The sequence below is a fragment of the Bactrocera neohumeralis genome, unplaced genomic scaffold (assembly GCF_024586455.1).
Source record: "Bactrocera neohumeralis isolate Rockhampton unplaced genomic scaffold, APGP_CSIRO_Bneo_wtdbg2-racon-allhic-juicebox.fasta_v2 ctg623, whole genome shotgun sequence".
Taxonomy (NCBI): domain Eukaryota; kingdom Metazoa; phylum Arthropoda; class Insecta; order Diptera; family Tephritidae; genus Bactrocera; species Bactrocera neohumeralis.
This window is the reverse complement of record NW_026093103.1, coordinates 1-102,183: the sequence shown is the minus strand read 5'-3', so window position 1 is coordinate 102,183 and position 102,183 is coordinate 1. Positions and strand designations below refer to the sequence as shown.

General features: G+C 39.3%; 1 protein-coding gene, 1 long non-coding RNA gene and 1 pseudogene across 2 annotated transcripts; 2 read left to right on the top strand and 1 right to left on the bottom strand.

Moving 5' to 3' along the window:
• Positions 1–4,521: 4,521 nt before the first annotated feature.
• LOC126767420 (uncharacterized) lies at positions 4,522–5,168 on the top strand (annotated as a pseudogene).
• A 34,644-nt stretch (positions 5,169–39,812) lies between these two features.
• LOC126767419 (uncharacterized) lies at positions 39,813–44,118 on the bottom strand. The gene is made up of 2 exons (XR_007669090.1): positions 44,029–44,118; positions 39,813–40,252 (listed from the first exon to the last, which is right to left on the bottom strand). It is a non-coding gene; the product is annotated as an uncharacterized LOC126767419 (long non-coding RNA).
• A 15,843-nt stretch (positions 44,119–59,961) lies between these two features.
• LOC126767418 (uncharacterized) lies at positions 59,962–94,994 on the top strand. The gene is given in 4 exon segments (XM_050484942.1): positions 59,962–59,983; positions 60,144–60,708; positions 60,710–61,001; positions 94,428–94,994. Coding segments are annotated over 4 exon segments (1,446 nt in total).
• The last annotated feature ends 7,189 nt before the right edge of the window (positions 94,995–102,183 follow it).

Genomic DNA, 102,183 nt, shown 5'->3' with positions numbered 1-102,183 from the left:
CCAAAATAAGCAATTTAATAGGAAAACATTAATTTTCATATAGTTCCTTGAAAAAAAGATAACATAGATGAAACAAAAATTCAAACATACACTGAAAAAAGTTTCTTGGATGTTGTAAAGTACTAATAACAAGAATTACTACTCTTACCAACTGAAGAGCTCAAAAGGCCTAGTTGTTGTCATAAAAGGTATATAGTCTTCAGTAGCCTCTAATGACGACCAAGAAGCATTGGAAGAGCCACAAAAAAGAAATGGTCCAGTACAATGCACCAACTGTCAATCCATGGGAAATCATACTGCAAACTATATGGATTGCTCTGTATATAAAGACTTAAAAACTAAATTGTCTGTCGGAATTCAAGCACATAATCAAAAGACAAATATTCGTTCTAGCGAAAATATTGAAATCCCTGTTCATGTTTCAAAACCGGGTACTATTAGAAATAATGCTACACAAGGGAGCTATGCAAATGTGATGAAAGGCAACACTGCACAAATGCAATTGCCATAAAACCAACCTAATAGAAGCGTTGAAACTATGACCCTGTAATAATGATTTTCAAGCTTACCCAATGTATAACACAATTTATGTCAATAATGCAAAATATGATTCAAGAGATAATCAAATCACAAAATCAAATCTTGCAAACTTTTTTAAGTAAATAATCAGTGTATTGAACATTTATATATGGAACGCTAATGGTGTTCTTCTTCTTCTTTTTTAGTGGCATAGAAACCGCTTACGCAGTTATAACCGAGTTAACAACAGCGCGCCAGTCGTTTCTTCTTTTCGCTACGTGGCAAGCGAGATTCTAAGCAAAGTCAGGTCCTTCTCCACCTGGTCCTTCCAACGGAGTGGAGGTCTTCCTCTTCCTCTGCTTCCCCTGGCGGGTACTGCATCAAATACTTGTAGAGCTGGAGTGTTTTCGTCCATTTAGACGACATGATCTAGCTATCCTAGCCGCTGTCTTATAATTCGCTGAACTATGTCAATGTCGTCATATATCTCCTACAGCTCATCGCTTCATCTAATGGGAGTTTGCCATGGCGAAAGGGCCATAAATCTTTCGCAGAACTTTCCTCTGGAAAACACGCAACGTTGACCCATCAGATGTTGTCATCGTCCATGTCTCTGCACCGTATAGCAGGCCGGGAATAATGAGTGACTTTTAGAGTTTTATTTTTGTTCGTCGAGGAAGGACTTTACTTCTCAATTGGTTACTTAGTCCGAAGTATAACCTGTTGGAAAGGAGTATCCTGGGTTGGATTTCGAGGCTGACGTTGTTGTTGGTGTTGATGCTGGTTCCAAGATAGACGAAATTATCTACTAAGTGTTTTTTCTGCGAATTTTCGGTATTCTCTTTTGTTCGGGGTCGCCGCGTAGCGAGTGCGAAAACGAAGGAGGGAGCAGTAGTTGTGGTGAGAATGCCAAAGTGGCCACCGCTGAGAAAGCGGATGCGCGTACGGGGTTGCCGCGTTATGTGTGTGAAACTGAGAGAGGGAACGGTATTTGGGAGCGTTAATGTGGCCACCGCTGTGAAAGCTCATCCGGCTAGTACGGTGAGCAAAGAAACGGGCGTCGGACTTGAAAAAGAGGGTGACGCCGAAGTCCGTGTAGACCTGGTCGGTCGTGGTCATGAGTAAGAGGCCTACAACTTACTCTAAGAAAGTGATTAAGAAGGTAGTTAAGGAAGTGGGTCGGTTATCCGCATTCCCTCTGTTTTAGAGAGGAAAAAGTTGGCGACCAACGCAAAGTTCGGGGAGGTGGGGTTGTAGGTGACTGTCAAACGGAAGTTGGGTCCTCAGGTTGTCGTTTAGGGGATCCATAAGGAGATCCCCCTTGAAGAATTCAGGACTTCAGCCCTGTGTCCCAAAGGTAAGGATGGTCAGTCGTCCATGGAAGGTAGCCCCTGACGGTAGCACCAATGCCGTCCTTGAGGGTACGGACAAGTTGATGTGCGCTCTCTTGAAGGCAGGTAGGTGCAACTTCAAGTGATTTTCTTTCCGGGTGCGACCGCATAGCCCCGTCGCTGGCTGCTTCCGGTGCATGGGATTTGATCTCAGGTTGTCTGAGTGTAGGGGTAGATGAGATGCTTGCCGGAGGTGCGGTCAAGAAGGCTACAGAGCTGCCGATTGCGTCAATGTACCCCATTCTTTACTTGCGAGTAGTAGCCCATCCTGGGCCTGGATGCGAATGCCTCGTCCTCCATGTGGTTTAGTAAGGTATCCCGAGGCGAGGCATTAAGCGAATGGGTGTTGGCTAATAGGCTCCACATTGAGAATGAGCTGAGCGAGTGCTATACGTTCGATGGGCCTGGGGGCGTGAGCGACTTTAGCGCTACGCTTATGATTCAGGCAGCAAGTAGGGCTTTCAACGTTAGATGGGAACTTAAAGGAGGGTGAGGATTGAGTGATCATAATTTGATTCAAATTAGGGTTATCCCCCAATCCCCTCCCTCGCCTTATGAGAGTTCATTGTGGCGATGGCGTACCATTGGTATTGACTGGAACCAATGTGGACTCTCGGTTAGAGAAATCAGGAATAATGGGATGCCCAACTCTCCTGTCACTGGAAATGTGAGAGCCGCTCACCAACCGAAATTTGACAGTTGACTGGATTGGGTAGGTTTTGACGTTTTGCAATTGGAATGACTGGAACGGCCAGATTGAAATTATACGAAAAATATATGTGAACGGAGAAATTTGTTGCCGCCGTTCAAGATCGTTAATAAAAATGTAAAACAATGAAAATCAAAGAAAATGCGAAATTTAAACATATTTCAAGAAACGTTTTGTAATTTGATGCATAATAGAAATTATTTTCTATTACAAATGATTAAAAACATTCATTAATTGACAACTAACAGGCTTAATTCACCTTATTAAGTATTGAAAGATCGAAAGTCAGTTGTTTTAATATATCATAAAATCATAAAAAAGGATTTAAGTGGTTTCGCCATATATTAAAAGTCCAATATATAATAATTTGCAATCGTAATAAACGTTGGGTGTTTTAATTTAAATGCCCAAAAATTCTTATTTTGTTCGATGTGGCCACAATGGAAAATGTTATAAAAAACGCTTATTTTGAGGCGCTCTCACACTGGAATAAGTTGGGCATCTCATTATCCCTGAGGGAAATGGTATCTAGCATACTGCTTAGAGAGTTTGAAGAGTTGGGGGTGGACGAGCAAATTGCTCGTCTGTATGGGGTAGTTTGGGGTTAAATGAGAGGGTACTTGGAGGTGTGATAATTGTATGATTAGAAAGATTAAATGGTGGAGGCGTGAGTTAACCTTAGAGAAGAGGACTATGGCTAGAGGCGAAAGTTTCAATGCGCCTGACGGTTCAATTCTTATGGTCTGTCTCAGCTTAGGTATGAATTTAGTTGTGCGGATAGGTAACATAAAGAAATGGTAGTGAAGGTTAAAGTGTACTAGAAAAGCTTCGTAGGGGAAAATAGGAACGACTCTTGGAGTCAGGTCTATAGGATCTGCCGAGGTCGTAGGAGAAAGGATGTTACCTCTCTTCGTGTCGGTTACACTCTGTTACTGTCGTAGAGAGAGTGTTCGGGGGTTCTGTTAGGTGCGTTCCTTCCAAGATCGGAAGTGCAGGCACCTCAAGCACAAGAGGTATCTGTCCTTGCATTAGATGACGGGGAGTTGGGGTACGCCTTTGGCCTGGTTAGGTCCCCAGGTTTTGATGGTTTAAACGGAGAGATGTGTAAAAGCTTGTGGAAGTTCATTCCGGAATACCTGGAGGCCATTTATAACAGGTGTGTCTGCGAGTGATACTTTCCACGTGAGTTATATTTTTTAAAGAATTGTATTTATTTTTTTATGCACGCTTCATTGCGCGAAATATTAGTTCAAGTGGTAAAGTGAGGACATCGCATAAATTATTTAAAAATGCCTTCAATTCGAAAACGGCTTTGCTTGGGTGACAAATTAGAAATAATTGACGACAATAAAAAGGGGAAAACCCTGAAAGAAATCTCTTTGAAAAATTAAATGAAATTATCGTAAAAAATGGCATAAGTCTTGATGCAGTTTTCAACGCTGATGAAACTGGACTTTACTGGAAGATGTTGGCGAACCAAACTCTAGTTCACGCTAATGAAGACAGAGCACCTGGCCGAAAGTTATCCAAAGAACGAGTTGCAATTCTTGCCTGCTCAAATGCAACGGGAACAATGAAATTAAAGCCTCTTGTAATAGGAAAATCCAAAAACCCTCGTTCCTTTAAAAACAAAACAGTTGCCGTGGACTATGCGCACTCAAAATCCGCGTGGATGAATATCGAAATTTTTGAAACTGGTTTTTAGTAAATTCGTGCTTCAGGTTTGTATATTACAACAATTTTAACTTCAATACTTCTTAATAATACTTTAAATTATAGGTTGAAGATTTTCTTGAAAGTCGAAGTCAACCAAAGCGAGCAATATTACTCCTCGATAACGCTCCTAGTCATCCACCAGAAGAAGATTTGGTGACTCCAAATGGAAAAATATGGACAGTGTTTATGCCACCGAATGTAACGGCTCTAAGTCAACCGATGGACCAGAACGCGATTCGCCTCACCAAATTATTTTACCGAAATTCTTTACTGAGCAGTGTAGTGCAAAAAGAAAATATAAACACAGCGTTAAAGGACCTCACCCTTTTCAATGCAGTTCAACTTATTGCTGCAGCTTGGGGAAAAGTTTCAGGGGTTGTTCTTCAGAAGTGTTAGAAAAACATTTTAATTAATAAAACCACACCTGACGATGAAGATGATGAAGACAATATACCTCTAGCAGATTTGCGATTCAGAGAAGACCTTTCTGTTATTGAGAGCACACTTTCTCTTATCCATACAATGTTTCCCCAGATACGGTTTAACTTATGCATTTGTAGAAATAATTTAAATTAATATTCAAATAAAATTTTAGACAAACTTCAACACAGATGATTTGGAAGCATGGAACAGTGTAGACAATGTACCTGTAGAAGAGAACCCGAGTGCTGAAAATGAACTAGCTATAGAAATTTCGGAAGAGGAGGAAGGTGATACCGCTGCAGTTGTAGCTGTACCGCCAATAAAGCACACTGATACCATCGACTTCTTTGAGAAGTGTATCAAATGGTCTGAAGAAAACAACGTGGAACAGGAAAAAAAATTTTTATTGAAAAACCTACATCAAAAGGCACAGGATCTCAAAATTTCTCGGCCACTAAAGCAAATGAGCATAACAAATTTCTTTTCAGTTGAATAATGCTCATATTTTTGTTATAAAATTCAACTTTTAATAATTTTATTGTATGCATTTTCCATTGTATATGTATTTATTTCAACCAATGTTTATGAATTTATGAATAAATAGTTATTTTTAAACATATTACGTATGAACCAATATTAATTTAATTTTCGTTTCCGATATAACGAATATTTCAGTTTAACGAGCGGTCCCAACATTATATCATTCGTTATATTGGAGCACCACTGTATTTCCATACATAATGGAACATATTTCCTATGGAATATTAAAGATATTATTTTTCTTCAATATTCTCTGTTTGGGAGTATCATAATGGGCATGCATACATATATTTATGTCTCTTCATATTCTTGGGTATGTGAGACAGAGAACACAATAAAAAATGTCTTTATGTTCTCTGTGTGAGAGGTGTGTTTTGTACGCATTTTTCGCTGTTAAAAGTGGAATGTCAAAGAAATTACTTTTCTTCAATATTCTCTGCTTGGGCATACATGTCAAGTCATCACATGCCGAAAATACATAATATATAATGTATTTATTTCTCTTCATATTCTGCTTGAGTATGTGGAGAACTGTTAAAAATGTTAACATTTCACAGCGTGACTTCAGTGGCTGTGAGGTGAATTCCGTACTATAAATCTAACAAATGTTCGCTGTCGAACCTGCCCCTTCTCTATGCTTTATGTTCTCTACTTTGACTCTTTGACCAGAGAACGTTTGTCATTGAGAAGGTTCACGTCAGGAATAATGGGATGCCCAACTCCTCTCTCTCTGGAAGTGAGAGAACAATTGCTAAACGTCAAAACCACCTAAACTTTGACAGTTGACTGGATTGGGGAGGTTTTGACGTTTAGCAATTGGAAACGAGCGATGGCCAGATTGAAATCTTACCAAAAAAATATGTAAACGGAGGGATTTGTTGCATCGTTCAAGACCTCTTATAAAAAATGTAAAACAATTAAAATTAAACAAATTTGTGAAATTTAAAGGTATCTGATGAAACGTTTTGTAATTTGAAGCATCATAGTTTTATTTTCAATGGAAAATTATTAAAAACATTTAATGATTGAGAGCTAACAAGCTTAAATCCTATCATTGGGTATTGAAAGGACAAAAGTCAGTTGTTATAATATTTTTTAAAAAGATTTAAATAGTTTCTCCATATAATAAATAACCACTATTTAGTATTTTTTATTCGTACTAAATGTTGGGTATTGGGTTGATAAATGCCCAAAAATTCTTATTTTGTTCGATCTGGCCACAATGGAAAATGTTATAAAAAACGTTTATTTTGAGACGCTCTCATACTGGAATAAGTTGGGCATCCCATCATTCCTGGTTCACGTTTTAGATATCGTAACTTTTCGCAGGGGTACTCGGCAGATACCAGGGAGTTTCATCACAGACAAATTTTAAGCGTGTTTCACCAGAGTTTTGCAGCAAGGGACTCGAAAATGGCAGAATTGAGCATTTTCGGTGTTAAATGAGAAATATAATGCTAATTTCAATGTAAAGAAATTTATGCCTACAGATTCGTTTATTTTCTATGCGCCACCGAATTTGGAATTATTTGGAATTAAACATATACTTAGTATATAAGTATGTATGTATGTATATTAAAATTTACCTATGTATTCCAAGATGATTCCATAAAATCATTAAAAATATATAATAGAGTAAAGTTTTGTATTGTTATCCAAAATCATTAATATAAGTTTAAGGTAATTAGTTTTATATTTATAATTTAATGGCACTAAAAGTTTTGATATCATCTTATGTAAAAGTTCAAGCTGTCCTATATGTGCTCATATATAATTATGTGTGCATGTAAACAAATATGACAGACCATACGCATAATGCTTGTAAATTTGTCTGCATGCAACATATGTATGTATGTATGTAGATATACACACTAAATGCTTCATTCGAAACTCACGTTTTGTCAAAGAGTCAAAGTGTCGACGGACCGACGCGTCGACAAAGCGTCACAACATTGTATTGCTGGTAAAAAAATTGTTGTGCCGAAAAACTAATACTATGTTCGGACCGACAACGAAAACATGTTTTCGTGAGAAAAACTGATTTTCGCACAAAAACTTGCGTTTTCGTCCATGTAAAATCTGTCAAACGAAAACACAGTTTTTGCTGAAAACTACTTGAAAACTTACATTCCACTCATTATAATCGGTGCCTGCTCTAGTTTAATCGATGTTTTTGGAAGACATATTTTGCCGACCCTAAATTGTCACTTGATATTTGTTTACATTCCATATACAAAAACAGCTCTCGCTTGATATTCTCAAATTAGGGGGAATCTCTTGCTCTTGCACGACCTTGCACGGTGCAGAAATTGCAGAAGTTTCCTCTTGGTGCAACGGCACAACAACAAACACACGCAGAAATATATTTGCAATCGCTATAAATATGTCAGACGAAAACCCATGTTTATTTTCTTGACGGCATATATCACTAGATTCTGCAATGGGTGCTCTCTTGGCCTTGCATATTTCGGTATAGGATTTTTGCATTTTGTGTCATCGTGCAATCTTGCAAGAGCAAGAGAATGCCGCTATTGATAGTTGTCAGTGAAAACTCATCGAAAACACACATTGTCGGTCCGAACGACTTAGATTCCACAACATACAAATGTGTTTTCAAAATGTTTTCAATGTTGGTCCGAACATAGTACAAGCGAACGATGGCCGATTGTCACCGCTTCCCTTGCCCCTGTAACAGGTTTACCAACAAACTTGTGTAAATATGCACAGTGGACCAATAAAGTTTACATACACTTAGTTCTATTAAATTACGACACGTTTATTTGTTATAAAATGAATAAATTTTGTGGTTTTTTCTATCCATTTCAAAAGACGTATTATTTAACATTAAATTTAGCATATCAAAATATTTTTTTTTTACACAAATAAAAAAAAGGAATGCTAAAGTTTAAAACGGACATAATATATATCAAAAAAGTTAACGTACTCTAATGATTATTTATATAAATCAAAAGTAATTACAATAATCTTAGCAGTTTTTGGCCTACATTTTGTTACTATTATTGTTCCTAGACATCAATTTCTAGTATTATTTCAGGATATTTTGACCCACTAAGTCAATGATCCAGCTTTTTGGCCTTATTTTGATGAAATTCGATGTTTTCGATTACGATTTTCCAAAAAGTTCCAGATATTTTGAATAGGATTAATGTATGGTGATTGCGGGACCTATGGAGTTATTTTTAATTCCATAACAACCCTGCACGTACAAGATAAGACGGGTGTTTTGGGTCGTTATCCTGTTGTAAATAGAATTGGCCGCTATTAACAGCCGATTTAAGCACACATAAAATTTAAATTTTTTTTCTTAAATTGTTCAGATACAAATGCAAATACAGTCAATCCCGGTTATGCGCCATAATCAAAGATACAGATTTTTGTGGTTTGTTAAAAATAAAAATATAATATGGCACATAAGCGAGTGAGGATACTTACGAGTGGTACTTAAAACAATAATTTCTATGTATTTCAAAAAACCAACCAAGAGATGCAGCAAGATATTGGCAGTTAAGAGGGATGATTTTCATTTAAGCGGAGTACTATTTAACCGGGAAACACTGTACACATAAATCAGAGGAATATTGAATATTTTCTTTTAAACATTTCTTGACTTGAAAATCGACAAATAAACAATGTTGTAAATTTTATTCTAATATATTTGAATACTTATATTTGCGGGGTTGTCACTTTTTCCTTCTCATACAAATATCAGAAATTGTTCAATTTATGATTTTAGCTTTTGCCATCGATGTAATGGTGTTTGTTTTTATGAATGATGCGAGTTTGCCTGTTGAAAGTGCGCTTGCGTGAATGAATGAAAATGTTGTTGTGTGTTTTTCTACAAATTTGGGCATCGACTATTTGGCTGCCATATTGACTTGTGACACTACTGATACTACTTGAGACAATTGCTGTTTTGTAATTTTTGCGGGTGACATATCTACATGTGTACGCATACCTGTATGTAAGTTTGTGTATGCATTATTTGTTGCCAATGTCATGTGCACATATTTATGTATGTACATATGATCAGCGCACACATGTTATTATTGATAAGTGACAATATGATTTGAATTCGCGAATGCGAACATAAACACATACAGTGACTCACACGTCTAACCCGATGAAGGGGGTGTCCAAAAAGGGTGCTGGTGTTTGAACCAGTATTGGGGACTGCGTTTTCTTGGGCCGAACAGCGGTCGTAGTATCGAGTTTTTAAGCCCACGGATCGATTCGGTGCTGGGCCACATCGGTTGACTCAGGACCGTTACGGGGACATCGTTCCGTCCGGCGGCCAATAGAGTAACCTGTTCTAGTCAATTGGCTGGGGGTGTGGGCTGTACCACTGCGTTAGCGCTTTAATTGACCGCTTGGGTGGTCGGTGCTACTGATCCGGTCGGCACTGAAGGCGAGTCCTCCGGCGCGTACAGTCGCACGCACCCAAACTTTGGGCGCTCTAGCTAAGCTCTAAGCTACCGGGGGGGTCGGCAGGTCGCGGATAGCCGAACGGCCGGTAGTAGCAGGTTAGTTGCGAAATAAGTCAAAACGAATAACCAATCCCCGACGAGGAGCGGCAGGAGTGATGGATGCGGCACAAAAGCTAGCAGATCCGTTGAAGCTCCTGTGACTGGCGAATCGACACCGCCACACAAAAATATGTGTCCCCTCATCATGTTTGGACATGATGACAGAAATCAAATCCAGGCGCGACGGACCCATAATGGGCGGCTTCCTGGTCAGCGTCTGTTCACCATGTTAGGTGCGGCTGATATTACAACTTGACCGGTACACAGCGCGGCGCACTGGGAGTCCTTGGTTATCCTGACAGCGATGTCTTCCGCTGGTAGGATGAAAAAGGTGATGTGAGCCTGCTCTGCCGAGGTGTCAGCTGCGTGGTGTATCAGTAAACAGCCACTTCGGTCCCTGGTCAGGGAGTGTGCATTGGGCGCAGGGGTAGTAGCCTGCGTTGCCCCGGGCAAGCGCCGGTCCGTCCGTGTTTTCCGGGACTGGTAAAGCGAAGGACAGGCCTCAGGGAACTGGGGTAGGAGCATGGTTTTCCGAGGGTACACCCGTTCCTGTCTATTTCGGCCCGCCCCCCTACACACGATGCGCTGTAAAAAACAAACGAATGGAGAATTTTGTAAATAAAGAAAACAAAAACAAAAGCAGAATGGTACAAGACTGCTTGATGAGCTGCGGCACTCAAAGCCCTGTCAGTAACACACCAGAAGCGGAACAATCCAGGAGAACGCCGAGTAGTTTTTGCGTCGGAGCTGATCCCTTTAGACGCGCACCAAGATTGATGCGATCACCGAAACAGGGGCTCACCGTTGAAAGGCCTGAAAGAGCGAGATCGTCGCCACCAGCGCTGCAAGACAGCACGCTTCGAGCGGAACTAACGCAACCAGAAGGGGACATTATGGTTGAATTAGGAGATACGATCAAGAGGCTAACGGAAGCAATGAAACTGCCTCAGCGATCGATCAACAATCAGATTCGGGATCTGCTAACTTCTGTCACAAAGTTCCATGAACGCGCCCAAAGCGAGTATAACAAAATTAAAGCAACCAGGCGAAATGTTCCTTTGAGGCACACAGGAGTGGATTCAACTCCAAAAAGGCCCCCAGCAGACGCGAAAGACCCCGCCAAAAAAGAAAGCCAGTCAAGAGGAAGTCCAAAAGAGGACCACTGCGTGGAAGAGGAATGAAGGAAACATTCCTACAAAAGGACGGAAGGCAGAGAAACAGGGAAATGAATGGACACAGGTGAAACAAAAAAAAAACACAAAACAAGAATAAGAAGACGGTTTCTGCTCCACGTCCGAGGCCCGATTCAATTGTCATTGCGCGCACTGATAAAATGTCGTACAGCGATATGCTTAGAGCCGTGAAAAAGGAAGATGCTCTGAAAGAGCTTGGAGAAAACGTCTCGAGGATCCGGAAGACGGCAAAAGGCGAAATACTTCTAAAAATGAAGAAGGCCCAGATGAACACAAGAGCATATGAAAAGGAGATATGCCGGGTTCTGGGCGACCAGGCGCAAATAAGAACTCTAACCTACGAAGTATCAGTGGAGATCCGAGACTTGGACGAAATAACCACTAAAGAAGACATAGCAGTGACAATACGATCACAAATCAAAGAGCTAAATTCCTTTGACGAAAAAGCGATCAAAACTATGAGACAGGCGTACGCGGGCACGCAAACGGCAGTCATCAGCCTTCCCGCAGCGGACTCAAAACGGCTGCTTGACGCCAATAAGATCAAGATTTGATGGGCGGTATGCAGAATAAGGGAAAGGCCGAACCTCATAAAGTGTTTTAGGTGTCTGGAATATGGCTATCTGGCGAGAGCATGCACGAGCGAGGATCGAAGCAAATGTTGTGGTAAGTGTGGTGAAAAGGGGCATTTCGCAAAGTAATGTGATAAAAGCCCGTCGTGTGCAGCATGCAAAGGCAGTGGGAAAAAGGAGACAGGTCACCGGATAGGAAGTTGGAAGTGTCCTCTATATCAAGTGGCGTGCAAAATGATAAAATGAAAGTTGTCCAAATTAATCTAAATCATTGTGAAGCTGCTCAAGATCTACTGAAGCAAACAATCTTCGAGGAAAAGGTAGAGGTGGCGATAGTGTGTGAGCAGTACAAAAACATAAACGCTGCCACATGGATCTCCGACAAGGAAAACAAAGCTGCCATATGGGCCTGTGGGGCAACGCCTTCCAAGATAAGCCGCTCTTTGGCAGATCTTACTATACGCGAGCGAAAATAGGTGGCATTTATTTTTACAGCTGCTATATCCCTCCGAGTGTGCTGCTGGGAGATTACGAAAGAATTCTACATGAACTTGTCCGAGACGCCCTCACTACTACGCCAAACATGATAGCAGGCGATTTTAACGCATGGGCAATTGAATGGGGTAGTAGCTACACAAACAGGAGGGGTAATGCTCTACTCAAAGCGTTTTCTATGTTAGACGCAGTGCTACTCAATACCGGCGGTAGAAATACTTTTGAAAAGAATGGACGCGGATCGGTAATAGATATTACTTTCGCCAGCAGCACGCTAGTTCGATCAGCAAATTGGAAAGTGTGCGACTTTTACACACATAGCGACCACCTGGCCATCATGCTGGAAATCCCCAAGCAATCACAAACCCGATCCAGCGTTAAAAAATTGCAGAAAAAAGGATGGAAGGTTGAACGCTAGATGAAGAAATTTTCAAACTAATGTTGGATGGGAACTTAGATGATGCGATCAGTATAGACCGACAGGCTGAAAAACTAGTGAAGCCCATAAGTAAAGCCTGTGATGCTGCTAAGGGTAGAAAAAAGCACAACATAACCCAAAGGCCCGCATACTGGTGGAACGAGGAAATCACCACACTAAGAAGCGAATGCCATAAAGCGAGACGCCTATGTCAAAGAAGCCAAGGTACGCCACACCATGCAAGACTGCGAGAAACTTTCAAAAAAAAAAAAAAACACGCAAGGAACTCAAGAAAGCTATCAAAAGAAGTAAGTCATCAAGTTTTAAAGAACTATGTGAAAAGGTGGACGAGAATCCGTGGGGTGACGCGTATAAAATAGTGATGGAGAAAATCAGAGGGGTAAAAGTCAAGCACCAACATGTCCGACCCTCCTAGAAAAGGTGGTGAAAACGCTTTTCCCAACGCAAGAACCCCAATCGAGTAGAGCAATACCAACAGTGATGGAATCTCCAATTGTCGACGAGAAGGAGGTAATGGATGTGGCGGAGAAATTTGGCAACTCAAAGGCACCAGGACTTGATGGCATCTCGAACAAGGTACTGAAAATTGCAATCAACCATTGCAGGAGGGCCCTCGCCGAACTCTATTCACGATGCCTAAAAGAAGGAGTTTTCCCAAAAATTTGGAAAAAACAGAGGCTGGTTCTTCTTCAGAAGCCAAACAAACCAGCGGGAGAGCCGAGTGCGTATCGCCCACTCTGTATGATCGACACGATGGCCAAAATACTGGAAAGACTGATTTGCACACGTCTAGAACGTCACCTAGAAGAAGAGTCTCCAGGTTTATCTGAAAATCAATTTGGATTCAGAAGACATCGGTCCACTCTCGACGTAGTTGAAAAAGTGACGGGCATTGCTGCCAAGGCCATCGAGGGCACCAGATGGATGCATGGAGATAAAACATACTGCGCTGTGGCCACGCTTGACGTGAAGAACGCTTTTAACTCTGCATCCTGGCCACATATACTGAGGGCATTAGAGGCAAGAAACACCCCGGGGTATCTTCTGAGGACAATTAGCAGCTATTTGTCTGACAGACTACTGCTGTATGATACCGATACAGGTCCAAAAAACTACATGGTGACAGGTGGAGTACCACAAGGCTCCGTACTAGGCCCACTATTATGGAATGTGCTGTACGACGGGGTGTTACGATTACCGCTTCCAAAAGAAGCACAGATAATTGGCTATGCGGACGACATCGCCGTAACGATCGTTGCAAAGGAGCTCTTCCAGATACAAAACATTTGCAATGAGACCGTGTCGAAAATTGAAGACTGGCTTACGAGTACTAAGCTTCAGCTGGCAGGAGAAAAAACAGAGGCAGTGCTCATCACGAGCAGAAAACGCTAGAAACAGTGACTCTGAACATTGATGGATTTAACGTTGTAACGCAAAATTCACTGAAGTACCTTGGCGTTATGATCGATACGAGGCTCAATTTCAAGGCGCACATTGAAAGGCCTGTGGAAAGGCGGCTAAAGTGACTTCGGTCCTTTCGAGAATCATGGCAAACATTGGTGGCCCCAGTCAAAGGAGGAGAGCTTTGCTGGCTAAAGTTAGCCAAGCAATGCCTATGTACGCGGCTCCGATATGGGGGACACCCCTTCGTCAAAAAACCTGTGTCAACATGGCCAAATCTGTGTCCAGGCTATGCGCCCTTAGAGTTGCCTGTGCGTTTAGAACGGTGTCGCACGAGGCGAGCGCTATCATATCTGGTCTTATGCCACCGGATATAATGGCCTCTAAGTTAAGTAGAGTCTACTGTAAAACAAAATCCATGAATAGGCGCCTAACGGCTGACGAGCGCAAAAAGGAGAGAAAGACAAGTCTCGAGGAGTGGCAAAAGCAATGGGACGCGGCAGACAAAGGAAGATGGACATACAGGCTTATTAAGAATGTGCCGGCCTGGATTGACAGACAACACGGGGAGACAGATTTCTACTTAACGCAGTTATTATCGGGCCATGGCTGCTTCAGGGAATACCTGCACAAATTTGGCCATGATGACGAAACACATTGTTCGTTCTGTGGAAATGCCGCAGAAAACGCAGAGCGCATCTTTTTCTTCTGCACGATGTATGCAGTGGAGAGAGAGACCATAGAAAACTTAACAAATGAAAGGATGACGCCCGACAACATAGTTAGTCACAGCACAGCACAGCACAGCACAGCAGTCACAGTTATAACTGCAATAGCGCTCCAAGAACTTAGAATAAAAGAAAGGCAGCGCAGAAGTATAAGACCACATGAACAACCCTCGAGGTAGGTAGTAAAGAGGCAGTTATCGCCCAGCTTGGTCCTGTGAAGTAGTGCTTAACGGCGGTCCCGCAGGTCCGAATACAAGCTACAGAAGCCGGAGTTAAGGGTTTAGTACGTAGGCATACTGTTTCGCAAGTCCAACATAGTGATTTAACAATCTCTGGGCGTGGTCCCGAAAGAGGTGTACTCTAGCGAACAATATGAATCGTGCATGCTACCAGTCTCACCCTGGCCGTATCTTTAGAAGATTCCCCCTCCGAAAACAAAAAAAAACAAAAACGTCTAACCGGATGCGTGAATTGCCAATGATGGCACCATCCAATCATAAAGTAAAAATCTTAAGAATGATGCATATGATACATCAAAATAAAGGAAAAATCTTCTATTTTATTTTGGAAACTTAAAAGTAATAATAAATTAATTCACAGTGTAAAACTTAATGAAATAATTCTCAACGTACAATGTCGTTCCAGTGGAATTTCATAACGATCAGAAGTACCGTTACTTGTAGAAGGTTACACCTTGTAATTTTCCGGTTAGTTGTGTGGAACGAATTTTGTATGTTGTGAGTTATTTCTCTAAATTTTGCGCAGTGAATAAATTTATAACTATTTCTAAGTTTCCAAAAATAAAATAGAAGATTTTTCCTTTAATTTGATGTATCATATGAATAATTTTTAAGATGTTCACTATATGATTGGAGGGTGCCATCATTGGCAATGCACGCATCCGGTTAGACGTGTGAATCATTGTATGTGACTATAAGTTTTCAATGATAAAATATACGATTTATGTACACTTATCACTATTGTAATATATTTACTTTTTTTAATATATTATGATAGTTTGTTATATATGTACATTCATATACATATAATGACGTATACACATAAGCATGAATATATCAAAAACAATTAATAATTAAAAAATTGCTTTGAAAAAGTTAATTAATTCCAATGTATTTAATTGCACCAGTATTCATAAATATGTACAAAAAGAATTCATATGAATACACATGTTTGCATATAAACGTATAAAAATATAAGCAAAAGAGCTAACATTCGTCTGTAACAGCAAATATAGTTCTGAGCATAATTTTTATTCAATGCTCAGCTCTGTTCAAGCGCAACTGTTAAGATTTCTTCTGCCGAGCTGGCAGTGGTGAAACTCCCTCATCTCGACTGAGTTAGCCAAAAATATTTTTACGTTCTCCGCGCCGTGAACCTTCTCTATGATAAACGTTCTCTGTTATAGAGTATTTGAAAATTTATGCCAAATACTCATAAATTCGCAAACATTTTATAAACGTGATTTGATGTTCTAAGCCAGTCTTTCCCAAAGTGGGCGATAACGCCCCCTTGTGGGCGCTGCAGGTGTTAAGGGGGACGGTAAAAGACCCAGAAAGAAAATGGGGGCGCTGTGCAGAGGCTTTGGGGTGTGATTTGTAATTTTATTTAGCTAGGAGGCCTCTTAAACAACGACTGAGCTCTCGACTCTCAACAACAACTTGTGAACATAAACTTATATGAATTAAAATATTGCTCAAACTCGATTCTATATTTCTATCCGCGTAGTTCATATATCTGTCCTATTTTATTGAATGTAGAAAAAATGAAAATCATGTCAAGCGGTCCCACCGTTTCATAATGAAAGTAGACACAAACAAACAAATAAAAAGGCATCAGACACACTTTCGCATTTTAATAGTTATTAGTACTCGTAGATATCTATCAGGTTTTAACAAGTTTTTGTTAAATAACCCAAATTGTGCATTCCTGTATCAATCGGCGTGAATAAAAGTATACGAAATTTATAGTATGTTTGATAAGAAATAAATTTTGTCTGTATTGTCACAATCTTAACAACGAAATTATAATTTTTGAAATTAGAAATGTTACACAATTTAATGCTAATAAAAATAAGTGGCGACAAACGGGGTGGTGAGAATCCAGTTCCGACTTGCTGGAGCTGGCGATCGAGTTCTCGCGGATGGAGGTCGAAAAGATTTGTCCCGGTAGAGTAGTGGCACAGTGTCTCAGCGAAAGTTGATTTGCGGTTTGTATGGATCGAATTGCTTAGATCGAATTGTGTTTAAAGTTGTCGACGCGGCGCAGTGTAGAAGCGAATGTGTCCGCAATCCTTTTGCCCAGCCTTTTTGTTAAGCGGGTTGATTGATGGAGGTTTGTGGTGAGTTGCGTTGTGTGGTGATGTATGAGTGTGCTGTCATCGGAAGTGTTGTATTAGTGTGTGCCAGTTTTTCCGGGTAGAGGGGGCAGATGCTTAACTCATTTAAACACGGCGGGTTCATTGAATACTTGTTCGGACTTGTTGTGTACGATTTAGCGTCGAATGATGAGATAAACGATAAACGATAAATTACTTTGAGTAATAATTCTGTGCAAAGACGAATTGATGAAATGTCTGAAAACGTCGAAAAATCATTGTGCGATCACCTGAGGACAAGTCAATTTTCAATTCAGCTCGATAAGTCCACTTTACCAACTAATGAAGCATTGTTGTTGTCTTACGTGAGTTTTATTAAAGATGAGAAAATATGTGAAGAACTATTATTTGCTAGAAATTTAGAGACCGATACAAAAGGCGAAACCATATTCAATATATTGGAAAAGTTTTGCGATGAGAAAGAAGTTCCTTTGAAAAATATTATTTCAGCTGCTACGGATGGCGCTCCGGCTATGACAGGGTGCCATAAAGGCTTCATAGCGTACTTAAAAAATAAAATTCCAGATGTCCTTGGTGTACAATGCGGTATTCATAGACAACATTTACATAGTTGCTAGAAACTTAAGTGAAAAACTATTTCAATCACTGCAATATGTCATCAAAGCAGTCAATAAAATCCGCAACAGCTCTTTGAATGATAGATTATTTCATCAGCTTTGTGTTACTAATGACGAGGTTTTCAATCGTTTGTTGTTTCATACTGAAGTTCGTTGGCTATCAAGAGGCAATTGTCTGACTCGATTCTACAACCTGTTTGACTCTGTTATAGAGTTCTTGGAAACTAAAGATACAGAATTTCAATACAAGCTCATAACATCAAAGAATGATAAAGCTTACATGACAGACCTGTATAAATTGTTCAACGACATGAATCTCCAATTACAAGGCGACAAACTAAATTTAATTAAAACAAAAACCGAATTTATCAGTATCATGCAGTAACGACGAATTGTTTGCCTACTGCCAACATTTGGAAAACCTCCACATTGACTTCACCGAACGCTACCAGGACATTTTGAGCTTGGAAATACCAGAGTAGGTGTTGGATCCGTTTTCAAATGTCAACACAACAATGTCACCTCAGTTGGAAGAAGAACTTATAGAACTGTATTGTGATCAATCGTTCAACGATTCTTGATAGCGTTCCCATCGCATATTTGTGCGAACGTGGATTTAGTGCTGTTACAACACTGCTTACTAAAAAGAGAAATCGTTTGCTTGTTACCGAACGTGGCGACTTGTGACTGTTCTTGAGTAAATTGGAACCTGATATTAACAAACGTGTTAAACAGCATCAGATTCATCCTTCACATTAGTTTTTATATAAGGATCGATTATTTTGGTTTTATTTTTAATAAAAGATTCTCTGTTTTAATACTATAAAGCTGCGTTTCAATAATCATTCTTATTGGCAGGTGGAGGCCATACGAGTCAACTTGAAATCTAAGCGCCGTTATATGTTACCTACTGCGCTCAGGCTTCAAGTTACGGATTATAGTAAAAGTTTCGTTTAGAATTCTTCGTTAATATACATATATAGGTCACAATATATAATTAATTTAATTTGAAGTTATAGTGGTTTTAAATAGGTGAAAAAATGGGGGCTCTAAAAAAATATTTATTCTCAAAGTGGGCAGTAGACAAAATAAGTTTGGGAACCACTGCGCTAGAGCGTTTACAAAGTTGAAACAAAAATGTGATTTTTCTCAAAAAACTACATTTGTTTGTGAACAATATTGCCACGCCCCTGGTAGGGACAGGGGATAGGTTGAGGGCTTTCCTTAAAGCTCTTTAAATAAGGTGCTATCTAATTGACCCCCCTTCGCAAATACTTTAGCCGCTAGAGCGTTTACAAAGTTGAAAACAAAATGTGATTTTTCTATCTGACCCACCTACTTTAAATACTTTAGCCGCTATGGCGTTTGTTGAAACCAAAATGTGATTTTTCTCAAAAAACTACATTTCTTTGTGACCAATATTGCCACGCCCCTGGTAAGGATAGGGGATGGGTTGAGGGCCTTCCTAAAAGGTCTTCAAAAAGGTTGAAACCAAAATGTGATTCTTCTCAAAAAACTACACCTGTTTTTGAACACTATTACCACGCCCCTGGAAGGTACGGATAAAGGATAGGTTGCGGGCTTTCCTAAAAGCTCTTCAAATTATCTAAATTTGACCTTAGCCGCTAGAGCGTTTACAAAGTTAAAACAAAAATGTGATTCTTCTCAAAAAACTACATTTTTTGTGAACAATATTGCCACGCCCCTGGTAGGGACAGAGGTCAAGTTGAGGGCTTTCCTAAAAGCTCCTCAAATTATTTAACCGGTGCAATTTATTTGACCCACCTGCGTCAAATACTTTAGCCGCTAGAGCGTTTACAAGGTTGAAACAAAAATGTGATTTTCTCAAAAAACTACATTTTTTTGTGAACACTATTACCACGCCCCGGGTAGGAACAGAGGTCAATTTAAGGGCTTTCCTAAAAGCAGTTCAAATTATCTAACCGGCGCAATTTATTTGACCCACCTACGTCAAATACTTTAGCCGCTAGAGCGTTTACAAAGTTCAAACAAAAATGTGATTTTTCTCAAAAAACTACATTTCTTTGTGAACAATATTGCCATGCCTCTGGTAGGGATAGAGGATAAGCTGAGGACTTTCCTAAAAGCTCTTCAAATTATCTAACCGGTGCAATCTATTTGACCCACCTACGTCAAATACTTTAGCCGCTAGAGCGTTTACAAAGTTGAAACAAAAATGTGATTTTTCTCAAAAAACTACATTTCTTTGTGAACACTATTGCCACGCCCCTGGTAGGAACAGACTATAGGGTGAGGGCTTTCGTAAAAGCTCTTAAAATTATCTAACCGGTGCAATTTATTTGACCCCCCTACGCAAATACTTTAGCCGCTAGAGCGTTTACAAAATTAAAACCAAAATGTGATTTTTCTCAAAAAACTTCATTTGTTTGTGAACACTATTAACACGCCCCTGGTAGAGACAGACTATAGGGTGAGGGCTTTCGTAAAAGCTCTTAAAATTATCTAACCGGTGCAATTTATTTGACCCACCTACGCAAATACTTTAGCCGCTAGAGCGTTTACAAAGTTCAAACAAAAATGTGATTTTTCTCAAAAAACTACATTTCTTTGTGAACAATATTGCCACGCCCCTGGTAGGGACAGAGGAAAGGTTGACAGTTTTCATTAAAGCTCTTTAAATTATCTGACCGCTGCAATTTATTTGATCCACTTGCGTCTAATACTTTAGCCGCTAGAGCGTTTACAAAGTTGAAACAAAAATGTGATTTTTCTCAAAAAACTACATTTCTTTGTGAACAATATTGCCACGCCCCTGGTAGGGACAGAGGTCAAGTTGAGGGCTTTCCTAAAAGCTCTTCAAATTATCTAACCGGTGCAATCTATTTGACCCACATACGTCAAACACTTTAGCCGCTTGAGCGTTTACAAAGTTCAAACAAAAATGTGATTTTTCTCAAAAAACTACATTTCTTTGTGAACACTATTACCACGCCCCTGATAGGGACAGAGGATAAGCTGAGGGCTTTCCTAAAAGCTCTTATTATCTAACCGGTGCAATCTATTTGACCCACCTACGTCAAACACTTTAGCCGCTTGAGCGTTTACAAAGTTCAAACAAAAATGTGATTTTTCTCAAAAAACTACATTTCTTTGTGAACAATATTGCCACGCCCCTGGTAGGGACAGAGGATAGGTTGAGGGCTTTCCTAAAAGCTCTTCAAATTATCTAACCGGTGCAATTTATTTGACCCACCTACGTCGAATACTTTAGCCGCTAGAGCGTTTACAAAATTGAAACAAAAATGTGATTTTCTCAAAAAACTACATTTGTTTGTGAACACTATTAACACGCCCCTGGTAGGGACAGAGGTCAAGTTGAGGGCTTTCCTAAAAGCGCTTCAAATTATCTAACCGGTGCAATCTATTTGACCCACCTACGTCAAACACTTTAGCCGCTTGAGCGTTTACAAAGTTCAAACAAAAATGTGATTTTTCTCAAAAAACTACATTTCTTTGTGAACAATATTGCCACGCCCCTGGTAGGGATAGAGGATAGGTTGAGGGCTTTCCTAAAAGCTCTTCAAATTATCTAACCGGTGCAATCTATTTGACCCACCTACGTCAAACACTTTAGCCGCTTGAGCGTTTACAAAGTTCAAACAAAAATGTGATTTTTCTCAAAAAACTACATTTCTTTGTGAACAATATTGCCACGCCCCTGGTAGGGATAGAGGATAGGTTGAGGGCTTTCCTAAAAGCTCTTAAAATTATCTAACCGGTGCAATTTATTTGACCCACCTACGTCGAATACTTTAGCCGCTAGAGCGTTTACAAAATTGAAACAAAAATGTGATTTTTCTCAAAAAACTACATTTCTTTGTGAACACTATTACCACGCCCCTGGTAGGGATAGAGGTCAAGTTGAGGGCTTTCCTAAAAGCTCTTCAAATTATCTAACCGGTGCAATTTATTTGACCCACCTACGTCAAATACTTTAGCCGCTAGAGCGTTTACAATGTTCAAACAAAAATGTGATTTTTCTCAAAAAACTACATTTCTTTGTGAACAATATTGCCACGCCCCTGGTAGGGACAGAGGTCAAGTTGAGGGCTCTCCTAAAAGCTCCTCAAATTATCAAACCGGCGCAATTTATTGGACCACCTACGTCAAATACTTTAGCCACTAGAGCGTTTACAAAGTTCAAACAAAAATGTGATTTTTCTCAAAAAACTACATTTCTTTGTGAACAGTATTGCCACGCCCCTGGTAGGGACAGAAGATAGGTTGAGGATTTTTCTAAAAGCTCTTCAAATTATCTAACCGGTGCTATTTATTTGACCCACCTACGTCAAATACTTTAGCCGCTAGAGCGTTTACAAAGTTGAAACAAAAATGTGATTTTTCTCAAAAAACTACATTTGTTTGTGAACAATATTGCCACGCCCCTGGTAGGGACAGAGGATAGGGTGAGAGCATTCATAAAAGCTGTTAAAATTATCTAACCGGCGAAATTTACTAGACCCCCCTACGCAAATACTTTAGCCGCTAGAGCGTTTACAAATTGAAACCAAAATGTGATTTTTCTCAAAAAACTACATTTGTTTGTGAACAGTATTGCCACGCCCCTGGTAGGGACAGAGGATAGGGTGAGAGCTTTCCTAAAAGCTGTTCAAATTTATCTAACCGGTTAAATTTATTTGTGCAAGTTATTCGACCTACATACGTCAAAAATGTAATTTTTCTCAAAAAACTACATTTCTTTGTGAACAATGTTGCCACGCCCCTGGTAGGGACAGAGGATAGGTTGAGGGCTTTCCTAAAAGCTCTTCAAATTATCTAACCAGGTGCAATCTATTTGACCCACATACGTCAAACACTTTAGCCGCTGGAGCGTTTACAAAGTTGAAACAAAAATGTGATTTTTCTGAAAAAACTACATTTCTTTGTGAACAGTATTGCCACGCCCCTGGTAGGAACAGAGGATAGGTTGAGGGCTTTCCTAAAAGCTCTTCAAATTATCTAACCGGTGAAATTTATTTGACCTCCGTAGGCAAATACTTTAGCCGCTAGAGCGTTTACAAAATTGAAACCAAAATGTGATTTTTCTCAAAGCACTACATTTGTTTGTGAACACTATTACCAACCACGTTGATAGGCCAACGCATGTTAATGAAAGTAGACGTGTTTTTTAGTGGTCTAAAACATCAGAAAGAATTGGTGATTTTTAAAGTGGTAGCAGACTTGTTTTTGTTTGAGACTTACCGGGAGACTGGAACTGGACTTCTGATTGAGTGGATGCTAGTACCAAAAGATAGATAAGTACTTTGATTTGGTTTCAATAGAATCTATTTGGCACTTACCTGCCCCTTTTTTGATAATTTTATATACATAAAACAAAAATAAATAGGATTTTCCCCACATAACAGCGTATCAAAACGTGCACTTAATTCCTTTTTGCCGTTTTGACTTAGTCTATCAGCTGTTTTTTTGTTTTGTTACTCCTTTTTCTCCTTCTTCGTTTTGCTTTGGTTACGGCATTGCCAACCATCAAAATATAAGTAAGGTTTATTAGGGCAAAGACTGAACGTACCCACTGACAGGTGTTCCCAACTATTCTCTGGCAGAATTATGGCCTCTGAGAACAGTTTGGGATGTACACCAGAGAATCCTTTTCGGAGGAACTCAAAAATTTTGAGAACGCCTCCAAAAGGCAAACCTGAAAGGGCCACCGCTGCTGGATCAGCAAAAATATGCGAAAATCCCGACCAAGCAGGCAAAGGTGGCAAATCAGAACAGCTCCATAATAATGGAAATAATGAAAATCCCAGTTATTTCTGCAAACTGGGTAAAAAAATCAAAGAGCTCGAAAGCATGATGTCTGGTCAGAGACATATTAACCAAGCTATGCGGGATCTGATAACCTGTATCACAAGCTTGTATGACAAGGCAGAAAAGCAAGAGCACCCGTCGAAAAGAGTTATGGTAGGAAAAGCGTCGCAGGTATCTCCTATCAAAAGTGACAAAAATGCCCCAAAGAGACCTCGCGAGGTATTGGGATATTTGCCACCAACAAAGAAGCCGAAAAACACGAGTCATAAAGTGCAAGCAACATATAGTGAGGTCACTGAATGCATGCACAAAGACAGTGTGGGAGACAAGCGCGCTGGCGAGAAATGGGTAGACATCGTAAGAAAGAAGAAACTTAATCTTAACAAAAAAGGAGGGAGCGTCGTATGCGGATATTTTGATAAAAATAAAATGCGACAGAGGCCTTGAAGAACTGGGTTCAAACGTGAGGTACATTAGAAAAACCCTCCAAGGAGACCTGCTAATTGAACTAAAAAATCAAGCAGATAAGAGAGCCGACACGTTCGAAAGTGCCCTAGAAGGAGTTATTGGTGAGATGACCGTAATACAGCCAAAAACTCATAATATTACCATTACGTGTAAAGACTTGGATGAGATAACCACCCCTGAAGAAATCTGTGAGGCATTACAAAAGGAGTGTGGGATCCAAAACCTGGGGAAGCAAAATATAAAAAATTTGCGGAAAACTCGAAGTGGCACTCAAATAGCTCTTATATACCTACGAGCTGAGGATGCCAAAACTTTACTTAAGTGCGGTAAAGTAAAGATCGGGTGGTCTATTTGTCGTCTCCGGGAATTTTCACCTATTACACGTTGTTTTAGGTGCTTCCAACTAGAACATATAGCACCGAAATGTAGCAGCCCCATTGATAGGTCATCCCTTTGTACTCGTTGCGGAACCCCAGGTCACATGGCAAAGACATGCACGAATTCCCCGAGTTGTATGCTCTGCAAAGGGGAACACTCTGTTCTGAGTACGGCCTGTCCTAAATACGCAGATATGTTAAAGTCAACAAAAAAATGAAGATACTGCAACTTAATCTCAATCATTGCGCTGCAGCACAAGACCTTCTAAAACAGACGGTGCTAGAAGAAAACATAGATGTCGCCATATTAAGCGAACAATATTCTCAACGTTCGGAAAGCACTTGGTGTAAAGATATAAGTGACAAAGCAGCAATATGGGCCTGCAAAGGACAAGCCTTCACATCTCGCTCCAATGAAACCCATAATGGCTTTACATGGGCGAATATACAAGGAATATTTTTTGTAAGCTGCTATGCTCGTCCTGGTGCAACAATTAGCGAATTTGAAGATTTTCTCCTGGAGTTGTCTCTAGAAATCAGAAGCCAATCCCCAACAATAATAGCGGGAGATTTCAACGCATGGTCTACTGCTTGGGGTAGCAGAATTACAAACCATCGTGGTCACCTCATTCTAGAATTTTTGAGTCAAACAAACCTTATGATTTTAAACAGTGGCACACAAAATACCTTTCAAAAGGGAAATAAAGGATCAGTAATAGACCTAATGTTTGCCGACGACGCGCTTGGCAGGCATACTAAATGGAAAGTGTCAGACTTGTATACAAATAGCGAACATATGGCTATAATTGCCGAAGTTTCGTTCTCACAGGAAACGGAACTCTGTCGTAGAAATACTTCTCGAAAACGAAGTTGGCGGCAAAAAGACTTTGATACTGACGTTTTTGAAAGCATCTGGAGTGCGGCAAAGGCATCAGGCGAAGATGCCGCCCACTTAGTATCCGCGGTGCAAAAGGAGCTAGTTGCAGCATGCGATGCAACTATGCGCAGGACGAGACACAATATAAATAGGAGCCGGTGTACGGGTGGAACGACGAAATCGCCAGGCTGAGGAAGCTCTGTCACTCAGCTAGACGCCGCCTACAGCGTAACCAGGGAGGTGATAACGAAATCAGACTCAGAGAATCATTTAAATATCAAAAAAAGCTCCTGAAGTCAGCCATTATCCTTAGTAAGAGATCCTGTTTCGAAAAGCTCTGTGAAGAAGCGAACATAGACCCCTGGGGAACGGCATACAAAATTTGTATGTCGAAGTTTAAAAATAAGTCTCAGCAACCTAAGAACGCATCCTTTATGAAAAATGTTGTCGAAGCGTTATTCCCAACACATGCCTCAATTTCCTATATTAAACGAAACGAAGCCACGGAGTCACCCCTATTAGTCACAGAAGACGAATTATTGGCTATTGCGAAAAAAATCAAAAACTCTAAAGCGCCCGGAATAGATGGTATACCAAATAGAGCCCTTAAAGAAGCCATAACTCTAAGGCCAAGCCTTTTTGTTAATATGTACAATGCGTGTATATTAGAAGAGGTGTTCCCTGATCCGTGGAAGATACAGCGTCTGGTTCTACTCCCAAAGCCAAAAAAGCCACCAGAAGAACCTTCATCTTATCGACCCCTTTGCATGCTCGACACAATTGGGAAAGTGTACGAAAGCATTGTAAGAAACCGCTTGGAGTTAGCAATCCAAAAAGCCGGCGGATTATCAGAGAGACAATACGGCTTTATAAAAAAAGACGACGCATTAAGAGAAGTAGTTGATACTGCAAAATGTGCAATAAGTGGAAAAAGATGGAAAGGTGGCAGGAAAAAATACTGCGCGCTAATAACCCTGGATGTGAAGAATGCGTTCAACTCCGCAAAATGGGCAAATATAATTAAAGTTCTATACGATATAGATGCTCCTCAATATCTGATAAATATTATAATGAGTTATTTCGAAAATAGGATATTGCTATACGAGACGGACGAGGGCACTCAGAGCTACACTATCTCCAGTGGAGTACCGCAAGGGTCGGTTTTAGGCCCGTTGTTATGGAACCTAATGTACGACGGGGTGTTAAGAATACCGCAACCAAAAAATGTGAAAACAATCGCTTATGCGGATGACCTCGTAGTGGTAGCTGTAGCTAAACATCTGGATGACCTCCGGATCAAATGCAATTACAGCATAAATGGTCTGCGCCGATGGTTTACTACCAAGAGTCTAGAGCTGGCTGAGCAGAAAACAGAAGTCCTGCTCATAAGCTCAAGGAAAATTGAGGAGAAAATATCGTTGACCATAGGAGAATGTGAGATTACTTCACAGCCGCAGTTGAAGTATCTTGGGGTAATAGTGGACTCAAGACTCAAGTTCAAAGAACACTTAGAAAATGTGACAAATAAAGCTAATAAAATATATAATGCGTTATCTAGAATGATGGCAAATAAAGGCTGTGTGCCTTCGAGCCGACGATGTTTAATAGCTAAGGTAATTGGTTAAGTTATCCTGTATGCGGCTCCAATATGGATACAGGCGCTAGAAATCAAATCATATGCTAGACCAATTAACACTGTGCACAAGCTTTCAGCAATACGCATGATAAGTGCTTTCCAAACCATTGCAAATGACGTTGGTGAGGTATTAGCCAGTATGGCGCCGATTATCATCCAGGGAGACGAATTCGCGCGAATATATAACTTATCAGAAACGTCTACCACAGCAAAAACAGAAGAGAGAATAAAAAGCATTGCAATGTGGCAGCAGCGGTGCCAAACTTCATGCAAAGGACGGTGGACCTACCGACTGATTTCGGACATACACTCGTGGATAGGTAGGCAACATGGAGACCTAGATTTCCACCTTACCCAAATACTCAGTGGGCATGGTTGCTTCAGAAGCAATCTACTCAAATATCGTCATGACTTTAGTCAATACTGTCCGACGTGTACAGAGTGTATAGAAGACTCTGAACACGTGTTCTTTTATTGCCCTCGGTTTTCTATTATAAGGGAAAAGCTGAAAACCACCACTGGAGGTAGTATCACGGTGGAAAATTTGACAGCACTTATGTGCGAGTCCTCTGTAAAGTTGAATGCTGTCAGCGAAGCGGCAAATCAAATTATGACAAAATTGAGACATTTAGAACAGATTAGGCGTCAGTCAGGCATCTTCTTCTCTCCCATGAAGTAATACTTTGTCTAGTGGTCCCGTGGGAGAGACATGAGGTGGGAGTAGGTTAGGTTTAGCGGATTAAAGTCCCGCACTCCGGCTTTCGATGCCTCCTCCTACTATAAAACAAAAAAAAAAAACAAAAAAAATAAAAACTATTACCACGCCCCTGGTAGGGACAGAGGATAGGGTGAGGGCTTTCCTAAAAGCTCTTCAAATTATCTAACCGGTGCAATTTATTTGACCCACCTACGCAAGTACTTTAGCCGGTAGAACGTTTACAAAGTTGAAATAAAAATGTGATTTTTCTCAAAAAACTACATTTGTTTGTGAACATTATTACCACGCCCCTGGTAAGGGCAGAGGTCAAATTGAGGGTCTTTCTTAAAGCTCCTCAAATAATCTAACCGGCGCAATTTATTGGACCCACATACGTCAAACACTTTAGCCACTAGAGCGTTTACAAGTTCAAACAAAAATGTGATATTTCTGAAAAAACTACATTTCTTTGTGAACAGTATTGCCACGCCCCTGGTAGGGACAGAGGAAAGGTTAGGGCTTCCCTAAAAGCTCTTCAAAATATCTAACCGGTGAAATTTATTTGACCCGCCTACGCAAATACTTTAGATGCTGGAGCGTTTACAAGGTTGAAACAAAAATGTGATTTTTCTCAAAAAACTACATGTTTTTGAACACTATTACCACGCCCCTGGTACGGATAGAGGATAGGTTGCGACTTTCCTAAAAGCTCTTCTTATCTAACCGGTGCAATCTACATATATGACCCACCTACGTCAAATACTTTAGCCGCTAGGGCGTTTACAAAGTTCAAACAAAAATGTGATTCTTCTCAAAAAACTACATTTGTTTGTGTAACACTATTATCACGCCCCTGGTAGGGATAGAGGATAGATTGAGGGCTTTTCTAAAAGCTCTTCAAATTATCTAACCGGTGCAATTTATTTGACCCACCTACGTCAAACACCTTAGCCGCTAGAGCGTTTACAAAGTTCAAACAAAAATTGGATTTTTCTCAAAAAACTACATTTGTCTTTGTACACTATTACCACGCCCCTGGTTAGGACAGAGGTCCAGTTGAGGGCTTTCCTAAAAGATCTTCAACTTATCTAACCGGCGCAATTTATTGGACCCACCTACGTCAAATATTTTAGCCACTAGAACGTTTACAAAGTTCAAACAAAAATGTGATTTTTCTGAAAAAACTACATTTCTTTGTGAACAATATTGCCACGCCCCTGGTAGGGATAGAGGATAGGTTGAGGGCTTTCCTAAAAGCTCTTCAAATTATCTAACCGGTGTAATTTACTTGACCCACCTACGCAAATACGTTAGCCACTAGAGTGTTTACAAGATTGAAACCAAAATATGATTTTTCTCAAAGAACTACATTTGATTTTGAACACTATTACCACGCCCGTGGTAGGGACAGAGGACAGGGTGAGGGTTTTCGTAAAAGCTCTTCAAATTATCTAACAGGCGCAATTTATTTGACCCACTTACGTCGAATACTTTAGCCGCTAGAGCGTTTACAAGGTTGAAACAAAAATGTGATTTTCTCAAAAAACTACATTTGTTTGTGAACACTATTGCCACGCTCCTGGTAGGGATAGAGAATAGGTTGAGGGCTTTTCTAAAAGCTCTTCAAATTATCTAACCGGTGCTATTTATTTGACCCGCCTACGTCAAAATACTTTAGCCGCTAGAGCGTTTACAATGTTGAAACAAAAATGTGATTTTCTCAAAAAACTACATTTGTTGTGAAACCTATTACCACGCCCCTGGTAGGAACAGAGGACATGTTGAGGGCTTTCCTAAAAGCTCTTCAAATTGTCTAATGGTGCATTCTTTTATATGACCCACCTACGTCGAATACTTTAGCCGCTAGGGCGTTTACAAAGTTGAAACAAAAATGTGATTTTTCTCAAAAAACTACATTTGTTTGTGAACACAATTGCCACGCTCCTGGTAGGGACAGAGAATAGATTGAGGGCTTTCTAAAAGCTCTTTTAATTTTCTAACCGGTGCAATTTATTTGACCCACCTACGTCAAACACTTTAGCCGGTAGAGCGTTTACAAAGTTGAAACAAAAATGTGATTTTTCTCAAAAACTACATTTGTTTGTGAACACTATTGCCACGCTCCTGGTAGGGGTAGAGAATAGGTTAGGGCCTCCCTAAAAGCTCTTTTAAATAATCTAACCGGCGCAATTTATTTGACCCACCTGCGTCGAATACTTTAGTCGCTAGAGCGTTTACAAAGTTCAAACAAAAATGTGATTTTTCTCAAAAAACTACATTTCTTTGTGAACAGTATTGCCACGCCCCTGGTAGAGATGGAGGATAGGGTGAGGGCTTTAATAAAAGCCCTTCAATATATCTAACCGGTGCAATTTATTTGACCCACCTACGTCAAACACTTTAGCCACTAGAGCGTTTACAAAGTTCAAACAAAAATGTGATTTTTCTCAAAAAACTACACTTGTTTGTGAACACTATTGCCACGCCTCTGGTAGGGATAGAGGATAGAATGAGGACTTTTCTAAAAGCTCTTTTAATTATCTAACCGATGCAGTCTATTTGACCCACCTACGTCGAATACCTTAGCCGCTAGATCGTTTACAAAGTTGAAACAAAAATGTGATTTTTCTCAAAAAACTACATTTTTTTGAACACTATTGCCACGCCCCAGGTAGGGATAGAGGATAGGTTGAGGGCTTTAATAAAAGCTTTCAAATTATCTAACCGGTGCAATTTATTTGAACTACATACGTCAAACACTTTAGCCGCTTGAGCGTTTACAAAGTTGAAACAAAAATGTGATTTTTCTCAAAAAACTACATTTGTTTGTGAACACTATTGCCACGCTCCTGGTAGGGATAGAAAATAGGTTGAGGGCTTTTCTAAAAGCTCTTCAAATTATCTAACCGATGCTTTTTATTTGACCCACCTACGTCAAATACTTTAGCCGCTAGAGCGTTTACAAAGTTCAAACAAAAATGTGATTTTTCTCAAAAAACTACATTTGTTTGTGAACACTATTGCCACGCTCCTGGTAGGGATAGAGGATAGGTTGAGGGTTTTCCTGTTAGCTCTTTAAATTATCTAACCGATGCTATTTATTTGACCCACCTACGTCGAATACTTTAGCCGCTAGAGCGTTTACAAAGTTGAAACCAAAATGTGATTTTTTCTCAAAAAACTACACATGTTTTTAACACTATTACCACGCCCCTGGTTCAGATAGAGGATAGGTTGCGACTTTCCTAAAAGTCTTCTTATCTACCCGTGCAATCTATATGACCCACCTACGTCGAATACTTTAGCCGCTAGGGCGTTTGCAAAGTTGAAACAAAAATGTGATTTTCTCAAAAAAATACATTTGTTTGTGAACACTATTGCCACGCTCCTGGCAGGGATAGAGGATAGATTGAGGGCTTTTCTAAAAGCTCTTTTAATAATCTAACCGGTGCAATTTATTTGACCCACCTACGTCAAACTTTTTAGCCGCTAGAGCGTTTACAAAGTTGAAACCAAAATGTGATTTTTCTCAAAAAACTACATTTGTCTGTGTGCACTATCACCACAGCCCTGGTAGGGACAGAGGATAGGTTGAGAGCTTTTCTAAAAGCTCTTCAAATTATCTAACCGGTGTAATTTACTTGACCCACCTACGCAAATACATACGTTAGCCGCTAGAGTGTTTAAAAGGTTGAAACCAAAATATGATTTTTCTCAAAGAACTATGTACATATGTTTTTGAACACTATTACCACGCCCGTGGTAGGGACTGAGGTTAAGTTGAAGGCCTTCCTAAAAGCTCTATAAATTATCTAACCGGCGCAATTTATTGGACCCACCTACGTCAAATACTTTAGCCACTAGAGCGTTTGCAAAGTTCAAACAAAAATGTGATTTTTCTGAAAAAACTACATTCCTTTTTGAACAATATTGCCACGCCCCTGGTAGGGACAACCGACCGGAATGTTTAACGTGGGCACCTGCTGACGACAGCCTTACTCCACGGTACTCAAAAGTACACGGATCAAATCAAAGCGTTGATCAGCGCCCTGAAAATGCCAGGCATTTTCAGTACCAATTGGCAGTGTGGAATGGACACACTAACCACCTTTGTGGGGTTCGAGGCCTATCTAAAACCTCTGCCGTGCTTTGGGTCCGGCACCCGGTTGAAATGCAACTCCACATCGAACCAACAAAACGTCAGTTCTACCCGCATTTGGGTACAAACCACAACCACCACGATACTCCCCAAGGGGCCAATCCGCATGAGCAGGTTGGAGTTACCTCCAAGGGCTCCGGCTCCCCGTGGTACCAGAATTAAGTCTCCGGTCAGACCTCGTAGCCGAAACTACTACCAGTTGAGCTTCCATACTGCCCTGGACTGCTGGCCAACCCCGGTAGGGACAGAGGATAGGTTGATGGCTTCCCTGAAAGCCCTTTAAATTTGCTAACCCGTGCATTTTATTTAGCTCATTTACGTCATATACTTTAGCCGCTAGAGCGTTTACAAAGTTGGCACCAAAATGTGATTTTTCTCAAAAAACTACATTTCTTTGTGAACAATAGCCAACGGCATTCTCAAGCTAATCTAACTTTCTTACTTTATTAGAGTTAGCAAGCGCTATCGCACTTGCGTTAAAAAGCCTTCCCCACACACTTAATCTAATCTATATTTTTCACGTTGTCAGGGTTTTCATGGTGCATTTCGAAGTGTTCGATAATATTATATTTAAGCTCAAATTCGACTATTATTGCATATTTGTTTTTACACACCGAACAATCGATATCGCAATTCCGTTCAACCATTATCTTCATATATTTAAGCTAATTTACCCTTTTCCCGTTGTTATTTTAATAAAGCCACAATGTTATAATTAATTAATTATAATTCTGTTTATAACGAAAGTTGAGTTTCTTTTTACTTGGAAATACACATTGATGAAACGATATTGCAATTGACTGAAAGCGTTAAGCAAGCTAGTTTGCCTTTTTCACGTTATTATAGTTTTCATAAAGCCATGACTGCAGTGCATATGGAAAAGTTCTACAATATTATATTTAGGTTTAAATTCGATTTTTTCGTTACTTGTAAATACAAATGTAGGAACCAATTCGGAATTGCGGAAAACATATATTTCGCACTTTTAATACTGTTTTGTTATATTAGTTTTAAAACCATAATAGCAGTGCTTTTGGAAAAGTTCCATAATCTTATGTTTAGGTTCAAAGTATTTTTATGTTTATTATTGTATTCACACATTGATCAATTGATATTGCAATTGTGTTTAAACGTTTACTCAACATACTCACGCAATTCTATCTTTTTCACGTTATTAGGGGTTTCTTAGAGTCCTAACGACATTGCAATTGGAAAAGATCCAAAATCTTACATTTGTGTTTAAAGTTGATTTTCGTATTACTTCTCAATACACATTTAGGAAATAATTTCGGACTTTTATTCGCTTTGTAAATAGTTTCCAGTCGAAATGCTTGAACGAAACATCGAACATTGGACTCGATGAATGAATCATTACCCAATTATTTTGAAGATTCTGTGTTTTTCATAAAAATAAATTAGGGAACCTCGAAACTGATTATATTTTATTATATAAATTTGGTGATTTTTTTTTCTGATAATAGTATGCCTGTATGTGAAAAGTGTATGTCAGAAGATTTTCGAACTTCCAGAATTATATCGCATATGTTGGCAAAGGTGTAAGTTGATTTAAAAAAATTGAGGGAGCGTGTTTTTCTAATAAAGGGTGAGTCTGAGACCTAAAATAGATAAAGTCGAGTGAAAACTTACCCTTAAACCTAAATTAGCAAGAAACATCCTCTACAATTACGGTCGCAAATTAGTGACTTTAACCTGTTGTAAACATAACTAAAAATAGTTAGTTTATAGATAGAGAACCATAACTCTTGCAGTACCCAAATATGTGGACCTTGTGTTCATTGCTGATTGTTTTACAGAAATATCTCTGAGACGTGTATATTATTGAAATTCAGGGAGATTAATTTCTTTATAATAGTGCACCGCGTCAAGGGGAAATAATGAGCCCCTGCTTGTGCAAATTTTTGAACTTCAGGTTTATTTTAAACCATATATGTATATACATACATATATACATGTATATTGATATATATGTATGTACCATATTTAAATATAGCGTAATTTTTTAGTAATAGTGCGTCCTGATGCCAACAATTTATAATACTGTGTTACTTCATGTAACTACATTTTCAATGGCAAAATCCACATTTCCTTACAAATATTAGTGGGGAACAACTTCCGATAAACATACTTTATTTATAATTTACTTTATTTAAATGAACAAAGGCCTATTAGCAAAATACCGATAACGTTTCTGGTTCAAGCTATGTCCGAAAGTCCTAATAAGAGGGACTTTAGAACAGAAAACAACGAAAAAGTGCATGTATTTTGGATGAAGTTACATGATTCCTCCAATAGCAAACATCACCATTGAAATCGATTGTCTAGTTGCTACCCAATGTGCGGCTATTGATTTTTTTTAAATCCATTGCTTTTTAAATATACCATTACACAGTTTTATCGATGTAAAGCCAGTAATGAAAAATGTTATCTGCATAATTTATGCAGCTAAGTCTTAACAGGTTAAGTGTATTTTTTAAATACCATCAAATACAAACAGAAATTCATACATATGCTTCAATGCACATGAAATTCGTGGTATGAATTTTTGGTTTTCGTGAAAATAAAAATCCATAGGATTGATTTCTTAACACGAAATTTACAATAAGGATGATTTTATGGTATACAGAGATTTCAAAATTCCGGTTGGCTACACACGGTATATATCGCTCAAGTGCGTGAAATACATATTTGATATCCCTATTTCCGCGCACCATGAGAAGGTTGCTATTATAGGTTGAAAACTACTAAGCGTGGAATCATAAATATAAAATCTTTCAACAGAGATGCCACAAAAGGGAGCTGGTATCAAAATCAGACCATGGCCGTGGCACCGCCCTCCTTTAGGTCAAATCCTATTTCTAAGAAAATATTTAAACAGTATCCACCAAATTTGGTGCACAATATTATATCAACATTCGTATGCGAAAAGATATTGCTTCTTAAGTCACGAAAGTCTCGAAAACGGACCATAACAATGAAGCCATCCAGATACCGACTATGTGAACCGCAGTACCTCAAGTTGTTTTTTTTCTTAAAATATTGATAAATATCTAAGCTATGATTTTAGGCTAACAATTTTAGCCTCTGCATGGACTATGCCAGGCAGTAAATTTTGCATTCCTTCATTAACATTCTACATTTTGCTGGCAATGTCCTAAATAAATGGTATCGACTTGCAAATCTTTAGCGCCCTAATAATTCGATTAAAGAAATATTTGTTGATTAATCTGATTTTGAACTGTATTACTCAGTTTGAATTTATCAACCATTTCTTCATGAACTTTATGCTCTCCAAACCACCGGCATCGGGTGTACCCACCATAATTTTTAATATCTTCTTCTTCCTTATCGGCGTAGATACCGCTTACGCATTTATAGCCGAGTTAACAACAGCTCGCCAGTCATTTCTTCTTTTCGCTATTTGGCCCCAATTCGAGATACCATATCCTCCTCCTCCGTCCTCTTTCTCTGCTTCCCCCGGAGCTTCAATACATACGACCAAATTTTACCTAGCCAGAGTAGGCGCTGTCTATGTAAATTTCGTTGTAAAAGTATGTCTCGTACAGCTCATAGATCCATTGACTCTGACAATGACGAATGTCAATACGCAAAGGTCCACAAATCTTTCGTTGAACCTTCCTCCCGAAAACTCGTAACGCAGATGTCGTTATCATCTATGCCTTTGCACTATATAGGAGGACGGGGATGATGAATGACTTGTTCGTCGAGAGAGGACTTTACTTCTAAATTGCTTATTCAGTAAGCCCTCTTGGCCCAGTTCACTACCAGAAGCATTTGTTTCTCTTCCTAATCAAGTCTAAAGAAACTTGAACTGATGGTTCAAGTTGTTACAACCAATGATAACGATGTCATCGGCATACGCCAGCAGTTGCACATTCTTGTAGAAGATTGTACCTTCTCTTTGATCTGCAACTCGAATTATTTTTGTACGCTCCGAGGCCCTAGAAGCGGTCACACTGATAAGGTCCAATCAGTTTGTTGACGGTGGACTTTGATCTATTACACAGTACGCTCGATATAGCATTATATGCAATGTGAGATTATTAGGTCTCTCTTTTTTGTGGATTAGGCATTTGATGTGTCAGTGATGCGCGCGGGAGAAACAGATAAAGAGTAGAGACAAATAATTCCTATCCTGTGGAGAATCTTTTAGATAATTTTTGTTTGCAAACAAGCATCCCTCCACCAAAAAAAAACTAACGCCTACTTAGAATTAAGAGAACCTTGGTCCCTAGGCCCGCCTGCACAGTTCTCTCCTCGCGTAAAGGTGTGAGCTTGTTCCCAAGTCTTGAGTTGGGCTTAACGAAAAATTGTTTACCGGATTGATTTTTTCTTTTCTGTTTCTGTCAACATAATGACTTAAACAGTGTCACTTATACCTAATCGATCTTTAAACACCTGGCGAGTTCCAACAAAATGCTATGAAAACGCTCTACTTGTCCAATCGCTGCACTATGTAAAGGTGGCGTATTGGAAATACTAAGCTGCAGCAGAGCTGGCTTCAGATGCTCAATGGTTTTCCAACCAGGAAAACTTGCCGTTTGGAAGTGAGGAAACATCTCTTCCCGGTAAAGAAGATGTATATATGCGGCATGTCCCTACATGAGAATAGACTGGGGTCTAACCAAGTTCGTGTTTCTATAGATGTCTAACGAATTTAGCTCAAGCTCATGTTTTGCAGTTTTACGCAATCTCGTTGCCTAGTTTTGCCACCTTTGGGAAGTAGTACACGGACGTGGTTCACATTTTCCACAGCTGATCTATGGCGTCTATTTTTTTCAGTGGTGAATATTTCCCTTCTTACCCCAATCACGAATATATCGAAAACACAAATTTTACATAGCCAAAACTTTTTGACCGGTAACCTTCGAACTACTTCATCCTGTATCATTGGTATTGTGGGTAAGCCACAGTAGAAGTCGTTTATATCTCCGGATGTGATAGTGTTATTCAGCTCGCCCAAATAGCTATTTGAATGAAATCTCCTGTTCCCAAACAAAATGCTTTAACGTAAAACGAGCCTGTTCCAACAATATCTGGTTTTGATTACAATTTAACGGTTTGTCCGTTGTTTTAATAGTGTGGGTAAGTGAATCTTCACTATTTATCGTTGCTGCGCAAGACACCTTTAGTTACTCATGAGGCCCGACATGACCTCAAATCCTGTTTTGGAGCCAAACCCTAAATCACTTGAATGTTGACGTGGTGTTATTTTGAAAGGTATTGTGCTCATGGGCCTGAGACAATAAACAGATAAACGAACAATTACATGCGTAAGCAATGTCGGCAGAGTCAGCCGATCGCATTACCTCACCGCGCTTAACAATAACAAAGCTTTGGCTTTGTCTTTCGGAACATAAACGTATGTCAGCAAGAAAAAAAATAAGTTTTGTAGTGATTTGGATTTATAAACTTTTACTTAACTTTGTCATTCGGTGTCGATCAAGTGATTGACAGTTACACTGCAGTTTTAATAATAAGTTGCAAAAAATAATGCGTAAACATAAATTTATATTAAAATTTCAATTTTTACTTCTTGTATTTGAAATCACTTGAACTGAAGAGCTCCTGTTGCTTTGGTGATAATTAACTTCTACAACTAAAGCGCATCTCCGTCAGTTGTAATATGAGACGGGGTAGATGCACGGTTGTGTCACTATTGCATAGAACTTCCAGCAAGAATGGGTAGGGTAACTAAAACTAGTTGGGCGCTATTATTTAGATATGAATGGGATTCAATAAAACGAAAGAACGAGTTATGATTTTGTAATTATATTTATTATTGATCTGAGCAGTTGTGTTGTGGCTGTCTTCGGATCAAAAAGTTCGAAACCAGATCGACCATGTTGTGATAGAAATACGGCAAGTATCCAGTGTCCTTGACGGGCGTACGATCCGAGGACTTAACATCGACTCAAACCACTATTTTGTTGTGGTGAAAATACAAGCTCTCCTCTGTACAGCTAAGCAAGGAAGGTACGACGTATAGAAACCAAAAGAGTTTCTGCTCCTGCTCTCTGAGAGCACTCATTAGCAACTCGTTATAAGAGAAATTATATAATATATTATATGGAGATTTAATTTACCACTGAATTTACGCCTAAATCACGGTTTAGGTCAGCAGATCTAAGGTACCAAGGAGCTTTAAATAAAGCCCTTAGCTCCTTACTTTGAAAGCGCTGAATGCTGGCAATAGAGCTTTGACTTGAGCAACCTCATAGTTGGACTCCGTAGGTCCAATCTGGCTTTAGAACTTGATTTTATACTAACCAGCGTAGCTTAGCTTCTAAGGTGATTTCTATATACTTAGCACTGTTATGATGTGGTATAGGAATATTATATTATCGACGTTTAATTTGATGCGCCACTTGTAATGCTCACTTAGTAATTGCGTTGACTACTGTCTGCACTCCTCAAGTAGATACTGAAGTCGACTATCCAGCTGCTAACAAAGCTATGTCATCCGCCCTAACACTTTTCCCTGGGGAACACCTGCTTCTATCGGTTGCAAGTTTGAGTATGAATCTTCTTGTTTAATGCGGAAGTATCTATCTTTTAATAATGAAGCATTTATTTCGCAAAATTATTAGGGTAGCATGTATTTCAATTTGAGCAGCAGACCCGTATGCCAAACTTTGTCCAAAGCTTGAGACACTTCCGACACGAAGGTTGCCGTACAAATTTTTTTTATTAATTGTGTTTTCAACGAAATTAACGATTTGGTGTACCTGGTCAATTGTTGAATGAAGGTCACGGGAGCCAAATTGATGTGATGATTATCAGGTGTTTATGAACGATTATTGGTTTGAGCCTATTTATGAGTACATTTTCAAAGATTTTAACATCGTGTACTGACTTACCCGGCTTGGGTATCACTATGACTTCAGATACTTTCCAAAGCGATGGAACTTATCGTAGGCATAATGCATTGTTTATAATATTTACAAGTTTACGCAAGTGTTAAATCTTCTTTTTTTTTTGAAATAATAAAAACATCCCTGTAAGTCAATGTTCTGGCAGAGTTAAATGCATCTTCTATACAACAAAGTCTTAACTGATCTAAAACCAAAAGCTTCCAACAATTATATTATATATGGATATCTGTAGCAACGACTGGTCATGAACTTTATTTCCGGAGTACTGACGAGTGATTTACTTGAACGAACAAAACGATATTTATACAATGTTGCAACTGTGGATGCGGCCAATGCAAACGCTGTAGCCGCCTCTGTCAAAGAAAGTTTGTCTTTACTTTGGCTAAAGTGAGTTAAACTTTATATTCAATTCAGAAAGTCCAATTGCTTCGCTTACTATCTATTTCAACCAATTTCAATGCAGGTAGCATTCAGTACTATAAAGTCCTAATAATTGTTACAGATGTAGCATATTTTGTATATGCTGGCTGCTGTTAATGCTCTCCAAGCTATGTATCTTAACATAGTTCATCCACTATCAACAGTTTTTTTTCAAATATGAAAAAGAAATTTTTTAAGCTAAAGTTTTGATGAAATATTTTAGAACATTTAACTTATTTAAAGTTTTGCAGGCTCTATCACGGCTCAATGAATTTCAATGCATTCTGCTTGGTGTAACTCTATCACAAAGAACATATATAATACGCTGGGGTACGCGGTTAAAATCTGCTGCCTATTTATCTGATTACTTCAATGTGCTGAAAAGCGTAGTCGATTCATTGACATAAAGCGACGATGTTGAGGTCATTCAATTGTCCCAGGAGTGGTTTCAGTCACACCGCTTAACTACAGACTTCGCCTATATAAAGCAGAACTTCCATAGCCTTATAAATGTTATTGTAAGACTTGAAACCCAAAGTATATAAAAAAATAATCTATCCGCCTTGCTAAAAAGTTACGAACTTCGACATCTACTTTAGAAAATAAGGCATTTTGAAAAGCTTAATGCTTTCCTCGGAAGGAGTAAGGGATATAAACCTCTTAAGGGATTACATGATATTTTGCAAAAAGATATAGAAAAGAACTTTTTCCTACGGGGCTGACTCTATTTTCATACTACCCCGTGCCATCTGCAGAAGTCGTACGAAGTTTTTCCGCATAGGCAAACATCTTAACATAAAAACGAAAATCTTTTGTATTTGACTATTTTAAACATTTAATATTTTATTCTAATCGTAATAACCTTCAAGAAGAACAATACATTTGTGTTTACATTGTATAATATAGTTATAGATTTAAAAAGAAAAGAAGAAAAACGTATTTAAAATACTTATTCGAATATTTTGATTTTGTTTTTTGCATATTCGAATACATATTTTTGCGTTTTTTGGTCATATTATAACCACTTGATTTAACAATTTTCGTGCATATAAATACCGCTCTGGTTATAAGTCAGGTTTTCTGGTGATATCCACTGACCCGTGCTTTCTCTTAAATTAAATTATTTAGTTTAGTATACCCGCATATGCATAAATGTATAAATATACATATATACATATATATTTATTATAAGTAAAGCTTTCTGGCGACCAGCAAATACTCCGTTATTGATGCAATGAACTGTAAATATACTGATAAGTGTTATATTGTTATTTCCTTTTGTAGTGACTAAACTTATAATTTTGGTTTCATTTCGAATATACTACATACGTAAGATACTATATATTTGCGATCTAGTTAAAACAAATAAGGAAGGGTTAAGTTTGAGTGTAACCGAACATTTTATACTCTTACAATTCATGTGGCTCAAATGCGGCCAAATATTGTCAGATGTTAACAAAACTTTATATTCAAGAAGTAAGAAATGGCTAAGTTTGGGTGTAACGGATTAGTTCCGGGTAAACTGTAGTGAGAATTGTAGTAGAAAAATATTCTTTCTGACTTTCAATACTTATTGAGCGACAGAAGTCAACCGGAAGTTCGAAAACACTTATATTAAGTAAATGGAGCTTAACGGTTTGCTGTCATAACATGTTCACCAAGAATTTCCAGAGGTAACACAGTGACTGATATGTACGGTAAAAATGCCAAATTTGGTATATAAAGGTTTAATCCGCTTTCGGAAATGTCTGGTGTTGTGATTAAATACTTTAAATACTCTACTTGAAATTTTTTGTTATTGTATGATTCCCCCATTTCCAGTTTATGATAGGAAAGGTTGGGTAACCTCACATATCCAATGTGATTGAAATTTCTAGGGGAATTCGAGAGATAACCTTAAGGTTAGCGGTGCCGTATCCATTGTTCACTATGTACGCCCGCTTCTATTGTTTCATTTTTACCAACCTGGTGGAGGCAGGAGGATGGAGTCATGTGTAGAATTCACGCAAGTGAGGAAAGTTCTCTGATCGCCATTCACTTGGGAGTGGCCAGAAACGATTCTTTTACATATGCCTCAAGCAGCTCAAGACTTCCGGTCTCTGACCAAGAATCGTCTGGGTAGCCTTAGAACATCCGTTTAACGGCAGAGTTGTGCGCTGGCTTTGGGACCTGCCGCATAGACGGGACAAGGACTCAGATGAGTAGGTCCTTGTGGCATATACTACAGTGGCCATATAAAGGAGCACAAACTTGGTGTGGGATTCGTGGTGGGAGAGAGACTCCATCGGCGAGTACTATCATTGAGTCCGGTGGATAAACGTCTAGCCATAATCCGCATCAAAGCGAAGTTCTTCAACACATCGCTGCTCTGCGCCCACGCCCCGACGGAAGAGAAGGACGATGTGACCAAAGATGCCTTCTATGAGCGCTTGGAGCGCACCTATGAGAGCTGCCCCCGCCGCGATATCAAAACCGTGCTTGGGGACTTTAACGACAGTGTGGGCAAAGAAGGTATCTTTGGCACTACGGTCGGTAAATTCAGTCTGCACGACGTAACATCCCCAAATGGATCGCGACTGATCGACTTCGCCGAAGCTCAAAATATGGTTATCTGTAGTACTATATTCCAGCAGTGGTTAACAGACGGTTTTCAAGGTTTCAAGACTGAAGCATACTCTTGTGGAACACCCAAAGGTGATCTGGTGACCGATGCCCAGAGCATAGTTAAATTATGGAGGGAACGGACAACGCCAGGAGAAGGCGAACCCGATTTCCCAACCGATGACGATGGCACAGACGTTCCATTGCCCGACCCTGAAGAAGTTGGAATAACAATTACCCGTCTGAAGAACAACAAAGCAGCGGGCCGATGGATTGCCGGCTGAGCTATTCAAACACGGCGGCGAAGAACGGATAAGGAGCATGCATCAGCTTCTTTGTAAAATATGGTCGGACGAAAGCATGCCCAATGATTGGAATTTAAGTTTGCTATGCCGAAACCATAAAAAGGGAGACCCCACAATTTGCGCCAACCACCGTGGGATTAGCCTCCTCAACATCGCATATAAGGTTCTATCGAGCGTATTTTGTGAAAGATTAAAGCCCACCGTCAACAAACTGATTAGACCTTATCAGTGCGGCTTTAGACCTGGTTAATCAACAACCGACCAGATATTTACCAAATTCCGAGATGAGCTGTAATTTTTGGCATCAAATAGTCTTTTATCAAGGTGCGGTAACATTCACCGATGACGGTTAAGTTCATACTGAGATCATTTTTGAAGAAATATAGGCTGATAATTGCAGCATCCCACAAATCAAACCAAACCATTGTTTTTTTTATGAAATGACAGCTCTTGAATCTCTTCAGGTTCTTTACAGAACGTGAATTTTCAAAGTAAAGTCGAACGATTAGTGAACGTTGTTCAGGCGTAAGTTTTACCATGAGAAAATGCTAAACAATACTGAACAAAAACAACATGACAGCATGAGATATAAATATAAAGGCAGTGACCAGGCCATTTTCACCGTGTGAAAGAAGAGTAACGCTACGGTCGACCCAAAGGATAAGCTCTAAATGTTTCGGCTCCCGACAGTGACCTATCTTGCTGTGCACCTCCCAAACTATGAGTCCAAGTGTTTTAAAGAGGAAAACCTGCGAGACCGAGTTGCAGCACCAACTAATACCACTCTCTTTCTCCTCCTATGGAAGGAAGACGAGTTTGCTCGGACGTTGTTTTATGTGAAAGTGCCGAAGTATTACACGTAGAATACGTCACGAAAAAAATGGAACCGTCACGTGCCGTCAACGCTTTGCCTGGTGTTAAAGCCTCAGATGCCCAGCGTAGAATTTTTTACCGTACACATAACGAACTGACAGTGTTCTTATGTACTGTTGCTGCTGACCAGTTTTCAAGCACTTAAAATCATATAGTAGATGTGCAGGAAAAAGCTACTTCCCCGGCAATGTGGGACAAGTATACAAACGCTTTCTGAGAAGACATTGCTTGCCGATACCAAGAGATAACACTAGCCAACAGTGTAGTAATTTTTAAAGATGCGCTGAACCTTATTGAGGATACAATTTTTGTGATGATACAAAAATTACTGTCCTATTGCAGTATGACTGCCTCACAACCTCAACCTCAACCAAACAGAGTCTCTGCTACTACCGGAGCAAAGGCAACTTTTCTATTTAATAACAATCCGTGTAGATAGCGTGCAATGGATCTTCTTTTTTGAACACACCGGGGGCACCGGAAATTTTTTTTTTTTTTCAACTTGCTGATTGCTCATTTGCGCAAAGACAAGATGGTGGCGCTGGCTAATGCGTCCTCCGGAATGGTGGTAGAACCGCACACTTAGTATTCAAGCTCCCGCTGAACATGAAAGAAATGAAGAAAGGCACACTTGCAACACCAGCAAAAGTAGTAGTCGCTGTGCTCTATTGCAATGATGCAAATTGTTCGTGTGGAACGAATGCACAATGTCAATTGAAGCACTGCATTGTGGCGTGCAAGACAATCGAATCTTGATGGGTGGTGTGACCGTATCACCGGCAGGTGATTTCCGGCAGAGATTGCCGATTTTCGAGCAAAGAACAACGGCAGGCGGATAAACGCATGCCTCAAGGTATCGCCGTTCTTGGCTAAAGTAGAGCGATTACAGCTAGCATGAGAGTCTTTCTCTTCAATGATCAGAAGTTAGAACCGTCTGCACAAATGCTTGTTGATGTCAACGATGTTGCTGGCTGGAAAGATAACTTTATAACGTGGCACCGCCCACCTCATATTGAAATCCTATAACTAAGGATAGACCAATTACTACAAAACTCTCATACTTTATAATTTCCGTAACTCTGGTTGACTTTATCTCTCTTTCATTGAGTTTTCATATGGTATGTTTATCACAATTAAGTTAATAAGATTGATATTAGTGTACCATAAATAACTAAAATGTAACAATGAAATCAAGTGCGTATATGACATTAATATAATTTAATAAGATACAATAATACTCGTATTACCTTGAGCCTCACAAATTGCGAGTTTTGTAAATTTTCAGTTATCTTAACCCTTTCTTTCTTGTTAATTAATATATTACCCGTTTTTTTTTTAATTTAGTGTGAACTTGAACTGCATTAACACCAGCAAATATACCGTTATTGTTGCAATGAACTGTAATTATATAGAAAACATAATTATTAAATTGTTATTTCTTTTCGAACTTAGTGAATGTGCTTTAAATGCGTGCGTACTACATTTATAAGATATAACATATTTGATCAGAATAGAAAATATTTATTAAGTGATATATTATAATTTTGAAATTAATAATAGGAAACTTCGCCACTTTTATGACTTCTAGCAGGGCGGAGGACTTTGACGAGATCGTGAAATGGAGAGTGTTAGACTCCTTCACTAATAATTTAGAAGTGTAGAGAAAGTGTAGAGGTCTGTCGTGAATACTCTACTGAAGTACCTTAAAAATGGTGCTGGTGATTGGATCGTTAGCCGTGAGGAGTCGTTGAAACACTTCTGTATGCTCCCTTTCCGTTGAACCATAAAGCTGAATTCATTCAACTTTTCAAGTCCTGATGATTGATGATGCAACTTCGATGAACGTTCAAGGTATCATGCACCAGGTTGGCAGGTTTAAGTTTCAATTAAACTAAATCCCGCAAAGAGATTCCATGTCGGTATCAAGGGTTCTAGGCCCATTAGCCTATCCTAATTTCTATTGAAAACGTTGGAGAGACTCATTGATCTGTACAGAGGTACATAATACCGATGGATAAACTGTTAAGGGCTCAGCATGCCTTTAGCAAGGCGGTCGACACTGCTTTGCCCGATCATGAAAAATTATTCTCTTATAAGCAAGGAATTCTCGACACCGATGGCACTTTCAACAATGTGCGGCCGAAGCGGTGATTAAAGTCCTCAAAAATCGGTATGAAATGATCGCCTTTTTATAAAAATTAAATACTCATTTTGAATTGGAAAGTAAAACAAATTAATTTAGAATATTGACTATTGCTTTTTACACTTTGACCATCCTTCTAGCAATTTGTGTTTCGGTACAAATTTTAACATTTTCAACAGAATGAAAAAATGTGATGTTGTTTGTTCAATGACCGTAATGTTATTGAACAATTTTGACAGATGTCAAGTCAACCAAACTGAAAAGAAATTAACACTAAAAATTAAATTATCGATCACAACAAATGTTCCCTACCAACACATTTGTGTCATAACGCTCACTTCATACCGGAAAAATTATACTCTCGCAATAAAGTGGCTAAGGAGAGTATTATAGTTTTGTCCACATAACGGTTGTTTGTACGTCCTAAAACTAAAAGAGTCAGATATAGGGTTATATACACCAAAGTGACCAGAGTGACGAGTGGAGTTGAAATCCGGATGTCTGTCTGTCCGTCCGTCCGTCTGTCCGTCCGTTCGTCCGTGCAAGCTGTAACTTGAGTAAAAATTGAGATATCATGATGAAACTTGGTACACGTATTTCTTGGCTCCATAAGAAGGCCAAGTTCTAAGATGGGCAAAATCGGCCCACTGACACGCCCACAAAATGGCGAAAACCGAAAACCTATAAAGTGTCATAACTAAGCCATAAATAAAGATATTAAAGTGAAATTTGTCAAAGGATCGCTTTAGGGAGGGGCATATTTGGACGTAATTTTTTTGGAAAAGTGGGCGTGGCCCCGCCCCCTACTATGTTTCTTGTACGTATCTGGGAAACTACTATGGCCATGTCAACCAAACTCTATAGAGTCGTTTCCTTCAGGCATTTCCATATACAGTTCAAAAATGGAAGAAATCGGATAATAACCACGCCCACCTCCCATACAAAGGTTATGTTGAAAATCACTAAAACTGCGTTAACCGACTAACAAAAAACGTCAGGAACACTAAATTTTACGGAAGAAGTGGCAGAAGGAAGTTGCACCCAGGCTTTTTTTAAAAATTGCAAATGGGCGTGCCGCCGCCCACTTATGGACCAAAAACCATATCTCGGGAACTATTCAACCGATTTCAATGAAATTCGGTACGTTATATATTTTCTTAACACCCTGATGACATGTACGAAATATGGGTGAAATCGGTTCACAACCACGCCTTCTTCCAATATAAAGCTATTTTGAATTCCATCTGATGCCTTTTCTGTATGTATAATACGAGTATATACATTAGGAACCAATGATGACAGCGGAATAAAACTTTACACAAATACGGTATTTGAAAAATATGTAAATGACGGATAATGAAATCTCGATTATCACTTTATCGTGCGAGAGTATAAAATGTTCGCTGACACCCGAACTAAGCCCTTCCTTACTTGTTTTAATATGTATTGTATATTCGATCCCCTTCTCCGAAGAGCTAAGTTCGGGTATAACCGAACATTTCATATTCTTGCAATTTGCAAGGATTAAAGCCAGAGAAGTACCTTCAGGTACATAGGACTTGTTAGTTATTTGGGGTCTAGGGCGAGTTTTAACCCGAATTTATTCATTCTAAGCACCGTTATAATCATAGAGAATTTAAAGTTGTTTTACTATATATGGGAAGTAGGCATGGCCGTAGTTTGATATCGCCCATTTCCTGTAACTCGCTGGGGTGGATCTTTATATATGTGTTTTCACCTAAAAGTGTTATATCATCTCGCGGTAAAATTTAATGTCTCTGACTTATTTACTTATTGATTTACTTATTGATTTTTTAGCTTTAAGAAGTAGTAACAGTACCGTTATATGGAGAGTGAACGGGGTTATCCTCAGACTTCATCTATTTTCACACAGTCGGTATGAGTTCTTATAATATTACTGCTAGGAGAATTTGGTTGTAGTAGCTGTAGGTGGTTTAGGATATATGTACATAAAACTTAATAGAGGGCGGCGTCCCGATTTCTTGTACAAATTACAGTTTTATATCTTAATTAAGTGCTTAGCTGGAGGATGGAGTCATGTGTAGAAGCTCACGCAAGTGAGGAAAGTTCTCTGATCGCCATTCACTTGGGAGTGGCCAGAAACGATTATTTTACATATGGCTCAAGCAGCTCACGACTTCCGGTCTTTGACCAAGTACTCTCTGGGTAGCCTAGGTACATCCGTTTGAAGGCGAGCTAAAGTGAGAAAGCGAAACATCCCCTGCATAGGGTTGTGCGCTGGGTTTGGGACCCGCCACGTAAAAATCAGTACCAATGAAAAAGACAAAACAGCCTCGGATGAGAGACCCCCCTTTTGATGACGACCATGGCAAACGAAATAAGGACTACGATATAAGGGCATGCACCTGGAATGTCCATACCCTTAATTGGGAAGGTGCCGCTGCCCAACTGGTTGATGTCCTCGCGAAATGAAGGCTGACATAACCGCCGTCCAAGAAATGCGATGAACGGGACAAGGACAGCGACGAGTAGGTCCTTGTGACATTTACTACAGTGGCCATATAAAGGAGCGCAAGTTTGGTGTTGCATTCGTTGTGGGAGAGAGACTCCGTCGCCGAGCCCCATCATTCACTCCAGTGAATGAACGTCTAGCCACAATACGCATCAAAGCGAGGTTCTTCAACACATCGCTGATTCGCGCCCACGCCCCGACAAAAGAGAAGGACGTTGTGACCATCGATAGATGGAAGACACGTCTCCAGTGTTTTAGATGTGTGTGCGCTCCGAGGTCCTAACATCGACTCAGACCACTATCTTGTTGCAGCTAAGATTCGCACCCGCCTCTGTGCAGCAAAAAACGCACGCCACCAAACCCAAAGACGGTTCGACGACGAGAAGCTGCAATCACAACAGACAGCCGAACGATTTTCTATTCGGCTTCCACTCCTGCTCTCTGAGAGCACTCGTCAACAACTCGGTATAAGGGAACTGTGGGATGCCATTTCAAACTCCTTACGTACAGCTGCAACCGAAACCATTGGTTTTCGGAAAGTGCAAAAGAACAGCTGGTACGACGAGGAGTGCCGTCTCGCAGCGGAGAGAAAACAGGCTCCTACCTCGCAACGTTACGATCGACCACTACACATGCGGGATGGGATAGATACCGAGAGTTGAAGAGGGAAGCGAGACGCATTTGCAGACAGAAAAAGAAAGAGGCCGAAATGCGTGAGCTGACCGACAGTGGTAATGCTCGAAAATTCTACGAAAAAAGGCGGCAGATTAAAGAAGGTTTCAAGACCGGAGCACACTCTTGCAGAACCCCCAAGGGTAATCTAGTAACCAATGCCCAGAGCATAGTTAAATTATGGAGGGAACACTTCTCCAGCCCGCTGAATCGCCGATTCCCCAATCGATGACGATAGAGCAGACGTTCCATTACCCGACCATGAAGAAGTTCGAATAGCAATTGCCCGCCTGAAGAACAACAAAGCGGCAGGGGCCGACGGATTGCCGGCCGAGCTATTCAAACACGGCGGCGAAGAACTGATAAGGAGCATGCATCAGCTTCTTTGCAAAATATGGTCGGACGAATGCATGCCCAACGATTGGAATTTAAGTGTGCTATGCCCAAACCATAAAAAAGGAGACCCCACAATTTGCGCCAACTACCGTGGGATAAGCCTCCTCAGCATCGCGTATAAGGTTCTATCGAGCGTATTTTGTGAAAGATTAAAGTCCACCGTCAACAAACTGATTAGACCTTATCAGTGTGGCTTTAGACCTGGAAAATCAACAACCGACCAGATATTCACCATGCGCCAAATCTTGGAAAAGACTCGTGAAAGAAGAATCACACATCACACACCACCTCTTCGTCGATTTCAAAGCGGCTTTCGACAGCACGAAAAGGAGCTGCCTTTATGCCGCGATGTCTGAATTTGGTATCCCCGCAAAACTAATACGGCTATGTAAGCTGACGTTGAGCAACACGAAAACCTCTATCAGGATCGGAAAGGACCTCTGAGAGCCGTTTGCTACCAAACGTGGTTTCAGACAAGTCGACGCCCTATCTTGCGACTTCTTCAATCTGCTGCTGGAGAAAATAATTCGAGCTGCAGAACTTAATGGAGCAGGTACAATCTTTTATAAGAGTGTACAGCTGCTGGCGTATGCCGATGATATTGATATCATCGGCATCAACACCCGAGTTAAGTGTGTAAAGCCAAAATTAAATATAACACAAAGTTGTTATAATTAACTGCACTCTACTTTATTGGTTCTTCTGAACTTAACTGAAAATGTTAATATCACTACTCTTTATAATAATAAAAATTGTTAAGCTGTTATACTGTAACATATTGTTTATTTGTTTGAGTACATTATTTGCATATGCAGAATTTACTGGTCAGTGCTCGAAAAGTAATCTAAACAATAATAAAGTGAACGACCCTTATGCAAGCAAATTGCGTAAGTGTCGTTCTGTACATAAATTGAGTAAGTGTCGCTACAAAGTAATTAGCGACAATAATAAGGACTGCTTTTTATGCTTAATCGGCATGTCTTACTTCTGATTGTTTATATTTTCGTGCCTTGGTTTTTTTAAGTATGAAGGCTAAGCCTTAGCTATGGTTTTGGAGTTGGAGCTGCCGTCGTTGTTACTGACGTAACTCCCGCGCCGTTAGTTCTGCTTTCTCCAGCAAGACGAAATATCTCCCGTCATCAAACAAACAGTCGTCGCACTCGCGACTTGGCGCTCGCGTAATTGCTGGCAGTCATAACTTTGAAGTTGTAGATAATTTCGTCTATTTAGAAACCAGCATAAACACCACCAACAATGTCAGCCTGAAAACCACCGCAGGATAACTCTTGCCAACAGGTGCTACTTCGGACTGAGAAAGCAATATAGAAGTAAAGTCCTCTATCGACGAACAAAAGCCAAACTCTATAAGTCACTCATAATTCCCGTCTTGCTATATGGTGCAGAGGCTTGGACGATGACAATATCTGATGAGTCGACGTTGCGAGTTTTCGAGAGAAAAGTTCTGCGAAAGATTTATGGTCCTTTGCGCGTTGGCCACGGCGAATAACGCATTCGATGGAACGATGAGCTGTACGAGATATACGACGACATCGACATAGTTCAGCGAATAAAAAGACAGCGGCTACGCTGGCTAGGTCATGTTCTCCGGATGGACGACAACACTCCAGCTCTGAAAGTATTCGACGCAGTACCCGCCGGGGGAAGCAGAGGAAGAGGAAGACCTCCACTCCGTTGAAACGACTACGTGTAGAAGGACCTGGCTTCGCTTGGAATATCCAATTGGCGCCACGTGGCGAAAAGAAGAAACGACTGGCGCGCTGTTGTTAACTCGGCTATAATCGCGTAAGCGATGTCTACGCCAATTAAGAAGAGAAGAAGTACTTAGCTATGACACTGTATACGTATGTATGTTTTCGCTTTTCGATGGTTCGGTACGTGACAGTGATCCAATTACTCCCTTTTTTTTGCCAAAGGAGTTTATCAATTTATAAATTTTTACTCAAGCTACAGCTTGCGCTGACGTACGAACCGAAAACCCGGACGGTCACCCGGATTTCAACTTGTCCAAATCATTTATACTTGTATATACATAACAATTTCTATCTATATTGGTGATGCGGACAATTATAAAAATAAAAACGTTACAGTGGTCAAAAAACATAATAAAAAAGAAAGTGTTTAATCATACAAACCTAAGTGCAGTGAAATTATATAAATGTATAAAAATTTTACAAATATAATGTGTCCAGACTAAGGAAAATAAAATATGAAAGATATCAGTGATAGCGAAAAAAGTTATGAATGGTCAGAAATGAAAAAAGTGTATATGACGGGTGTTGCAAGTGGAGGTACTTTTTCCACTAGAACTTTTTAACAGATCACGCGTGACTCGTAGGGCCACTTAACAATAATTAACAGAATTTCTTTATCAGATATACAAATCGAGTTGGAGGTTTTGGAATAGGCACATCAGCACTATGTAACATGGGACTGTTGGTCGAAGACAAGTTTGGACGCTGAGTAGTGAAAATAGTGACGCTATGCACAATTCATACCGCACGCTCGGTACACCTTATTTGAGTCAATGCTCAATTTATACTATTTTAGTCCGTGCTTTGATTGTTTAGACTTTTTTGTCTTGCTTCCTAACGTTCTTTATTCGGCCTTGAAAATGTGTCCTACTAGCAGCTTTGCTTTGACTTGCATCTTCTGTTTGCGGTATATCTACGTTAAACATTATTTTAAAAATGGATTCATCCATTTTATCTTCTTTCCACCCCATAGCCTACACCTTTTTTATATGCGCACTTCTTCTATGGCTTAGAGAGTGATTGCCTCCATCTACCATGATAGCGAAATGGTCACTGGCCGCATGCATATCATACAACTCTGTCGTTCGATCAAAGATTTACTTGCAAATGTTATGTCTATAACAGAAACACGACCAATATTTTCAAAGATGCTTCTACATCCTGAGTTTAGCGGTACAATATCCAACTGACCAGAAGGCTTTCAGTAAAGCATGCCATCGCTGATTCGTGTTTTCGCTTCCCATTGTAAGGCCCACAAATTGAAGTATTTTGATATTCCAGCTTATATTTGGGTTAGTTGTATGAGCCTCTCTAACGACTTAATCAATAATTAATTTCAAAATAAGAAGACCCATGTACTAAAGCTCAGCTCGGCTATTCTGGGGTCAGCGGATGGCTGAACGGCCTCCTGATATGAAGGTTAGCTGCAAATGTTTCAGTAAGCAGTATCCAATCGAAGAAGCAGAGATGAAGGGTTTAGTTTAAATGTGTACATCTGCCCAAAGTTAAGTTTCTGTGATGGGGTGAATCGCCACCGATTAATAAGTGTCAAACCAACAAAATTCTGAAAGCGAGAGTGACTCAGACTGATCGGCTTACCGGGCAGCGTCTTTTTTCAGTTGGTCTTAAGTCAGGAAATTTAAAAATCACTTAACTACATTTATTTACTATATCTCAACTATCTAATCAAATCTTAGTGTATCGGCTCCTAACGGCAATCACTACTATTTTAATAAACAGCTTTTTTTCAGAAAAAAAGATTAAAATGCGTCTTAGAAAAGACAGTGGAGGCAAATGTAACGGGATCTTTTGAATGTACAATTTAAGCTCAATGCAATGACATAAAAATATATACATATAGAACAGTTATAACTAACAAAAACCAAACATTAATTTGGACATAGCTCAGGTATACTTAAGAACATATTGTCAAGTAAATTTATGAATTTCATACACTGAAGAACAATTCCTCATTAAGCTTGTTAAAAAAACAAATATTTATAGGATAATGATAAATAGAGATAACTCTTATAAGTATGTATATGGTATAAGGCCAATAGGAAGCTTGAAATTTGTGAATTAGGTATTAGGCTGTAATTCCGGGGTTTCATTAAGGGGGTACTCTCATGTTAACGCATACATTTTACCACTTTTTAGGACATTTTTTTATGCGACAACAAAATTCAATCATTTTAATTTTTTAATGTATTTTTATTTGTATTTTGAAATGTACATAAAAATTTTTTTTTCGTTTTTTACATTTTTAATATATTTTTACTTTACTACTTTAAATCAAAGTAGTCCGCAACAAAAAAAAGTAGTTCACTTGTCATGGTGATAGCGGCTGTTCATGTTATCTGAAATAAAAGAATCGAATGGATTAATATTCAGTAGTTCTGCGGCTATCGTCCTTACCAAATATAATCAATTTCATTACAAAAAAGTCGAACTTCAAAAAAAAGACACGAAAATCGTTTTTTTTTCGTTAAAAATCGTTTTAAAAATATATGAAAATATTTTCGAAAATAAACAATTCTAGTAGGGACGATAACCATAAATGAGTAGAAAAACATATGTAAATTTTAAAGCAATCGGTTGAATAATTTTTTTTAAGACCATGACAGTTTCAGAAAATGATGATTCGAGAAAAATGCGTTTAGAAACGTAGCAGCTGCAGACTTGTTATGGCGCCTGGTAGACAGTCGCTTACGACACGTCGGCGACTGTGAGCTGTAACTTATCAAATACTATGAATTTCGGTCTGAATTTTTCACAGCATGTTTTCAATAGGTTTTACTGTCAAAATATAAAGAAAACAAGTAAGGAAGGGCTAAGTTCGGGTGTCACTGAACATTTTATACTCTCGCATGATAAAGTGATAATAATTTACAAATTTTTTTTATTTTGTAGTAAAATTAATTAGATTAGATTAATTTGTGTATTTTGAGTATTGAATTGTATTTTCATTTCCTAATGTACATATACATATATTATACAGAGAAGGCGTCAGATGGAATTCAAAATAGCGTTATATTGGAAGAAGGCGTGGTTGTGAACCAATTTCACCCATATTTCGTACATGTCATCAGGGTGTTAAGAAAATATTATATACCGAATTTGAAATCGGTGAAGTAGTTCCTGAGATATGGCGCCACGCCCATTTGCAATTTTTAAAAAAAGCCTGGGTGCAACTTCCTTCTGCCACTTCTTCCGTAAAATTTAGTGTTCCTGACGTTTTTTGTTAGTCGGTTAACGCAGTTTTAGTGATTTTCAACATAACCTTTGTATGGGAGGTGGGCGTGGTTATTATCCGATTTCTTCCATTTTTGAACTGTATATGGAAATGCCTGAAGGAAACGACTCTATAGAGTTTGGTTGACATGGCCATAGTAGTTTCCCAGATACGTACAAGAAACATAGTAGGGGGCGGGGCCACGCCCACTTTTCCAAAAAAATTACGTCCAAATATGCCCCTCCCTAAAGCGATCCTTTGACAAATTTCACTTTAATATCTTTATTTATGGCTTAGTTATGACACTTTATAGGTTTTCGGTTTCCGCCATTTTGTGGGCGTGGCAGTGAGCCAATTTTGCCCATCTTCGAACTTAACCTTCTTATGGAGCCAAGAAATACGTGTACCAAGTTTCATCATGATATCTCAATTTTTACTCAAGTTGCAGCTTGCACGGACGGACGGACGGACTCTACTCGTCACCCTGATCACTTTGGTATATATAACCCTATATCTGACTCTTTTAGTTGTAGGACTTACAAGCAACCGTTATGTGAACAAAACTATAATACTCTCCTTAGCAACTTTGTTGCGAGAGTATAAAAATCGATCTTTCGAAGTGATTACATGAGAATACCCCCTTAAGGCACTTATACACTCTCAACAATGTACGGTGTATGGAGTAAAGTGAGCCCAATCTTCGAAAATAGTGATATTAGTATATCGAGACAAGGGCAAGTTTTCAGAAGATTTTGTCTATTTTAGGCGCAAAGAAACATTGTTATCAGTAAAACACTCTCTTTTGTTTCCGTTTTCACTAAGATAACGCACATGCATATTGACCATTATATATTATGTTGCGTAAAATTAATTGGAAGTTCGAAAATCGTTGTATTAGGTATATAGAGGCACAGAGATTTCCTGATTGTTATCAGGAAAGGATATGCTCAATATATTCGAAACGTTCAATAAAGGAACTCTTCTTTTTCTTCTTAATTGACGTAGACACCGCTTACGCGATTATAGCCGAGTTAACAACAGCGCGCCAGTCGTTTCTTCTTTTCGCCACGTGGCGCCAATTGGATATTCCAAGCGAAGCCAGGTCCTTCTCCACTTGGTCCTTCCAAAGCAGTGGAGGTCTTCCTCTTCCTCTGCTTCCCCCGGCAGGTACTGCGTCGAATACTTTCAGAGCTGGAGTGTTTTCGTCCATCCGGAGAACATGACCTAGCCAGCGTAGCCGCTGTCTTTTTATTCGCTGAACTATGTCGATGTCGTCGTATATCTCGTACAGCTCATCGTTCCATCGAATGCGATATTCGCCGTGGCCAACGCGCAAAGGACCATAAATCTTTCGCAGAACTTTTCTCTCGAAAACTCGCAACGTCGACTCATCAGATGCTGTCATCGTCCAAGCCTCTGCACCATATAGCAAGACGGGAATTATGAGTGACTTATAGAGTTTGGCTTTTGTTCGTCGATAGAGGACTTAACTTCTATATTGCTTACTCAGCCCGAAGTAGCACCTGTTGGCAAGAGTTATCCTGCGGTGGTTTTCAGGCTGACATTGTTGGTGGTGTTTATGCTGGTTTCTAAATTGACGAAATTATCTACAACTTCAAAGTTATGACTGCCAGCAATTACGCGAGCGCCAAGTCGCGATTGCGACGACTGTTTGTTTGATGACAGGAGATATTTCGTCTTTCTGGAGAAAGCAGAACTAACGGCGCGGGAGTTACGTCAGTAACAACGACGGCAGCTCCAACAGCAAAACCACAGCTAAAGCTTAGCCTTCATAATTAAAAAACCAATGCACGAAAATATAAACAATCAAAAATGAAACATGCCGATTAAGCATAAACAGCAGTCCTTATTATTGTCGCTAATTACTTTGTAGCGACACTTACTCAATTTATGTACAGAACGACACTTACGCAATTTGCTTGCATAAGGGTCGTTCACTTTATTATTGTTTAGATTACTTTTCGAGCACTGACCAGTAAATTCTGCATATGCAAATAATGTACTCAAACAAATAAACAATATGTTACAGTATAACAGCTTAACAATTTTTATTATTATAAAGTGTAGTGATATTCACATTTTCAGTTAAGTTCAGAAGGACCAATAAAGTAGAGTGCAGTTAATTATAACAACTTTGTGTTTATATTTAATTTTGGCTCTACACACTTAACTCGGGTGTTGATGCCGATGATATCAATATCATCGGCATACGCCAGCAGCTGTACACTTTTATAAAAGATTGTACCTGCTCCATTAAGTTCTGCAGCTCGAATTATTTTCTCCAGCAGCAGATTGAAGAAGTCGCACGATAGGGCGTCGACTTTTCTGAAACCACGTTTGGTAGCGAACGGCTCGAAGAGGTCCTTCCCGATCCTGACAGAGGTTTTCGTGTTGCTCAACGTCAGTTTACACAGCCATATTAGTTTTGCGGTTTTGATACCAAATTCAGACATCGCGGCATTAAGGCAGCTCCTTTTCGTGCTGTCGAAAGCAGCTTTGAAATCGACGGAGAGGTGGCGTGTGTCGATTCTCTTTTCACGCGTCTTTTCCAAAATTTGGCGTATGGTGAATATCTGGTCAGTTGTTGATTTGCCAGGTCTAAAGTCACACTGATAAGGTCCACTCAGTTTGTTGACGGTGGGCTTTAATCTTTCGCACAATACGCTCGATGGAACTTTATACGCGATGTTGGGGAGGCTTAACCCGCAGTAGTTGGCGCAGTTTGTGGGGTCTCCATTTTTATGGTTTGGGCATAGCAGACTTAAATTCCAATTTTTGGGCATGCTTTCGTCCGACCATATTTTACAAAGAAGCTGATGCATGCTCCTTATCAGTTCTTCGCCGTCGTGTTTGAATAGCTCGGCCGGCAATCCATCGGCCCGCTGCTTTGTTGTTCTTCAGGCGGGCAATTGCTATTCGAACTTCTTCATGGTCGGGTAATGGAACGTCTGCTCCATCGTCATCGATTGGGGAATCGGGTTCGCCTTCTCCTGGCGTTGCACTTTCACTGCTATTCAGCAGGCTAGAAAAGTGTTCCCTCCATAATTTAAGTATGCTCTGGGCATTGGTTACTGGATTACCCTTGGGGGTTCTACAAGACTATGCTCCGGTCTTGAAACCTTCTGTAATCCGCCGCCTTTTTCGTAGAATTTTCGAGCGTTACCACTGTCGGGCAGCTTAACAAGCTCTTCATACTCACCCATTTCGGCCTCTTTCTTTTTCTGTCTGCAAATGCGTCTCGCTTCCCTCTTCAACTCCCGGTATCTATCCCATCCCGCACGTGCAGTGGTCGATCGTAACGTTGCGAGGTAGGAAGCCTGTTTTCTCTCCGCTGCGACACAGCACTCCTCGTTGTACCAGCTGTTCTTTTGCACTTTCCGAAAACCAATGGTTTCGGTTGCAGCTATACGTAAGGAGTTTGAAATGCCGTCCCACAGTTCCCTTATACCGAGTTGTTGACGAGTGCTCTCAGAAAGCAGGAGTGCAAGTCGAGTAAAAAATCGTTCGGCTATCTGTTATGATTGCAGCTTTTCGACGTCGAACCTTCCTTGTGTTTGTTGAGGTGCGTTCTTTGCTACACAGAGGCGGGTGCGAATCTTGGCTGCAACAAGATAGTGGTCCGAGTCGATGTTAGGACCTCGGAGCCTACGCACGTCTAGAACGCTGGAGACGTGTCTTCCGTTTATCACAACATGATCGATCTGGTTGGTGGCTTTTCGATCCGGAGACAGCCAGGTAGCTTGATGCATTTCATATACTGGAATCTAGTACTACGGATAACCATATTTCGGGCCCCGGCGAAGTCGATCAGTCGCGATCCATTTGGGGATGTTTCCTCGTGCAGGCTGAATGTACCGACTGTAGTGCCAAAGATACCTTCCTGGCTAGACGTTTAAACACCGGAGTGAATGATAGTACTCGGCGACGGAGTCTCTCTCCTACAACGAATCCCACACCAAATTTGCGCTCCTTTATATGACCACTGTAGTAAATGCCACAAGGACCTACTCGCCTCAGTCCTTGCGCCGTCCATCACATTTATTGGACGGCGGTGATGTCAGCCTTTATTTTCACGAGAACATCAACCAGCTGGGCCGCGACACTTTCCCACTTAAGGGACCGGATATTCCAGGTACATGCCCTCAAATCGTAGTCCTTATTTCTTTTGCCATGGTCGTCATCAAAAGGGGGGTATCTCATTCGAGGCTGTTTTGTCTTTTTCATTGGTACGGTTGTTTTTGCGTGGCGGCTCCCAAACACAGCGCACAACTGTGAAGGGTGTGTTTCGCTTACTCACTTTAGCTCGCCTTCAAAGGGATGTTCTTAGGTAATACGTACAACCGTTAGGTGAACAAAACTGTAATACTTTGTAGCAACTGGTTGCAAGAGTATACAAATGTTGTGAAAGAGTTCAACATAAATTATTTCACGGAATCGTGAATATTTATGATGATATTTGTTATTTTATAACGATGTATTCATACATATTCATATCAGGTCATAATTCCAGTTTGTTTTATAAGTATTTTTATTGACCCCAACACTATCTATTTTTTCTGATTTTCTTTAAGGTACCTAACATACCATCAATAATAAATAAGAAGTTCGAAGATCCTGATATTAGTTATATGGGGACTAGAGCAAGCTTTCCACCACCACACCAGAAGTTCGAGAAACATTCTATTAGGTATATCGGAGCTAAGGGAAATGTTTATTCATTTCAACCTTTTTTTGACCTACAGACAGGATTATCTATTAATTTCATTAATATATCTCACTCATTGACCGATATTTTCCGTAAAAGTCAGCCAAAGGCTCTGGGGCACACATTTATATTTTTCAGGGGACTTGAATAGTTAAAGGTAGTATTTGTGCAAAATTTTAACCCTTAGTAATTATTGGTGCTTGGTTTTTATACTGAAAAATAAAAAATCAGATAGAATTTAAGGTTGTGGTATACATGAAATGTGCTTAATTGTAATCCGATTTCGCTCATTTTTCATTAGAACATAATAATGTTAAGATAACATTACATCTCAAATTTAGTCGATATCGGTCCAGCAGGTCTTGAGGTGTGGATTTTCACCAAGATGTAGGCAGTGCTACGCCCATCGTTTTAGTCTGACTTATATGTAAATTTAATCTATTTGACGCATTTACTATATGAGCCCTTTAAAGCACAAGTGGTATAACTCAATTTTTTTTTTTTTTGAGTTAGCTTTGGTACTGTATTGAGGAAAATGTGTTCTATTTAATGCAATAACGTGGTAGCTTCTAGTTCCCATAGCAACCTCACAAAAAGCAGAAATTACTATTTCAGTGAATGCTGCCGCCTATTCGTTGACAGCACAAGTGGTATAATTGACAAATTCACCATTCGTGCAGTGAATTTCATGGGAGAAAGACTTATTCTCAGTGTTTTTACACTCTCGCAACAAAGTGGCTAAGGAGAGTATTATAGTTTTGTTCACATAACGGTTGTTTGTAAGTCCTACAACTAAAAGAGTGAGATATAGGGTTATATATACCAAAGTGATCAGCGTGACGAGTAGAGTTGAAATCCGGATGTCTGTCTGTCCGTCCGTCCGTCTGTCCGTCCGTCTGTCCTTCCGTCCGTCCGTGCAAGCTGTAACTTGAGTAAAAATTGAGATATCATGATGAAACTTGGTACACGTATTTCCTGGCTCCATAAGAAGGTTAAGTTCGAAGATGGGCAAAATCGGCCCACTGCCACGCCCACAAAATGGCGAAAACCGAAAACCTATAAAGTGTCATAAGCCATAAATAAAGATATTAAAGGCACGCAGGATCGCATTAGGAAGGAGCATATTTGGACGTAATTTTTTTGGAAAAGTGGGCGTGGCCCCGCCCCCTACTAAGTTTTTTGCACATATCTCGGAAACTACTATAGATATGTCAACCAAACTTAATAGAGTCGTTTCCTTCAGGCATTTCCATATACAGTTCAAAAATGGAAGAAATCCGATAATAACCACGCCCATCTCCCATACAAAGGTTATGTTGAAAATCACTAAAAGTGCGTTAACCGACTAACAAAAAACGTCAGAAACACTAAATTTTGCGGACGAAATGGCAGAAAGAAGCTACACCCAGGCTTTTTTAAAAATTGAAAATGGGCGTGGTGTCGCCCTGATGACATGTACGAAATATGGGTGAAATCGGTTCACAACCACGTCTTCTTCCAATATAACGCTATTTTGAATTCCATCTGATGCCTTCTCTGTATAATATATACATTAACCAATACAATAATATATACAGGAACCAATGATGATAGCGGAATAAAACTTTACAAAAATACGGTATTTGAAAAATATGTAAATGACAGATAATGAAATCTCGATTATCACTTTATCATGCGAGAGTATAAAATGTTCGGTTACACCCGAACTTAGCCCTTCCTTACTTGTTTTGTAATAATTTCTTTAGATGGACTCAGGTGAAGATAACAGTAGTGAAATTAAGTATTAAGTGTTAAGCTGAAAAATGGCAAAATTTCTTCATTCGTTTGTTGTTGTTGTAAAACCCAATTTGGTGCTTAATCGAAAATGCTAATTCATGTCGTAATGTTTATACTTTCTCAAATAATTGAACGTAAACTTTGGTTTCAGCCGTTGGTTATCCCGGCTCCATAGAGGACAATGAAGCAGCTGCTGATGTGGAAGGGATACCCAGTCCTCATGAAAGTGGTGAAGCAGAGGAAAATGCAGAAGGAAGGCCAAAGAGAGCCCGGAAAAGGCAGAGAGAGGAACGGAAGCGAGAAGAAAGGAAAAGGAAGCGAAATTCGGGAGACTCTTACGTCACTAGAAAGGGAAAGCCAATTCCAGAGAAGCAATTTAGCAATCTCGATTGTAAATGCACCGAAAAGTGTTTTAACAAAATAACAGAAGAAGAACTAAAAAAAATATTCGAAGCATTTTGGAAAATAGGGACATTCTCTGCCCAAAATGCACTCATTTGTGCTCTTTTGAAACCAATATTACCGGTACGTCGTCGGCCAACCACCGCTGAGAAGAATCGAATAAGTTCAAATAGGTTCTATCATAATGTTGCTGGGGAAACCAAACAGGTTTGCAAGAGGTACTTCTTAGAAACATTGAAAATCTCAAATGGAAGAATGGCACGAGCTTTGGAGAAGGTCAAAATGGGCTATCCTCCAGGGGACCATAAACGGGGTGCCTGGTAACAAAACCTCCGATGAACAAATGGCACAAGTAAGAACCCATATTTCAGCTTTTCCTTCATACGAATCTCACTACACAAGAAAACACAACCCAAATAGGAAATATTTAGCCAAGAACTTAAATATACGACTTATGTACAATCTGTACAAGGAGCACGTTGAAAGCCAAGGCCTTCAGTCTGTTAGGGAGCATATATATCGAAGAACTTTTAATAACGAGTTCAATCAGCAATTTCACGCTTCACATAAAGACACTTGCGTCAAGTGTGATATTTTTTCTAATAAAGTAAAATACTCAACAGATGAAGAAGAAAAGAGAAAGCTCAAGCAGGACCATAAACTTCATTTACGGCGGCAGAACAAGCTCGCGATTCCATGAAGGCGGATGCTGAAAAAAGTGCTAACAATGACAGCTACTATGCATTCTCTTTTGATTTGGAGAAGTCCCTGCCTTTCCCGAAATTGGTGTCTCAACAGGCCTACTACACATGTAATATGTACGTATACAATTTAGGTTGCCATTAACTTTCAACGAAAATGGGGTTCATGTATTGTTGGGACGAAGTAAATGGTTCTAAAGGTTCACAAGAAATTTCATCGTGTTTAATTTAACACATAAAATTTAGAGCGACAGCAGCCGAACATGTGGTTATGTATAGCGACACATGCACAGGTCAAAACCGTAACTGGAAAATCGCTATGACGTTGATGAAATATGTCCAAAGTCCAGACAATAATGTAGAAATGATGGAAAGTGGACATTCATTCCTCCCCAATGACTGTGACTTTGCATCTATTGAAAATTTTGGTAAGTCGCAACAAATATTTACACCTGACGACTGGTATAGAACTATTGCGTTGTCAAGGAAAAAGAGTGCCTTTCATGTGACAGTTATGTCGATCGATAATTTTTTGTCAGTCGAAAACATGCTAAAAAAAATCACCAAAAGAAAAAAAGACTGTGAAGGCCAACCAGTATCGTGGCTGCAAATGCAATGGATACGCTACACAAAAAGTGAGCCATTTAAAATCCTTTTAAGGGAAACTCTATCTGAAAATATGCCGTTTTCAACATTGGATTTCAAGCCAGCAGGAAAAAAAGGACGACCAGTTAATGTTTGCATCATTGATCAGGGTAAGCTGTACACAAGAGCTCGGCCTATTTCAAAAGAAAAGAGGAAAGATACGATGGACTTGCTGCCATACATCCCTCCAGAACACCACAATTATTTCGAGGGGCTTGTTACTAGTGAGACTGCTGAAGATGTTGGCCCACTTCAGGAAGAATCTCAAGAAAGTGACGATGAATAAAAAAATATTTTTTCACTTGTTATACTGTCAATAATGAAATCAATTTAAGTTTTATTGATAATACATGAAAAATTAGATGAGAAAACGAAACAGATTTCAAACTATTTATAAATTAAATGAAATCTTAAAACCATTTACAGCACAAATGGTATAATTAATTTTCGGTACTCGATAAAACAAGAGTTAATGGACAAAAAGTTTCAAAAACATCAATTTAAGTTAAATAAGACCTTTTTCTGAAGTTTTATTGAAAAAAGTAGTCCAAAAGTTCAATATTGATTTTTATATACAACTTTTAGCAAACCCTTTAATATCTCGACAGAAGAAAAAGTGGAGTTATATCACTTGTGCTTTAAGGGGCTCATATGATAGTTATTGATTTACCGCACTTTTAGTTGCTTTTAACCAAACCATTATATGGGAGTGAGCTTGGTTATCATAAGATTTCACATAATTCTTATTTCCAAATGAAGTTAAATTTCTAATTAAATTGAAATTTTTTATGGCGATAAATAACACACAAGGCCAAATGTTGACCGTTTGTGGCTTAGATTTTGGTACACCACGCCTTCCCACGGACAACTTTCAGATATGATAAATTGGTAATTATTGGGTATGGACTGTAAAGAAATAACTATACATTACATAAAAAATTGTGAACAGTATTATACAAGTTAAGTTTTACTTTATTAAGTTCCAAAATGCAACTGACAACAAGTAAGGAAGGGCTAAGTTCTGGTGGACCCGAAAATATTATACTCTTGTAACTTACAATAATCAAAGCCAGGGAAATACTTTATGGTGTAAAACGTCAACCTGAGGATCGAAATCCAAGCAATTTTATGTAAATCGACCACTTTTGAACCCGACCCCTTTAGATTTTGCTGAAACCCATCCATCTTTTTCTACCCTTTGAAAAGCATTTTTGAGAATTTTTTCAAAATTTTTGTCCAACATCAAAAATAATTATGAAATTTTCAAAAAAAGGCTTTTTATTTTCAAATAGCCATACTTTTGTAGAAATTGACTTTTGGGGACCGTTTTTTTTTTAATTTTTGTTTTTGAATGAACTTTTCGAAAAAATGCACGAAAAAAATTTAACACGATCAATTATATAAAATAATCGGTTTTTTTAAGTAAAATCGTCATTTTTTTTGGAAGTTCGCCATTTTTTGAAAGTTCGCCATTTTTGGTTTTTTTTTTGTTTTTTCCTCAAAAAAAACTACAATTAATTTGACAACTATCCCTGCTAATCCCGGAGGGGGCCGATTTTTTTCTATTTTTTTTTTTTATTTTTGAAAATTTGACAATTTTTTTTTTAAATGAAGGAAAGGATGGATAAGTTTCAGCAAAATCTAAAGGGGTTGGGATCAAAAGTGGTCGATTTGGTATGGAATACCCCGTATACATATTGTACTATATATAACTCCTATGCTGACAGTTACTGATAGCATATGGCAGTTGGGGTAGTATCGAACCGATTTTATCTTTTTTTTCCAATACCATATACTATTAACACGCTACATACTAAAAAACTTATCATATAGAGTACAGTCAACCGGGTATTCGAAAATCCTGGTATTAGTAATACGAAGGGTAAGTCAAGTTTTCGCTCAAATTTTTCTATTTTAGGCCCAAGACACACTATTATGAGTAAAACATTCCCTGTAATTATACTCTCGCAACAATGTTGCTAAGGAAAGTGTCATAGTTTTGTTCACATAACGGATGTTTGTAAGTCCTAAAACTAAAAGAGTCAGATATAGGGTTATATATACAAAAGTGATCAGCGTGACGAGTAGAGTCGAAATCCGGATGTCTGTCTGTCCGTCCGTCCGTCTGTCCGTCCGTCTGTCCGTCCGTCCGTGCAAGCTGTAACTTGAGTAAAAATTGAGATATCATGATGAAACTTGGTACACGTATTCCTTGGCTCCATAAGAAGGTTAAGTTCGAAGATGACCTATAAAGTGTCATAACTAAGCCTTAAATTAAGATATTAAAGTGAAATTTAGCACAAAGGATCACATTAGGGAGGGGCATATTTGGATGTAATTTTTTTAGAAAAGTGGGCGTGGTCCCGCCCCTCACTAAGTTTTTTGAACAAATCTCGAAAACTACTACAGCTATGTCAACCAAACTCTACAGAGTCGTTTCTTTCAGGCATTTCCATATACAGTTCAAAAATGGAAGAAATCGGATAATAACCACGCCCACCTCCCATACAAAGGTTATGTTGAAAATCACTAAAAGTGCGTTAACCGACTAACAAAAAACGTCAAAAACACTAAATTTTACGGAAGGAATGGCAGAAGGAAGTTGCACCCAGGCTTTTTTTAAAAATTGAAAATGGGCGTGGCGTCGCCCACTTATGGACCAAAACCCATATCTCAGGAACTACTAGACCGATTTCAATGAAATTCGGTACATAATATTTTCTTAACACCCTGATGACATATACGAAATATGGGTGAAATCGGTTCACAAACACGCCTTCTTCCAATATAACGCTATTTTGAATTCCATCTGATGCCTTCTCTGTATAATACATACATTAGGAACCAATGATGATAGCGGAATAAAACTTTACACAAATACGGTATTTGAAAAATATGTAAATAACGGATAATGAAATCTCGATTATCACTTTATCATGCGAGAGTATAAAATGTTCGGTGACACCCGAACTTAGCCCTTCCTTACTTGTTTTTATTAAGATAACTCAAATATTGGCCTATATATATCTCTATATTAGGTATATGAGGGCTCAGGGAAGTACATACCAACATAGCATTGTCAGAAGTACTATCCCTGAATTTCAATTATATATCTCACACATTGACCGCTATATTCGATCAAAGTCGAATATAGGTACTGGGATCCGTATATTCGGAACGTAGGGTCTTGAACAATTTTGTTAGGATTTGAAAATTTTTTGGTCATAAAGAGACATATACTAAAGGCATTATTCGTGCAAAGTTGAATCCCTTTATGCAATTCAAGTGGAATTTAAAATTGTGCTATATGGGAAGTAATACATACTAAATTTTATCGAAATCGGTCAGACGGGTTCTGAGATATAGCATTTCGCCCAAAAGTAGGCGGTGGCACGCCCATCGTCCAATTTTTACCTCAGTCCCTATAAAGCCTTGTCATACCATCCCAACGGAAAATTTTTGCGTCTTTGGCGCATTTAGTTATTGATTTATCGCGCATTTAATAGTAGAGATATACGACGACATTGACATAGTTCAGCGAATTAAAAGACAGAGGCTACGCCGGCTAGGTCATGTTGTCCGAATGGACGAAAACACTCCAGCTCTGAAAGTATTCGACGCAGTACCCGGCGGGGGAAGCAGAGGAAGAGGAAGACTTCCACTCCGTTGGAAGGACCAAGAAGAGAAGGAACTGGCTTCGCTTGGAATATCCAATTGGCGCCACGTAGCGAAAAGAAGAAACGATTGGCGCGCTGTTGTTAACTCGGCTATAATCGCGTAAGCGGTGTCTACGCCAATTAAGAAGAAGAAGAAGTAGTTTTGAACAGTACCGTTATATGAGGAGTAAACGGGGTTTTCATCCAATTTTGTCCGTTTTCACACTATAGGTAGGAGTTTTTCTAGTAATTATGCTGAGTGAATTTGGTTGTTGTAGCTTTACTGGCTTAGGAGATATATACAATAAACTTATTATAATACAAGACTTTTTTCGTCACCATGATCATTTATATGTATATAATAGCCCTGATAGACGAGCAAAATTAATGCGCCTTAAGGGGATATTCTAATCTAGAAATTTGAAAAAATCAAAATTTTTTTCATAATTCGATAGTTTTGATGTTCAAAAATATCTCCCTAAAAGGATTATTCAAAACTCAAATTAGTTTCAAAGTTATAGTAATTTTAGTGACGTGGCAACCAGACCGGTTGAGCGAATATCGTATAACGTAAAACTTTAAACGCGTTTTTCTCAAAACTCCTTTTTTTTGATGCGGTAGCCACAATATCTCAAGTTCTAATCAGTCGATTTATTTGAAATTTGGCAGGAAAATTCTTTAAATATATCTCTATCACTAGAAGTAACAAAAAATAAAAATTTGAAATTTAAAATATTTTTCAAAAAATCGACAAAATTGAAAAGTTAGTGAAAAAATCTGCTTGTTTTTTGAGTAGCCGCCATTTTATGAAAAACATTTTTTTTAGTTTTGCTACTTCATGACAGCGACATTCGTACTCATTAAGAATCTGTCATTGTTTTTTTCAGATGACGACAAGGGTAGAAATGGCATGGCGATGAGGACACGGCCTCTTTTTCCCCCCCTATTCTTCAAGGTCGCATAACTCGATGAAAACAGATATTGTTTTTTTGAAATTTATTTTGTGTACGCTTCTAAGTTTAATAAACAAATGATAAAAAGACGGATAGTAAAAATATCTAGTGCTTCGTTTTTATTAATTGTTGAAAAAAGCTTGAAATTCGAGCCTGTAGACCAGAATTCGCATTGCAATTTTATGGTGACAGAGGGCAGACTTGTGCATTTAGACAGCTGATAGTGAAATTTGTTTATTTATTAAAAAAAAGTGAAATAAAAGTGTGCAAAAAAGTTAAGAATATTGGAAAAATGGATAGCAAACTATGCGTTGTTAATTTTCTGCCATTTAAAAATATTTTAATTTGTTTTTGTTAATATACTTGCACATAATTTAATTAGCAACATAAAAACTGCTTACCTCAGAAGCTGTAAACACAAAAATGGTGGCAGATTTCAAGCGACATTTGTCAAAAAATAGCAAAAATCGGCCGTTTTTGAGCAGTGTTGCCTACTCAAATTTGGTAAATTGTACATTACAAACTTGCATTAACATGGGTCAAATGCTCAAGTAAATGTAAATTAAGCCCGGTAATGCATATTAGCGATGTCGTCTGTCAGGGCTATAACCCTATATCTATCTTGATTAGTTTTAGGCGATACGTACAACCGTTAGGTAAACAAAGCTATAATACTCTGTAGCAACTGGTTGCGAGAGTTTAAAAAGTACCCTAATAGCCCTGACAGACGAGCAAAATTAATGCGCTTTAAGCAACGCTAATGCGCATTGAAATTTTATGGTGACAGACGGCAGACTTGTGCATTTGGACAGCTGATAGTGAAATTTGTTTATTTATTAAAACAAAAAGTGAAATGAAAGTGTGTGAAAAAGTGAAGAATATTGGAAAAATGGATAGCAAACTGTGCGTTGTTTATTGTCTGCCATCTAAAAATATTAAAATTTGTTTTTGTTAATATACTTGCACATTCTTTAATTAGCAATATAAAAACTGTTTACCTCTGAAGCTGTAAACACAAACAAGGCGGCAGATTTCAAGCGATATCTGTCAAACAATAGCAAAAATCTGTAATTTTTAACCAATGTTGCCTACTAAATTCAGCCAAATGCACGAAATTCTTGTGCATTACAAACTTGCATTCACATGGGTCAAATGCGCAAATAAATGTAAATTAAGCCCGCTAATGCATATTAGCGCTGTCGTCTGTCAGGGCTATAAGCTGGCTGTGGGTCAACAGCAGCGGCGTCGGAATTATTAGCGCTAGAGTTTAGTGGATATTCCAATTTATATATTTCTGATACTTGAAATGAGAGTTGGAGCGGATATTTGTTTCAACAAATTTCTTTAAGTTATTGAGCTTTAATAATGTTGCATTTAGTTTTAATAAGTTGTTTCAATGAATATTTGTTGTGTTAACTCTCCCTCCACAAATTCCTACTTGTCCTCAAGTAGGCTTTAAAAGTATGGTATGTTTTTAAATTTACAACCGGATCTACGAAAATTGTTTGTTTTATTCATGATTTGTGTCGGACGTTTTCCAATTTGTACGGTTAGTTTTTCCCTCGGTTTTATGCAGAATTTTTGTATTACAACTATTGCTATAATAATGGCCGATAATTGCCGATATTTATTTGGTCTAATTGTTTTCTATTTTTTATGTTTAGTGCCTGTAGGCATTCCAATGATAATATTTGTAGACTCGCAAATTCTATTGGAGTCGTTTGGATGAGTGGTGTTCTGGGTTTCAATATATGTAGGCTTCTCTTTATTGCTTAATTCTTTATTGTGAATACTTATGTTCTCATTCCAATAGTGTACGAAATATGTTCCTTTCCGATGACGGGTTATATTTTTTTGTATTAAACTGCCCTTAAAGTTGTTAAGTAGGATTATGCTGTTGTCAATCTCTTCGAGTATATGCTCTGCATTACAAAGTCGCACAGCGATTCTTTGCCCTCAATTAATTTAGAAAGCTGTTTAAATCTGTTTTACAAATTTTTATATTATTGGATATTTAACAATTTGGTACTTTTAACATAGAATTTTCTCACAAATATATTTCATCTGTTTCTAAGTGAACTATTAATTTGTTTTTTTTTTTACAACTGGTTTTATCAGTAGATTTGGATTTATTTCCTGATTATATTGTAATAATTGCTGTGTGTTGGAAATTTTAGATCCTAATCTGTTATTTTAATCATCGATTATTGTCTGCCCTTTATGTATGTTTTAATTTCTTTGCGGTCCTTATTATGATTTTCTAGGTCAGTTGCCAGCTTTTGTTTTAGAATATCTATGGTATTCTGTCTGCTTTTATCGTTTTTCTCAGGGTGCTCACATTTCTGCCGAAAAATATCTCTAGTGGGCGTTTTTTTTGTTACGGAATGTATAAAGTAATTGTATTCGTAGACAGCTCTGTCCAACAATTCGTCAAATTTACGATGTACCTGTTATTTTTTTAAGCATCTCATAATTTCTGAAAGGTTGGAATGAAATTTATACCTATCTGATCTTTCATCATGAAAGTAATTGTTGCAGAATTAATTCTGTTTCGTTTGCTATGTCTTCTACCTTCATTTAAGTAAATCTGATTTTAAAGGACCTGAATTGTTCTGGATACAGTGCTTGAATATGTCCCATTATGTCTTCTGTCAAGTAGATTTCATTTATTACTGAAAGTTTTAAGTATTTCCTCAATATTTTCATTAAATGGTCATCAGAATACAAGGCGCGTTCCAAAGTAAAAAAGGACTTTACAAAAAAAAAACAGAACAATTGGGTTTTTCGGCAAAATTAATTTATTTTATTCAAAATATTTTCTGCTTCAATACAGTTTTTTGCACGGTCCAAAAGCATGTCGAACGATTGTTTTAGCTCGTTGGCCGGTATGACCGTCAATAGTGCAAGTCTTTTGAATGGCCTCTACGTCTGCATAACACTTTCTTTTCACTTCATTCCAAATGCATTTTTCCGAAAAGGAAGAAGTTGCACGGTGCATACCAGGTAATACGGTGAGTGGTTAATGGTTAAAATGTGATTTATGGTTAAATAATCGTCCTTCCAATATTTGATTCTGAGCAATTTTTGGTCGTCAGTCAATTTGTGCGGAACAAACCGTGCACACACCTTTCGTAAGCCCAAATGTTCGGTCAAAATGCGATGAATCGATGTTTTGGAGATATTCAATTTCCATGAATTTCAAAAATAATTTCGGCTGATTTTTGATGAATTCACGCACAGTTTCAATGGAATTTCAGTGGAATTTTCATTATTCTAGAATTGATTTAAACATAATGATCTCCAATCGCTTAAGATAATGATTTCCATTCCTTTGTTGACTTTTTCACATGTCCAAGATATTGAATTTAGACCCATTGCATTGAGTTTTTTGCCTATTATGTACCTCATATGAATCAAATTGGTTGGCATTCTTCCCTTTTTTATACAAAAATTTCAAAATATAGCGAATTTCTTCATTATTTTCACTCATTTTTGAACCGCTGAAACTTTTTTTCGAATTCCCCGAATCTGTTTTGTTAAATGAAGCTTAAAAGCTCGCCTTTTCAACACTATATGGAAACACAATTAGATTAACACTGAAGATATACGGCTGCAACGACATCTATTGACAAAATACGAAAAAACTTTTTCGACTACCCAATATAAAAATCTACACCCTGTCCGGAAAGTATCGGGAACTCTCCATTTAAATCTCCCGCTTATATGGAAGACAGGTCCGTTTTTTTTTCCTAGGTTTATAGAACTGTTCTTAATTGCGATGCAAAAAATTAGCGCGATCTGTCAACCAGTGTGTTTACAGCAGTGGTTTGATTCTGGTAATTAGTGAGGGTCTAAAATGTTTAGTGACAACCAACCCTAGCTCTTATTAACATGTTTATTTTATTATCCTAGTTATTCGTTTCTGACATCTCACACGATAAAGGGATGAAAAGTTATGCGTTGCTTTGAAGAACGTCGAACGTCCTTCTGTACGAATGATTGGCGTCACTCTATACTAATGGGAAACAAAATAATCGTGTAATTTGAAATAGCAGAGGACTATACTAAACTGATCCGAGCAGGGATCGAACACGCGGCCTCTAGGATGGTAAAATCATACGGAAAGACAGAAAATATTAGATTTGAGTATATTGGTTTGGATTGACACCTTTGGTGTTTTATTTGTAAGATCAAACATTGAACTCAACAAAGAATCTTTAAATTCTTACAGCTGGTGGGAAAAAGTAAAGATCTTTCATGAGTGAGAATATATTCACTCTGCTTTTTATTTTGTATTTTCACTACTTATGTACAAATTTAAGAAACTATCTTAAATAACTACCCTGTCAGCCACGGCCAACCATTTTTCTCAAATATTTCAATAAAACTCCACATTTTTTCTCTATGCACTAACCCCAACGCACATTTTCGGGTTATTTTTTGTTTACATAAATGCGATGAAAAAAAGTTTCTTTCATTTCTTGATTTATTTGAATGAGTGTGAAGGACAAAACATAATTGTCAATAGTACCAACAGAAAATCCCAAAAAGGGTAATAAAAAAACGATTGAAAGACGCATGTCATTCGTGCACGTTCAACAAGAAGGTAAGTGAAGGAATTTTATGTGGTTTTTATACTCTCGCAACAATGTTGCTAAGGAGAGTATTATAGTTTTGTTCACATAACGGTTATTTGTAAGTCCTAAAACTAAAAGAGTCAGATATAGGGTTATATATACCAAAGTGATCAGGGTGACGAGTAGAGTTGAAATCCGGATGTCTGTCTGTCCATCCGTCCGTCCGTCCGTGCAAGCTGTAACTTGAGTAAAAATTGAGATATCATGATGAAACTTGGTACACGTATTTCCTGGCTCCATAAGAAGGTTAAGTTCGAAGATGGGCAAAATCGGCCAACTGCCACGCCCACAAAATGGCGGAAACCGAAAACCTATAAAGTGTCATAACTAAGCCATAAATAAAGATATTAAAGTGAAATTTGGCACAAAGGATCGCATTAGGGAGGGGCATATTTGGAAGCAATTTTTTTGGAAATGTGGGCGTGGCCCCGCCCCCTACTAAGTTTTTTGTACATATCTCGGAAACTACTATAGATATGTCAACCAAACTCTACAGAGTCGTTTTCTTCAGGCTTTTCCATATACAGTTGAAAAATGGAAGAAATCGGATAATAACCACGCCCACCTCCCATACAAAGGTTATGTTGAAAATCACTAAAAGTGCGTTAACCGACTAACAAAAAACGTCAGAAACACAAAATTTTACGGAAGAAATGGCAGCAGGAAGCTGCACCCATCCCTTTTTTTTTAATTGAAAATGGGCGTGGCCTCGCCCACTTATGGACCAAAAACCATATCTCGGGAACTACTAGACCGATTTCAATGAAATTCGGTATATAATATTTTCCTAACACCCTGATGACATGTACGAAATATGGGTGAAATCGGTTCACAACCACGTCTTCTTCCAATATAACGCTATTTTGAATTCAATCTGATGCCTTATCTGTATAGTACGAGTATATACATTAGGAACAAATGATGATAGCAGAATAAAACTTTACAAAAATACGGTATTTGAAAAATATGTAAATTACGTATAATGAAATCTCGATTATCACTTTATCATGCGAGAGTATAAAATGTTCGGTGACACCCGAACTTAGCCCTTCCTTACTTGTTTAACTATATTTTGCAAATAATTACTTAATTTCTTTTAATAGCATTGGAAATCAGAACTGAATTGTAAATAGCAGCAGCAGCAATATCATCAGAAGCAGCAAATATTTTTTGTTAAGTACGTATGTGAAAATAAGTGTGTGTAAACCCAACTCGTTTTTACACGGTAGATACGTTACTCAGAAATCCGTGTAAAAAAAACCGAGTAAAAAAAGAGGCGTTTCCTATAGTAAAATATGGGATACGTTTCATCTCATCTGAAAACCGTGTTATATGAAATAAATAACTATATTTGCTTTGAAAAACCGTGTAAAAAATGTTGAAAACTATAAAATTTCAGATATGCATTCAAATTGTATATTCTTATGGTATTTTTTTGAGCATTAAAACATAAAATACATACATAATTCATACAGGTGAAAAATTTGTAGATTAAACCAAAAACAAAAGAAATCTGTTAATCCAGAATTAAGAACAGAAGAATTAGAATTAAATTAAAAAAAAGGTAAAAATATTTACATAGCTAATAATTATTCGTCGCTACTTGATAACAAGCGCAATAGTTTACGACGAACTGGACTAAAGTCGGTATTATCGCTGGATATATCCATTTCAGCAATGTAAATATCATTCGAACAAAATGTGTAGGTAAGAGTTATCGAATAAGGTTACTGCTATATATGTTCATTTCAGCAATGGTACTAAGTGTGGTAAAAACAAACATAATTACAAGACAGTGAATTTGAATCCGTACTAGATTAAACAATTTTTACAAACAAAAAATTTTTTTCAACCGTTTAACTTCAAAACCGTGTAAAAAAAGAGTTGGGTGTACTTTGAAATTGGACTGCGCAGTCCAATATAATACGCAAAAATAAATACATACATACGTATGTATTTTACGCGTTTAAGGCGGCCTGCCACGACGTCAAAATCGTGCTTGGCGACTTTAACGCCAGGATGGGCAACGAAGGTATATTTGGCACTACGGTCGGTAAATTCAGCCTCCACAACGAAACATCCCCAAATGGGTTAAGACTGATTGACTTCGCCGGGGCCCGAAATATGGTTTTCTGTGGTACTAGATTCCAGCACAAGAAGATACATCAAGCTACCTGGCTGTCTCCGGATCGAAAAGCCACCAACCAGATCGATCATGTTGTGATAGACGGAAGACACGTCTCCAGTGTTTTAGATGTGCGTGCGCTTCGAGGTCCTAACATCGACTCGGATCACTATTTTGTTGCAGCTAAGATTCGCACTCGCCTCTGTGCAGCAAAAAACGCACGCCAACAAACAGAAGGAAGGTTCGACGTCGAAAAGCTGCAATCACAGCAGACAGCGGAACGTTTTTCTACTCGGCTTGCACTTCTGCTCTCTGAGAGCACTCGTCAACAACTCGGTATAAGGGAACTGTGGGACGGCATTTCAAACTCCTTACGTATAGCTGCAACCGAAACCATTGGTTTTCGGAAAGTGCAAAAGAACAGCTGGTGCGACGAGCAGTGCCGAGTCGCAGCGGAGGGAAAACAGGCTGCCTACCTCGCAACGTTACGATCGACCACAACATGTGCGGGATGGGATAGATACCGAGAGTTGAAGAGGGAAGCGAGACGCATTTGTAGACAGAAACAGAAAGAGGTTAAAATGCGTGAGTACGAAGAGCTTGATAAACTGGCCGCCAGGAGTAATGCTCGAAAATTCTACGAAAAAATAGGGCGGCTTACAGAAGGTTTCAACACCGGAGCATACTCCTGAAGAACCCCCAAGGGTAATCCAGTAACCAATGCCCAGAGCATACTTAAATTATGGAGGGAACACTTTTCTAGCCTGCTGAATGGCAGTGAAAGTGCAACGCCAGGAGAAGGCGAGCCCGATTCCCCAATCGATGACGATGGAGCAGACGTTCCATTGCCCGACCATGAAGAAGTTCGAACAGCAAATAAACGTCTGAAGAACAACAAAGCAAACTATTCAAACACGACGGCGAAGAACTGATAAGGAGCATGCATCAACTTCTTTGTAAAATATGGTCGGACGAAAGCATGCCCAAAAATTGGAATTAAAGTTTGCTATACCCAAGCCATAAAAATGGAGACCCCACAAACTGCGTCAACTACCGTGGGATAAGCCTCCTCAACATCGCGTATAAGGTTCCATCGAGCGTATTGTGCGAAAGATTAAAGCCCACCGTCAAAAAACTGATTGGACCTTATCAGTGTGACTTTAGACCTGGCAAATCAAAAACTGACCAGATATTCACCATACGCCAAATTTTGGAAAAGACGCGTGAAAAGAGAATCGACACACGCCACCTCTCCGTCGATTTCAAAGCTGCTTTCGACAGCACGAAAAGGAGCTGCCTTAATGCCGCGATGTCTGAATTTGGTATCTTTGCAAAACTAATAAGGCTGTGTAAACTGACGTTGAGCAACATAAAAACCTCTGTCAGGATCGGGAAGGACCTCTCCGAGCCGTTCGCTACCAAACGTGGTTTCAGACAAGTCGATGCCCTATCGTGCGACTTCTTCAATCTGCTGCTGGAGAAAATAATTCGAGCTGCAGAACTTAATGGAGCAGGTACAATCTTTTATAAGAGTGTACAGCTGCTGGCGTATGCCGATGATATTGATATCATCGGCATCAACACCCGAGTTAAGTGTGTAGAGCCAAGATTAAATATAAACACAAAGTTGTTATAATTAACTGCACTCTACTTTATTGGTTCTTCTGAACTTAACTGAAAATGTGAATATCACTACTCTTTATAATAATAAAAATTGTTAAGCTGTTATACTGTAACATATTGTTTATTTGTTTGAGTACATTATTTGCATATGCAGAATTTACTGGTCAGTGCTCGAAAAGTAATCTAAACAATAATAAAGTGAACGACCCTTATGCAAGCAAATTGCGTAAGTGTCGTTCTGTGCATAAATTGAGTAAGTGTCGCTACAAAGTAATTAGCGACAATAATAAGGACTGCTGTTTATGCTTAATCGGCATGTTTCATTTTTGATTGTTTATATTTTCGTGCATTGGTTTTTTTAATTATGAAGGCTAAGCTTTAGCTGTGGTTTTGCTGTTGGAGCTGCCGTCGTTGTTACTGACGTAACTCCCGCGCCGTTAGTTCTGCTTTCTCCAGCAAGACGAAATATCTCCCGTCATCAAACAAACAGTCGTCGCACTCGCGACTTGGCGCTCGCGTAACTGCTGGCAGTCATAACTTTGAAGTTGTAGATAATTTCGTCAATTTAGAAACCAGCATAAACACCACCAACAATGTCAGCCTGAAAACCACCGCAGGATAACTCTTGCCAACAGGTGCTACTTCGGACTGAGTAAGCAATATAGAAGTAAAGTCCTCTATCGACGAACAAAAGCCAAACTCTATAAGTCACTCATAATTCCCGTCTTGCTATATCGTGCAGAGGCTTGGACGATGACAACATCTGATGAGTCGACGTTGCGAGTTTTCGAGAGAAAAGTTCTGCGAAAGATTTATGGTCCTTTGCGCGTTGGCCACGGCGAATATCGCATTCGATGGAACGATGAGCTGTACGAGATATACGACGACATCGACATAGTTCAGCGAATAAAAAGACAGCGGCTACGCTGGCTAGGTCATGTTGTCCGAATAGACGAAAACACTCCAGCTCTGGAAGTATTCGACGCAGTACCCGCCGGGGGAAGCAGAGGAAGAGGAAGACCTCCACTCCGTTGAAACGACCACGTGTAGAAAGACCTGGCTACGCTTTGAATATCAAATTGGCGCCACGCACTAAGGGGTATTGGATGCAAAAAACCGGTCATAATTATTTAGGGACCTATATTATCTTTAAATATAATAAAAAACAATATTGAATCAATATATAGCATTTGTTAATAAAAATACATGATTAGAATAGAAAAAAATAACTGGAAATAAAATAATATAATTAAAACAAAATTAATCGGTTTCAGGATAATCTACTTCGCTGATTACATCAGAATCCTGTTCCTCGACAGTATTCTCGTCTGACCTATTGAGATTGGGTGTTGCTGCAGTTAAAATTGATTTTGCTTCCTCCGAAAATGGCACGAGTTTCTTCTTATTCTTTGGGCGATTACAGCTGATAAGTGGATCGGATGTTAAAAGCAGTCTGTTCAAAACATCTCTGTTACACTCGATCCTCGAAAACTTTCGGGCAAAATCTACCCGATATTTTCTGATATGTTTATTTCGGGCCTCAGCAGCCTCCTCGGATAATTGTCCAATTGGAAGAATTGCCTCTTGCAGCACCTGCGCTTCTTGTATCAGGATTTTGTGGACAGTTGGCGACATTGGATACCAACCGTACATTTTCACATACAATTTTGCCGTGTCTTGGGCATAATCATCGAATTTTTGAGGATCAATCTCATGACCACTTGATATTATTTCAAGAATAACTTTAAATCTTTTGATTAGGAACATCAACCAGTAGACCTATTTCATCTTTAAAACATTTTTGTGTTGTCTCTTTTGTTTCCTTAATAATCTTTTTGTCTTCTGCTGTACGGGCTTGCCAATTCTTTATGGGTTCTTTATATGCTAAGTGCAACAACAACTCAAAAAACCGTATTCGCGCGTGGAGTACTGAGAGGCCAAACTTTAAAGCCTCTTGATTTATGACACCTTTTTTTAATTTATTAAAATCTTTTGAAGTCTGACCGCATACATAACATCGCATAGTAGAGGTTGTATCCGTTGCAGCGTTACAAACTTTCCCGTCTACCATTGTCAGTAATATTTTATGAATGATGTGCGCTGATGTTTCACTGTCTCTTGTATCTTCCAGATCTCTGGCTTGATTTTCGATGTATTCTATTTCTTGTTTTGTTATATCTTTTGTTTCGTGAGTAAATTGAGCTCTAATAGGCCTGCAGAATCTCACCGAAGAAGGCGTAGGGTTTTGCCAAATGGTTTTTGTTGTTTCACCATTGAAGGTAACAACCAACCTCACTGGAACAATCGAGCTCACAAATATACTTGAATCGTCACCAGAAAGATTTTCAAATTTTTGCTTAAATAGAGTTTGGTGTGATCCATCGCACCCCCCCTTTTGAAATCAAAAGAAGGCTCTGCTTCTCGGCGTCAGTTAATGTATGTATGACTTCTTTTAAATATTGGATGAGGCGCAAAGCCGTATGATCCAGCAAAGCTTGAAGTTCTACATTAAAGCTAGTCTCTGTAACCGTTATTTTATCTTCCTCCGGGTAAGCACTTTTTTTGCCTTTTGCAGCAAAGAGTAGCAAGGATAGATAGTTTTACGTCCGCCTTGTAATAAATTCAACTGACTCCTTGTGAAATTACCTTCAACAAATAAGGAAATGCTTCTTCTATAGTATATTTTTTTTCCACGTGGTCTTTTTTAGATGAAATTATCTTTCTGATCTTCTTGGCTCTCGTAGGTGTTGAAGTTATTTCCTTAATCATCTTTGAAGTGTGTATGTTTCCGGAAGTGCCCTGACGTACACATGCAGCGAAAGTCAACTCCTCGACAGGTACGTGAGCCCGTAAATCTACAGTTCTGCGCCGCTTACCCTTTCGCTTAATTCACGAAACTCTTTGACTGGACGACCAGGCTTGTGCGACCACGAAGGAAGTTATAATGATGTGCTTAGCCATTCCACGTTATTTTTTACGAACCTCTCATCAGTGTTACGAGCTGCTGACCATTTTCGTTTAAAATCTGTCTTGAAATGCCTCAAAGAACGAGACAAAATATTTCTATCCTCTGTTGGGCATGACGTAAACTGAGCAATTTTATCTTCCAGAAAGGTGAATTTTTCGTCCATTTTTTTCCTTTATGCTCCTTTACAATATCGTATAATTCCATTCGGGTGATATTTTTCACCATTGCTGCAGAATCTGTGAAAAAAAACAAAACCTTATAACATCCTATTTTGTATAGAATTACACCGTGCACTTAAAAAAAAATACCTATAAAAATGGGGTGGGTTAGGGGACAATTTTACTTCTGTTTCGGATAGAAGAAGGTCCAAATTACATTTCCGTACCAGAATACTGGCGCGACAAATCCCGACAAATAATCAAAACCAATAATGTTATACTTTTTTTTTTGTAAAAATACTACATTCTTGCAAAGGCAACTAACAACATCAGTTTAAATGCTTAAATTTAAGAATTAATTGTTATACGTCTTATGCATAAGTACATACCTTTTACTTCCATATACAATAAATAATTTCCAAGTAAATCTCCACACGCAGCCGTATTAACCAAGAGAAATTATGTAAATAATCGAGAACGCCGAGAACAGAAACACGCGTTACACTCAATGATTGGGTTCCGATTGGATCCGTGGCGAGAGCGAGGTAAAAAGCGGGCGGGCGAGGGGTGCGCAGGTTGGAGCGGTTATTGTAAATAGTAAAACATGCGGCGTAAATACCATTTGGGGAAGTTTAGTAAAACCACTTATGACCGGTTTTTTGCATCAAATACCCCTTAGTGCCACGTAGCGAAAAGAAGAAACGACTGGCGCGCTGTTAATAACTCGGCGATAATCGCGTAAGCGGTGTCTACGCCAATTAAGAAGAAGAAGGCGGCCTGCACAATGCAATTTAATATGTGAAAACAAATGTTTGTTTTATATTTTAAATGATTAAATAACATTTATCTTTTCTTTCAGATGTAGTTATTATTTTTATTTAATTATTCTTTCTTTTCAGATTATATCACTATTTTTATTTAATTAATCTTTGCTTTCAGAGTAAAATCTATTTGTATTAAATATATTTTATTTTTTCAGATAATATTAATCTTGCCTTTCAGATATTATTATCATTTTATAAAATTAATCTTTCTTTTTCTTTAGATGTTACAAATTAAGTGTAATTATTATTTATTTGCAGGTATTAATAACCTTTATTTTGTTTCAATCTTTTTTCAGATATTAATTTTTTTTTAAATTAAATAAATTTTTATTTATGTTTGGGATTTTAAGAAAGTTTAAAAGTAGGAATCAGAAAATGCAACTCTGCATCAGTACGTGTGAGGGGAAAAGTGGTTACAATCTTCACGCGGCCTATTGCAGTCTGGTTTTTTAACCGCTCGTCCCTGGCAGGTTTTTTTTTTATAGTAGGGGGAAGCATCGAAAGCCGGAGTGCGGAACTTTAGTCCGCTAAACCTAACCTACTCCCAACTTAAGGCTCTCCCACAGGACATTTAAGTCTCCTCTATTGTGCGGACTGACGGACGCCTAATTTGTTCAAAAAGTCTCAGTTTTGTCATTATGGATGCTGACGCTTCGCTGACAGCTTTCCAACTTTCATTCGACTGACACATTAGTGTCGTTAAATTATCGACCGTAAAACTACCACCGAGTGTGGTTTTTAGTTTTTACCTCGTATTGGAAAATCGAGGGCAATAAAATAGTACATTCTCAGTGTCTTCTATATGCTCTGTACATGTCGGACAGTTCGGACTAATGTCATTGTGGAATCTGAAAAGGTAGCTTCTAAAGCACCCATGTCCACTAAGTATTTGGGTCAGATAAAAGTCTAGGTCCCCATGTCGTCTGTCTATCTACTTGTGGATGTCCGGTATCAGTCGGTGGGTACAACGCCCTTTGGATGAGCAGTTCCACCGCTTAATGCTTTTGTTCCTCTCCTCTGTCTTTGCCGATACTGTTTTAGGCGTTGATAGATGATATAAACGCTCGAGTTCATCTCCCTGGAGGTCAATGGGCAGAATGCTGGCTAATACTTCAGCAGCGTCGGTTGATGTAGTCCGGAAAGCACTTATTACTCGAATCACAGAAAGCCTATGCACTGCAATTATTTGTTTAGCATACGCTTTTATATCCATTGCCTGTATCCATACTGGTGCTGCGTACAGTATTACGGAACTCATTGCTTTCGCTATTAAGAATCGCCGGTTGGAAAGCACACAGCCTGTATTGGTCATCATTCCCGATAGAGCATTGTAAATTTTGTTTGATTTACTGGAGGAATACTCCAGGTGTTCTTTAAATTTTAATTTAGAATCTAATATTACTCCCAGATACTTCAGCTGCGGCTGCGAAATAATCTCGTACTCCCCTATGGTGAGCTCTATTTTTTCTTCTACCTTCCTGGTGCTTATGAGCAAAACTTCAGTTTTTTGCTCCGCCAGTTCCAGACTCACAGAAGAGAACCAACGCACTCATTGCATTTAGTTCTAAGGTCGGCTAATTGTTTGGCCACTGCTACCACCATGAGATCTTCCGTATACGCTATTAGTTTCACGTCTTTTGGTTGCTGTCTTTTTAGCACCCCGTCATACATGAGGTTCCATAATAGTGGGCCTAACACCGACCCTTGGGGTACTCCACTCGAGACAGAGTAGCTCTTGGTACCTTCGTCTGTATCAAAAAACAGCCTTCTCTTTTTAAAATTGCTCAATATAATGTTTATGAAGTACTCAGGGGCGCGTATTTTATCCAGAGCTTTGATTATGTGTGCCCATTTTGCCGAGTTGAACGCATTCTTGACATCCAGGGTAATCAGCGCGCAGTACTTTTTTGTGCCACCTTTCCATCTTTTGCCACTTACTGCACATTTCGCAGTATCAACGATTTCTCATAGTGCGTCAATAGTGGATCTCTTTTTTATAAAGCCGTATTTTCTCTCTGATAGTCCGCCGGGTTTCTGGATTGCTAACTCCGAGCGGTTTCTTATTATATTTTCGTACACTTTGCCCATTGTGTCGAGCATACACAGTGGTCGGTACGATGAGGGTTCTTCAGGTGGTTTCTTTGGTTTTGGGAACAGAACCAATCGCTGTACTTTCCACGCGTCGGGGAACACCTCTCCTTTATGCACGCGTTGTACATTTTAGCGAATAGTTGAGGTTTTGAGCTAATAGCTTATACCTTATAGTTGGTATCCCATCCAACCCAGGCGCTTTGGTGTTTTTGATTTTCTTAGCTATGGCCAATAGCTTTTCTTCCGTGACTAACGGGGGTGAAACTGCAGCTTCGTTTCGTCGCTTAGCATAGGAAATCCGGTTGTGTCTCGGGAACAATGTTTCGACGACTTTTTCCATAAAAGTGGCACCTTCAGGTCCCTGCTGCTTATTTTTAAATCTCAACATACAGATTTTGTAAGCAGTTCCCCAAGGGTCAATGTTTGCATCTTCACAGAGTTTCTCAAAACATGATTTTTTGCTCCGGGTAATTGCCGACTTTAGGAGCTTCTTGTGGCTTTTGTATTCATCTCTAAGGCGATTTTCGGTCGTTTCACTCCGGTTACGCTGTAGACGCCGTCTGGCCGAGTGACAAAGCTTTCTCAGCGTGGAAATTTCATCATTCCACCAATACACAGGCCGCCGCTTATTGTGATGTGATGTTCTACGCATTGTTGCCTCACATGCTGCGACCAGTTCCTTTCGCACTGTCGATACCAAGTGGGCGGCGTCGTCACCCGATACTTTTGATGCACTCCAGACTAGCTCAAACAAGTCTGAGTCGAACTCCTGTTGCTTCCAGCTTCGCTTTCGGAAAGTGTTTCTGCTAAGAAGTTCGGGCTCACGGGAGTACCAGATTTGTGCTATAATTGCCATATGATCGCTGTTTGTGTATATGTTTGACACCTCCCACTTAATGTGCCTACTAAGCGAAACATTTGCAAACATAATGTCAATGATAGATCCTTTATTCCCTTTTTGGTACGTATTTTATGTTCCGGTGTTCAATATTGTTAGGTGCGTTTGACTCAGGTATTCTTGAATTAGCCGCCCTCGATGGTTTGTACATCTGCTGCCCCATACAGTTCATCAAGCATTAAAATCACCCGCTATTATAATCGGTGTTTGGTTTCTAATGAAAGTCTTAAAAGAAAATCTTCGAATTCGGTGATTGTTGCGCTGGGACGAGCATAGCAACTTACAAAATACATATATCCCATGTATATTCGCCCATGTGAAGCAGTTATGAGCTTCTCTGAAGCAGGTCTTAAAAGGTTGACCTTTGCAGGACCATATTGCTGCTTTGCAAGATTTGTCTGAAATCCATGTGCTTTCCGGACGCTGGGAGTATTGTTCACTTAGTATGGTGACATCAATGTTCTCTTCTATGACTCTCTGTTCTAGCAAATCCTGGGCCGCTGCACAAGGGTTGAGGTTTAACTGTAGTATCCTCATTTACTTAGAGACCTCATCATCTCGAGATACTTTGGACAAGTCGTGCTCAATACGGAGTGCTCCCCTTTGCAGAGCATGCAGCTCGGAAGGTTTGTGCATACCTTCGCTGAATGTCCCGCGGTTCCACAACGTGTATAATGGGAAGATCTGTCTATCGAGCTGCAGCAATTTCGCGCCATGTGACCCAGGTGGAAACACTTATAGCATCTGGGAACAAGCGAATATACTCGACGGCGACAGATCGACCACCCGATCTTTATTTTCTCTATTTTAAGTGCGGCCTTGGCACCTTGAGCTCGTATGCATACAAGTGCTATTTGCGTGCCACTACGCGTTTTTCGCAGACTTTTCACACTCGATATCTCCAGAATTTCGATTCCGCACTCTCTTTTTAGTGCTGCGCAGATTTCTTCGGGAGTTGTAATTGCATCGAGGTCTTTGCACGTAATCGTGACGTTGTGGGTCTTGGGCTGTATCTTAGCCTTTTCGCCAACCACCCCCTCCAAGGCGCTTTGGAAAAATTCGGCTTCCGTCTCTGCTCGATTTTTAAGTTCAATAAGTAAATCTCCTTTTAGCGTGTTGCGAATATAGGTGACATTTGAACCCAGTACTTCAAGCCCGCTGTCACTCTTAATTTTTCGCAGAATATCTCCATACGATGCACCATCCTTCTTTGTTATGATTATGGCATCTAGTTTTGTTCTGATTTTCCTTTCAGGCTGGCAGGGTAAATATATTTGTATGTGTATATGTTTGTATGTATTGGAACATACTGTTTATACTGCATGATATGGGGTTGTTTCCCTGCCAACCACGGCTACCCATTTTTGTCAAATATTTCAATACAACTACACATTTTTTCTCTGTGCACCAACACCAACGCACATTTTCGGGTTATTTTTTGTTTACCTAAATGCGATGACCTAGATGCGATGGAGTCATGTGTAGAAGTTCACCCAAGTGAGGAAAGTTCTCTGATCGCCATTCACTTGGGAGTGGCCAGAAACGATTCTTTTACATATGACTCAAGCAGCTCACGACTTCCGGTCTTTGACCAAGTATCCTCTGGGTAGCCTAAGAACATCCGTTCGAAAGCGAGCTAAAGTGAGAAGGCGAAACATCCCCAATAGGGTTGTGCGCTGGGTTTGGGACCCGCCACGTAAAAAGCTGACCCAAATGAAAAACTACCAACAGCCTCGGATGAGAAACCCCCCTTTTGATGACGACCATGGCAAACGAAATAAGGACAATGATATTAGGGCATGCACCTGGAACGTCCGGTCCCTTAATTGGGAAGGTGCCGCTGCCCAACTGGTTGACGTCCTCGGGAAAATAAAGGCTGACATCACCGCCGTCCAAGAAATGCGATGGACGGGACAAGGACAGAGACGAGTAGGTCCTTGTGGCATTTACTACAGTGGCCATATAAAGGAGCGCAAGTTTGGTGTGGGATTCGTTGTGGGAGAGAGACTCCGTCGCCGAGTACTATCATTCATTCCGGTGAATGAACGCATAGCCACAATCCGGATCAAAGCGAGGTTCTTCAACATATCGCTGATTTGCGCCCACGCCCCGACGGAAGAGATGGACGATGTGATGTGAAGATGTCTTTTATGAGTGCTTGGAGCGCACTTATGAGAGCTGCCCCCGCCACGATGTGAAAATCGTGCTTGGCGACTTTAACGTAAATTCAGCTTCCTCGGCGAAACATTCCCAACTGGGTTGAGGCTGATCGACTTCGCCGGGGCTCGAAATATGGTTATCTGTAGTACTAGATTCCAACATAAAAAGATTCATCAAGCTACCTGGCTGTCTCCGGATAGAAAAACTACCAACCAGATCGATCATGTTGTGATAGACGGAAGACACGTCTCCAGTGTTTTAGATGTGCGTGCGCTTCGAGGTCCTAACATCGACTCGGACCACTATCTTGTTGCAGCTAAGATTTGCACCCGCGTCTGTGCAGCAAAAAACGCACGCCACCAAACACAAGGAAGGTTCGACGTCGAAAAGCTGCAATCACAACAGACAGCGGAACGATTTTCTACTCGGCTTGCTCTTCTGCTCTCTGAGAGCACTCGTCAACAACTCGGTATAGGGGAACTGTGGGACGGCATTTCAAACTCCTTACGTACAGCTGCATCCGAAACCCTTGGTTTTCGGAAAGTGCAAAAGAACAACTGGTACGACGAGGAGTGCCGTCTCGCAGCGGAGAGAAAACAGGCTGCCTACCTCGCAACGTTACGATCGACCTCAACACGTGAGGGATGGGATAGATACCGAGAGTTGAAGAGGGAAGCGAGACGCATTTGCAGACAGAAGAAGAAAGAGGCCGAAATGCGTGAGTACGAAGAGCTTGATAAGCTGACCGATAGTGGTAATGCTCGAAAACTCTACGAAAAAATGCGGCGGCTTAGAGAAGGTTTCAAGACCGGAGCATACTCTTGTAAAACCCCCAAGGGTAATCTAGTAACCAATGCCTAGAGCATACTTAAATTATGGAGGGAACACTTCTCCAGCCCGCTGAATGGCAGTGAACGTACAACGCCAGGAGAAGGTGAACCCGATTCCCCAATCGATGACGATAAAGCAGACGTTCCATTACCCGACCATGAAGAAGTTCGAATAGCAATTGCCCGCCTGAAGAACAACAAAGCGGTAGGGGCCGACGGATTGCCGGCCGAGCTATTCAAACACGGCGGCGAAGAACTGATAAGGAGCATGCATCAGCTTCTTTGTAAAATATGGTCGGACGAAAGCATGCCCAACGATTGGAATTTAAGTGTGCTATGCCCAATCCATAAAAAAGGAGACCCCACAATCTGCGCCAACTACCGTGGGATTAGCGTCCTCAACATCGCGTATAAGGTTCTATCGAGCGTATTGTGTGAAAGATTAAGGCCCACCGTCAACAAACTGATTGGACCTTATCAGTGTGGCTTCAGACCTGGAAAATCAACAACCGAGCAGATATTCACCATGCGCCAAATCTTGGAAAAGACCCGTGAAGGAAGAATCGACACACACCACCTCTTCGTCGATTTCAAAGCTGCTTTCGACAGCACGAAAAGGAGCTGCCTTTATGCCGCGATGTCTGAATTTGGTATCCCCACAAAACTAATACGGCTGTGTAAGCTGACGTTGAGCAACGCCAGAAGTTCCGTCAGAATCGGGAAGGGCCTCTCCGAGCCGTTTGATACCAAACGAGGTTTCGGACAAGTCGATTCCCTATCGTGCGACTTTTTCAATCTGCTTTTGGAGAAAATAGTTCGAGCCGCAGAACTAAATAGAGCAGGTACCATCTTCTATAAGAGTGTACAGCTGCTGGCGTATGCCGATGATATTGGTATCATCTGCCTCAACACCCGCGCCGTTAGTTCTGCTTTCTCCAGGCTGGACAAGAAAGCAAAAGAAATGGATCTGGCAGTGAAAGAGGGCAAGACGAAATTTCTCCTGTCATCAAACAAACAGTCGTCGCACTCGCGACTTGGCACTCACGTCACTGTTGACAGTCATAACTTTGAAGTCGTAGATAATTTCGTCTATCTTGGAACCAGCGTAAACACTACCAACAATGTCAGCCTAGAAATCCAACGCAGGGTAACTCTTGCCAGCAGGTGCTACTTCGGACTGAGTAGGCAATTGAGAAGCAAAGTCCTCTCTCGACAAACAAAAACCAAACTCTATAAGTCACTCATAATTCCCGTACTGCTATATGGTGTAGAGGCTTGAACGATGTCAGCAACTGATGAGTCGACGTTGCGAGTTTCGGGAGAAAAGTTCTGCGAAAGATTTATCGTTCTTTGCGCGTTGGCCACGGCGAATATCGCATTCGATGCAACGATGAGCTGTACGAGATATATGACGACATTGACATAGTTCAGCGAATTAAAAGACAGCGGCTACGCTGGCTAGGTCATGTTGTCCGAATGGACGGAAACACTCCAGCTCTAAAAGTATTCGACGCTGTACGCGACGGGGTAAGCAGAGGAAGGGGAAGACCTCCACTCCGCTGGAAGGACCAGGTGGTGAAGGACCTGGCTACGCTTGGAATATCCAATTGGCGCCACGTAGCGAAAAGAAGAAACGACTGGCGCGCTGTTGTTAACTCGGCTATAATCGCGTAAGCGGTGTCTACGCCAATTAAGAAGAAGAAATGCGAGGATAAAAAGTATCTTTCATTTCTTTATTTATTTAAATGAGTGCGAAGGAGAAAACATAATTGTCAATAGTGACAAAAGAAAATCCCAAAAAGGGTAAAAAAAAAACTATTCGTGATCGTACCATCGTAAAGGAGGCTTGAACAACACGAAGGTAAGTGAATGATTTTGCAAATAATTACTTCATTTGTTTTTCTAGCAGTAAATATCAATTGTTAAGTAAGTATGTGAAAAAAGTGTGTGTACTTTAAAATTGGACTGCGCAGTCTAATAGTTATAATACGCAAAAATAAATACATATGTACATATGTATGTATTTTATGCGTTTAAGGCGGCCTGCACAATCCAATATAATATGTGAAAACAAATGTTTGTTTTATATTTTAAATTATCAATAATATTTATCTTTCTTTCAGATGTTATTATTATTTTTATTTAATTATACTTTCTTTTCAGATTTTATGACTATTTTTGTTTAATTAGTCTTTGCTTTCAGAGTAAATTCTATTTGTATTTTCTTTCAGATATTATTATCATTTTATAAAATTAATCTTTCTTTTTCTTTAGATATTACAAATTAAGTGTAATTATTATTTATTTGCAGGTATTAATAACCTTTATTTTGTTACAATCTTTTTTCAGATAATAATAATTATTTTTTAATTAAATATATTGTGTATTGTTTGCATTACAAATAATTATTAATTAAAAATTAAAAAAATTTGTTTGAAATTTTAAGAAATTTTTAAAGTAGGAATCAAAAAATGCAACCCTGCATCAGCCCGCGATTGGGAATATTAGAGCAGGACAGATATACTTTTTTATATGACACTGCTGAATGACCGCAACAGAGATGTATGATCACATGTATACGTACGTGTGAGGGGAAAGTGGGTAGAATCTTTACGCGGCTTACAGCAATCTACCCACTGATTTATTCACTTTACTACCCACTGTTTCACTGGTTTTTTACCCGCTCATGGTTGGCAGAGTTTTAAGTGTGCATTTCAATACACGTGTGAGAGTGTTTAAAGTTATCTGATCTGTAAATTTATGACTTATTTGGTGCGCATTGCATGCAAATGAATGTGTCTGTTTATGTACATATTATATGTATGTGTGTTCAATATATTTGAAAATAGGTAATTATTTTTAATAGTGTTTCGGCTTTGCTGATACTAAATAAGTAAGCATGTTCAATGATATTTGAACATATTGCCGAGAGAAAGAAGAAAAAATTAGTGGACTGTATATATATGTGATACTGAACCTTAACTTTCTTAAATTTAGTCCTCCTTTTGTGTTTGTAATATCGATGCTTCTATTTCTTTACTTTTGTGCCCTCTTCCTTCTCATGATACTAAATAAGTATCAATGTTCAATGATATTTGAACATTTGGCATTAAATTCAAGCATAAATTGAAATGTGTGTTTTATGGTAATTTAGGGACCGATTTGATATTTATCAATAAACACACACACACACCCAATTCTGGGAAACAACGCAAATTATATAAGAATGGATTTGTAGGGGTGAACCTTTAATTTACTTAACGAATAAGGATTATGATTTTGTTACCTATTATACTAACCTTGCGCTCTAGCACTTGACTGTGCTGCTGCGAGATCCGTTAGGCCTAAAGTAGTATACAGGAGTCCTACTGAATAGGGTGGGTCGATTCCGGACTTTTTTCGATTCGGAATTTCTAATAGTGCGGAAAAGTTGCCTTAGTACTTCCTGATTCCAATGCAACTTTTTGTTTTGAGATCGGATTGCATCTTCAACCCCAACTCCGGCCTTGAAATTTCGGAAATTCGCTTAAAATCGTGAAATTGTCTATCTAGCGCCTGAAATACGCATCTCATGGCAAAATGTATAAAACAAAAGTTATTTGTCACGTCATTTGCTACCGAAATGGTATGTGACCATGGCCGTAGGACGAACCGTTCCCGAGATACGAGCGAAAAGGCGGCGCGCCACAGCGCAAGGTGAAAATTGTTGCAGTTCTCAGCTAACCCGTATCGGTCACCCAGAACCCACCGCGTGGAGGTGGCTGCTCTTCGGGTTCTCCCAAGCCCAACCCAACCAACCAACCATATGTCAGGCTTGTTTTAGTCTGAATCTGTGTCAAATTTATTGATAAAATCAGATTTTGTACTAAACTTTGGCACTTGTTGCCTAGATTTCAGTGTAGAGCGTAAAAAACGTTCACGAGATTGAGGGCCAATAACTTTAGAAGATGCCTCTGTCACCAGTTTGACGGTTCTCTCGACTGCCACGGTGTGAGAGGGGAATTCACTAAATTTTCCATACCTCTGCAGTGTCTCCCGACAGCCCTTTTATGAGTTCTTCGTTAGAAACTGAACAAAGAACTGGTGGAACAGTCAAGGTAATAGTCTTCCAGTTAACCATATCGTAATAATTATTAGCTCTGAAATCTGGAAGAGCAAAGAAAGCATTGTGTTGAATGGATGAATCGACAACCTTGCGCAGTTTAGCAAGTAAGTATCTCGACCTTTGAATTGCAGCATAGAGATGGCGCGAGCGATTTGCTTCTTCGCCGATTCAAGAGAATTCTGAATATGCGCTAGAAATAAAAAGCCAAACAACTGAAAATTTTTGGACACGTCTCCAGGCTGCAAATGACGCAATTGTAGATACTGACGATTCGGAAAAAAAAAATCGGAGAAAACTTTAAATCTTCTGCTTACGCCAAATTTGAAAACTGCTTAGACCAGCATGAAGACACAAAAATTATAATCGAAGATCAGCGAAAATTAATTAAAACAGTTGCACTTACTCCACCTCCGAGAGTAGAGCTGCCACAAATTCAAAATCAAGAGGCAAGTTCGGGTATCCAGCTTAAGGTGCCCGCATGCGACACTGAAATTTTCCATGGTGGGTATGAACAATGGCCGTCCTTCCGGGACATGTTCACAGCTGTTTACATAAACCATCCGAAATTATCAAATGCTCAAAAGTTGTATCACCTCAGATACAAAACAAAAGGTCAAGCAGGCGTCATCGTAAAACAGTTCGCATTAAATGACGACAATTTCCACATGGCTTGGGAAGCTTTGAGATCAAGGTACGAAAACGAACGAATACTGGTAGATAAGCAAATAACGATATTGATGAACTTGCCCAAAATTCAAAAGGAAACAAGTGAAGAATATATGAAGCTTCAATCCACGGTTTCCAACTGTTTGTCGGTTTTAGCCACACAAAACGTTCCCACAGACAATTGGGACCCAATTCTGGTAAATATACGCACCGCCGCATTATCAGAAAAATCGTTATTGCAATGGGAACAATCTCTTTCATCAAGAAAAAAAATGCCCCACGTGGCAGCAAATGAAAGATTTCCGAACTACCCAGTATGAAATCGCAGAAAGAGTTGATAAAAAGATAAATAAACCAAAAGGTGTTCTTTAATAGAAGCTTCCAAAGATCCCAAGCCAGTATCAAAAACAATTCAAATAGAAGCTTCTTCAAAAATCAAACGTTCACATCTGAACAGTACAAACAAACGTCATGCGAACTATGCACAGGGGGACATAAACTTAAATCTTGCGAGAAATTTAAGAAATTAAATATAATTGACCGAAACAATTTTGTAAAGTCAAAAAGACTTTGCACAAACTGCTTATCACCTGCACACATGCTTAAAGACTGTGAAAGCAAATTTAAGTGCGTTTATTGCCATAAACGACATTATTCGATGTTACACATTACCAATTTTTCCAGCTCACCCCACAACAGCGCAAACATAAAAAGAGCAACAGGTTTAGTTGCAACAACAAATTCAGAGAACAGCCAAGAAGCACCATGCTGCTCAAAGGCGTTAAAAACCCAAACGCTACATAGAGAAAACCATAGTAGAGTACTACTACCTACAACAGTCGTCTCCATCGAACACCGAGGAGAACTGTTTAAACTCAGGGCCTTAATAGACCAAGGACCGCAACGATCATTTATGGCGTCTAGGGCACAAAATAGGATACAACTGCCTACAAAATTAGCCAATTATGAAATTACGGAAATGGGCGGAAGAGTAGTTCAAAACTCCAATAAAATCTGCTCCATTACCCTAGTTTCCCCCCAAACGGATAAGCGCATTCAAGCAAAAGCTATTGTCTTACCGCAATTAACAAACATGCTTCCAAGCTATCATATAAATAGCAAGCATTGGCAAAAGGTTTCACACCTTAAGTTAGCGGACCCCAACTGCAACACTCCCGCTCAAATAGATCTTCTATTGGGCAACGATCTCATACCACAGATAATACTCGAAGGTATTGAGAAAATTACAAAAACACTTCTGGCGCAAAATACCATTTTCGGATGGGTCCTAAGTGGACTAGTTGCGGAACCAGTTGCCACGATGACAACTCAAGTTCAGGAAATCTCCAACGAATAACTCAATACGCAATTAAGAAAATTTTGGGAGTTAGAGAACCCCCCCCCCCCCCCGTATCAATCACAACCCCTGAAGATCGGTATTGTGAGGATTTTTATAAAACCACAACTACTCGATCAGTAGATGGCCGGTACGTCGTACGACTACCACTAAAGCCAGAATTTCCCCGCACACTCGCCTTAGGTCATTCCCGCACCGCTGCTATCCAACAATTTTTAAGTATGGAAAAAAACCTACTTAAAAAAGGCGACCTGAAACCAGAATATGATAGGGTCGTAGAAGAGTACCTCCGTTTAGACTTCCTCCATATGGTCTAAACGGAGGTACTCTGTCAGCGCTGGCGAAAAAATCATACAAAGTAAATACTACTCGTTTTATTTGCCACATCATGCAGTAGCAAAGCCAGACAAAAAAACCACAAAGGTAAGAGTTGTGTTCAATGAATCAAAATCCACTAGTTCAGGAAATTCCCTGAATGACATTTTATTTGCGGGACCCACGCTTCAGCCTGACCTAATGCTGCTTATCTTAAATTGGCGTATCTTCAAATACGTATTCAACGGGGACGTCGAGAAAATGTATAGACAAATAGTCGTACATAAAGACGATCAAGATTTTCAAAGAATTATTTTCAGAAAATCCCCCACTAGTCCACTACGCGACTTTAAGTTAAAAACAGTTACTTTTGGCGTCAACTGTGCCCATACTTAGCCATTCAGACACTGCACGAATTGGCAGAAAACACCAAGTCAGAATTCCCTCTGGCAACCCAGGTGTTAAAAACGCAAACGTATGTTGACGACATTTTGTCTAGAAGTCACAGTCTTCCACAAGCATACGAATCCTTATCATAGGTTATAAGAGCCCTCAAAACCGCAGGGTTTCCACTGAAAAAGATTACTGCAAATCACTACCGAAATCCTTACCGAAAGAAAACTTGTTGGACACTAATTTCCTTAAATTCGGAAAGGAAAGTACAACAAAGACTCTGGGGATTCAATGGAATGCGATATCTGACCAGTTTTCATACACTACCGAGTCAATATCTGCATTATTCGCCCATTACAAAACGCCAAATTCTATCCTCTGTGGCGAAACTTTTCGACCCCGCAGGATGGCTTTCGCCAATTATGATACAAGCGAAAATCTTGATACAAGAATTATGGCTAGATGGGACCGACTGGGACGAACAAGTAAACCACTTCGTTTAGAAAAGTGGTCACAGTTCGCGAGCAATCTAAACGATATCTCACAGATACAAATCCTACGGTGGGTAAATTATTCCCCCGAACACAAAGTCGAATTACACGGCTTCTGTGACGAATCTGAGAAGGCATACTGTGCCACTTTATATGTGCGCATATAAAGCGATAACGCGACCACAAGCCACTTATTAGTAGCTAAAGTTAAGGTGGCTCCTCTAAAAACGCTAAGTCTACCTCGACTTGACCTCTGTGGCGCCCTAGTACTCGCAAAATTGGTTTCCATGGTGCAGACCCACTTAAACATGAAGAAATACAGATTGCATCTCTGGTCCGATTCTGAAATCCTTCTAGCCTGGTTGGAAAAACCACCACATGCATGGAAAACGTACATTTCTAATCGTACGTCACAAATAATTGACCTAGTGGGATCAGCCACTTGACGACACGTAGCCAGTGCTGACAATCCTGCCGATTTAGGTACAAGAGGGTGCAAGCCGATGCACCTTGCCACCACCACCCTCTGGTGGAATGGCCCCCGATGGTTAACAGAATCTCCCGATTATTGGCCAAAATCGCCCATGCGCAATATAATTGCCCCAGAAAGTCGAAAAATCGACTGCTTTCACGCAACATTGGATGATAATGACATCATTGAGCGATTTTCATCGTTCCCTCGTGCCCTTCGAGTTTTCGCCTACATGCTAAAGTTCGTAGAGCGACTCAAAAATAAAATTAAGGGAATTCACCCAGAATCTAACCAATGCGATACGTTAACGCACCTAGAACTCCAAAAGGCAAAGGTCGCACTAATCGCATCCGATCAAATGCGCTACTTCAGCCGCAATATCTCATTATTAAGAGAATCAAAACCCATTGATAAAAGGAGTTTAGTCTTGGTTCTTAACCCATTCTTGGACACGAAAGGTCTGCTTCGTGCGAATGGTAGGCTTGCTAACTCAAGCCTGACGTACAACGAACGCCACCCTCTAATTATAGCAGAGAAATCCCAACTTGCCACATTACTCCTCAGTTATATCCACTTACTCATGCTTCACGCGGAACATCGCCTAATGCAGCATATAGTCCGTCATGAGTTCTATATTCCCCGCCTTAAGCCCCAAATAAAGAAATGCGTTGACATGTGCAAGATCTGCACTATGCGCAAGCAGAAGTTGCGAACACAGATTATGGCAGCACTTCCACCGGAACGCTGCAACTTCGCTCTGCCCTTCACCGTTACAGGTGTCGATTTTGCTGGGCCTTTTCAAATAAAGGCTTCCATGCTAAGATCTCCCACTCTCATAAAAGGCTATGTGGCTGTCTTTGTCTGTTTTACGACAAAAGCAGTGCACCTCGAGCTATGTACGAATCTGACAAAGGAGCCTTTCTCGCGGCATTCGCTCTCTTCGTCGGACGACGCGGCTTCCCATCAAAACTGATGAGCGATAATGGTAAAACTTTCATTGGAGCCCAAAGAGCCACTGAAAAGGAGTTTGTGGATTTTACCAAACAAGTCTCACCAGAGATTGTACAAAGGTATGCTCCCCAAGGTATTAACAGGCAATTTATCCCCCAGGCGCACCTCATATGAGTGGTTTATGGGAATCAGCAGTAAAAAGCTTTAAATACCATTTCAAAAAAGTAGCTGGAAACTACAAATTTAATTATGAACAGCTCACCACACTGTTAGTGCGAATTGAAGCCGTTCTCAATTCACGGCTACTCACAACCCTCTCGCAAGATCCCTCTGACTTCACAGCCCTGACACCAGGGCATTTTCTCAAAGGAGCACCCATTCTGGACATACCTGAGCCAGGCGTGGGGTCGCTATCTTTATTAAATCAATGGGAGAGAATAAAAATTCTCCATCACGATTTCAGCCACCGATGGAAGGAAGAATATATAAAGGATCTTCATAAAAGGTACAGGTGGAAGAGTCCAGAAAGGCGCCAAAGCTTGGAGATTGTGTCCTCATCCATGATGACTGTCTACCCCCTACCGAATGCCGGCTTGGCCGCATAGAAAAACTACACTACGGTTGCGACGGTCTTGTGCGAGTTGTTGATCTCCGCACTCAAAGCGGTATGTTAACCAGACCGCTCGTGAAACTATGTTTTCTGCCATGTAGTAGCGAAAGCGCATATGATGAAAAAACCGCCGGTAATCCCGCAAACAAAATTTAAAAATCAAATAACTAATCCATAACCCGCAAACAAATTAAAATCAAATAATTATTCGATAATCCCGCAAACAAAATTAAAATCAAATAATTAATCTATGAACCCGCAAATAAAACCTAATCGAAACTAATAACGAATCTAACCGCAATGGTCGATCTACATGACGACCCATTCTTGCCACATACCGTGGCACAATCGTCATATAAATTTGCATGCAACAAATTTGTAATTATAATAACTTCTTTATACAGATCAATATGGATGTGGATATGCCCAGCGTGCCAACGCCAACAGTGAGGTCCACCATTACTGTGCCACGCCCTATGGCAGCTTCAGCGCCACGAAGCCTAGCGGCAAAGCCTCCTGCAACCGCTCCTCGTAGTAGTACGCGACCACTACCACCCTCCTCAGCAACAGTCGCGGAGCCTCCGCGCAGCCGATGTCCCCTGTGTCGGCGCTCTCATCGGCTACAGCATTGCAGCATTTTCCGTGGCATGCAGCCCTTACAACGCCAGAAAGTTGCTCTGGCTCACGGACACTGCCTGAATTGTTTGGCGACGGCACACAACACGCAGTCATACGTCAGTCACCCTATGCCAACTGTGCAGCGGGCCGCCATGCGCCAACGCTCCGCGGGCAGATCGCAGCAGACCAGCCGTCCGGGTCGGCAAAGAAGGCTAATAGCCCCTCCTCCAATCATATCGAGGCGAAATGAGGCATCATCACGGCGTCGACAGCCTCGGTCGTCATACCACCGCTCCACTGGCCTCAGCAGTGTTGTTGCCACGCTGCAACAACTACAGCGACTGCTAGGCTAATATTCGCCTAGGTGGCAAGGATGGCTAGATGAGTTAGCGCCCCCCTCAACACACGTCCTTGGACGATAATACACGACACCACACATGAAGACACCACACACGAATATATCACACATGAAGACAAAACAAATGACAACATCATACAGTTATGCCGTTATACAGCGTGTTCACCACTCAGCAGCCCTTAAAAGGATCAGCAGTAACGAGCAACGGCCCTTTTTTCGTCTCCCGTTCATAGTTCTCCGGCGGTTCGTAGCAGTGAAGCGAGTGCTGACGACGTGTTTTTGTTACTAAGAACTCAAAGTGGATTTTTTTCTACAAACTGAATTCAGAGATTTTTGCCTAAATACATTCAAAGCGGGCTTTTGCTAAAAGCAATCAAGTGTTTCTTTTTGCATACAATAAATTAAAAGATTATTTGCAAAATACATTAAAGTGGTTTTTTTCTATAAATTAAATTCAAGTGGTTTGCTAAAGTAGTACAACTGATTTTTTACTAAATAAATTCAAGGTGGTTAACTGAGGTCAATAGGAAGTTTAGTGGAATAACTTTAAAGTGCTCTATTGAAGTAATCAAAAGTGTTTTACGGAAATCTGACGTGTTGAGTGAAAACAAGTCAAAGGTGTTTAATTAAAGTAATTTGACGGAAGGATCCTCGAAATCGGTGCAGTGAACGGTGGGGAAACAAGTGTGAAACAGCCAACCGCAGCAAGTGTCGTGGAAGCCGAATAAGTGAGTAAACAGTGTCAATTAAATGTAAAGTGACGAAGTTTTGATAAAAAATATTATTTCTTACCGAAGTTAGAAGTTCGCGATTAACGTTAACATAGCCTTTTAAACTAACAATTGCTGGATTCATTTCTATGGCAAATATGAATAAATCAATTTCACTCTTTGCTTTTCTATTAATCTGTCGAACATCAATTTTAAGCAACACATTTTGAATGCCCTTAGCCACACAGAGAGTAGCATTATGGGAACAGTCGCAAAAAATAAATAGAAGGATTGAGCAATATAACCCATCAACAATCAAACCAAATTCCTTATATGAATCTCGCGATAAATTTGTGTGATCGAAAATTTCAGCAAAAGCCCCATAGACTGCTATTACAATGTTGACAAATCTGCAAAGAGAAAAAAAGTTGTTACAATATCATTGCAAATAATAATGGTAAAGAAGTAAAAGGTCAAATTGTACCAGACACACGAATAAATGTTACTTAAGGTTAATTTCTGCTCTCATAATTTCATCTAATTTTTATAATAAAATTTCGTCTGGCCAAATAAATATTACTCATGCATTTTTATTATTAATAGAAGTAACAAGTAAGGAAGAGATAAGTTAAGGTGCAACCGAACATTTTATACTCTTGTAATGTGTATGTTGTAAAACCAATCATATAGAGTAAAGTCAGCCGGATGTTCGAAAATCCTCAAATTAGTTATATGGGGGGTAAGTCAAGTTTTCGCTCAAACTTATCTATACAAAATATATGTAGAACGTTGAGCTACGTGCCGAAATTCGAAAGAGATGTACAAACGTCCGCCGATGTTTACTGATCGAAATTCGTGGTCGAAAAGGGCGTCCGCTTCCAGGACGAAGCTTTTTGCTCGTTGGGCGGTGGTGGATTAGTAGCTGCGTGTATTGGTGAGTGTGTGGTGTTTTCTACTGCTTCCAATGGATCTGTGGTGTGTGGGGAAACTGCTGTCTTCATGTGTGGTGTATGTGCCAGTGTTGCTTATGAGTGGTGTGTTGTGTGGTGTAGTGGCGCGTGAGGGCGGGAAACTTACCTCATTTAGCCATCCCGGCCCCCCTAGGCGAATGTTCAGCGTAGCAATCGCTGAAGCTGCTGCAACGTTGCCACAACGCCAGGACAGAGCACACTGATGGCCGATTGCATTGTTGGCGTTGAAGGCTGACTATTTTCTGAATCCATATTTGCTTTATTTCGTTTGTCGAGCTCGTAATAATCTACCCATTATTTATGATTTATCATATTTGCGGTTTATTTCGGTTTTGTTTATTAGACGGATGTTTCAATTTCTACGTTTCGGTATTATTGTACGGATTATTTATTATGCGCGTATTAGGACAAAATCTCTAAGCTTTGGCGCCTTTTCGAGACCTTTCCAGCGGTACGTTTTATGAAGGTCCTTTATATACTTCTCCTTCCATCGGCGGCTGAAATCATAATGGAGAATTTTAATTCTTTCTCATCTCTTTTGTAAGGAAAGCGACTCCACGCCTGACTCAGGTATGGCCAAAATGGGTGCTCCTTTTAGAGAGTGCCCTGGTGTAAGAGCTGTTAGATCTAAGGGATTTTGCGAGAGTGTCGTTAATGGCCGTGAATAGAGAACGGCTTCAGTACGAATTAATAATGTTGTAAATTCTTCAAAATTAAATTTGTAGGTTCCAGCTACTTTTTTAAAAAGGGATTTTTACCGCTGATTGCCATTAACCACCCATATGAGGAACGCTTGGAGGGATGAACTGCCAGTTAATGCCTTGGGGCGCGTACTTTTCTACAATCTCAGGTGAAACTTGTTTGATAAAGTCCACAAACTGTTTTTCAGTGGCTCTTTGAGCCCCTATAAATGTCTTGCCATTGTCGCTCATGAGTTTTGACGGAAAACCACGTCATCCGACGAAACGAGCAAATGCCGCGAGAAAATCCTCTTTTGTCAGATTGGTACATAGCTCGAGGTGTACTGCTTTTGTCCACGTAGCCTTTCATTAGTGTGGGAGACCTTAGCATGGACGCCTTTATTTAAAAAGGCCCAGCAAAATCGACACCTGTGATAGTGAAAAGCAGAGCAAAGTTGAAGCGTTCCGGTGGAAGTGCTGCCATAATCTGCGTTCGCACCCTTTGCTTATGCATAGTGCAGATCTTGCATGAAAAAATGCATTTTTTTATTTTTGGCTTAAGTCTTTGGATCAGTGTTGTCCAACGTAACTGTGTGCACGTTATGCTTGTTTTGGTTATTAGCGTACATCCGGAAAGCTACAAGCAGACAACACGAATACGGAACAGTGCGTACAAATAAATAAACGTACTTTTTAACAAGTAAGGAAGGGCTAAGTTCGGGTGTCACCGAACATTTTATACTCTCGAATTATAAAGTGATAATCGAGATTTCATTATCCGTCATTTACATATTTTTCAAATACCGTATTTGTGTAAAGTTTTATTCCGCTATCTGCATTGGTTCCTAATGTATGTATTATACAGAGAAGGCATCAGATGGAATTCAAAATAGCGTTATATTGGAAGAAGACGTGGTTGTTAACCGATTTCACGCATAGTTCGTACATGTCATCAGGGTGTTAAGAAAATATTATATACCGAATTTCATTGAAATCGGTGGAGTAATTCCCGAGATATGGGTTTTGGTCCATAAGGGGGCGACGCCACGCCCATTTTCTATTTAAAAAAAAGCCTGGGTGCAGCTTCTTTCTGCCATTTCTTCCGTAAAATTTAGTGTTTCTGACGTTTTTTTTTAGTCGGTTAACGCACTTTTAGTGATTTTCAACATAACCTTTGTATGGGAGGTGGGCGAGGTTATTATCCGATTTCTTCCATTTTTGAACTGTATATGGAAATGCCTGAAGGAAACGACTCTATAGAGTTTGGTTGACATAGCTATAGTAGTTTCCGAGATATGTACTAAAAACTTAGTAGGGGGCGGGGCCACGCCCACTTTTCCAAAAAACTTACGTCCAAATATGCTCCTTCCTAATGCGATCCTGCGTGCCTTTAATATCTTTATTTATGGCTTAGTTATGACACTTTATAGGTTTTCGGTTTTCGCCATTTTGTAGGCGTGGCAGTGGGCCGATTTTGCCCATCTTCGAACTTAACCTTCTTATGGAGCCAGGAAATACGTGTACCAAGTTTCATCATGATATCTCAATTTTTACTCAAGTTACAGCTTGCACGGACGGACGGAAGGACAGACGGACGGACGGACAGACAGACATCCGGATTTCAATTCTACTCGTCATCCTGATCACTTTGGTATATATAACCCTATATCTGACTCTTTTAGTTTTAACAACCGTTATGTGAACAAAACTATAATACTCTCCTTAGCAACTTCGTTGCGAGAGTATAAAAATGACGGTCAACTAAATTATCCATATTTATTTCTTTATTATATTGCTTAATTCTAATGAGATCAGAAATGTGATTGTTTGATAGTAGATTTCTATATTTGCTTTGAATATGCTTTAAAAAAAAATGCCACTCCGCAACTAAGTATATGTTGATCCGAACATTGAAAATATTTTTAAAATTTCATCTTTCGCTAGTGGATACTTTTTTTCATCAATCATTTTCCATAAATCAATACCGGAGTCAATAAGTAACGAAAAATCTAATCGCATTTCTCTGATTTCTTTTTGAAGTAACGGATCAAAGGTGGCAACATCACATGTCAATGGATTATCAATGCGGGATATAATTTGGCTATAGTATTCTAATTTATTTGTGATTACTATACTCTGCAAGTGATGATAGGTTTGGCATACTTATTAAATTGTTACTGTTGATTTGATGGGTTAAATTCTTTAATATTTCTTGAAATGTTGTTATTGTTTTATGTAAATTGAAAATTAGTTTATTGTAGCCCTGCAATGTCAGATTTAATTGATTAAGTATTTTTGTGATGACGCACAGAAAACCTAGATTTGTAATAGAAAATGATTTCTATTATGCATCAAATTACAAAACGTTTCATGAAATATGTTTAAATTTCGCATTTTCTTTGATTTTTATTGTTTTAAATTTTTATTAACGATCTTGAACGGCGGCAACAAATTTCTCCGTTCACATATATTTTGGTATAATTTCAATCTGGTCGTTCCAGTCATTCCAATTGCAAAACGTCAAAACCTACCCAATCCAGTCAACTGTCAAGGTGAGCGGCTCTCACATTTCCAGTGACAGGAGAGTTGGGCATCCCATTATTCCTGAATTCTAGCGTCAACTGATCGCAAAATTCTGCTTTGCTTGCCTACGAAGTTAAATACTGTAGCACAATCGTGGTTTCACAGACACTTGTCGCGACATGTTGGTGTGAGGTGTCTGGCTTGCTATACAACTGTCCGTGCGCTATAGTGCTCAGTATATACAGCAGTGGTCGGCATTTCTTAGCACAATTGTGCAAACTAACTTCACAAGTACGCTTACGCTCTATCGTTCAGTCGTTGTCGAGACAGCAACGAATTAACATCATGCATTATTATAGCGCAAAACCCAATATTTGCCCTGCGAGAAATATTTTATGATTCTAAATGCCTTTGGTGCCATGCAATGCCTTTTATGTTCCAAGTCTTTTAAAGATAATAGGGAATATATCCTTAAAATACATTTTGTTAATTTTCATAATACTATTAATTATTTAAATTAGATGCTTAGTTTTAATTCCAATTTCTCACTGGGCTACTTTTTTTTCGTGCTCACCAACACACTGACAGATCCTCTCATGCCGACCACTGATATACAGTAATAAAACTTTTGCATATCTGTTCAACTTTATTGGGAAATTAGTTGTTGTTTAATGTTAAATCAGTTGTTTTTTTTGTGCAATTTTTAAACACGCTTCAAGTATTTCCAAATTTTTGCATGCAGTAAGATACAATCCTGCGTGGTAATTTGTCGTTTGACATATACAAATTGACAACTCGTTAGCCGTTATAGGAAAACATCAATTGGAAATTGAGTTTGAAATGAAACATATGTCGAAGTTTTTAATAAGAATACATATTAGTGTTAATAATAAAGTTTATATTAAAAATTGTAGAGCCTTTTTATTGCTGCGAAAATTCACAACCCGACGTTTTAAAATACTTTTTATAAGAATTAGAACACATTTTTCTTTAAGAATTTTTAATAGGCAGGCAGCCAGCCCTCATTTTCGGCACATCAAATTTTTGAGCATTTCACATAGGTAACTACCTCCCCCTTCTAAAAGTTAGCTTCTGTATTTTAATATATTTAATAGAGTTGTAGGATTTTGGATGCATCTATTGTGAGAGCTTAAAAATCTTTATTAATTATTATTTTATTTTGTGCAATATTTTTATTTAAATTTTTATGTAAATTATTAATTATGTTTATTTTAAGTTGATAAGGTGAAAATAGGCCTACCGGAGAACCGAACACCTAAAAAAAGTCTGTAACGCGCTTCATTGCAAACCTCTGGGGTGGTGTGGAAAATGCAAAACTTAAATATTCAAAAATAAATTATCAAAAATAGTATACGGATGAGAATTATATCGATGTATTAAAAATTCAGCTTCAAATGCCTAAATATCTTCTTTCCAAATTAAAATTATTGGTAATAATATTTCAAAAACTTACGAATACAAACTGTTTTATGTTTTCTGTCTGTCAATTAAAACAAATACATTCAGAAGAAAAACTCACCACCGAGAAATCGAAGAACAGGGCTGCTTTTTATTAGTAAGAACTCACTACATAAAGAATATCTGACTATCAGTAAATGATATTTTTATGGGCGAAACATGACACACTATGGCGTTTACATCAAATATTAGTAAATATATGTCATTAATAAATAATTTCTTTTATATTAAGCAACAATATTTATAGTTTTTGTTATTTAATACAATAAATTTGCTAAGTATTTACTGCCTCAATATATACAGCACTGCGTTGCTACCTCTGAAAATCCAAGATGGCCGCTATTCACCCCTCAGAAAGCTACCACGAAAAGGTTATCTACTGTATATACTGTGCCGTGGACAACGCTGCTTTGGTTATAAAACTCTTGGCGGAGTATTTTGTTGCATGAGGCGGTGCTCTGCGCTTAATAATAGTACGTGGACAATTGAGATATAATGTGGCAAGTTGCGATCATATAACAATGGATGACGTTCGTTATACGTTAAGTGGTGAACACATAGAGCGCGACAGACTGCAGCAGCACGACAGTGAACTGAAAACGTCGTTGTTCATCTTACTACATGTACATTTTGAGAAGCAACAACACAATGGCCGGCATGTACACAAAACTACGCAGTTGTCCATTTTGCATGTACACAATTTCGTGTAAATGGCCATACCTAATTCCTTTCACTTCAATGAAATTTTAATATTTTGTTCAAAAAATAAGTAAATAGGTAAATATTTATGCTTTAAATTATCAATTGTTATTACACATGAT